The sequence below is a fragment of the Bidens hawaiensis genome, unplaced genomic scaffold (assembly GCF_021521415.1).
Source record: "Bidens hawaiensis isolate Kalapana, Puna unplaced genomic scaffold, B.hawaiensis_p1.1 tig00000458_1, whole genome shotgun sequence".
Classification (NCBI taxonomy): domain Eukaryota; kingdom Viridiplantae; phylum Streptophyta; class Magnoliopsida; order Asterales; family Asteraceae; genus Bidens; species Bidens hawaiensis.
This window is the reverse complement of record NW_027491030.1, coordinates 3,915,715-4,058,749: the sequence shown is the minus strand read 5'-3', so window position 1 is coordinate 4,058,749 and position 143,035 is coordinate 3,915,715. Positions and strand designations below refer to the sequence as shown.

The 143,035-nt window shown below is 36.0% G+C and overlaps 9 protein-coding genes across 10 annotated transcripts; 4 read left to right on the top strand and 5 right to left on the bottom strand.

Moving 5' to 3' along the window:
- Nucleotides 1-14,599: 14,599 nt before the first annotated feature.
- On the bottom strand, nucleotides 14,600-16,846 carry LOC143625820 (uncharacterized). The gene has a single exon (XM_077096061.1). It carries the CDS (start codon nucleotides 16,844-16,846, stop codon nucleotides 14,600-14,602), a length of 2,247 nt encoding a protein of 748 aa, XP_076952176.1.
- Nucleotides 16,847-26,657: 9,811 nt separating this feature from the next.
- LOC143628668 (psbP domain-containing protein 3, chloroplastic-like) lies at nucleotides 26,658-29,821 on the top strand. The gene is made up of 10 exons (XM_077098198.1): nucleotides 26,658-26,855; nucleotides 26,993-27,102; nucleotides 27,231-27,296; nucleotides 27,778-27,858; nucleotides 27,952-28,034; nucleotides 28,285-28,360; nucleotides 28,528-28,646; nucleotides 28,736-28,780; nucleotides 29,448-29,539; nucleotides 29,614-29,821. Exons 1-9 carry the CDS (start codon nucleotides 26,692-26,694, stop codon nucleotides 29,472-29,474), a joined length of 771 nt encoding a protein of 256 aa, XP_076954313.1. The 5' UTR covers nucleotides 26,658-26,691; the 3' UTR covers nucleotides 29,475-29,539; nucleotides 29,614-29,821.
- Nucleotides 29,783-35,674, bottom strand: LOC143628658 (SWI/SNF complex subunit SWI3B-like). Its single transcript, XM_077098190.1, has 6 exons — nucleotides 35,336-35,674; nucleotides 33,414-33,880; nucleotides 32,412-32,786; nucleotides 31,169-31,307; nucleotides 30,467-30,591; nucleotides 29,783-29,968 (listed from the first exon to the last, which is right to left on the bottom strand). The coding sequence occupies exons 1-6, from the start codon at nucleotides 35,583-35,585 to the stop codon at nucleotides 29,819-29,821; spliced, it is 1,506 nt and encodes a 501-aa protein (XP_076954305.1). The 5' UTR covers nucleotides 35,586-35,674; the 3' UTR covers nucleotides 29,783-29,818.
- A 13,019-nt stretch (nucleotides 35,675-48,693) lies between these two features.
- LOC143628646 (uncharacterized) lies at nucleotides 48,694-53,348 on the bottom strand. Its single transcript, XM_077098182.1, has 8 exons — nucleotides 52,627-53,348; nucleotides 51,640-51,763; nucleotides 51,407-51,542; nucleotides 51,277-51,313; nucleotides 50,545-50,773; nucleotides 50,334-50,461; nucleotides 50,015-50,105; nucleotides 48,694-49,127 (listed from the first exon to the last, which is right to left on the bottom strand). Exons 1-6 carry the CDS (start codon nucleotides 52,834-52,836, stop codon nucleotides 50,367-50,369), a joined length of 831 nt encoding a protein of 276 aa, XP_076954297.1. The 5' UTR covers nucleotides 52,837-53,348; the 3' UTR covers nucleotides 48,694-49,127; nucleotides 50,015-50,105; nucleotides 50,334-50,366.
- Nucleotides 53,349-66,463: 13,115 nt separating this feature from the next.
- On the top strand, nucleotides 66,464-71,292 carry LOC143628637 (3-hydroxy-3-methylglutaryl coenzyme A reductase 1-like). The gene is made up of 4 exons (XM_077098174.1): nucleotides 66,464-67,494; nucleotides 68,499-68,680; nucleotides 69,769-70,115; nucleotides 70,954-71,292. The coding sequence occupies exons 1-4, from the start codon at nucleotides 66,518-66,520 to the stop codon at nucleotides 71,191-71,193; spliced, it is 1,746 nt and encodes a 581-aa protein (XP_076954289.1). The 5' UTR covers nucleotides 66,464-66,517; the 3' UTR covers nucleotides 71,194-71,292.
- A 6,096-nt stretch (nucleotides 71,293-77,388) lies between these two features.
- Nucleotides 77,389-78,465, top strand: LOC143625799 (uncharacterized). Its single transcript, XM_077096044.1, has one exon. It carries the CDS (start codon nucleotides 77,389-77,391, stop codon nucleotides 78,463-78,465), a length of 1,077 nt encoding a protein of 358 aa, XP_076952159.1.
- Nucleotides 78,466-82,417: 3,952 nt separating this feature from the next.
- Nucleotides 82,418-83,851, top strand: LOC143627080 (AT-hook motif nuclear-localized protein 27-like). Its single transcript, XM_077096983.1, has 2 exons — nucleotides 82,418-82,791; nucleotides 83,443-83,851. Exons 1-2 carry the CDS (start codon nucleotides 82,425-82,427, stop codon nucleotides 83,817-83,819), a joined length of 744 nt encoding a protein of 247 aa, XP_076953098.1. The 5' UTR covers nucleotides 82,418-82,424; the 3' UTR covers nucleotides 83,820-83,851.
- Nucleotides 83,852-86,856: 3,005 nt separating this feature from the next.
- Nucleotides 86,857-93,875, bottom strand: LOC143628626 (pyrophosphate--fructose 6-phosphate 1-phosphotransferase subunit alpha-like). Its single transcript, XM_077098167.1, has 19 exons — nucleotides 93,737-93,875; nucleotides 91,179-91,351; nucleotides 90,916-91,028; nucleotides 90,741-90,815; nucleotides 90,539-90,652; nucleotides 90,382-90,449; nucleotides 90,196-90,279; nucleotides 89,972-90,025; nucleotides 89,692-89,772; nucleotides 89,520-89,613; nucleotides 89,241-89,314; nucleotides 89,001-89,111; nucleotides 88,877-88,921; nucleotides 88,735-88,791; nucleotides 88,545-88,649; nucleotides 88,141-88,257; nucleotides 87,931-88,040; nucleotides 87,690-87,855; nucleotides 86,857-87,206 (listed from the first exon to the last, which is right to left on the bottom strand). The coding sequence occupies exons 1-19, from the start codon at nucleotides 93,824-93,826 to the stop codon at nucleotides 87,093-87,095; spliced, it is 1,845 nt and encodes a 614-aa protein (XP_076954282.1). The 5' UTR covers nucleotides 93,827-93,875; the 3' UTR covers nucleotides 86,857-87,092.
- Nucleotides 93,876-99,588: 5,713 nt separating this feature from the next.
- On the bottom strand, nucleotides 99,589-104,343 carry LOC143627065 (signal peptide peptidase-like). 2 transcript variants are annotated; one of them, XM_077096963.1, is made up of 13 exons: nucleotides 104,192-104,343; nucleotides 104,007-104,104; nucleotides 102,796-102,859; nucleotides 102,558-102,673; nucleotides 102,322-102,473; nucleotides 102,144-102,229; nucleotides 101,914-102,041; nucleotides 101,683-101,733; nucleotides 101,520-101,606; nucleotides 101,357-101,426; nucleotides 101,107-101,243; nucleotides 100,581-100,658; nucleotides 99,589-99,833 (listed from the first exon to the last, which is right to left on the bottom strand). In XM_077096963.1, exons 3-13 carry the CDS (start codon nucleotides 102,833-102,835, stop codon nucleotides 99,753-99,755), a joined length of 1,026 nt encoding a protein of 341 aa, XP_076953078.1. In that variant the 5' UTR covers nucleotides 102,836-102,859; nucleotides 104,007-104,104; nucleotides 104,192-104,343; the 3' UTR covers nucleotides 99,589-99,752. The 2 variants fall into 2 exon arrangements, with proteins under 2 accessions (XP_076953078.1, XP_076953085.1); XM_077096970.1 differs by lacking the exon at nucleotides 104,007-104,104 and having other exon boundaries at nucleotides 104,192-104,318.
- Nucleotides 104,344-143,035: the final 38,692 nt, after the last annotated feature.

Below are 143,035 nucleotides of genomic sequence, written 5' to 3'. Positions count from 1 at the left end.
TTTAATGCGGAGGAGAGAGAAATCGAAGGTGCAATGAAACTATGACACGTGGCATAAAGCAGGCTGGCAACAGCTGTTGACAGGACGTGTGCCAGTAATTTCGCGGCCACGCGCCCGAAAAATCGCGCCCACGCGCCTGAAAAAGAGACTGGAATGACCATATAATGTCACGTCACCATAACTTCCTGCACGTCCTGACACAGTCAGAAGAAACCGTCGCACGACGTTTCAGACGTTTGGACTGTTCCTATCTTTCTACCAACTCTTCGAATTTTGAAATTCAAAATTCAAAAAAGATTCAAAAGTAAGCGGGAAAACACCCCTTACCTTAGCAAACAAGTAACCATAAGCCAGATGCGGGTACAGTGTTAAGGCAAAACCCTTCACATACCTAGCACCCGCAGGGAATTGAAGCCAAGAATACCTTGGCAACCAAGTAACTATAAGACAGGTGCGGGTACAGTGTTAAGGCAAAACCCTTCACATACCTAGCACCCGCAGGGAATTGAAGCCAAGAATACCTTGGCAACCAAGTAACTATAAGACAGGTGCGGGTACAGTGTTAAGGCAAAACCCTTCACATACCTAGCACCCGCAGAGAATTGAAACCAAGAAGGATCTTCTAGGCAATGCTTGCGGATAGAGGAATAACATCCCCGCATAACGGGAACGTCGAGAATTATATTGTTTGAAACTCCGTAATGGAATTGGTGGTCTTAGCATAATTGATCACTATGTTGAAAACCACCAGAACCTCATGGAGACTATATACAAGTGAGACTCAACGCTCCTGCCTTGCGAGAAGGTTACATACCTACCCGCATCATACCCAAAGATCAAGCAAAAAAATCGGGAATTTTTGCAAGTGACACTAGGAAACCCGCGGGAAGAATCCCCACGGAGAACCTTAAAACTAAAAAGCCTTTTCAAAACCCCTTGCTCAAAGTCCAAAAGTTCACCTCACTTTATTAAACATTCATGAGAAGAACATTGGACTGGGGGGACTTGAAGAGGTAGGTCCCAGCAGAGCCCAGTTGGTCCCGCAAGACTCACCTTGAACAAGGACGTCTGCGCAAAGGCCATCTGCTTCCGCAGGACCCACCATGCTCAGAGAACCTTACGCGCAGTACGCAAGCTGTACACGCAGGGAAAGCCTCCCAATGGTGAAGTACCCCGCCTGTTCCCGCAGTTGCGGATACAAGCCATCAGGGAAGGCTACCCGCAGACAGCAGGGCTACACGCACAAGACAATAGATACTTCAGTAGTCACACGAAGGAATGAGCAAGACGGGAACAATCCCGCCAAAATGAGCCAGTCCGTATGATTCTGAAAGATCTTCTGTACTATACCTACCAAGGTATGGATAGGACAGACAATCTGACCAGAACAGCCCATGAGCCAATCACAGGGTGACAGCTCACCGACAACAGTACGAGGAGGAGCACCCTCTAGTACTGTTTGTCACTATTAGCCGCTGCCTACTCACCAACCCTTACTGCAGGGCATGCGCAGCCTACAGTTGGTGAAATAGTGTTACTGTTGGCCGTAACCTATTCACCAACCAGCATGGCCTGCGTATAATCCACAGTAGGTAGGACGTGCATAATCTACAGTTGGAGGAATAGTGCAGCCGACATAGTTACTGTTGGCCGTAACCTATCCACCAACCAGTATGGCCTGTGCATAGTCCACTGTTGGTAGAACAGGAATACTATTCAGCCGGCTATACCTTCTAACCTACCTTCGGCTATAAATACTCCAACATCTTGGAATGGTAAGATCATCTGCTATCCAGTTATCTAGCAATCTCTTAATATACACTTATATTCAGAGCAATCTAGTCTGATTCTCACGCCGGAGGGTGGTCACAAGGAGGAACCCCCCCCCTTCTCAGTGACGAGCTTACGGTGTTTGTTTTGCAGGTTTCCTGAAGAACAGCCTTCTCAGTTAGATCTCATCCGTGGGAAACATTACTTAACCCCCAGATTATCTATAATCTGTCCAGATTATATATAATCTGTCCAGGGTTCACTTAGTGTTTCTTCACATGCGTAATTACATCATATCGTATCGTATCGTATCGTATCATACCATATCATATGTAATTACATCATACGTATCGTATCATATCGTATTGTATCGTATCACACATAACATAACATAACATAACGTAACATAACATAACAAATCATATCATATCATATATCGCTCCGTAACATAACATAATGTAACATATCATATCATAATGTATAATGTAGTGTGTTAATATGATATGACATAACATAAGAGAATCCACAACAACAAACCTTTACAAATCGTCTCATCAGCTCAACCTCAGATTCCAAACTTTTTTTTTAAAAAAAAAACCCACATTTTTCCACAACAACATACACAAACCTATTTTAAAATATTAAAGTTGTGTGTGTGTGCGAGAGACAGAGAAATGACAACATCAACAATTTGTTTTTAATTTACTTATGTAGACTTTGTAGACAAACTCCACCTTCACAACAAGGAGGCTTGTGACCAAAAAGCTCGATGTAGTTGTCTCTAACATAACATAACATAACACAACACAACACAACATAACATAATATTCACAACATATTGTATAACTATACAATTGTAGATATGGTTACATAAACAAAAAAATAAAAATAAATTATACATATTACGTTTATATGAAATCGTACTTGTAAACTAACAGTTTCACTCGCTCTTCGTCACAAGGAAACATCTCTTTAATAAAAATCTACGTATTTTGGCATTTGTCACTTTCACGTTAATCCTTACAATTTTTTAAAAATTTGATATTATTCACTTTTTTAAATACATATAAATTTAGTAATAGTTAATTTGATCTATTTTTTAAAATTTTGTAGCCTAATTCCTGATTTAGTAAATTACTTTGATTGTTTATTAAATATTTTATTTTAATAAATTAAAAGTATAATGCGAGTCTCATCCTAAATATTATTAAAAATTCCATAATAATATATATTAATATGCGAGTCGATTATAAAAATTTATATGAAAACGTATATAAAAATCTTCATAGTATTATTAGCTAAGTGATGAGGATTTTGTAAATAAAACTGCAATCTGTTTTTGAGTCGAATAAAAACAAACAAGTCTCTTAATCTATACAAGGAGACTAGAGTGACAAATGTTATATTATTTATTATTAATATTAGCAAAACGTTTTCTACATGTAATAAAAAAGAGAACGATTTTAGTTTCCCCATATGCAATTTTGTTAAGTTTAGTACAATTTTGAACTACCTATTCTTTCACATGCAACATCATAAAGAAATCTTGATAGTGTTGTAAACGAAGCGAAAGAACACGAGCAAAGTATATTCATTTTCGTTCCTTTTAAATTTACTAGAACAGACGATCGAACATAAACGGTTAAACGAACGGGGTTTTCTTGTCTGCGTTCGTTCTATAAGAAAATGAGCATATACGTGGTTGTTTACTTATGTTCATTGATAGCATAAACGAATGGTTCACGAACGTAAATGAATGAACATAACTGAGCATACATTGAACAAAATAATTAGCTAAACTAGTTAAAAGTAATGTGAAGAACAATGTGATGGACCTAAAAAAGTTATCAAAATAAATTGTAACAAGTCAAAACAAAAAATAAATAAAATAAATGAATGCGTAAACTAACGAACATGAACGAATGTAAACGAACCAACATTAACTATTTCAAATGAACTAACGTAAATGAACGTTTGCGAACATAAATGAACGAACGAGACATGTGTTCATTTTCGTTCATTTTTTTAAATAAACGAACTTCCAGTCCATGGTTCACGAAATATTCAATGATTATTCGTTTTATTTAGATGTATAGATGATCACAACTTTTAAGTTAAATAACATACTTAAAACCTGATAATTCAAAGACTACCATGATATTCGACTCAAATTAAGGGTTCTACCCGATAACTTAAAGCATAATATATGTCTAGATGGATATCGCGGCCATGAAACTACACGAGCCCTCAATCCTCCATGTCCATTTCATACCAGGTAACGCCATCCACCACCAAGGTTGTCGGACTAGTGGCTGCAGGTACAGTTGGTGGCCTTCTTTTCCTCACTGATATTACTATATTATCATTTGAAGGGAGGGTCAAGGAAGCGGTACTCCAGTCCACCGGGCTAGGGAACACAAAGAAAATGGCCCATGGTTGTGTCGGGCAAAGCTGGACCCGGGTTTCTTCTGTATCTGGTTATCGGTCTGTCTTCAAATATCGCAGAAGGAGGTATATGCCCTATTATTGTAACATCACCGTTGTAGTTCATAGTGCAGTCTACTACATCTGATACATTCATAAAAAAAGTTATCAAGATGATTCCACTTTTGAAAAAAAAACATGTTAATATCAAAAAATTTTGGACAAATAGATAAAAAATTGTCACTTCATCATGTGAGAAATCTATGATGCCTGCAGCCTGTGAATCTTTTATGTTTAATTTAGAAAAAAATTTTATGGAATCACCTTCGGAAAACTGAACTGGAGGCAACTCGACTACAACTTTGTAGTAATTTTCACTAGCAGTTAGTGTAACTACGTTTGCAAGTGGACGGCCTGCACCATACGTGGCCGCTCCAAAAAGTGTCACCTCAGGCCCTGGTAACAGAACAAGATCTTCCACTTCCGTTACCAATTCATGTCCTGTCTGGTGCGCGTTCTCAGCATCCATTGCTATAAAACTATAACAAAAAAAACGGTTATATGCATAATGTTGCCGCAGGTACACATATGTATATGTATATAGAATGCAATATTAAGTGATCTATGTTGAACACACATTGAGTCTCTTCATTGTTTCATTGGCTCTTTTAATTACTTTGTAATTAAATTTAGAAAATTACGGTTTTCGTTCATGTGTTTTGGTCAGAAATTTAGAAAAACCGAGCTAACATATATAACAGATAATTGAAAAGGCAAATGGTTTGGTTTAGTTGTGGTTAATCACACAAAAACTGACCACCGTAACTGAAGCAAACCAATGAAGGATTAATCTTGAATATTAATAAAGTTAAGGGTTTATTATGTTATATTTATTTTACTACATTGAATTGTAGTAGGTTTGGGAAAGGTATGTCTTGGAGAGCAAGTTAAGTAGGTGTATAAATAGGGTCTAGATTATTAGTTTTATTTGTGAGAGTTGGGTGAGAGTAAAGAGAGAGTTGAGAGAGAGTCAAGGAGTCTCATCTCCATGTATGTTTGATAAGTTCGTGAAGTTCGTTTGTTAAGCTCGTTTGATTATATGAAAAGAGTCGAGGGTTGTCTCCTCAATATCCCGTGTTCGTTTGTTTGATAAGTTCGTTTGATTCGATTGTTTGATCCGTTTGGGCCAACAATTGGTATCAGAGCTACGACTCATATTCACGGAAGGTTTCCTATTATTTTAGTTTGTTCGGCAAATAGGTTTTTCTTTTACGTTTGTTCGGTTGTTCGTAACAGAAGCAAGAAGAAAAAGGTGTTGCACGAATTTCAATATATAGTGTCCCTGGCTATTAATTTGTGGTTCAAAAGAATTACAAATTTGTTTTGTTATCCTTGTCGTTACTTGCCACAAAAGAAAACAAGTAGATCGTTATTTTTTTAACTCTTGTTTTGACTTTGTTTTTTTTTCCTTGGAGCCGCCAATATATGTGTTGTGTAGGCTTTAGAGATTAAGCAAATAGGTTGGTTGATAGGATTTAATTGGTAGCTTGGTACACACAGTTGAGAGGTTGTGAAAGCGGTGGTTGAGTTTGGATTTGTGAAAAGTCAAAGTGGTAATTGTAATGTGTGGTTTTGAGTATTAAGAGAAGAAAAGTTTGTGGTGTTTGCTTATTTATTGGAGATTGGTTTCGGGATCGGGAATCAGTTCCAACTGAAATAGCAAACCGGAAAAGAAGGTAAAGATAGGAAAGATATGATGATGATTGGAGGACTTCCAGTATTGACGAAATCGAACTACAAAGTATGGTCAACCAAGATGGAGGGATTTCTGAAAGAGTATGGTTTTTGGGATGTTATTGAACCTACAGTTGGCGTAGCTGTAGATGAAAGGAAGATGTATACAGCGTTAGGGTTCATATGTCAAACCCTACCGGAAGATATCTTGGTACAAGTTGGCATACTTATGAATGCTAAGGAAGTATGGTGTGCTTTGAAGATTCGATTTCTAGGAATTGATTATGTACGGAAAGTAGAAGATGAAAAGGCAGCTCAAGAAGCAACTGAGAAAGAAAGATTGGATAAGATCGTTGAGAAGGAAAGGTTGGATGCTATTGTTCAACAACAACAAGCACGCAAGAAAGAAGCTCCGAAAGCTGCAGAGATAGAAGAAGCTTTGCAAGCTGTTTTGAGAAGTGAAAGAAAAGAAAGGTTGAATGAAGAAAAAGAAAGAATTTCTTCAGAAGAAGAAGAGAAGATGGAGAATCTTAAGGAATGTTTTTATGACTCAAACAACCTTGAAGATGCGAAAATTGATAAGATAAGTGAGCAGAAAGGAAGCAAGAAATCTGCTACTGATGATGATGAGAGGAAGGACATTGTACTGAATGAAAGGAATGATGCAGCTAACAGGTCTGTAGATTTAGAAGTGTGTGTGAAAGTCAACAATCGAGCATTTGTTGATGAAAAGTCAAAACCGAATGAAAGGTTGAGAAGAATTGTTAGAATGGAAGGCCTAGTAGGGTCTGATAAAGAAGGAATGAATAGCCCATCTGCAAGTTTTGATGAGCAAAGAAAGAAAAGAAAAGTTAGAAAGAAAACCGTGGAGAATGAAGTTGTATCTGAAATCAACGTGGGAGGTTTAAATGATGAGCGTGAAGAACCTGTTAAACAGGTTTGTTACAAACAACTGATAAGAAAGGGTAAAGATGAGCCAATGATTAAAATTGAAGAGTTGAGAGCGTTATTGGGAATTCAAGACCTTGGTGGTACCAAAAAGATGAATAATTCAAGATTAAGGGGGTGAATGAAGGATTAATCTTGAATATTAATAAAGTTAAGGGTTTATTATGTTATATTTATTTTACTAAATTGAATTGTAGTAGGTTTAGGAAAGGTATGTCTTGGAGAGCAAGTTAAGTAGGTCTATAAATAGGGTCTAGATTATTAGTTTTATTTGTGAGAGTTGGGTGAGAGTAAAGAGAGAGTTGAGAGAGAGTCAAGGAGTCTCATCTCCATGTACGTTTGATAAGTTCGTGAAGTTCGTTTGTTAAGTTCGTTTGATTATATGAAAAGAGTCGAGCGTTGTCTCCTCAATATCCCGTGTTCGTTTGTTTCATAAGTTCGTTTGATTCGATTGTTTGATCCGTCTGGGCCAACAATGATGAGCAAATAAAGAAAATAAAAGTGAGAAAGAAGAACGTGGTGAATGAAGTGGTATGTGAGATCAATGTGGATGGTATGAATGATGAATGTGAAGAACTTGTTAAACAAGTTTGTTACAAACAACTGAGAAGAAAGGGTAAAGATGAACCAATGATTACAATTGAAGAGTTGAGAGTGCTATTGAGAATTCAAGACCTTGGTGGTACAAAAGAGATGAACAATTCAAGATTAAGGGGGTGAATAAAGGATTAATCTTGAATATTAATAAAGTTAAGGGTTTATTATGTTATATTTATTTTACTTAATTGAATTGTAGTAGGTTTATGAAAGGTATGTCTTGGAGAGCAAATTAAGTAGGTCTATATATAGGGTCTAGATTATTAGTTTTATTGTGAGAGTAAAGAGAGAGTTGAGAGAGAGTTAAGAGAGAGTCAAGGAGTCTCATCTCCATGTACGTTTGATAAGTTCGTGAAGTTCGTTTGTTAAGTTCGTTTGATTATATGAAAAGAGTCAAGAGTTGTCTCCTCAATATCCCGTGTTCGTTTGTTTGATAAGTTCGTTTGATTCGATTGTTTGATCCGTCTGGGCCAACAAACGATGTGATAACAACAGCAAAATGGATCCGCAATAGCAATATTGACATGGACAAACAGGACTACAACAAACCATAAGCAAACTAGAATCCACAACATATTAATTATGATGAAGAAATTGGAATTGCTAACACGTGAATTTAAGTATAGCCAAATTGAAGAACAACATATGAATCAGTGAAAAACATAAACTTAAAAAAAGACATTTTGGGTTTTAAAAAACAAGGAATATTGGTTTTAAATAATCTCAACTATGCCATATTGGCAAAATAATTGTCTCAACTTCACACTTGGCTAGTGGTTGTCCCACTTAAAGATGTATTTGTTTACAACGGTCCGTGACTAACAAAACCTTAATGTCGTTAGTTGCAATCGCCGGAAAAACAATTCTTTTGCCAGAAAACTCACATTTTTCGTTGCAAAACTCAACTTGAACACCACCATCACCAACTGACTCACCACCACTTGAGCACCACCAATTGACTCTAACGATGGTTTTAGGGTTCCGTCGGCCTCAATAACTAAGATATTCACTAGAAAAATGTTCATAAAGGTCTGATATGTGGTTACAAAGAGGTTTCGGTCGAAAAGATTGAGTTTTCCAGCGAAAAATGTGATTTTTTTTCTGGAAATTTTTCCTGCGACTTGCAACTAACGACGTTAGAGTTTAGTTAGCCGTGGACCGTTGTAAACAAATTTACCTTTATTTGGAACCGCCACAAGCCAAATGTTAAGTTGAAACTGTTATTTACCAACATTACATAGTTATGATTATTTAGAACTAGTTTTCCAAAAAAAAATTCTAGCTCACAGTTAAAAGGCCCACAATCAATTTAACAAACATGTAAAACCATTACCAAAACCGATATATCAAAAACTAAAACTTTATCATTGCCCTGCAAAGTTAACCGAGTGTTTGGTCATGGTAACATTTTAAAACCGATTCACACCGACTCATTCACACCCTTATTTGAAATGATAAAAGCAGAAAACCATCATGTCTATCGAGCAAAAAAAAAGTGATGAATGTATCAATTCTGATTGATAGGGACGAAAACCAAAATTGACATGTAAATTCAATATTTTACGTACAGGAAGCTAGTTCTGTAGATAAAGACCAGATCTCAAATGTGGCCTCATTAAAACCATCAAAATATTGCTAAGAGTGAACTCCGGTTTTTGCCCATGTGGTTTGTTCAATATGGTTTTAGTCCAATAGTTTTAAATTTGCGATTTTTGTCCCAGAGGTTTCATTTCACTTGAAACTAAACCTGATTCCATTAACCCGTTAAGTCTAGTCATTGAACCCATCAGTGTGCCCCTCACGTGAGGGACAATTTTGTTCTTTTTCGTTATTTTTCTCCCCAAATAAACCCAACCCTAATTCGCAAGCCCTCCTCACCTGAGGGGTTGGGGTGTATTAGGGAAAAAAAAGACAAAACTTCCCCTCACGTGATGGACATACTGATGGATTTAACGACCATACTTAACCGTGTTATTGGGTTTGGGTTTAATTGGAAATTAAATGAAACCACAGGGACGAAAATCTCTAATTCGAAACTATTGAACTAAAACCGCATATTTTGACAAACCATAGGGACGAAACCGCAGTTTACTCCATTGCTAATCAATTTTTGTTTTTTATCTTCTTTGATCGATTCATATGGTTCGTAAAAGAGTAATACGTTACAGATTATTCCTAACCGCAACAAGTAATCCTTGAATTTCCCGAAATTAAATCTTATGATGTTTTTTACACCTATAATCATGATTTCCATTTCGCAATCACAAAAAACGGTGCATAAAATTTGCGAAATTATTTATAGAAATTGACGAAATTATAACACATAACGCTTAGTTCTTATTGATCTAGTATGAAATCTTATATTTAATGATTCAATTTAGTATCAGGTTGATATTAAAACCTAATCGATTACAAAGCTTATAATAATCATGTTTTCAGTTAAGGACCAACTTCTCTAAACTGTAAACAATTAAAGTAGTAAAGTAGATCGCTTACTGACGATTGTGATGAACAAACTCTATTTTTGATCAGTTTAGCGTTGTCGATCGAGCAAATTTGAGTAACCGATAAAATTTGTTTAAACTTTATAGTAGGTGGTTTGACTTTCGCATTAATTACAACTTGCACCGCACGTATCATGTATCGTTTGTTTTCCACTTGTGCTAAAAATTTTCCCTGAATTTAAGACTTTTTGTGTCATGGTCTTGATCTTTTTGCATTGGACACGCCGAAGACATATCACAATTTGTTTAATTTTTTTTTAAAATTTCCCCCCCCCCCCCCCCTCCTCTCTCCTATTAAATAGTAATGATTTATAATTTTTTTATAAAAGAATTAAGTTTGTTCATAAAACATTTTTATAAATTGAACATCTCTTTCATTATTTAACACCCCCCCCCCCCCTATTATATGAATTATATCGTTTTTAAAAGAAACATATACATTAAATTATACAGTTTTTATTAACAAAAGACAGGACCAGACGGGACAAATTTCCAACTTGGCGCAACCTAACGTGTCATGTGGGAGTCTTGAGAGCCTTCTTTTTATTGGGAAAAAAATATATAAATTAAAAAAAAAGGTTAAGTGATGATACTTTTACCAAAAGAAGGCTATTTGCAAGATGCTTTTCATAAAAAAATAAAAAAAAAACTTATAAATAATTAGTGGTAAACTTTAGGTTATTTATGTATTTATTATTTTTTTTTCTATTGAGGCATTTTAAGTGTCGTCACAAAAGGGAAATTAGGAAATTAGGTTTAGTGTTGGATTGAACCGCTATTTATGATTTTGAACAATGATAAATTAAAGCGGTCTGATAGGGTGGGTTCATCAGACAGCTAGTGCTACTTATTTGATGGTTCGGGTTTAGGGTTTGTGAACCTCTTTTAACATATTCATTAACTTACATATAAATTTAATCTGATAAAGATGATTAATGACTCTAATACATATACACATAACCATATTTTACTAAAAACTGAAAAGTATATATAAAATCTAATAAAAGTTAAATTGCATTTTCAAGTTAATCAGATCGAATCATTAAACATGTAAACCACCAAAACCAACCCAAGAAACAAATAAATTGGATTCAAACCAGCTAAATCGACTAACTTACTACTGTGTAAACGATAATTGATTATGGCTAGGCCATTTATTTACACGAAATTGTATCATAGAGTTCAGTGAGACCAAATACTTTACCTTTTAAGTATAACGTTTACGAAAAAAGTGAGAAAAAACCTTAGGAGCACAGAATTGGTTAATGTAATATATAATAAATAAAAATACTTATATGCCTTACAATTTTTGGATGTTGGAAATTTTATTTTACTAATTTATTTTATTGAAAGTATGTAGATAGAAAAAAAATCTCGGTTGGTTTGGTTTGCCCGGACAAGTTCAAAAATTACACCGTAAACCGGATAGGGAAACCGAATTTTCAAACCGTAAACCAAATCATGTACGTTAATCCTGACCTTACCGAATCAAACTCGTCAATTTAGCTTGGTCTACGAGGTTCACACAATTTCAACAGCTTTTTACAGCGTTAACATTTTTTTTAAAGACAAAATATATAAAGAACACTAACAGAGAAAACCCACAGGAAGCAAGCAACCCGAGCGTACAAGGAAAGGAAAAAACACTAACATAACAGTACAAGTAAACACACCCATATATTAAGTTCAACTTCAAAATCAAGTTGATAAAGCTTTTTAGTAAAATTACATACTTAAAACCTGAAACTACATAAGCTATCCATCCAAGTCAGAAATTTCAAAATGGGTACGGCCCCCCAAATCGAGTTCTTCCAACGGCCTGCTTTTCCTTGCAGAGATGGCCATAATTTGATTTGAAGGACGAGCATAGTTGGACGCAGCTTTTTTTGTTTGCGAAGTGCGGTTTATCTGCATATATTGCATCAGGAGATAATTGTCCTTCAATTTACAAACTCACTGTTGTTATCCACAGTCCATAATACTTCATCTGATACAATCATTAAAAAAAATAAAAAAAAAATATTTTTAGATGGTTGCAGTTTTGGATATATAGTTTCTGTTACTAATTATAACTGAGTCAACTTGAGTCATGTTTCGTTTCCAACATGTCAAACACGCTTATTAAAACCTAAATATATTCGTGTTATGTGATAAGATGAGAACAAGAATTCAGAGAGAAGAAGGGTTCCTAACAAATCAAGCGTATGTATCCATTACATTCGTTGATACGGTTATAAGTATCCATACCGACTAACTAACAACCAAACTACCCCAATTACAAACAAACCCCCCAACTTCCTAACTATTACAATATTAGTCCCTGCACTTATTACAATATCACTATCTAAACATTCGTAACAATACTCCCCTGTTGACAATAATCTTGACCTCAAGATTTAAAATCAGGAAATCTCAACTGAAAGGTCTACCCATGTTGCATCTGTTATTGGCATGGACTAAAATCTCAACTCCAGCTCTATTTCTTTTCTTGAGAAGCTTGCGATCCAATATAGCTCGCGGTTGCATTGTCAAGCTTCGATCTTGGGGCAGATGGACTGGAGATGTAGCCGGGCCTGGTGCAGCTTTAAGGAGTGACACATGAAATGTTGGGTGAATCTGAGCAGAAGAGGGCAAATCTAGACGGTAAGCTACAGCTCCAATTCGTTCCAAAATCAGGTAAGGTCCATAATATTTAGGGCTTAACTTTTGATTATTGTGCTTTTTAAGAGTGGTCTGAACATATGCTTGCAACTTAACATATACCCAATCACCTGTTTTAAATTCTCTCTCATATCCATGTCGATCAGCCAATTGCTTCATACGATTCTTGGCTTTTGCCAAATTTGCTTTTAAAGTCACCAACTTTATTTCCCTTGATTTGAACCAATCTTCCACAGACTCCAACTTAGTTTCATTAGGAACATAGGGCATATGTAGTGGGGGAGGAATACCGTATAGTGCCTCAAAGGGTGACATACCAATAGCTGAATGAGTAGTAGTATTATACCACCATTCGGCCAGTGTTAACCATTTAGGCCATAACTTTGGATCATCCATAAACATGCACCGCAAATAAGTTTCCAAACACTTGTTAAGTACTTCTGTCTGACCATCAGATTGAGGATGGTATGCAGATGATAAAGCCAGTTGGACACCTTGTAGTTTCATAAAATCCTTCCAAAACTGACTTAAGAATATAGGATCACGGTCAGACACTATAGTGGTAGGGCAGCCATGTAGTTTAAAGATATTATCAAATACCACTTGGGCAATCTGAGCAGCAGTGTATGGATGTGTTAAAGCAAAAAAATGGCCATATTTGGTAAATCTGTCAACGATTACCAAAATGGAATCCTTATCAAAAGATTTAGGCAACCCATTAATAAAATCCATAGACAAATCAGTAAAGATGGAGTTTGGAGTGGGAAGAGGTTGTAGTAAACCAGGACTAGCAACCCTCTCATACTTAGCCTTATGACAAATTTGGCAATCATGGACCCACTGTTTTACATCTTGATCACACTTTTTCCAATAAAACAGTTGCTTAAGTCTTTGGAGAGTTGGATAATAACCAGAATGACCACCAATAGGAGATGAGTGACATAAATGCAGAATGTCATTTTTTAATTGTTTATCATCCCCTATCACCACTTTATTCTTCCTTTTCAAAGAGTGCCCATCCCAAGACTAATGGTTGACCTTAGAATTGTGTTGAAGCTTATTCAATAAAGTTTGTATCTTGGCATCATTAACCCAACTGTGTTGAATTCTAGGCCATAAGCATGGATCAATGGAGCTAAGACCCATCTCAAATAAAGCCAAACCTTCTACTCTAGACAGAGCATCAGCAACTTTATTATCAACCCCCTCCTTGTACACAATTTCATAATCATAACCTAATACTTTGGCTAACCATTTCTGTTGAAGGGGTGTACTTACCTTTTGATCCAGTAGATACTTTAGACTCCTTTGATCTGTCCTTATAATGAAATGCTTGACAATAAGGTAGTGATGCCAATGTTTAACAGCCATCAATATAGCAAGTAATTCTTTTTCATATACTGACATGGCTTGTTGTTTAAGAGAAATACCTTTGCTCAGGAAAGCCAAAGGATGGCCTTCTTGCATTAATACAGCTCCCAACCCTTTAGAAGAGGCATCGGTTTCAATTATGAATGTCTTGGTGAAATCTGGTAAGGCTAGCACAGGGGCTGAGGTTAGAGCTTGTTTAAGACTGTTAAAAGCTTGTTGGCTGTCATCTTGCCACAAGAAAGCATCTTTCTTTAGTAGGTTAGTCAAGGGTTTAGCAATGCTACCAAAGGCTTTAATAAACCGTCTGTAATAGCCTGCTAACCCAAAGAACCCTCTCAATTGCTTGATAGTAGTAGGTTGAGGCCAATTAGAAATTGCTAATATTTTGGCAGGATCAGTTCTAACACCTTCTTTAGTTATAATATGCCCAAGATATTCAACCCTTGCCCCAGCAAATGTGCACTTAGATCTCTTGGCTAACAAGGAGTTAGCCTGGAACAACGCTAAAACAGCCTCCAAATCTATGATATGTTGTTCCATAGAAGAGCTATACACCAAATTATCATCAAAAAAAACTAATGCACATCTTCTCAAAAGTCACATCTTCTCAAAAGTGGCTTGAATGTAGCATTCATAAGAGCTTGAAAAGTTGCTGGTGCATTAGTAAGACCAAAAAGTAACACTAAAAATTCAAAGTGTCCCTGATGCGTCCTAAAAGCCGTCTTGCATATATCAGGTTCAAACATTCTTACCTGATGATACCCAGATCTGAGGTCGAGTTTAGAAAAGACAGTTGCACCTCCAAGTTCATCCAATAGTTCATCTATTAAGGGAATAGGGAAACTATTTTTGACTGTAGCTTCATTTAGTCTCCTATAATCAACACACATGCGCCAAGTCCCATCTTTCTTTTTGACTAAAACCACAGGAGCAGCAAAAGAACTAGTACTTTCCCTTATAATGCCCATATCCAATAATTCTTGTGTCATTTGTTCAATAATATCCTTCTGTGCTGCAGGATACCTATAAGGTTTCTGGGCAATGACCTTAGAATTGTCTTTTAGAACAATCTTATGATCACAAACTCTGGATGGCGGTAAAGACTTAGGCATAGCAAAGACATCAGAATACTTTTGTAATAAAGCTTCTAAGTGAGGACTAGTAGCAACTTGTTCTTGTACTGAGGGCAAACTTGGAATTTCTTCAGTATTCAGTAAGTGTAAACTGAAAATTTGAGCTAGCTGATTAGCGTTGGACATTAAACCATCCAATTTTTCACTAGCACATAAACTGACCCCATTACTTTTAGCTCCTTTCAATTTTATAACCCTGCCATCGCTCTTGAACTTCATAGTTAAATCTTTAAAATTCCAAGTTATATCATCCAGACCTTGTAACCATTGGATACCCAAGACCATATCATAGTTACTTAGTGGTATCAATAGTACATCAGCCTTAAACCAATTACCCTGCATCATCCATTGTAATTTTTCACACATCTTGGTACAACTCATCTTATTACCATCCGCAATGGTAATGTTCAAAGTAGACATACTCTTTGTAGGGCATTGCATTTTAAGTGCTAATTTTTCATCTATGAAATTGTGTGTTGAACCTGAATCAATTAAAATGTGCAGGGTTTTTGTGCCAACAGAACCAGTAACCCTCATCGTTGAATATGAGGATACCCCCATGATGGCATTAAGAGAGATTTGAGGGTCCAATGTTTCATAACTCACCACCTCTTCTTCTGTCTCCTCTTCACAGATCTCAATAGAAAAAAACTGTTTATTTTTACATTTATGGGTTGGTGAAAACTTTTCAGTACACCCAAAACATTCACCCTTGGCCCGTTTATCTGCTATTTCTTTAGGTGTTAAGTTCCTTGTAAAAGTGGTTCTTGGTTTAGATGGTGCTGGTAACAAAGGAATATTAGCTGAAGATATAGGTGTAGGATTGTAGATGTGTTTGGAATGTATGGAACTGGATTGATAGGTAGGTTTATATGGAGGTTTAGGAGTAAATGAAGATAAGAGATTGAGATTATCAATTTGTTGTATGGCCAGCATATAGGCTTCAGGAAGGTTTCTTGGTCTGATTAGTTTCAAGGGATTACCAACTTCTGGTTTAAGGGCTTTAAGGAACAGACTTACAGCATATTCATCACAAATATTGACCCGAGTTAATGCTAGATCAAATTCTTGACACAACTCTTCTAATGAACCAGTGTGTTTAATTGATGCCAAAGCAGCCATAGCATTTTGGTCCATTATTAGGGCAAATCTGGTAGAAATGAATCCCTTATATTCATTCCATGCCATACCCTCTATAGACCCCCCTCTCGACTTAACAAAAGACTGGTGCCATAATAACGCCATATCTTCGAGATGAATAATAGCCAATTGTACCTTTATGTTGTCAGGAGTAGCATCAACCGAGAAAAAATGTTCTACCCTGCACAACCAACCTTCAATGTTTGTACCACTAAATTTTGGGAATTCAATCTTTGCTAAACGACTAAAGTTCCCAAAGCTGTGTCTTTGTTCCCCCATGTTGTGATGATTAAAATGATTGAATTGTGTAGAACCACCCCCTAAATTCTGATCTGAGTGATTATTATTGAGAGTTTGCAGATTTCTAATGATAGCCTCCATTTGTGACTCTAATTTTGACGAACTCTGATGCATTTGATTCTTCATCGCCTCCAACTCCAAATTCATTGTTGCACGAATAGATTCCAATTCTGTCAAATTGGAGCCGGTAGCAGTCTCTAGCCGATGTAAAGCTGCTTCATGATCAGAAATGCGCTGCTCGAGTGATTGATTACGGGTCGCCATTGATGTCTCAAGATATTAATCAGACGGAATTTGTGTTATTGGAAGTAATTGACCGAGCAATTGATCAATTGGATTGAACTGAAACGAGATTGAGGACGAATTGACCGAGCAATCGATCAAGCCTTCCATCCACCATGTCTGCGACAAGCGTGAGATCGTCATCTGGACCTGGACGTGGACCTGGATCCAGACCCGGACCGTTATCAGCCAAAGGCAGTAAACCATCGGCTGAAGTGTCAGCCTCCGGGATATCTTTCATCACTAAGGTATATCATATATGTCCTATTATTGTAACATCACCATTCTACTACATCTGACACAATCATAAAAAAATAAATAAATTATTAAGATGGTTGCAATTTTGGATATATAATTTATGCTAGTACAGTCACCATGTTATTATCAAAATTTTAAGACAAATAAATGAAATTTGTACAAAATTGCTCTATGGGCTAAACCCTTTTAACACTTTCTCATGTGAGAAATCTATGATGCTTGTGAACCTTTTTGTTTTTGTTTAATTTGCACAACTGACCTTCGGAAAACCGAAGTTGAGGCAACTCGACTACAACTTTGTAGTAATTTTTACTAGCAGTTATTGTAACTATCTTTTGCTAGTGGACGGCCTCCACCATATGCTGCCGCTCCAAAAAGTGTCATGTTAGGCGAGCATTCTAAGCATCCATTGCTATAAAACTAAATAAACCAGTTTCATCCATTATGTTGGCAGGTACACATATGTATATGTATATAGAGTGGAATTATAAGCAGTGATCTATGTGGAACACACATCGAGTCTCTTCATCATTATGTAGGCTCTTTTAATTACTTTGTAGTTATATTTAGAGTAAATTACGGTTTTCGTTTATGTGGTTTGGTCAGAATGCCGCATTAGTTCATGACTCATATGTGTATGTCTATAGAATAGATTTATATGTGAAAATAGGAAGAAAAGTTTTCTTTTCTTTTTTGTATTTAACGTTTTCAATTATGCATTCTACATAACCGACAAAACCGATAATTGAAAAGGCTAATTGTTCGGTGTATACTAGTTATGGTTATTCACACAAAAATTAACCAACATAACTTAACCAAACCGACGTGATAACAACAACAAAATGGATCCGCAACAACAGTGTTGACATGGACAACATCATTAAAACAGGACTACAACAATAATATGAACATATATGGACAATTAACGAGATCAAAACGGATTAACATGTTATTAAGATGATGGACCACTACAACAGAATGGATAAGCAACAAGCCAACAACAAACCATAAGCAAATTAGAATCCATAACCCTATAACATATTAACTATAAAAAATGGAATTGCTAACACATAAACATGATAGCAAAATTAATCGAAGAAAAACATATGACTTTGTGAAACACATAAAAACAACAACTTTTTGGGCTTAAAATAAAACGACCCATAATCGAACCTAGCTTACAAACATGTAAAGCCGATTTAACAATTAATGGACCCATAAACGAACTCAGCTACTTATTCAATCGTCACGTCTAGTCCCCTAGTCCCCTAGTCAGGGTGTGACAGATAATTTTAGAAACTTTAACTCATATTCCATTTTTTTAACTAATTTATCTAACGGATACGGATAGGCCGCCCTCCCACACTTAAGGCATTGTGTTACACCTTAAATGTCTGGATAACAGGTCATGAATGGTATGTTATGACCCATGTTCTATGAACGTTATTTTTAAACGATTTAGTTTTGCTAATCAAAAAGGACTAGCGGCACAACTTGTTCGTACGTTTACCTTTGGTATCAATGTAAAAACTAATTTTTAATAAAATATTTAAGTTACCCTTGAAAAATCACCACAAATTGAAAATGCTATCATATTGTCCATGGTCACAGTTTAAAACCGATCTAAACTGACTCATGCATGTCTATCAAGCAAAATATAAAATATATAAGTGATGTGTCACTTCTTATCAATAGGGACGAAAACTAAAATTTACACTTAAATTTATATTTTACATATAGGAAGCTAGTTCTATATGTAAACACCTAATCTCAAATGTGGCCGGATTAAAACCATCAAAATATTCATAGTCAATTCTTGCTTCTCATATTTTCGCGATCGATTCATATGGTTTCTAAAACAATAACGCATTACAGATTATTCCCAACCGTAGCGAGGTTTCCTCGAATTTCCCAAAAACTACATCTCAGGATGTTTTTACATCTGTAATCACGAATTATTTCTCGCCGATCAGAAAAAAAGGTGCATAAAACTTGCAAAATGATTTACAAAAATTAACGAAATTATAACACACTTAATTTTGATGGACCTCGTATGAAATCTTATATTTATTGATTTAATTTCGTATCATGTTGATATTAAAACCTAGTCCATAACAATGTTTATAATAATCACGTTTCCAGTTAAGGAACAACTTCTTTAAATTATCATCAATTAAAGTAGTAAATTAGATAGCTTACAAACAGTTGTGATGAACAAACTCTGTTCTGGTCGATTTAGTGTCGCCGATAGAGCAAGTGATTTGTGTAACCGATAAAATTTGTATGAACTTTATAGCAGGTGATTTGACTTTCACATTAGAATATGCACCGTTTGTTTTCTACTTGTGCTTAAAAGATTCCCTGAATTTAAGGCATTCTGTCTCACAACCTTGATCTTTTTTCATGGAAACACCAAAGACCGATCACAATTTGTTCAAATTTTATTATTATTATTATTATTATTATTATTATTATTTGTAACTTTTTGCTTCCCACTGCTCTCCTACTAAATATTAAATTATTTACGTAGTTTTTTTTATAAAAATAACCTTTTTCTTATATTAGAAAAGGTTAAGTTTGTTCATAAAACATTTTTGTAAATTAAACATTTCTTTCATTATTTAATCCGTGTAAGAGGAATTATATCATTCTTTTATCATCCAGCCCCTGTAATATACGGATCAATAACCTAGTATAACTTTTTTTTTTGAAACGGCTAACCTAGCATAACTAAAAAGATAAACAAAAGGCTCAACAAATTTCCATTGTGACGCAACACACTCTTGCCTGTCATATTGTAGTAGCCTTCGTTTGCATAAAAAAAATTTGTAAATATATAGAAAAAAGGGTCATTAGATGATACTTTTGCTAAAAGAAAAGTCAAGGCATTGCAAGATGACTATTTTCATGATCTTTTTCCTAATTATAAATTTTAAACTAAAAAAAATAAAAATATTTATTAGTGGAATAATTGGTTACTCTAGGTTGATTTCTATAGACTTATTGTAATTATCGTCACAAAATGTAATGTATTTGGTTCTCATTTGGATGAAATCGCTAGCACGGTTTTGAACAATGAAAAGTCAAACGGTCTTATTGGGTGGGTCGACTGGACAACCATTGTTACTGATTTGGCGGTTTAGCGGTTCGGGGTTAGGATTTTGAACCTTTTTTTTTTTGCATATATAACTAGTATAAACTTTTAATTTGATAAAGATGATTTATGATTATACTGTATATATTTTAATTTGATAAAGATGATTTATTATTATACTGCATATGCATATATTATATAAACATGCAGTAACCAAACTGTTTGATTTTGGCAGTACGCCGTTTAGGCCTTTTTTAACACGGAATCGTATTTAAAAGTTCTGAAAAATATAAGCCTAAGAAAATACCAAACGCTTTATCTTTTGAGTATTATCAACGTTTACGAAAAAATGAGAAAAAAACCTAAGAGCACGAAATTGGTTAAGCTTATAGTCATTATAATTTTGTATAAATGAAAATTTTTATATGTATTATAATTTTCAGATACATATACATGAAAAAACTATTTTTTTTATTTTTTTTTAAAGTGCATAGATAAAAAAAATTAATATCTCGGCTGGTATGGTTTACCCAGCAGAGTCCAAAAGTACTCGCAAACCAAACCAGGATACCCGGTTTACAAACCGTAACCCAGACCATATTGCTCCTAACCTTACCGAACTGTACTGCGGCAATTTAGCATGGTTTAGGCAATTGGACAATTCAAGCACTTTTAACATGGATTTCCGTTCTAAAATTAATTGGTAATAGAGAGAGTGAACCCTATCAGGCTAGAATATTATAAAGTGTCCCGTGTATCAAACAAGCATATACATACACAAATGTGATGTCACACCACACACATAAACACACCCATATAGATTAACTTCAAGTTGCGCCAAGATCCGATAGAGCTTTTTATTAAGATTGTGTTTGGAAAATGCTTATTAGCTTATTTGTGTTTTCAAAAAGCCATTAAGTTAAAATGTGTTTAGCAATCACAAAAATCTTTTTTTATTTTAGCTTTAAAAATGGTTAAAAACAGTTTTTTAAAAGCCCAAAATCCTGGCCAAAAGAAATAAGTATTTTTCAAACTTAATACCAAATATGCTCTAAAACTATTGTTGGGGATTCATGAGACCCCGGATAATTTGAGAGCCGTGAAACAAATTCAATCAGATACAACTCAAAAGTTGACAAGAAATTAGGATGATGATCGTGAGAATTTTGAAAACAAGAGATTTTGAGCGAGACCAATAACAACGTACGATGAAGAAATCGTCGTAACGGGATTAGGGTTAAGAAACTGCCTTGTGCAATTATCTTATTTAAATTCAAATTTAGCTAAAAATTGCGCCCAATTTTGTTTGATAACTTATTTCTTAAAATTCTAAGAAATAAGTATTTTTCAAACTTAATACCAAATATGCTCTAAAACTATTGTTGGGGATTCATGAGACCCCGGATAATTTGAGAGCCGTGAAACAAATTCAATCAGATACAACTCAAAAGTTGACAAGAAATTAGGATGATGATCGTGAGAATTTTGAAAACAAGAGATTTTGAGCGAGACCGATAACAACGTACGATGAAGAAATCGTCGTAACGGGATTAGGGTTAAGAAACTGCCTTGTGCAATTATCTTATTTAAATTCAAATTTAGCTAAAAATTGCGCCCAATTTTGTTTGATAACGTTATATGTGACAAATCCAGAAAATTAAAATTCTAATGAATTTAAATAAATCAACCATTGTCAAAATAAAAGTTTGTGACAAGTACATAGTAAGTTCAACTTATTACCAAAAAATTCAAAGACGAATAACATGATGTTTGACGCAAATTAAAAGCGAAAAGGCCAGGTTCAAACCGATAACTTGTATCAAGGTCATGAAACTATATAAGCCATGCATCAAGGTCCGAAATTACAAACTGATTACCACGGCTGTTACCTATTTCCTCCAACGACTTTATTTTTCTCGCTGACATTCCCATAATTTTTGTTGAAGGAACTGCGACCTGCCAAGCGGCCTTCGGGTCCACCAGACCAGGGAACGTGAAGCTAATGGCCCATGGTTCAGGCGGGCATAGCTGGACACAGCCTTCTTTGTTTCCAGTTATCGGTTTATCTGCATATAGTGCGGCCCGAGATACATGCCCCTCATATACATACTCATTGTCGTCATTCACAATCCATGTTGCTGCATTTGATACAATCACATAAAAAGAAGTTATTTTAGATGGTCGCATTTTTTGATATATATATATATATATATATATATATATATATATATATATATATATATATATATATATATATATGGGAAGGTTAACGTACAAATGAAATTAACGTGCTAAACGTGAGAATCAAGTAGAGTAATTATGTAATTACATCATAGAGTAATTATCATAGAGTAATTACATAATTACTCTACTTGTATATATAATTAGTCTACTTGATTCTCACATTTAGCACGTTAATTTTATTTGTATTTGATCCAAACCATATATATATATATATATATAGTTTCTTTAAGTCATTATAATTGTGTCAATACGGGTCATGTTTTATTTCTAATGTGTCATGTTCATAAATTTAACCACAAAATATCAAAACAACGTTCAAAAAACTTGTTCGGAAATAACAAAACGACAAATATGATCGTACATTTCTTTTTGAGCAATGAATTTTGGTTATCTGAGAGACTTGAACTCAAGACCTCTCAACCCTTTGGTATTTTAAAGGTTTTACTTTACCAATTGGCTACTAACCCCATTGATACGTCTACAGTTGTAAATGACAAAAATACCCTTGTAATCTACTAAGTGGTTATTATTCTGAGTAGATTCCAGGCATTATGTCATTTTATAAATTTCATGAGGTTTTTGAATGTCTCGTTTTTTTTTCTTTTGAACGGCGTGCTTTTTAGCACCTTAATCGACTAACAGTCTTATGTCTAAATTGGATAAATAAAGCTAATGTGTTACTTGTTTAACCTCAAGTGTTGAATTTTTTTTAAGGGGGGCTAAATTACAAGGATTAATCATTGGAGGGCTGGAAAAATATTTTTTTCAAAAGGGGGTTTATCCCCATTTATAATGGAAGGGTGTTTTAAAAATATAGAGGTGTCGGAGTTAGTCAGAGATAGTAAGAACTTTTACATGTACGAGATATCTCCCCTCCATTCTTAATGGCGGCGGGACTGCAAAAAGTATTTCTCCTTCCTTTCTAACGTCTAAAAAAGTTATCTCCCCTCCCTTTGTAACGATAGGAAGTTTTCAAAAGGTTTTTTTTATGCAAAAGGAGTTAACCCCCCCTTTTGAAAAAAAAACATATTTTTCCAGCCCTCCGAGTGATTAATCCTTGTAATTTAGCTCCACTTTCAAATAAAAAAATTTATTTAATATTTGGTTTGCTTATTGATGGCACATATATTATTATTATCCCTTGACCTGGTAAATATTTAATAAAATTACATGTTATTATCAAAATATTTGGACAAATAGTGTTTCAGGTCAATTCAATTGTACAGATCTATCATAAGGGCTAAACCATATCGTCAATCGCTTGATCATGATAGCAATCTATGATGCTTGTAGTAAACATTTTTTGTTTAATTTAGACAAAATGGGACTTACAATCAGAATCTAGAAGTACTTTGGGCAATTCGATTAGAACCATGTAGTAATTGTTGTTAGCCGTTAATTTAACTACATCTGCTAGCGAACGATCTTCTCCAGCTGCTACTGCTGCTGCTGCTGCTCCAGAATATCTCACTTGAGGTAGCGGTAATGTAATAAAGTAATCCACATTCGATACCAGTTCAAGTCTTATCTCATTGGATATCTTAGCTTCCACTAATTCTGGCTGAGCATACATTGCTGTAAGATATAAAGTGGTTATATAGTTATGTTGGCAGGTACTATAAGAACATATAGTTAAAGAAGTTTGGAATGTAGATACAATACAACTAACAAAATGTTTTCATAGATATCACATCATAAGACTCTTTAAAATGAATAATAGTATCCGTATAACACATAGTATAACGTTACATTGCGATCACTGAACGACATATGTCACACATATGTATACTATATATCTAGCTATTGTGATTATCTGGACACACGCTCATGTGTGTCACGATTGAAGTTCTTCTAAAATAAGATAACACGAGATCCTTAGCACGAATATTTACAACAGCATAAACAACAAATAAAGTTATATGTTATTTAACTTTCATGAGAGAAGCTGTCGTGACAAGATCAAGATCTATATATTGCTAATGGCATATTATATATACATACACACACCCTAGATATATGTGGAACCCACATTTAGTCTCATCACTGTTCACAAATCAATAATATATCTTCGTAACATTGGCTCTTTTAGTTACTTCATTATCAAATTTCGAGTAAATTTCGCTAATGTGGTTTGGTCAGAATTGTCACTTTCATCACTTTCTTTTCTTGAGGGGGGACATTATGGTTTCAAATTATACATTGACACTTGAATTCACGAATTTTTTAAGTAGTAGATATAGGGGAAAAAAGTGGTTTTCGTTTAGCCATCTCAGATGGCGTGACTAAGTTAATCTCTCCCAAGTAAGCAAGGACGTGTTCTTTTGTGGTGACTAGATCCGACTTTGTTAACTTTGCTAGTTAAAAGTGAGGATAGTTCGGTCCTTTTACTCTAGGTATAAGATCATAATCGAGTTATGTAAGAAATGAGGGTATTTATTTTTTATTTACTTGTTTGAGTTGTACATTCAGCTTAAAAGCTTGTATATAAAGTATAAACCAAAATGTTTCTCAAGAAAAAAATATTACAAAAGTGTCACTTTTGACCCCACAAGGACGAAAGCCGTAATTTACTATTAATTTAGATAAACACCAAATCTAAAACTTGGTCGGATTAAACCATCAAAATGGTTTTAATCGTACTTGCTTCACATATCGATTCATCTTGTTTGAAAAAATACACTACAGATAAGGGTGTGCAAATAAAATCGGGATCCAAACTGAACTTGAATTAACTGAAACTCTGAACCTAAAACATGCGTAAATTGGGATATTCGAATTTTCGAATTCGGATTCGAAAATGAATTTTAGAAAATTTCATATATTTCAGGTATTCGAATTATTCGACTTTTTAATTATTTAATAATAAATATTAACTAAAATTTCGGATATCTAAGATAATTTATTCGGATATTTTGGATATCTGGATTTTTTAAAATTACTAATTTTTTTATTAATTTTAAATAATATATGTTTTACACAACACAGAATTCGGATATTCATCTGTGTATCTGAATCCAAAAATTTTGATGCAGATTCAAAAAATGAAATTCAATATCCTAAATTTTTACATTTACGAAATTCCGGATACCCGAAACTAAACACCCCTAATTACAAATTATTCCCAGCTGTAGCAAGTAATCCTCGAAATCATCGAAATTGCATCGTGTAAAATTACGAGATCTATAATCATGATTTGTAAACATTTGTTTGATTTGATGCAAATTTCTAAACAAGATCTATAATCGAGATTTTTTTTTCGCCAATTAGAAGTAATTTGCATAAAGTTTACGAAATTATTTCTAAAATGTGAAGAAATTATAATGCATCACTTAATTTTGATAGATTTTTGTGTGAAATCTTGTATTTACCGACTCAATTCTATAACAAGTTGATATTAGAGTTTAGAACCTAATCAATTACGGAGCAGATTATAATCACGTTTCCAACTAAGGAACAAGTTTTATAGAAAATAATCAATTACAGTAGTAAATAAGTAGACGGCTAACCAACGATTGCGATGAAATGTCTCCAATAGAAGTAGCGCCGCCGATTAAGCAAGTGATATGAGTAATCAATGAAGTTTGTTTGAACTTTATAGTAGGCAATTTTACTTTTTACTTTCTCATTACAGCCAACACCACATGTACCGTGTGTTTTTCACTTTTACTAAAAAGAATTACGGAATTTAATTTTGTACTTTCTCATTGCCAGCTAATTCCCCATCCCCATCATAAATTTAGGAAAATAATTTAAAACATCACTATGTCTCTCTATGCGTTTCAAAATAAAGTGAATCCCGGGATTCACATTCATCGACAGCTGTTTTCACAACCAAAAATCAGACACGGACAAATTAAAAAATCAACACGAGGATTGGGTGAACAAATTCATCAAAAGAGTGTAAACATATCTAAACAAATTAAAAATTTTAAAAAAGAAAAACAAAAAAAAACTTATTTAATAAAACCTGGTTTCTATACAAGTTTCGGCCATGACCCGGTCCTACCCACTCGACCATGACCCAAACCAGTTTAGAGTTAGAAACCGATTTGTACACCTCCAAAAATATTTTTTTTACAAGAAAAAAAAACTAAGTAAATAATAAATGTTTCTTAAAAAAACTAAATATTCAGAAATAAAAATTCAAAAAAATAAATATTGAAAATAAAAAAAGATTGAAATCCACATGTCATGATACAATATCCACCAATAGAGGTAAAGAATTTAGTGGATGAGTAATCATTCAATCTCATCACCCATGGCACCCCTTTCATCTCTGCATACTCACTCACTTCATCTTCACAACAATTTTGCATTCATTTCTTCAAAATTCAAGAAACCCCATCATCAAAATGTAATCTTTTGCAAGACCCATCAACAAGATCAAGATTCTTGGTAAAAATTACTAAATTTCACCCTCTAATTCATTTTATTAATAAGTTTATTCAAGATAAAATCTTGGCCTGCTCACCATGTGTTTGATGAAATGCCACAATGAGTATCGAACTTTTTTCGACATTTTGTTTTATTAGTGTTGTTGAAGATGGATCACTAAAAGTTCAAAGAAGAGATATATTGATGCATACTGTACTTGGTTCATTGTTTGTACCTGCAATGGTTCCACTTGCATTTGCAGAAGAAGGTAAAGGCTTATTAAATTGGATATGCAGTATGCTAATTTAGTTAGGATTGATAGGTATATTATATAAATGTGAAATCTTTATTGTTTTGCTGTTAATATTCTTTGGAACATGTTTGTGGTTTTGCTAGTTGTTGCGGAGGGTTACAAGATCTATACTGATGATGTGAACAAGTTCAAGATAACGATTCCTCAAGGTGAATTTTCTTCGGTGTGACTTTGATGATATAAATTTTGTGGAAGTATTCAAAATTCGTTACAACCGCCAAATGAAACATTGTGATGGTTCACCCCTATATAATTTATTCATCTGGTCACATTTTATTATCGATATTCACACAGCCGTCTCCGAGAACCGTTAAAATATTTTGGGCTGAAGGCGAAAAATTTTTTGGGCCTTTTTGCATAAAAATATATATAAATTTAAAAAAAAAACTCGGGCCTACTGTGTGATCGGGCCGGTAGCCATCGACCACCCTGCCATCCTTCAAAGCCGGCACTATATTCACGAAATACTTTAATTTGAAAGTTATCACGATTAATCATGACTGTTATTCAAAATCAAATTATGACTTCTGAAGCGTATATCTTTGGTGACTGTTATTATCATTTATCATAATGCAATAAGCAGATAAAACAAGTTTTATAATTAATCCCATTTCTCAAACACTCTTTTAGATTGGCAAATAGGAGGAGGAGAAGGCAATGGGTTCAACTCGGTTACCGCATTCTACCCTTCAGAAGCTTTTAATTCTAATGGTATGAATATTACTTCTTTTACTCAGTCAGTTTTTTAAACTTTTTTGTAAATTGTTTAAATAGTTTTTAAACTTTTTGAATGTTATCTCTCAGTCAGTTTAGTGATCACGGGGCTTGGTGCAGATTTTACCAAGTTAGAATCTTTTGGCAAGGTTGATGCTTTTGCGGAGAACTTGGTACGTATAAATTTTTGAATATTGATGATCGGGTTGGGTCCGGTTGACCCATGATATTTACAAGTTTAAAAGAATTTATAGATAATAAACTCGTTAAAATATGATTAAAGAATACGTTTTTTTTGTTCAACATGTTTGTCTCGTTTGACTTCTAAGTTATTAAATTTGACCCGAAGCGTTTGAGATGATACATAACCCAAATTAACTCATTTATAGTTAACTGGACTGAATATGTCACTAAAATTACAAGGTTAGCGGATTGGACAGAAGTTGGCAAAGACCTCCTGGTGTTTCAGCTAAACTCGTCGACAGTAAAGCCACCAAAGGTATTTAAATATTAGACAGGGTAAAACGGTCTTTTCACATAAAGTCATGGATTATCAAACCTCTTAACCAAGTACCGATTTTAAAGGGGTGTTTGGGTAGATATATGTAAAATAACATTTCTACCCCTAACTAAAATAACTGATAATATGATTCTGTTTCTGACCAGGTATGTATTACATAGAGTACACACTCAGGAATCCCGGGGAAAGCGAAAGACATCTATATTCTGTTTTGGGAATAGCGAACAACGGCTGGTACAACAGATTATATACTCTCACAGGACAGGTGAGTAATAGTGTAACAATTTATGATTATTTTATAAATAAATGTGCTTTTTTGATAATTTGAAGACCATGATTTCATCTCTCTTGCAGTATATAGATGAAGAATCAGAGAAATACCGTTCGAAGATCGAAAAGGTAAGTTGAATTGTTTTATATTTATTGCAGCCTGCAGGTACATGTTTATAAAAAGTCACTTTTTTTGAATGTTGACTTTAAGGTTTGTCGACCCAGTTTATAATGTTTTGCAGGTTTTTAACATCAAGCTCGGCTACTTTTGAGCTCTATATCCAACGCTCAAACTCAGGTCATGATAATTTTGTTCAAGCCTGAGTTCTGTTCAGCTCATTTATTATTTCTTAGTTATTTTATCTATACACATATATAATATTCATAAATGGTTATAATTTTTTATATATAACATATTATATATTATTTAGTTATTTTTTTATAACTATACATAAATATATAATTGTTTTTTATTATTTTAATTTTACGTAAATAATGGGCTCGTTTTAAGCTCAGGAGACTAGTCAAGCTCTGTATATGAAGCTCAGGTCAGGCTTGTTTAAGTTTTGCTTGATTCAAGCTTCTAGATAGCCGATCTTGAGTAGCTCACGAGTTGCTCGCCTCGTTCACCCCTAATTCTACGGATGCTGTTTTTGAGATCTACAACCCTAAATCTGGGACTTTTAGAACTCCCAAGATTGTTTATATAACATAAATTTGTGGAGATTTACAAGAATTTAATGTGAGTATATTTTGTTTTATTTGAAACTTTTTGTGATTTTCTTGTTCATTGTAGGCTGTTGCATCATTCAAGTTAGTCTAATATGTGTACATATTTGCAAGCATAATTTCAAGCAAAATTGCAACCACTATAGATCCACAATCCAGGTGTGTAATTTCTTACAATCCTGCAGTTTTCTTAACCGAATCAGCCGCTAATTTAACCAGCTGTCGTAATGCAGGTTCCCGTCACGTGTACCAAATATTGTCACAAGATAAGAATCACAAACATGATATTTGGAATTTTTGAACATAAGTTTCTTCAAATTCAGAATATGTTGCATTAATCTATTCTACACTAAATAAAGTTTCTAGAGTGAAGATAACAAGATCAAGAACACTATTGTACAATTCAATTTTGACTTTTTGGTCCATATCGTCATTCGTTCATACTTGTTCCGTTGTTTTTTTGTGTAACGAGAGCGTTAGCTGATCAGCAAACAACTGATTCTGCATTAGTTTTATTTGCTGCCATTCTCTCTCCATTTGTAGTTCAAGCTCCTCAAAATGAACAAGCTTATCATGGATGTCCTTCGCCTATAAAACCGAAAAACAAGAAATTAATTTGATAACAAAAAATAATAAACTAAATGACCGAATATGACGTTTTTTGTTGAAAGAACAATGTTTTATGCATTATCATTATCGAACTCAGTAAATCCCACCAATAGCAAAGTTTTGGTAGGATCTGAGGAGGGTAAGATGTAGACAGCCTTACCTCTACCCCGTAGGAATAGAGAGGCTGCTTCCGGTGAGACCTTGGGTGACCTTGGGTTCGATAGTAGTTTTGCATCAAGCCTTGGACATAAGGCACATAGCACTCGACCATGGGGACACCGGCCAATTGGTGCATGTACCGCTGCCTTTTAGCTATCAACGCCCCACATGATGCATGGTTTTAATTTGGCTTCAAATAATCAGTTTTGTTGTAAAAAATACGATGATGTTATGGTTATTCAAAACTGATTATTTGACTCTTTAAGTAATTAACAAAGTCTGTTTATCAAAAATTAATTAAAAGAAGAATTATAGTACCTGCACTTCAACAATGTTGGATATTGATCTCTCCAACTCCTGTTCTTTCTCAAGCTGCAACTTTGCTTCAAGATAAGCTTCTTCCGGTGTAACTGCATTAATCGTACCATTTGTTGTTACAGAATCTGCGTGCGTTTAAACAAAATAGCCTGATTAAATTAATTGATTATAATGTTAAAAAAAAAAGATGCTATGCTTAATATGAAAATTGATTATCTGAAACTAACAAAAATGATTTGTTGACTGCAATTTTAAACAGGGGTGAACAGAAAAAACGAATAACTAAAACCAACCATTATGTCTTTATTTTTAATAACTAATATGTTATATGTCGGAAAGTTGTGTTGTCACCTGTTCTTCTTTATAAATTTAAAGGATTGCTCACATTTTATTTGATTAATATATAACTGAATTTATTAACTAAAATTAGTTTGAATCCGCCAACGTCCAAATCCGGCGGTGGTTAACCGCATTAGCAGAACCGCAAACAAATCGATTATGAAAATCTTAAAATCGACACATCGGTTATAACTTCGGTTTTAGCCCATACCCGACCTATGCTCATCCCTAGTTCAGAACAATTGCAGAATACATGAAACTATGAAAGAAAACCACTAAATAAGTGTGCATCATAAAAGTTTAATTAACTGAAGCTTATGTTGATTTATTAAAATAAAAAAAAAAAATACTAACTAAACGTACCATGATTTTTTGCATCAGCAGCAGAGGATTCAAGGATTTCTTTACTTGTTTCATAGTTGACTTCAGTCAAAGCCTTTACCGCTGCAGAAGCAGCTCTTTCTGCAACCTCTACACCCACCAAGGTTGAGAGGAAAGCAGCCTAATAGAATAAGAGTCCAAAAAGTCAAAACTAAATAGTAAGTGGTTATGTAAGTTTAAAAAAACAGAATCAAATAATCAACTGCAAATTTTAACTATTTAAGAAGAGGTTTGTAAGGGCACATGCTAACAAGCATTTACTATAAACAAAATTCTATTAATGATTAGTAGTTAGTGCAGTACTTTATGTCCAAGGCTTGATGCAAAACTACTATCGAGCCGGGGGTCTCACCGGAAGCAGTCTCTCTATCCCTATGGGATAGAGGTAAGGCTGTCTACATCTTACCCTCCTCAGACCCTACCATAGCATTGCTATTGGTGGGATATACTGAGTACGATGATGATGATGATGATGATCAATAACAACAAAAACACAAAAATCAAGCAAACACGGGTATGGGAACAGGAAAGGTGGTTGACCTAGACAACATGCCCATTGAGGTGTGGAAAAGATAAATTAAGACAAGAATCAGGAAGGAAGCTCAAGTTACGGAATTTGCATATAGTCTTGTAGAGAGGGGTTCCCGGAACATATATGTAAAGGTACTTAGGAATATGTATGACGGGGCTAAAATGAGCTTCCGAGCGTCAATGAGGCGTAGACTTTTCCCCGTGGAGGTGGGCCTTTACAAAGGAGCCAGCCGTGTTAAATCTGTTTCTTTTTGCGGTAGTCATGGATGAGCTGTCCAATTCGATCCACGAGGCAACCCCATTGCTTTTCGCCGAATATACTGTGTTATAGGTGATAGTAAAACGAGCAAAATGAGAGGACAGAGGGTGCCGAGCAGCCCTAGAGCGCAAAGGTTTAAAATAAGTCGTTCAATGCTCAATAATATGGTATCTTTATTGTAACTTCAGTGGTACTATACCATACCAAAAAAAAACAAATAAATAAAAATTATAAATGTGCTTTTCCGGAGGGGGGGGGTCAAAGGGGAGCAGCCTCTGCGCTTGTCAATGGGTCGGAACGGTTAATGTTATGACTTGTGACCCGACCAATGGATCTTCATCTTAGCTAATGAACCATGATATGGCCCACGACCTTTGATTTTTATTTTTTGCTATTAACAGTTGATAGTAACGAGAGAATGAATGGAATCTTTACCTGACCCAAGATCGGGTTGCTTGCATCATCAAATGGTGTGGGCCGCATCTTTTTGCTCGGATGTGATTCATTATCAAGCTGATCTATACCTTCTTGAAAACCTTCCTCAGGGTCAACTGAATCAGGAGGCCCGATATATTGCTCTCCGAACGGAAGCTTGATAAAACGGTCAACACATTCTTTTTCACTTCTACCAACAACATGCTCGGATACCTTTTTCCAGTCATCACCATAATGCATAATTGCTTCTAGAAGGTGCAAAGTTTCCTTTTCGGTCCAATCAGCTTTTACATCTTCACTGATTTCCACCCGTTTAAAATCTGAAGAGTTGACTCCAGCTCGAACGTAACACCTTGCACAAAATGTTGTATCTTTCTGTTGAAAATCAAAAGATTTGGTACAACTTGTGTTAAATATGATTATACAAACAGCATTATTACAATAACAATATCGAACTTTGAACAAAACGATTTAGAAGATTGTATGCATTTAAAGTTGACTTTAACTATAGTTTACTTCTTTGACCAATTTGAGATTTAACTAGGCCAGCAAACGAACTGGACGAACATGAACGAGGGCAAGGTCATGTTCATTCATTTAACTATAACAGAATACAAACAATTAATCGAACTTTTTTTGCTCATGTTCATTTGTTTAAGAAAAAAATGACAATGTTCGTGTTCGTTCATGTTCGATCGTGAAAGAATCTAAACAAACAGTTCACGAACATAAATGTACACAAGCAAGCACAAACAGACAAAAATAAACATAATTGAACAAATATAAACAAAGATAGTTCAAATCGTCGACGGAAATCATCAACTTTTTTTGAAAATTATAAAATTACATAGTTTAATGGCTTAAAAGAATTACTGAAAAACAATTGTTATTTTTTATCCAAACAATTAAAAAAGCGATTATTGACTTGCATTCAGAAAAATTCAAATTCAAAAACCCCTTTAAATAACATAACAACAATCATAAATCATATAATTAACATACCTTAATATTAGAAAAACATGCAATAGTGCAAGACAAATTGCAGCTACTACAAAACTTCTTCCTTGCAACACTGGCATCACCAACCGAATTACCGCCACCTGGCTCACTGTTCGCCTGTGAGGCAGCAACAGAAACATTTTTACTTTCTTTATCTTCCCATTTTAACTGAGCCTTCGTCAAAGGTGGACCAAAGTAGTTAATCAAACCCCATGATTCCAAGAAATCAAAAACCTTGCGAACGGACCCCACATCTCCAATTATACATTTTCGGACCTCGGTAAATGTAATTTTTGGCGTCGGGTTTTCTTTAGATGGGGGGCTTTCTTTGATACTGTCTCTGAACCTTTTAACAATTGTGTTTCGGTAGTATTTATAAACTTTTGGAGTTTTCGATGGTGACCTCCCGTCAAAAAATTCGGGCAACAATCGCACCTCACATTCGTGAATGTTGTTCCAAGAAAACCATCCTGTAATAAGAGATAGCTTTGTTAATTATAATTTCATATAAACAGTTGCAGGTTGAGTTATATAACCTCACCCTGAAACAAACCGAACAAGGCCATGTTTATGTTCGTCCGTTAAGTTTTTATCGGACAAGTGAATGGTTCATGTACAGCTAACCAAATGAATTTCTTGCTCGAGTTCGTTCATTAAGGAAATGTACTTATTCGTGAACGATTCACGAGCATAAACGAACGAAAACAATGCTTTACTTGATTTGCCGTTAGTGTCAACAGTTTGATCCGGCTACCAAGTTATTGGGGGTGTTTTTTAATTTTTAACATATGTTAATTTTGCATGTAAATTAATCACATAATACTCATGTATTTTAGTTTTATAGTTGATAATTTTGCTTAAATCTATAATTCTATATGATGAGATTAGAAAAGTAATTAAAAACTATTAAAAACCTTCAATGAACAAAAACAAAAAACAAACATTAACAAAAATATTATCAAACATTCATGAACACAATTGAACAAGCATGACCTCTGTTCATGTTTGTAAGTTTGTTTATTTAGTTAACCGAACAGAGGTCCTTGTTCATGTGCATTCGTTTATTAAACAAACTTTCCGCCGAACGTTCTCAAAAACAATACTTGTGATTGTGAATTACATCAAATAAGGTCATATTAACACGTTTATAAATTGAAATCTTCACAAGTTGAAACCTTTTATTCTATTCCTCTTGTAGATTTGTAATATTTTGATTTGTGTTGTATTCCAATTTCAATTTAATTTTTGAATAAGGGTGTAAACGAGCCAAGCCGCTCAAGAGCTACTTGAGATCGACTCGCAAAAAAGCTCAAATCGAGATGAGCTTAAACAAGCACGAACCTAAAAATAATATTGTTCAGTAAACAAGCCCGAGCTTCACTTATCAAGCGTGAGCCAGCTCACGAACCTAAACAAGCTTGTTATTTGTATGACTTTTATTCAATGTATTTAATATATAATGTTAGGCGTAAAACTGTGGTAAAAATAAGTAAACAATATATATATTATGCTATTTATAAAAATATAATTAAATAAATAAAAAAAAACATCTATAAATACATAAAAAATAATTCTAAATATATATGTAAATTAATTAACAAACAATAAACGAGCCAAACTCGAGCTCTAACTCGAACCTAAAAATAAGCTTGTTTAGTAAACAAGCCCGAGCCAGTTCGCAATAAGTGAATAAAATATATTATGTTATTTGTAAAATCATAATTAAATAAACATAAATTAATTAATTAATAAATAATAAACAAGCCTAGCCCAAGCCGCACTCGAGCTTAAAAAAAAGCTCGAAACAATCCCAGCTCGAACCCGAGCTCTCTATACCAAACCCCTAATTTGAAATAATAAAAACTAAACCAAACCCTAATTTCAAAATCCAAAAATTAGCAACCCTAGAAGCATAACAAACTTACTGGAATAGCTAGGGACATGAATAACATCTGGGTTCGGTACAGAATTACGTTCTGCCGGACGGAAATTGACGGTGGCCGGAGTTGCTGACGGTTTTGAATCGGTGGTCGGAATGGGGGTAATTGGAACTGGGGATGAATTAAAAGGTTGCGGCTTTTGAGTTTGTGTTGTCGGAGTAAGATCCGATGTGGGTTTTGACGGCGGAGGTTGGTGGTTTAACGGCGGGTCACCACCGCCGGAGTTTGTAGCCATGGGTTGAGATTTGCCGGTGGACGGAGAAGAAGATTGTTATTATTATTGATTATATGAATAGGTGTGAGGGTATAATTGTCATTTTGTATTTGATAAGAGTCTTTTTAAGGGATATAAAGGGGTATACTTGTCATTTTATAGATATATATATATCAATCAATCAATCATGCCCAGTAAAATCCCACCGACAGCAAAGCTATAAGTAGGGTCTGAGGAGGGTGGGATGTAGGCACACCGTACCTCTATCCAAAGGAATAAAGAGGTGGCTTCCAGAGAGACCCTCGGCTCTAAGTACATGTGTATGAAGCAAAATAAAGGAAAATAAAGCAAAATAAAGAAAATCAAAGTTTAACAGTTATATAAAAACTACTACTAATTATAATAATATTAATAATAAGATCACAGTTTAACAGCTATATAAAAGCTAATAATAATAATAATATATGTAAGGGAAATACCATTATGGTATGTGGCCTGAATAAGTTAAGTCTAAGCCCTAAGGTATTCAATTCTCTCTAAAAATCCTTAACTTTAATTCTACTTCTTCACGAATTCCTATCTTCAACCATGTCCTCGGAGAGGTTTAGGTCTATTAAATCATGCCTAATCCTCTCATCCCAAGTCAATTTCGGTCGTCCTCTACCCCTCCTCCCCTCTATAGTAATGTTTTCTACGGATCTAACAGGATTCGTCGTCTGTCTTCTCTTTACATGTCCAAACCATCTCAATCTCCACTCTCTTATCTTGTCTGCTATGTTCGCCACCCCTAATCTCTCGCGAAACACAACGTTTCTTATTCGGTCTAGCCTTGTGTGCCCACACATCCAACGTAGCATTCTCATTTCTGCCACCTCCATCTTCCGTGTAACACCCCGACCAAAGGCGGATTATACATCGGGGCGCCACATATTGTTTCATTACTCGTGACACTATTGGGTGTCAATATTTAATAAATACATTCATTCGCGCACGCGCAAAGCAAAAATAAGATAACATAAATCATCATAAATCAATATATTATAAATCATAATATTCGAACAGCAATAACTTGTCTTGATACATTTTAATCTAGGTCAAAAATAAAGAAAACTTCCTACGTGTCCACAAGCTCCAAAACAGCTACTGCAAACCTGAACATGTGTTAAAATAAAACGTCAAACACTTGCGTGTTGGTGAGAAATCAAGTTTAATACAATACATAGATAACAATAAATCTGCGCGCAACATGTGTATGTCTGGTTTTCAACAAGGGTGTAATCTGATCGGGACCAACTCTAAGATTCATAAGACTGCCAGTGCTCACAATTGAGCTCATAAACAAGACAAACTGTGCATGTGTAAACAAAAGAGAAAATCATAAACGATAGTTCTCCCGTGTTCATCTAATGGTACCATGAGAACTGCGGAATAGACCGACAAGACGGTTAATGATCCACACATACAAATAAACAGCCAAGTCTACGTCCTCAACACATGAGATACTGCGCGACTAAAGTTCATAAACAAGTTTGAGACTCTAAGTTTGTATGAACACATGAACATCCCAAAACATTAAAAGCAAAAAGGGATTAGGTACGAGATTACTCACTTGATAAACGATGCGGTGTAAGATAAAGCAAGAACCAACTTTAAACAAGCACAAGTTAACCTATAATTAAAGATTATTGTTTTAACGATTGGTTCTAAGTCTTGATTTTAAGTTAGCATAATTAATAAGTAAATTATTATATATAATATATATATATTACCGGAAGAGCAGGACAGAACAGGGAGGAAGACGGAGGCAGAGAGGAAGGCGGCAGAGAGAGCAAGGAGAACAGGAGAGATTAAGTGTTTTGTGTGTGTAGTGTTAGGAAAAATAATACTATTATTTATAGGGAAACCCTAGGAGACATAATCCCTAGAAAAGAGGAAAAGATTCCAAGACAAACAGAACAAGACAAAACAAAAGATAACAAAAGATATCAAAAGCAAGTAAAAGATATCAAGAGATATGGCAGCAGGGAAAAAGAGAAAAAGGCTGACAGGGAACAGTAAAAAGGCATGGGCAGATCAGATAAAGGTACAGGTCAAGCATGGAAAAAGCAGATCTCAAAAGATAATGTCAGTCACTTTTTCTGCCAACCAATGGGGTTGGTGCGCATGCTGCGCCGAAAGTAACTTTCAGACATAAAGCAGATTAGGTCAACAGCACAAAAGATAAGACAACACAAAAGCAAACGGCTAGATTCAACAGAAGAAAACTCAAAGGGTTTAGCGCGAGAAGGCTAAGGCGCGAAGGCAGACACAGAAGGTCAAGAGAGCGCGAGCGCGAAGGCAGACAGAAACAACCTTAACGCGTCGCGGAAAGAACTACATTTCTAAGCGCGCCGCGGGAAGAATCACATTTCTTAGCGCGCCGCGGGAGGAACTAAAATTCCTAGCGCGTCGCGGGAAGAACTATAATTCTTCGCGCGTCGAGGGAAGAACTACCGTTCATAGCGCGCTGCGAGAAGAGTTCGTCTCGCGTATCGCTGGAACAGATGGTCTTCACGCAGGCTTCCTTGAAAGGAGTCTGGCGCGTGGAGCTGCGCAGACAACCTTAGGCGGGAAGGAACAAAGGACAAGCAAAGAGTTAGAAGAAAAAGAGGGAAACAAGGCGTAAGGGCGGGACGGCGACAAGAGGGAAAAGAAGGCGGAAAGAGAGAAGGAGAGGGACGGGACGGCGGAAAGAAAGAGAGAGAAAGAGGCGGGAAGGAAAATATATATTATTATTAAAAGTAAAGTATAAGTATAAATATTAAATCATAAAAGAAAGAGATCGGGTCAGAGAAACGGGTACCTGGGTCGGGTCGGATCAGGGCAGATGTCACAGTCTCCCCTACTTTAAGAAATTTCGTCCCGAAATTTATCTCGAAGTAGGTTGCGCAGAGAACAGGTGCGGGTACTTGATCTTCATTTGATCTTCCCTTTCCCATGTAAACTCGGCTCCGCGCTTGGACTCCCAGCGAACTTTCACGATAGGGATACGACTGCGCTTGGTTTGCTTTACCTCGCGATCCATAATCTCAACAGGCTTCTCAACGAAATGCATAGTTTCATCAACTTGAACTTCATCAAGTGGAATGTGAAGGTTCTCGTCAGCTAAACACTTCTTGAGATTGGATACATGGAACGTTGGATGCACATTACTGAGCGCGGGCGGCAGGTCAAGTCTGTAGGCAACTTTTCCCACACGCGCGAGAATCTTAAATGGTCCAACATATCGAGGAGCAAGCTTACCTTTCTTCCCAAAGCGGACAACACCCTTCCAGGGCGACACCTTGAGGAGAACAAGATCACCAACTTGAAATTCGAGAGGCTTCCGCCTACGATCTGCGTAACTCTTCTGTCGGCTTCTGGCAGTCAGCAGATGATCACGGATCTTGGCGATTTTATCGGTTGTCTCTTGAACAAGTTCGGGTCCTGTGATTTGAGTTTCACCCACTTCGCTCCAACAAATCGGGGAGCGGCACTTACGACCGTAAAGTGCTTCAAATGGGGCCATACCGATACTGGAATGATAGCTGTTATTATAAGAGAACTCGATCAAAGGCAGGTGCGAATCCCAATTACCTCCAAAATCAAGAACACAAGATCGGAGCATATCCTCAAGAGTTTGAATAGTTCGCTCAGACTGACCGTCAGTCTGAGGATGATATGCCGTACTCATGTCCAAGCGAGTTCCTAGCGCAGATTGGAGAGATTTCCAAAAGCGAGATATAAAACGGCCATCGCGATCGGATATGATGCTCAAAGGAGTACCATGGCGGCAGACAATTTCCTTGACATAAAGCTGTGCGAGTTGCTCAACACGGTAGTTTTCACGAATGGGCAGGAAGTGAGCAGACTTAGTCAAACGATCCACTATTACCCAAATGCTATCATGTTTGCTTGCTGTCAAAGGTAACTTGGTAATAAAGTCCATTGCTATACTTTCCCATTTCCACGTAGGAATCTCTGGTTGTTCGAGCAAACCAGATGGGCGTTGGTGTTCAGCTTTCACTTTAGAACAAGTCAGACATCTAGCTACGAACACAGCAATATCCTTTTTCATACCGGGCCACCAATAAGTAATGCGCAAATCCTTGTACATCTTATCAGCGCCAGGATGAATAGAATACCGAGATTTGTGCGCTTCACTCAGGATATCAGCGCGAAGATTCTCATCAAAGGGAATCCAGATGCGATTAAGATAGCAGAGAATTCCACTCAGATTAGGGACAAAATGCGCTTCCGCGCCACACGCTAACTCGGCGCGAAGGTTACCATTACTGACGGATGCGCGCTGCGCGTCACGAATACGCGATTCAAGGTTGCTTTGAATCGGCGCGAAGTGAAGCTGGGTGCGCGGCAAGATACAGTTAAGCTGGCAGGGTTTTCGGCTGAGCGCATCGGCTACCACATTAGCCTTACCAGGATGATACCGGATCTCACAATCGTAATCGCTGATGAGTTCGTTCCATCGGCGTTGCCTCATGTTGAGTTCCTTTTGATCAAAGATATGCTGAAGGCTTTTATGGTCAGTGTAGAGGATACACTTAGTGCCATAAAGGTAGTGTCTCCAGATCTTCAAGGCAAATACAACTGCGCCTAGTTCGAGGTCGTGAGTTGTATAATTCTTTTCATGAACCTTGAGTTGCCTTGATGCGTAAGCGATAACCTTGCCTCGTTGCATAAGAACACAACCGAGACCTTGGTTGGATGCATCGCAATACACGACAAAATCATCATTACCCTCAGGTAACGCAAGAACAGGAGCTTCACACAACAATAGCTTGAGCGTTAGAAAGGCTTCTTCTTGTTTCGAGCCCCAAATATACGGTTTACCTTTGTGCGTTAGAGCTGTTAAAGGCAAAGCGATCTTCGAGAAGTTCGAAATGAAGCGCCGGTAATAACCAGCTAAGCCCAGAAAGGAACGGATCTCGGTAGGAGAGGATGGCGTAATCCAGTTCTTGATTGCTTCAATTTTGGATGGGTCGACATGAATACCCATCTTGTTCACAACATGGCCAAGAAACTGTACTTCATCATACCAGAATTCACACTTGGAAAGCTTAGCATAGAGTTGCTCAGCTCTAAGCTTTTGCAACACCAACCGAAGATGTTGCTCGTGCTCGGCCTTGGTCTTAGAATACACCAGAACATCATCGATAAACACAATCACGAATTTATCCAAGAAAGGCCTACACACCCGATTCATTAGATCCATGAAAACGGCGGGTGCGTTGGTTAAACCGAAGGACATGACCAAGAATTCAAAATGGCCATAACGAGTTCGAAAAGCAGTCTTCGGAACATCTTCATCGCGGATGCGCAACTGGTGATAGCCAGAGCGGAGATCAATCTTCGAGAAACAGGAGGCACCTTGGAGTTGATCAAAGAGGTCGTCAATACGCGGTAAGGGATACCGGTTTTTAATGGTGAGTTTGTTCAACTCGCGGTAATCAATACACATGCGAAACGATCCATCTTTCTTTTTAACGAACAACACCGGAGCACCCCAGGGCGAAGAGCTAGGGCGGATGAATCCTTTAGCTGTCAACTCTTGAAGTTGGCTTGCCAATTCTTGCATCTCAGCGGGTGCAAGACGATAAGGAGATTTAGCTACGGGGGAAGCACCAGGGACAAGATCAATACGGAACTCGACTTCACGAGCGGGAGGGATACCAGGAAGATCATCAATAAAAACTTCAGGGAAATCACGCACAACAGGGATATCGCGAAGCTTCTTTTCTTCAGCAGGTTTAACCACATGGGCTAAAAATGCAATACACCTTTTTCGCATAAGCCTTTGGGCTTCGGCGCAAGACATAAGCTTAAGACCACTGGAGGGTTTTTCGCCGTAGATGTGAAGATCACCGTTTTCTCGAGGTATGCGAATCATCTTCTTGGCGCAAATAACTTCGGCGCGATTATGCGAAAGCCAGTCCATACCAATAATAACATCAAAGCTTCCAAGAGGCATGGGGATGAGGTCGATCAGAAAATCGTTTTCGTTAAGGTTAAGCGTGCAATCTTTAATCACTGAGTTAATTAAAACAGTTTCGCCATTAGCCAATTCAACTGAAAAATTCTCTTTTAAATCGTTGCGCGGTCGCGCAAGCTTCTGCTCGAAGGCGCGAGAGATAAAACTTCGATCGGCGCCAGTATCAAAAAGTATAGAAGCATAATTTCCGTTAAGTAAAAATGTACCATTAACTACGTCATTATTCGCTTGCGCTTGGTGCGCGGTTATATTAAAAGCTCGTCCACGCGTCACTTGGTTTGAAATCTGGTTCACCGGATTCGCTTGTGTGATTTGCACTTGTAGTCTCGGGCACGCGTTCCGGAAATGACTGGGATCACCGCAGTTAAAGCACGATCTGGGTCGTGGGTTTTGGTAGGTTGGTTGTGGGTTCTGCGGGTAGACTGGTGGTGTTGGCGCAATTGGATTGGCGGGAAGGACTCTACAGTTTTCTGCAAGGTGACCAGCGCGGTCACATCGGGTACAAAGTCGACATGGGACTTGAGGTGGGTGGTGGAGTCTACAGGTTGGGCAAAAGGGGTGGTTTCCTGTGTACGGTTTCTTAGTTGGCGGGGCAGGGAGTGCGGGATTGGTTAGGGCATAGTTGTGGACTATAGCGGGAGTTGGGTAGGCTGACAGAGGGTTAGGCGCGTAAACTGGGGGTTGGTATGCGGGTTGCTGGACAATGGGTGGGCTGGTAAGCGCGTAAGCTTGTCTGCGCCTACGTTTCTGGTTATGGTTTGAGGGTTCTGGTTTGGTTTCTGCGGGTTCAGGGACAGTTTTGGTGAGTTTGGTCTTCTCAGCTCCCCGCAGGAACAGAGTTCCTGCTTTGACATGGTTGTCGCTGAGTACAGCGGCCAACTCGATGGCGTCAGAGAGGGTTACTGGGTTTCTGGCCCATACAGAATCTTGAATTTCCATGGGGAGACCCCTAAGGAATTTCTCTATGGCTCGGCGGGAAGGGGTAACAAGGTGAGGGACAAGCAGGCTTAGTTCATGGAAGCGCGTCGCGTACTCGCGCGCTTCACCACTGTACTGCTTAAGATTCCAAAATTCCTCCTCCAGACGCTTAACTTCGTTGGGAGGGCAGAATTCTCGCGTAAGAATTTCCTTGAATTCCTCCCAAGTCATGCTAGAAGCAGCCTCTGCGCCACGCGCATGAGCTACTCCATTCCACCATGTAAGCGCTCTGGATTCCAGGACACTGGAAGCATATAGGGTTCGTCTGTCTGAGGGGCATTGGGTGTGGAGGAAAGTGTTTTCTATTTTCTCAAGCCACTGGAGCATCACGGTGGCTCCTTCAAGACCTGTGAACTTTGGAGGGTTACCCGCGTTAAAGGACTTAATGTTGTAACCAGAGGTGTTGGTATTGTTTTGGCTCAAAGCTTGGGCTATTGCGGCGGCCATTTCCTGGGAACGTTGCTGTCTACGCATGCGCGAGGCTTCTCTTCTCTGAAATCGGCGAGATAGCGGAGGCATTCTATAAAAGTTTTAATTTTAGTTAATATCTTGGTTTTATCGCAAAGTATAACTTTATAAAGCTTGGTTTCACGGAGTCAGTTACTGTCAAAAGTTAAAGTAAAATAAATGAACCTAAATGCAGACTTAATAAAGGTAACGAATTCGAATCAAGAATCGACAATTCATGTATCACCATGACTTTCCGAATTCCCAATTTAAAATATATGGGCAAACGAGTATTGGAGATTGACGATTCATGTATCACCATGACTTTTCAATCTTCAATATAAAATATACAAGAAAATGAGTATTGGAGGTTGACAATTCATGCATCACCATAACTTTTCAAGTCTCCAACCTCAGAACATAATCGTAAATGGAAATTGAAAATCAACTATTCATGTATCACCATGACCTTTCGGATTTTCAAATCCCAACAAACGAATATGCAAGAAAAATCAATAAAAATCGAAATTCAGCAAAAATCGAAATATCGCGAAATAAAACATAAAATCATATACTGCGCAAGCGCGAGCATATTCATAAATAACGAGTAATTAACAATAAGCGCGCAAACATGAGATTTCTCTCATGCGCGAGAAGGGACTCTTAGGTATTCTAGGCCGTTACGTCTAACCACCTATCCTAAAGTCAACGAGCTCTGATACCAATCTGTAACACCCCGACCAAAGGCGGATTATACATCGGGGCGCCACATATTGTTTCATTACTCGTGACACTATTGGGTGTCAATATTTAATAAATACATTCATTCGCGCACGCGCAAAGCAAAAATAAGATAACATAAATCATCATAAATCAATATATTATAAATCATAATATTCGAACAGCAATAACTTGTCTTGATACATTTTAATCTAGGTCAAAAATAAAGAAAACTTCCTACGTGTCCACAAGCTCCAAAACAGCTACTGCAAACCTGAACATGTGTTAAAATAAAACGTCAAACACTTGCGTGTTGGTGAGAAATCAAGTTTAATACAATACATAGATAACAATAAATCTGCGCGCAACATGTGTATGTCTGGTTTTCAACAAGGGTGTAATCTGATCGGGACCAACTCTAAGATTCATAAGACTGCCAGTGCTCACAATTGAGCTCATAAACAAGACAAACTGTGCATGTGTAAACAAAAGAGAAAATCATAAACGATAGTTCTCCCGTGTTCATCTAATGGTACCATGAGAACTGCGGAATAGACCGACAAGACGGTTAATGATCCACACATACAAATAAACAGCCAAGTCTACGTCCTCAACACATGAGATACTGCGCGACTAAAGTTCATAAACAAGTTTGAGACTCTAAGTTTGTATGAACACATGAACATCCCAAAACATTAAAAGCAAAAAGGGATTAGGTACGAGATTACTCACTTGATAAACGATGCGGTGTAAGATAAAGCAAGAACCAACTTTAAACAAGCACAAGTTAACCTATAATTAAAGATTATTGTTTTAACGATTGGTTCTAAGTCTTGATTTTAAGTTAGCATAATTAATAAGTAAATTATTATATATAATATATATATATTACCGGAAGAGCAGGACAGAACAGGGAGGAAGACGGAGGCAGAGAGGAAGGCGGCAGAGAGAGCAAGGAGAACAGGAGAGATTAAGTGTTTTGTGTGTGTAGTGTTAGGAAAAATAATACTATTATTTATAGGGAAACCCTAGGAGACATAATCCCTAGAAAAGAGGAAAAGATTCCAAGACAAACAGAACAAGACAAAACAAAAGATAACAAAAGATATCAAAAGCAAGTAAAAGATATCAAGAGATATGGCAGCAGGGAAAAAGAGAAAAAGGCTGACAGGGAACAGTAAAAAGGCATGGGCAGATCAGATAAAGGTACAGGTCAAGCATGGAAAAAGCAGATCTCAAAAGATAATGTCAGTCACTTTTTCTGCCAACCAATGGGGTTGGTGCGCATGCTGCGCCGAAAGTAACTTTCAGACATAAAGCAGATTAGGTCAACAGCACAAAAGATAAGACAACACAAAAGCAAACGGCTAGATTCAACAGAAGAAAACTCAAAGGGTTTAGCGCGAGAAGGCTAAGGCGCGAAGGCAGACACAGAAGGTCAAGAGAGCGCGAGCGCGAAGGCAGACAGAAACAACCTTAACGCGTCGCGGAAAGAACTACATTTCTAAGCGCGCCGCGGGAAGAATCACATTTCTTAGCGCGCCGCGGGAGGAACTAAAATTCCTAGCGCGTCGCGGGAAGAACTATAATTCTTCGCGCGTCGAGGGAAGAACTACCGTTCATAGCGCGCTGCGAGAAGAGTTCGTCTCGCGTATCGCTGGAACAGATGGTCTTCACGCAGGCTTCCTTGAAAGGAGTCTGGCGCGTGGAGCTGCGCAGACAACCTTAGGCGGGAAGGAACAAAGGACAAGCAAAGAGTTAGAAGAAAAAGAGGGAAACAAGGCGTAAGGGCGGGACGGCGACAAGAGGGAAAAGAAGGCGGAAAGAGAGAAGGAGAGGGACGGGACGGCGGAAAGAAAGAGAGAGAAAGAGGCGGGAAGGAAAATATATATTATTATTAAAAGTAAAGTATAAGTATAAATATTAAATCATAAAAGAAAGAGATCGGGTCAGAGAAACGGGTACCTGGGTCGGGTCGGATCAGGGCAGATGTCACATTCCGCACTTGTGCCTTCTTGATGGCCCAACAATCTGTTCCATATAGCATTGCAGGTCTAACTGCCATCCTATAGAATTTTCCCTTTAGTTTAGTCGGGAAACTCTTGTCGCACAATATACCTGTGGCTGTTTTCCATCTACACCATCCTACCTGAACTCGGTGGGTCACATCACTGTTTAATTCCCCATCGCTCTGTACAAAAGATCCTAAATACTTGAACTTCGTTACCTGCGAGACCACCTGACCTTCAATTGTGATCTGTGTGTCTTCATTGTCGTTTATCCCACCAAAATCACAGTGGAGGTACTCCGTCTTAGATCGGCTAATCTTTAAACCTTTTGTCTCTAAGGTTGTTCGCCACTCCTCAAGCCTCATGTTTAGATCTTGTTTTTTCTCAGCAAGTAACACAATATCGTCTGCGAACATCATGCACCACGGGAGAGTCCCCTGAATCGACTTTGACAACTCATCCAAGACTACTGCAAAAAGAAACGGGCTCAACGCTGACCCCTGGTGAAGACCTACCTCTACAGGAAAGAAATCAGTATCCCCCACTGGCGCACGGACACTTGTTTCACTCCTGGTATACATATCCATAATTATCTCTATGTATTTCCTGGGCACTCTTCTACCCTCCAAGCACTCCCAGAGCACCTGTTGTGGCACACTGTCGTAGGCCTTTTCTAGGTCAATAAACACCATATGTAGATCACGCTTCTTCTCCCTATACTTTTCCATTAATCTTCTTATAAGGTGTATTGCCTCTGTGGTGGAACGCCCCGGCATGAAGCCAAATTGGTTGACCGTAACCTGAGTTTCTCGTCTAAGTCTACCCTCAATCACTCTTTCCCATAGCTTCATAGTATGACTTAGTAGTTTGATTCATCGGTAGTTACCACAACATTGGGCGTCTCCTTTGTTCTTATAGATAGGAACTACAACGCTGCTTCTTCACTGGTCTGGCATCGTACCTGATTTGAGAATACTATTGAACAGAGTAGTTAACCACATGACTCCTTCCTCCCCCAAACACTTCCACACCTCGATGGGTATGTTGTCTAGGCCAACCGCCTTAGACCTTCCCATCCTCCTAAGTGCATCCTTCACCTCTTCTCGTGTGATCCGACGGCAGTAGCAGTTATTCGATTGTTGTCGTTGAAAGTTTGTGTTGTCATGTTCTTCTTGGAAAGCTGTCCCATTGTTAAAAAGATTGTGGAAGTAGGTTTGCCATCTTAGCTTGATGTCCTGCTCCTTGACTTGTCATTTTATAGATGTTAGGGTATAATGGTCTTTAATGCTTTTAAAGCGTCATCAATTTTTGAGAGATTAATTTAGGTTTGTAAATAAACCGAACAAAAAATTCCATTTCGGTAAACTCAACTATTGAATATGGACAGAGGTCGTGTTCGTTCAATATTGTTCGTGAACGTCCGGTAGCATCAGTCCGGTAGCGTCTGATAATGATTATATCTTTTCAAATTAATATATAACTGTTTATGTTCGTTTGTTCATTAGAGTCGTTTATTTTATGTATGTTTGTCCATTAATGTTCATTATTATTTGTTAGTGTTCGTTTGTCAATAGGGTCCATTAGGTCCGTTAGTGTTCATTTGTCCATTACGTCCGTTTAGAATATTAATGAACGGGCACAGACAAACTCAATTCCTTAATGGATGGACACTGACATGAACTTTCGTTCGGCAGAGTGTTTGTGAACCGTCCGTTTGCCCCGACAAAAGCTTAACGAACGAACATGGACAAGATCTCGTCTAGTTCAGTTTCGGTATGTTTACAGCCCTAGATATTATTTCAAACACTAAAGGGGTTGGCTTTTGCGGGGATCAGGTTGATACCTCTAGCATTAACACAAATGCCGGTAACTACCCTTGGGCAAAGTTTTTCCGGTTCCGTTTTGAATCTCCAGTTTTTGCTAGTAGGCTATGAATGATTTATATCGCTTAACAATCCGAGACTGAGACCCTCACTTTTTTGTCGGCCACCACTTGATCCCAACTTACACAATGTACTTTTCTTTCTTTCACCTAACTTTCTCAAAGAAAGCTTCTCCTTATTCTTTTAAGTTGATCAATTATCAACGTTGTAAGTTTGTACAATGAGAAAAAGTAATATGTAACGTGTCAAAGAAACGTCTTAATTATTAATTGAAGGTTTAGATCTTGATCTAACTTAGGATAGACCGTAGAGTTAATCAAGCTAAGAACTTAATTATTAATTAAAACTGAAGGTTTAGATCCTCATCTAACTTAGGGCTTGTTCCCCGAATTTATTGAGTGAGTGAGTGACCAAACGATTAAGTTATGCTCTAAATTTTATATGACACTATCTAACATATTTCTAGTTTTCAAAACATTAATTTTCAAAAGTATTTTTGTTTTATTTTTATGATGTATAGATAAATTATGAAAAATCATAGAACAATGACAGGTCGTAACAACTACTTTTCAACAGCAATTAACGCCAAAATTCATTAGAAACTATACGCTTGGGCAAATCATGCAAGACCAGTTGAAAATCTTTATAGTCTCGTAATATAACGTTTTAGAAAAATAATAAGGGTTTGTGACGTAATATGAATGCGTTATGACTTCGGAAACACACTAGAAAGCATGCCCTGAAATCAGCCTTGACATATGCTTTTGTAAGACCAGTTTGACTAACTTAAGCTAAACGAAAAGTTATGAAATTTAGTTTTCTAAAAACTAGACTCATAGAACTACAATTTAGACTCAAGAACCGACCAAAATAGTTTAGTTGTTAAGTTATGATGCCATGAAACTCAGGTTTCAAATCTTTTTGCAAATTGTTAATGGATTGTTCGGTTCCAGTTAACATGTAAACAATCCATATAGTTGAGATTTGTGTTTAAATATATTCTTAGCATTAGAGTTGTGATTCTTAGGGTTCAAAGTTGTGTAAATATTATGTGAACAAAACATAAAGCATAACAACAAAGAAACTGAGTTCGAGTTTTTAAAATAGAGATTGAAATGAACCGAGTTAAATCTACTCCTAATCATATTAACTTCAAACTGCAATGATAACACAAACATACAAGATCCTGGACTTTCACCCTTTGAAAACCAGGCTCTATGTTGTCATAAATACAAACCAAAAACGAAAAAAAAAAACACGAACACCGATAAATACAAAGCACCATTGACTTTGATGATCAGTGTATATACGCAAACCGACGATGACATGTTTGTTAATTTAACAAACGGTGAATGCTGATTCAAATGCAAGCCGGAAACCTATTCCAGCTTCATGTGGCGATTTCTTTGACCCTCGGATGCTGGTGGAGCGAGAGAGGGGCGATAGAGTCAATTCACATCACGGGATTTCCCAAACCATGTCTCTGGTAAAAAATGACCTGCATACCGCAAAACATCAACCGAACTTGCTTTAGAAAACACGAAACCACATGCATTCGTATAAATTTTTACGATTACTTAGTTTGACTTTCCAAAAGTCAAACACAGCATTAATGGGTCAGTTTCGGTTGTGATTTGTCTCAAACGGGTACATATAATAGAGAGCGCGTTAAACAAGATTAAAAGTCGGCCAAAATATTTCCTAAATTTGTTTAATATTTGAAAATCCAGATTACTACTGTAGTTATATTGTGTTTATAAATATTACTAACACATTACGTAATTAAAAAAATAAAAAAGGACAAAAAGTGTGCGGGTCAACCCAACTAGGCCTGGCCTGGCCCGGCCCATCAGTCTGTCAACCCAACAAGGCCTGGCCCAGCCCATCAGTTTGTCACCACCTTTACTTCATTAGTTCATTAAACAAAAACAAAAAAGCTGATATTTTTTAGTGAAAGTTGGGGTCCCAAACCCATGTGCAGAGGCCAAAGAACCACAAGATCTTAAAAATACGCAATCTTGCAGTCCACCCCCACCACCAGTAATCATATCAACAAAGACCACCCATGAGAGAAAAGGCCTACCGGTAACAGTGCTGTAAAGAACATAAAGGAATCTAATCTATCTTTTATAAAAGATCTTGTCGGTCAGTGATCATTATAACCAAGGACCAGATTCTGGTATATCTGTTGAATAGGTGACAAAAATAGGCGGGTGGGCCCTGTAGGGTAATGGGTTAAAAAAGGTAGCCTTTTTAATACTGGTCCAAACGGGCCGACCTGACCCGTCAACAGTTTTTTTACAATCTTTGTGTGTAATTAATGTGTTCAATAAGATTATAAGATTGTATTGTTAAACTTTGATGAAAGTGAAATCAAGGGATTACCTCTAGAATGCAAAGCGAGTAATTTGCAAGGCTAAATTTGAAGCCCGCCAACCAGTACGGCTGTTCTTGATCCTGCTGCAATCTAAAATTCCTGCAAAAAGATCTCTCATAAACAAATAATCATACAAATTGACAATAAATTCTTTAAAGGTGACATTTTTGACCCATTTACGTATATGGGTCGATTTCGATTATTTTTTTTCTTATCGTATATACATTCAAGAACCGGTTTTTAACCCATTACTCAACCCACCCATTTTGCCCCCCTATAATAGCAAAATAATAATAATAATAATAATAATAATAATAATAACCATACATTGGTAAATTTACTCAGATTGTAATCAGACGTTCATCCTGCCCTGTGGTCAGAACCGCCACTCGGCATTATCTGCGGTGACGGAGCGGGAATTACAAATTGTTGTCCTTGAACAGGTGCTACAACGCCTGATAATAACATAAAAAGAATCTTTACACGGGTCGTGATCATATCGTAAAAAGAATGAATCTTCTGGAAAAAAACAAGCTACCTGTTGGATATGCTGCTTGAATTGCCCTAATGGATGGAGTGGCTGTTGCGTTTACACCGGATCCACCAAATTGCACAATCTGATGACCTGGCAATGTGTAGCCCTGTAAACCCGTGTATCCGTGAGCACTTGGAGCGATTTGACCCATTTGATTGTATGGATATATGAGCGGGTTAACTGCTCCGTATATCTGGAGATACTGTTGACCTGAATACGGGTTGTAAACTCCCTATAAATAAAGTAAATACCTCGTTAGCTAACCATGAACACCTTTCGACCAAAACTTTTAGCTTTTTAATACTCTTAATTTCCGAATAAAATGATTCAAGATGTTATATGCATAAACTATACGCTTTGGATGACATTCGACTCGTTTTCTTTAATGCTAATTTTTTAGGATTAGTTTCATATTTCATACTTGTCATTCTAAATTTCATAATATTATATATTTACTCTTTCAAAAAATAAAAAATTAACATATCATATTTACCAATTCAATAGCAAATAAAAAAACAGTTACTTATATTTCCTGAATAAATTAACAGTAAAACAATGTTATTACTGTGAACATCCCAGCGCATAATTTTATCTTCGTTAATATGGAATCGGTATATATGTAATTTTTGGTACTTCAAAATGAACATTATGAAATTTAGAAGTGCACACACACACACACTCATATATATCCTTATACATAATACATGTATATTGCAGTTTTGAAACGCTACTGACCTGTGGATAGACGTATTCTGGGCCATACATTGCATTTCTGCACCAAAATAAAGACATAAGGTTTTCGGGACTTGTGTAGCAAAATAATCAAATGAGAATATAAACAAATTGAAAACAAAATGAAACTTACGGGTACGAGGGATACAGTAAACCTTGTCGGTAATTGTAAAAAACCGGCTGTTGGTAGCCATATCCTCCAATAGAAGGCACACTAGCGGTTTGTCCACCCCCGACATAAGGTATATGTGGTGTGACATGTCCTGATACTAAAAAACAAACACATTTAGTATTTTGGTAGATGCAAAATGGCAAGTTTGCCCTACCCTTAGGGTGAAATAAGTTGTTTATTTTTATATTTCTTACCAAACGGAAATGACGGACGAGGGCGTCCAAGTGAAGCCAAATTACAATTGGCCCGTCTACCATCAATAACCGGAGCTGGATCCACGCATGCTTTTGCAGCCGATTCAGGGTCACGAAAAGTCACCTAAAACCTCCATGAAAACATAGTGTTATTTAATCGTGGACAAAATACAATGTTATTCAACAGATTATATGTGTTCTTGTTTAGTTTTGTTATGTTTGTGATTGCTTATTTAAACAGCTTAAGCTCAAATGCTTATAACCAGAATCAGATAATCAGTTTACCAAGAGTTTAAGGGTAAAATTGTAATTTTGAATTCCCAAAAACTTATCCGTCTAAAATAAGCAATCTCAAACTACTTACTGAAACCAACTTATTTCACTCTTAAACATTGGATGTGAGTTTTGAAAGTGATTACTGTGACTTAAAGAAACATAATCAAATTATAAAATTGCTTAATTAACCAACAATAATCAGTTTTACTCGATATATATCTCACATTACTGACTTGTAACTTAGAATAATCATAATCATAATCATAATCGGCAGTCGGTCAAAGCCGGTTCAAATCATCCCAATTAAATATTTAAATACCATAAACAAATAAAACAACAAGATGACACTCACAAACCCATAACCCTTGTATTATACTCACACTGCGCAGTCGAGCTTGAGACAAGCTTTGGCTCGTTTACGATGCTAGATGAGCTCGAGCCGAGCTTAGGCGCATTTAAGGTTTTCTCAAAATATTCAAAAATAATTGAAAATGTATATAAATAATAATAAAATTAACTAGCCGAGCCCGGGCTTGAAAAAATGACTCATGAGCTTAGCTCGAGCTTTCGTAAGTCAAAACGACCCGAGCTAATAATCAGATTATAAACTTACTAAATTAATCAACTTTAACCATTTTCCCTCAAAACCCATCTAAGATTACTAACCAATTAAATACCACAAACAAATAAACAAAAAAAACAGATACTCACAAACCCATAACCCTTGGATCGTCCAGTATTCTTATCATTAATCACAACCGCTTCAAGAATCTCTCCAAACTGCTCAAAATACTGACGCATGGTCTCATTCTGAGTCTCCCACGCAAGCCCACCAACAAACACCTTCGTAAACGTCGTATCACCAAACGCCGATTGAAACCCTGAACTCGAACTCGATCCCGAGCCCGGAACCGACGCCATGGACAACGGCTGTTCAAATTGGTCACGGATTACTTCAATTCGATCAAAACCCAGTTTGCACCTTGAAGGAATTGAGATTTGGTTGAGTAATTAGAAATGAGTCTGTTATGATTTGGAAATTGAAACCCTATAAATCAACAACGGCTGTTCAAATTGGTCACGGATTACTTCAATTCGACCAAAACCCAGGTTGTAGCTTAAAGGAATTGAGATTTGGTTGAGTAATTAGAAATGGGTCTGTTTTGATTTGAAATTGAAACCCTAGAAATTGGGGGAAAAGGGGTGTTGGTTGGTGGGGTTTGTATATAGTGGGGTTGTGGTGAAGAAAGTATGAAACTTTATGGAGTTGAAGGTGGGTTTGATGGGTAATTGAAGAGTTAATAAGATTAGGGTTTGATCAAGAAAACAGAGAGTGAAGTTGGTGTGGCATGATGATGATGATGATGATGATGATGATGATGATGATGATGAAGATGTGAAAGTTGGAATTTGGGTGAGCTGGCAAAGGAGATGATGATGATTTGTTAGGATTTATGAAGGAGGAGGAGAAGTCAATGAAGGGGAGAAAATAAAATTGAAAATGGCTTTCATTTATTTATTTTTTTTTTTATTTTTTAGGTTGCATGCGTATCGGGTCATATTTTGTTATTTAGATATTCCGGATAGTTGAGCTTTTATCCATTGATTGTTTAGACAAAATAATGTACATGTTTCTATTGGATTAAAGGTTTGGGTTTGGAAAATTTGTTTTTGTGATTTGTGGATTTCGGATTTTTGAAATTATGCGTTGTGATGGGATCGTAGCACGTAAAATACTATTGTTATTTACTCATTGTAAGTATATAGAAGTTTGAAGCGGTGAGCGCACTAGGATATTGTGTCATCGTTAGTATATAAAGCTATTGGTGATTGTGTCTCGACTATTCATGAAAATTATATTAAGTCAACGTTACTATTACTTTATAGTAGTTACGTACTTGAGTATTTTCAAAGGTGTTTTGAGTATTTTATATAATAAAAAATAAAGAAAATGCAGATAGATTATGAAGGAATTGAGTAGCCCCTAGGCATAGAAAATTGGTAGCTTAGATAAATTTGTAATCGATCCATGTAACTGATTTTGAACAAAAACTTCGTAAAAGAACCAAGGGTAATTAATTCCATTTTTGTATAAATTAATATTTTAATCAAATGTTTTTTCACTACGTAATAAACTTTGATTTAATGAAACTAAAATGGTACCAACTGGTAATATGTTCTCAAGGTCGAGTGTGACGGAATATCTCTTAAACTAAATTATTGAACAATTCAACATCATATCCATACAACATTACACGTAGAGGCGACCTTAATTACAAATAATGGTCAACCAACCTCAACTAGGAATAAGTAGATAAACTCGAACATGACCTAGGCTATCTATGCATGTCAAGGGCATAAACTTCGGTTTGGACACACTTAAAAACTTGTAGCCAAAATACAACCGTGTAACACTTGATAAACGAGTCAAATGTGTTAGTGGGTTGTAAATTGGTTGTGGTCAGCTGTAAACATGTCAAATAAAAAGAGTTGTGTTGTAAATAGGATGCATTAAATGGGTTTAACGAGATGACCTTATAAAATAAAATATTTTTAATTAAATATATATTTTAAAAAAACTGATTATTAGCCAACTATAATTTAGTTATCCAAAAGCCATAGATATTTCTCTGTCTATATCAATTGTATGTGTGAGTCAAAGCTTATAGTATCCACAAATGTGACAATGAGGTCCATGGTTTGTAGTTGAGAGTTGAGACCACGTTTACCTTTCATAAATAAGTATAGATTGGTCCTTTGAACTTTGGTTATAACCTATAAAATATATTTTTTAGAGTAACCTTCAAAAGCTTTTATAATTTTTATAATTTCGTATTTCTTTTGTATATGAGTTAGATGTTAAAAGAAAATAAAAAAGTGTAATATAATATTCCACAAGATCATATGCATAAAAGATTAAGTTTGTACCCTTGATAAATATACTTTTATCATTTAATTATTTGGATATCAAATTATAAGTTAAAACAAGTTTTGATATTGAGGATACTATAATAAAGAGTTTTGACGTAAACCACATTTAAAATATCGAGTCTGACGTGTTATAGTTATAAAATTTAAAGATAAAGTTGGGTTGTGGGTAACAAGGGGAAGAATAAAAAGACGCGGAATTTTATCATACTAACCGACTAGTAAGACACTAGACGGGTGACTTGCAAGTAAAAAATAGATTATGGATCTTGAGTCAGTTAACCTTAAATTTGTGATTTGTATCATGATGCATAAGAGAGAAAAGTGAATCAAATATGTAATGTTTTCAATGAAGTGTCGCAATGTTGGACTAAAATCAAGCCCATTAAAGTTCGGATTATTGATGGGTCGAATCATGCTAGTTCATGGTTGCATACTTGCATTTATACATAATGGACCACATCATTATCAATATGACACATAAGTTTGAACCGATAAAAGGTGTATTTATTTTATCATATTATTTCATTGATAAGTATTTAGAATGATTAGTGTTTAGGGAGGGAGAGGTATTACTCAAGTACCTTAATCCCTACCTATCTGACACTCCAATGTCATTTACATCATAATTTATCATACAACCATTTCAAAAGCAGACAGAAAACACTCCATTCAAGTACTCTCAACACCCCCCCCCCCCCACCTCCTTCCTTTTATCGGGTGGCAGTGCCCTATTTGAGGTACCCTCGTTTGAGGTTAAACAGGAGGCGCGACACTCTACCCTCATGAGAGTAGTAGTACCTTCATTTGACGTGTCCCTTAGTTCAAAGCAGGCTAGAACAAGCCGTAGAGGTTTGACATATTGAGAGACTTTGTATACACACACATACATCATTTCCCAACATGTTGATGAATTTCAGGCTTGGTGATTAACCTCGGCAGTATAACAAATTCCTTCTTATGTTATAGTTACAGAGTCAAATACTGTTTTAAGAGAATTATGTCTAACACGTTGCCTACAAAAAACCTTGCATGTTATTGTTTGGTCAATCTTAGCATACGATGATCAGGATGAAGAAACTGTTAAGAAGTATTCTTTATTGTTTAATTTGTATTTCATATTGTATATTTGTTTTGTTAACATTTTATGCTATGTGTTTTCCCACAAAACAAATAAAGAGTGTATATTTATTTATTTTAATTAAAAGTATGTTGTTTCAGTACATGTACCACAAGTCCACAAGTAAGAAACCCTGTCAGATTAAATACATACAGTTTTTAACATGAGGGATAATATCATTAAAGATTATTTGTACGCGGGGAAGGTTCATGTACATTTTAGTCTTAACATGAGAACGTAGGAAATAATAGTAATTTATAAAAAAATGAGAACGTAAGAAACAATTCCAACTACAATATCAATCTACATAAACAATGATTTATAATAACAAAGAAAAACACCTAAAAGTTACAACAAAAGAAACAAAATCAAGAACAAAATAATAACAACATATACCAACAAATACTTATAATAGCAAAAGAGAAAAATCTAATAACAACAAAACATAAATCAGCAAATACTTATAACGTCTCATAATCGAAATTTAACAAATACGAACAAAAAATAACAGCAAACACCTGTGAAAATAAACCTATTGATAACAATAAATTGATTCTCACTGTTTTCATGTTAAGAATAAAATGTATTTGATCATGTTTCATTATTACGCTATAGTTTTTGAAATATATATAAGAATCATTAGTTTTGAATTAAGATGCCGAAGTATTCAGAATAGTTTTGAATAAGATATGTGTAGAAAATGTGTAAATTGGTTCTAAATCTTGAATAGAAAACATAAACAATGAAGGCAAAACACCCAATAAGCACAAAAACGTGGGTAGTCTTTAGATGAGTGGATTAAGGGTCGATTTGGTAGCCTCTTAATGACCATTTAAAAATTGATCTCTCAACAAAATATTATAAGTTTTATATATCATTTGAAATTATTTAACACGGAGTTTTATTTTACTTTTTATGGAATAAATAATACTGGTCATTTATATATATTTTTTAAATTAATTTAAAGAGTTAAAAGAAATAATCTTGACATTCCAAAGTTTGAGATTAATCGACAAATTGTTGGAGTCTAACCTCACTCCTTTTTATTAACGGGAATCTAATCTACTCATAATAATATTATACGAATGTTCATCACGTGCCATGCGACTTGAACCTTCAACATCCAAGGAATGAATCATCTTATAACACAACAAAATACCATTGGGCCAAATGCCCTTTAGTGTCCAACCCACAATAGTCACCTACATACCCGATCAGCCTAACCCCGTGTGAGTTGGGTGGCAATTGGTGTTGAGCGTAGTGGACAACACCATAGCCCCATGACATGCATCACTGAGTCGAAAGAAGAACCAACTGTGGCAGAAGGTTGGGTTTTGTTGTTCGACGGCGGACAACGTTTCATGAGCAGTAACAACTAACGAGTGGTGATCAACGATTCATTATGCATAATTATTTTTAAACTCGTCATTAGTTAATGGGTTTGTGAACTCTTTGATGAGAGCTTTGCAATAAACTAAGGCGTGTCCAAAATAAAATCATGATGATTAAGATATTGAAACACAAAGTTATGTGTTTGAAAAAAAAAACCTTGATTGCCATTGTTGGTGCACTATTTGCCACTACTTAGTTTCTCACAATTAGTTGATGACAAAGAAAAAGGAATAACAAAATTTTAGTCAAATAATTAAATATGGATTAACTCATCATTAAACCAATTAAATTGATTTTAAAAATAGTTAATAAAATTTAATTACAATGTTGAATATGACCAAAATGAGTTGATGGTGTCTTCACATTTATTTGACTATAAGGGGGGTGTTTGGGATTCTTTATTTTCATAAACTTATAACTTATAAAATTTTTGAAAAGTTAATAAGGTGTATAAGGTGTTTGGCAAACCATAAAGTCTTATGGATTTTAACTTATGGTGAAGGCAAAATAGAGAGGTTTTGAAAAGTTAGAAATATGTAACTTATTAACTTAATGAGTTTGATTTACCTATTACACCTCTCTCACCCTTAAATCCCATTATACTTCTTTTAAAAAAGAGTGTCCCTTTTGGTCATGTTTGTTTTTCCCAACACATAAGCTAATCCAAACATTATTTTAAAAACTTCTTTTCAAAATTTCATAAGTTTATAAGTCCTTTTAATCAGAAGTCCATTTTCACTTAAATAAGCAATCCCAAACACACCCTAAAACTAAGCTAACGAGGCTATAACACAAAAAAAATACATCATTTTTCAACATGTTGATGAATTCCAGACTTAATAGGGTTAACTCCGGAATTACAACAAACAGCTTCTTGTTGTTGTATCCTGTAAAACAAGTTTGTGAATGGGTGAATACTTTTTTGAAGGGAGCATGTCAAATACATGACCTCAACAAAATCTTTCACGCTATTGCTTGTTTAATCTTAGCAGATGATGATTAACTGATTATGATAAAGAAAATAGTTAAAAGTGTAAATGATTGGCGCAAAGCGAGGGCCGCCAACTCAGACTCAATTTTTTAAGAGGCCCGTAATTATTAAAAGTATGTGTAGAAAAAGTTTAAACTAGTTTTAGTTAATCATTATAAATAACGGTTTTTTTAATTCTAGAAAATATTTCTAAATTCATAAAACATAAAGATGCTAAAACACCAAACAATCTCAAAGTTACCGACACAGAGGTACTGCCTTTACAAAAACGTGGGATTTAAGTCTTTAGATGAGTGGACTAAATCTTCACACACGTCACCATACAAAAATCGATGACTCTTAGCTAAAAAACCAGAAATAATCTCTATTTCTGGTTTAGATTAATATTTACCATAGAGAAAACTAGGGTTGTAAATGAACTAAACCGAACGAAACCTTGTTCATGATAGTTCACTAAGCATTTGAACTTGTTCACAAACGGTTTACGAACACTAACCGAACGCGATCTCTTGTTTGTGTTCGTTCATAAGCATTTGAACTTGTTCATGAACAGTTCACGAACGCTACCGAACGATATTTCTTGTCCGTGTCCACTTATTAAACAAATGTATTTGTTCGTGTCCATCATTAAGTGTCTATACAAACACAAATAAGCATAAATGAGGTCTATTAATCTAATTTTTAAAATAATAATAAAATTAAAATGAATATAAGGAACAATTCACGAACAAATGAACGCTCACGAACACATTACTGAACAATTCACGAACAAACGAGACATTTATTCAAGTTCGTTCGTTTAACTTATCGAACGAAATTTCTCGTTCATATTTGTTCATTTATTAAATGAACAATCTTGCCGCTGAACAATTCACGAACTGTTCGCTAAACGTTCAATTCGTTTACATGTAAGGCCCCGTTACCGGTGCCTCACTTTAACGTTGGATTTACTCATAAACACAGTTCTAAATATCATAGTTAATTAAAACTTTACGCGGAATATAAAACTTTCATAAATATTACACAATAATTCATAACTTGTCTTAAAACATAACTTGAAACATGTCTTTCAGTTCAAACATTAACAAATAAATCTTCATATGTCAGCTTCTTTATTCATCTGCCATGTGTCTCCCATCAAGCCAGCTGTCTCATCCTACTCACTTGAGTGCATACTAAAAGTCAGCTACGCTGAGTGAGTTCTAGTTAATCATACAACATACTATTAGTTCACATTCTTGCACACATGCCCGAAGGGGTGTACATTATACATACTTTACTTTTACATGCATATCTATCCATACTATTTAAAGAGTCTTTCGCTCTATAATCTTACAGATATTATAAGGGTCTGGTCCCCAACATCACAAATATTATTAGGTTCTGGTCCCTTGTTAGAATACCGTATGCCCGAGACACATAATTAGGTTAATGTGGCTAGTTGTGTTTGATCCAAGTCGGGTCATACCCAATAACGAGTTAGACACACACCAATAATGTATTTGTTAAGATAAGATCTATGAGACAAATACAGAACACGATACATTCAGAAAATCGGGTTTCTGAATACCTACTTGAAAGTGTTAAATAAATTAATTGGTTAATTTATTTATTCAAATAATTATTATTGGAATGATTATTTAACTATGTGTTCTTTTATAAAATGGTTTATGAAAGATGGGGTGTTTATATATTTTATAAAGTATAAAATAAAAAAAAATAAAATAAAATATATTTTGGGGCCGGTTTTGGGTGGGCCCCACACCCCAAGGTTTTGGTCAAGTTTTGTCATGGATTTGGTGAAGGTTGAGTGTTTGTTACTTGACTTAAAAAACCTAACACCATATATGATTTGATTGGAAGATTTGATATAGATCAAGATACTTTCAAGTAACAAATAATACACAACTCTTTCCTTTTCTTTGTTCTTGTTTTTCGGCCAAGATCAAAAGAAGAGGCTCGAGTCTCGGTTATTCGTGTTCAAGCTCCCTAACATAGCTCGGTGTGTGTTGGAGGCTCGGGGTATATTCCGTTTGAGGATTTTCCCTTTGAAAGTCTAGCATCAACATCATCATCTTCTTCAACATCATCTACACTCTTAAAAGGTTAAGAATGTAAGTGTTTATAGTTTTGATAGTTTAGTTTTTCCGTATCATTTGATCCTTGCTTCGGGTTTCTAATAAATAGATTATTGGTAATCTTATGACATGAATAAACTAGGTTGTTCATGAACATATCTTATATAAACTTGTAATATATACATATATAAACACATGGATACATATGTTTAGTTTGTAAATATCACGCTTCCGCCTTTATTGTGACTAGTTAAATGGTTAACTAATTTTATAAATTCCATAGAAACCCAACATCCCTATCCTCACATATATTATTATGGTATGGTCCATATCCTCACAGATATTATTAGGGTCTGGTCCCTATCCTCACAGATATTATTAGGGTCTGGTCCCTTTGTTTCGTACAACTGTAATATACATGTCTTTACATACCTTCCTTAATAATACGTGCAATATCCGAAGATCGTTCACGTACTATCTCATAACATACCTAACATACATATCATACATACTTCATTCATACATCATATACATCAATCATATCTTTAATTACCATCTGACGGTACATGCAATATCCGAAGATCGTTCACGCACCGTCAAGCAATCATCATACATAAATCATACCAAGCATACACTTACCACTTAAGGTAAGTGTATTAACTATCACATCGAGTATGCACACAGCCCCGAAAACATAACAAGGAAGTGGGGCTAGAAACTCACTTGAACACGATTACGTTCACCATTTATGGTCATTCCTTTCTTGAGCTGTGCACGACTAACTGTATAACAATTACACGTATCAATTAATTATCACTACCCATGCCGCGTTTTTAGTCTAATTACAACCCTCAACGAAGGGGGGTTCGGGGGCAGCGCCCCTAGCAGCGGGGTCTAGGGGCAGCAACCCCTAGCAGGGTCCAAGAGGCAGAGCCCCTGGCTGGGGTCGAGCTGCCAGGTCAGCTTGGAAAAATTTTATTTCCATTAACTGTCTTAACACATTTTCCGTTAAAAATTTGAATCATTAATTAATTTGCTAACTTAAAAGTCCAAGGGCTTCTTTGTAATTAAATCATTCTTTTTCTAGGTCCAAGGACCATTCTGTGATTCCATTAAACTTCTAGTTCGTTAATTGACTCTTTAACGAATTGGTTTGTTATAACAAACTGGTCCTTTAAACGAACTGGACCCTCTAACGAATCACTCCATATAGCGAACCAGTCCATGTAACGAATTGGATCTTCTGATTCGTTATCTCTTTTAACGAATGATCAATGCGAATTGGGAGCTAGTTTGTTATCTTATCCTTAACGAATTTGAACACGAACTAAGTCTAGTTCGTTAGACTTCCCTTAACGAACCACTTAGCGAATCACCCCTAGTTCGTTAACCCCCCGTTAACGGATTAGGGTTAGGTCAGAGAATGTCAGAACATTCAGACATCCCTTTAACCTCGTGCCACTTTCTGGCGTTGCCTTTGCCGGAAAACCGGGATCTCGCCGGAAAAGCGAGATCCTGCTTATTTGTCCACCGTTTTCACCGTTTTTCGTCCCGTTCGATCCAGATCTGAGCTAGGGTGACCCCTAAGCTCACCTTAGGTTCGGTTTATACCCGATTCCACCTGGATCTCGTGACTCTAACGGTTTAACGGTGTCGGCTCGTCGTTTCGTGACTAAATCTAATAGTTTTAGTTTATACAACATGATACTATCATTACCTTGAATCGGGATCGGTTTTCTATCTTGGATCGGCTAGAGAAGGGAGAGAGCTTAAGTGTGTGTTTTGGTGGTGTATGGAATATGTGTAAAATGAATTAAATATGTGATTTAAGGTTTATATAATTATGGATCATGGGCTTAGGCCTATGGTCTTTTTTTCTTTCCTTCTTAACCTAAGTCCATAACCCATATTCATTTAGCCCAACACCAGCGCGACTCAATATAACTCATATTTTATTAACCGAACGAGAAAACGGGATGTTACATTACATCCCTAGAGAAAACCGTTTAGTCCAGCCTGAAATACACGATATTCTGCAAAGACATCCTCTTTCTTGTTTTTATTCTTTTTTCTAAACTACGGTATTTGGTCTGTGGTTGCCACCTTTGGTTAATGTTATGAAACCTAAAAGTTTTGTCCGGACTTGCTAACCAGGGTGTTGCAAAACTACTTCATAGTCGTCAACCACAGGTTAGTCAACAATGCATGATTTTCACAAGTCTTGTGCACGGTTTCATGAGTCTTCATTGCTTGGTTCAGCATTTACGTGAGACTTTAGTGTCTTGTCTTCACTTCTTTTGGTCAATTTTGTAAGGGACATATGTCACATTAAAAGAGGATAACATGCTTTAAACAAGAGAAGGTTGGTGGTTGGTGTAATGAGATTGAGACTTGAGAGTGTTGAGTGAAATAATTGATTAAATACGAGATGTGATCTTCATACATCAATCCTATGTTGACTGTATAGTCTATGCGGCTCGTATATGCCTATATGAGTTGTATAAACCATACATGACTGACAAGTGTATGGAGGGGACACAAAAACAACTTTTTGTAGTTTATACGGCCCATGTAACACTATGCTTGGACTAAGTCATAGGGGGTGACTGAAACACTAGGGAGTGAACACCACAGAGGGGCGATTGGGGAGAGGGGGGATGAAGGGTGATGTGGGAGATGGAGGTGGACTAGGGATGAGCAAAATCGGGATCGGTACCAAAGTTTTAAGTTTCGGGATCGGTACGGTACCGGTATTTCCCGATTTTTTACCTCCGGTACCGGTATAATCCCGGTACCGGTATAATCCCGGTACCGGTACCGAACCAAATATTTCGGTACCGGTACCAAGAATTAGGGATTTTCGGGATCGGGACCGGTCGGTACCGGTCCAGTACATGCTCATCCCTAAGGTGGACCATCCAACTTTTCTCTCTCTCTCTCTCTCTCTCACACACACACACACACATATGCATATATATAACTAGCTTTTAAACCCGCATGTTATACGAGATTTGTCAAATAATAAAAACAAATAAGATCCTTAAATTTTGTTGTGATTCTCAACATACGTATGAATTAATTTAATGTAGACGTAATAGAAAAAACAAACAGGGTTAACGAAAAGTACTAAAATTTCTAGATTTTGTAAACGTCAATTGTTTATTTGCAAAAAATTTAAAAAAATGTACTAAAGTTGTATAGTTGGTCAAACCTCATGTATTAAAATGACAATTCAATAATGAATAAAATTCACTCTATGTTATAACTCAATTGATAAAATGGTTTTGACCAATGACCCTTGAATAGCTAGAATGAATGACATGAGAGATTAAGAATTAGGAAAAATGCAAGCTTGACACCTAAGATTCAACATTTTCTTTTAATAGTATAATAAGATAATATAAGATAAGATAAGATGGGGCAACAAAGAGGCGACAAACTACAGTAGAACGTTATTTTAACAGAATAAATAAAATTAGTACATGATCAAATATTAGGATACCATTACATTAGCCGACCAAATGTTTAGATACCGTTAGATACACATGAATGATATAGGGAAATGAAACAAACAATTATGAAAATGGAAAAAAATTATATATATTTAATTGGTCAGCATCATTGAATCAATAACAATCACAATTCCATAACTACGTATATTTATTTCACATAAACACATCAAAATATTCATATTTTGATTTCATTTAATCTTTCAAATTACTTTCTAGATATCACCACGTGGCCATCGTATCCGCCGCCACCACCACACGCTACTTTCTCAACACAACCATCGTCGTCCCTTCTACCACTGTCACCGTCACTGCCACTACCCCCACCCCTAACCACCAACACTTTCTCGACATAACCATTGCCGTCACCGCTACCACCGTTGCTATCACCGCCATTACCCCCACCCCACCAATACTGTACGTTTAATTCCTTCGTCGATATCATTAGTTCATTACTCCACGCCAAATAAAACCTGAGCTTAAAAAAAATAAACTACATTAATTTTAACCTTCACGACCCTCTACATCTCTAATATTATAACACAAAGTTTAAGAATAAAAGTTATTTTAGTATATTTATTAAAAGTGAGTGAAATATAAAATAGCTTCGTATGAGAGGGGAAAAATAACTTAACAAATAGCATTGATGGGTTGATTTAGAAAAACAAAAATCCTCAAAAGAGTAATTTTGACTAAGTTAGTTTCAAAACTAACCATGTTTTTGAAAAATCTTGAAATGGCTATCTATAAACCGTTAGACCGTTCATTATTCTGTTGTCATTTACACAATCTTAAAACCAATAGAATCTAGTAATTTGTGAGGATGACATGAGAAAAACGGACGATCTGACGGTTTATGAATAGTCATATTTAGGGGGTTTTTTTTAAAAGCTAATTTTAAAAAAATTTCTTATAGAAAATTATCAGAACTCTCCAGGCTACTTTGACATGCTATGACTAAATTGATAACTTTTAATATGCCAAACAGATAACTATTATTTTATGAAATAAAAATAGGGACACAACCATCATAATCTTTATGAATGATTAGTGGAATTTAAAAGTATATTACACCTAACAATTATTTTATGAAATAAAAATAGGGGGAGAATAGGATGTTACAACTTACATGTTTATAGGAAAAAAGTACAATTAATTAACATGTGACCCGTCACAAAATAAAGAAAAACGAATCAAAGGACACGAGGAACCACGGTCCATGAATCAAAGAACATCATCTTATTAACATTTTTTACTTTTCCATTTTAAAACCAAATCAAATTTTAACTATTTTGATCTGGTTTGATATAGTTCTTGTTAACCGAACGATAATACTGAGAAACCCACCAGGAACTGAAAAAACATTACACGTAAAGTTATTTATATTATAAAAAGCTTGAAACAAGTCAAGCCTCAAATAAAGCTCGTCTAGTTCTTTAACCCAAGCCCAAGCCGTCAAGCCCCAAATGAGCCTAGTGTTTATTTTTAACTCCTTAACGAGCTCGAGCCTTAATTTTGTTTTAATTCCTTAGCCTGATGTAATTTTAAGTTTAATTATGTTTTTATTCCAAAGTTAAAAAAACAACTCACGAGCTGAACTCAAGTTTTAGAAAAAGAGCTAGGCCCGTTTAACAATAAGCGAACTGAACAAAAAACTAACAAAACCGAACCAAAATTAACCAATAACCGATTTAACCAAAATCGGTTATCAACTATTTTGTATCCTCGGTTAATCGTACCAAACCATTCATATATTTCTTGCTCTTATTCCTTAATTTCTTGTGCTTCATGTTTTATACAACCATTTCCTATATATATACCTCCAATTCTCTAATTTATATATTCATATCATGAACTTATGTATCCGTTTTATTTACTTTTAAGTAAAATTTTAGTCTAAATTTAATTTCAGTTATTAATCGAAATTAACTAAACCTAATAAACTGACTTGACTAATCAAAAACCGATTGATTCTTATGGTCGAGTCTAAGACCATCCGTAGTGCCCCTCCGTTGTGGCGTTTAGGCCCCGAAACGCACCTTGCTTTTTTCCTTCGGCGTTTCGAAGAAGCGTTTCCCACAAAACGCTATTATGGCATGCATTTTGATAAATTGTGTGTGGGGAGGGGAAAAAGTGGAGAATATATATAATTATTGTAGCCTTGTAGGAAAGTTGTGGCGTTTTGCCCAGTACGTCACTTTTTGCAAAATTTTCAATTGATGAAGGGGACGCCACATGACGCAAAATGTCTAAAGGTGAGACGTTACGACTACACATGGTCTAATAACCGAGTCGAAACATGCACGCCAACCCAAATTATAAGCCGTTCATAAATTAAAAAATAATAATAATATAATTCGTTAAAAAACACCCGTGCCAAGTGCCAACACTGGAAACAAACAAGCAGGTGTGTGGGTGCACACCATGTGTAGCTTAGCAGCCTCCTAATGATAGTGACACCTCCTAACTGTCCACAGCGCATTTTAGCATCAACCCTCACCCTTATTCCTATATATACACCACCAACCCCCACCTTACCTTCTCAACACCCTCACCGGCGCACTTTAGCACCACCACTGTCACCATGGATCTCCGCCGTAAACTCCCCCCACGGCCACCGTCGTCCTCCTCCACCACCACCAAATCCGTATCCGTTGACCGGTCAACGTCACCGGTTCCTAAAGCTTCCGATGCGTTACCGTTACCGTTGTACCTAACCAACGGCATTTTCTTCACGTTGTTCTTCTCCGTCGCGTATTACCTTCTTCACCGGTGGCGTGATAAGATCCGTTCGTCTACACCACTCCACGTGGTCACGTTGTCCGAGCTGGCAGCAATTGTCTCTTTAATCGCCTCGTTTATTTATTTGCTAGGCTTTTTCGGTATTGATTTTGTCCAGTCGTTCATCGCCACGTCACGAGGCGATGAGTGCGATGACGTGGACGATAGTTTCGACGACTCCGTGGTGAAGGAGAAACCGAAACCGAAAGTTTTTATTAATACGAAAGATCCGAATTACATTCCGAACATTCCGAAACCGAAAGGTTTTATTAATACGAAAGATCCGAATTACATTTACGAGGACGACGAGCAGATCGTGGACGACGTCGTCCGCGGATCTGTCCCGTCGTCCTCGCTCGAGTCGAAACTCGGCGACTGCTTTCGCGCGGCGTCGGTTCGACGCCGCGCGTTGGAAATAACGACTGGGAGGTCGTTGTTAGGGTTGCCTTTAGAAGGTTTCGATTATGAAGCTATATTAGGACAGTGTTGTGAGATGCCTGTAGGTTATGTGCAGTTGCCTGTAGGGATAGCTGGACCTTTGTTGTTGAATGGTAGTGAGTATATGGTGCCCATGGCGACTACGGAGGGGTGTTTGGTTGCGAGTGCGAATAGAGGTTGTAAGGCGATTTTTGCGTCGGGTGGGGCTACGGCGATTTTGTTGAAGGATGGGATGACTAGAGCGCCCGTTATTAGGTTTGCCACCGCGGAAAGGGCTTCGCAGCTTAAGTTCTTTCTGGAAGACTCGGTTAATTTCGATACGTTGAGTGTCGTTTTCAATAAGTAAGGTTTACTCTTGGTTACTTGTAGTGTGAGAATTTGTTACTTCTAAGTAATAATGTAACATATGAATCTTACTCTTAGGGGGTGTTTGGGATTGCTTTTTTTCACCAACTTATAACTTACAAACGTTTTGAGAAGTAAAAAGGTGTTTGGAATTGCTTATATTGTGAGAGGAAAAGTTCCATAAGTTACACTTTTGTAACTTATTAACTTAATGAAAAGTTGTAAAGAAGTAAAATAAGGAATCCCAAACACCTTGTCGTATTTAAGATGCGTTTTGCTTGGGGGAGCGATTCGTTGGGTGAAAACAAATCTGTAGGTTCCCCGATAGGCAACCCATCGGGGGTAAAGTGGACAATATCTTAACACGGTTTACTTGGGCGGTTACATTTTTATACTATTTAGTGATTGTATTTTCCAAGTTAACTTGAAGTTTTAAGTTACTAGAAAGGAAAAATATTGTTACTTAAAACTTTTTATGTGAAGAAAACCACTAAACCATCAAGTTAACACAACACTTGAGAAACTTGGTTACTGGTAAGATTTGCTTATTGAATTGTTTTTATGTTAAACAAACAAACTTGTATGGATTTTGTTAGTTTAAGTTTGTATTTAACTGCATAAGATGGTTAAAAAGCCTTTTAATTATGGTAAATTTAGTGTTAGGAAAAGCTCAAAATATATGTTTAGCATAAATCTCAGGGTATGCTTTTGAGGCTTAAGTGGTCAAATTCTCATTTACATGTCATTTTGAAATGCGGATGCATCTATAAGTATTCTTGTCATATGTTGAGGTGACAATACGTGAGCACTAATTAATCTATGTATGATCTTTATAATTGGATATGTTAGTTGGATATGATGATAGAAATGTATGAGGTGATGGTAGTCAGTCATTTATATCCTGCATGTGACACACACATATATGTATATATGATGTTGATAGGTCAGATGTTTGTATTTTACGGTTTCTGATTGATGTTGCATTTTGTTATAAACGACAGATCAAGCAGATTCGCACGGCTCCAAAATATTCAATGCTCAATTGCTGGGAAAAATCTATATGTTAGATTTACTTGCAGCACGGGTGATGCAATGGGGATGAACATGGTTTCAAAGGGTGTCCAAAATGTGTTGGATTTTCTTCAAAATGATTTCCCGGACATGGACGTGATTGGTATATCTGGTAAGCCTTGGTTTCTCTTTACATCCTATTTTTTAGAAAGTAGGATTTGATGGGTGGGAAGCATAATTCTTCAATGCACAATGTAATGACAATTTTCGTTGGGAATTTGATATGTTGTGTGATGAAATGCCAAAAATAGATGACGATTTATAAAAAGGTTATTAAACATAACAGTTTATTGATAAAAGAGAATGGGATATGAAGATATCTGAAAATGTGCAATCTGCTTGTCTTTTCTCATTTTTATACCATAAGATTATCTCTTTGCATACATCATTCATTACCTTAGGTCCAATATCCGGCTTTTTAAATGATCAAGACAAGAATAAAATGATGAAAATTCTAGAAAATAGCATTTTGTCTACTGACATAGCTGATTAAAGATCATTTGAATATAATCAAAATTTACTTATTTTTAGACATATTCGGACACTCAAATGTATTTAAATCTGTTGATGTGGGTTATGTTTTATTCCTAATGGGTTGTAAAATCAAGAATATAAATTAAAACAGAATCGGGTTGAAAGCCCTCTAATTTCTAAATTGTTTTTCTTGTGAATACAAACCTCTTGAAACAACTTTATTAAGAAAACAAATCATTGTTGTAAGAATATTGTTTTTGTAGTTATATTTAAAACATTAGAAACAGCATATTTTCCCATTTTATTGTAAATAGAATAACATCAGTTGCTTATAACATGTATCAGCATATAATGTCATCTTTGATTAATTAATATACTTATTTTATGAACTATGAAATGGTTAAATATGATACTTCTAGTGTTATGGAAGGGTAAATATTATATTACAAAATTTTAAAGGATATATATATATGTGTGTGTGTGTGTGTGTGTATTTGTGTGTCTGTAGATATATATAGATATATTCTACCAAACTTGTTTGTGGGCCAAGCCCACCCACATGTTTTTGACAAAAAAATGATCTGTCCAGTTACCTGATTAAGTTTATGAGTGATTGATTGACAAGTTAGGTTCATATGGGACCATTTCTTTTGGTTTCAACTATTGTTATTAGCTGGCAAGCTGATGAATGTTTTTTTTGTTGACTCATGTTTTTTGGTCAAACAGGAAACTTTTGCTCGGATAAAAAACCAGCTGCAGTTAACTGGATTGAAGGGCGAGGAAAATCTGTTGTTTGTGAGGCGGTCATAACCGAAGATGTTGTAAAGAAAGTGCTTAAGACCACAGTGCCTGCACTTGTAGAACTTAACATGCTTAAAAACCTTACGGGTTCAGCAATCGCTGGTGCTCTTGGCGGCTTTAACGCTCATGCAGCCAACATCGTTTCTGCAGTCTTTATTGCCACGGGTCAAGATCCCGCCCAAAACATTGAGAGCTCTCATTGCATAACCATGATGGAAGCTGTTAATAATGGAAAAGATTTGCATGTATCCGTCACCATGCCTTCAATTGAGGTATCCATGCTTATTCTATCTTAATAGCCTTTTTTTCTGTTCTCGTATAGGGGATTAGGGGTGTTTGTCTGTTGGTTTTGAATTTGAGTTATGTGATATTAAGGGGGCATTTGGGATGGCTATTTTCAAAGTAAAAACATCAAGAAAAAAAGTTATTTGAATAAGCAGTTTGATGTTGGTTGTCCTAAAACTATTTTCAAAGTAAAAACATCAATAAAAAAAGTTATCAAAAGGGTTAAAAGTGTAGGGGTGTTCACGGTCCAGTTTTGACAAAATGTTTTGGTTCGGTCGAAATGCCAAGTACGGTTTCGAAGAATGACACAAAAAGCATCTGGTTTATCGGTTTTTGGCAGTTTGAAGTTTGAACATACTTTTTAATTATTTTCAAAACATTAGTTTGTATTAAAGTTTTCGAAATAATAACGATGGTTCATGTGTATAATACGTATAGATAAATTTATATTCTAAAATTAAAAAAATAGAGTAAATTACAGTTTTCGTACTTTAGATCTCTCTCAATTTTGCAGAATCGTACTTAAACTGCAGAAATCACTGAAATCATCTTTACGTTTAGGGTTTGTCTCTAATTTTGTTCTTTAAGTAACTGACATTAGATTTACTGCTAAATGACAAATTTGTTTGTTGAACGAAATCTAACAAGCTCTAAATGTAAAAGATGAGAAAAACTGAATTGGTAAACTGCCAAACCTTCAAAACCAAATTTGGATCTCAAGCCGACCCCTTTGCTTCGGTTTGGACAGTTGTGTATCTTTTAATGGTTCATAAACACCCTCGGCTAAAACAATAATAACCGTGTTTGATTACCTATATGTTTCAGGTTGGTACAGTCGGAGGTGGTACACAACTAGCCTCACAGTCAGCATGCCTGAACCTTCTTGGAGCCAAGGGTTCAAACCGAGAGTCACCAGGGTCAAACGCTCGTTTGTTGGCAACAGTGGTAGCTGGTTCAGTGCTAGCCGGTGAGCTGTCGTTGATGTCTGCGATAGTAGCCGGTCAGCTGGTTAAGAGCCACATGAAATACAACAGATCAAGCAGGGATATTGCATCAACAGTTTGAAAGCTTATTATTGTGTGTATCAGTCAATGTATGTATTAAATTCCAGTTATTTATAAGTTGGTTATTTTTTTTTAATGGAATTTCATTTTTTGGCTATTAGTTGTTTATCTTCAGGTGTTTGGGATTTGTTATTATTATTAATATATTAAAAAATAAATAGTTTTATAAAAACTTGTTTATATTGCTTAAGATTTAATTCCATGAATTGTTTGTATGTTTAGCCCTTAACCTTCTAAACTAGGTTTATACCCGTCTTAGTCCAGGTAGCGCAATGTACTTATACAATAGTGCGTGATTCGGATCCTTGGTCTGATAAAGATGTCTCTTGATGCTTTCTTTGTCCACTCTACGCCTTTTATCTTGGTTGTAGGCTTTTGACTTTATTGGTTATCGTTCGCCTGTCTGCATTCTTAGGTCTGTCCTTTGTCCTTTTCCATGCGCGGGAATGATGTGTTTTCCTTCCATTTGCTTAATTACTATGTCAAGGAAAAGGAAGGAATAACTTTGCGCTTCCCATTTTCCTCTGTTATCAGACCCCTAGTCTAGTTTGGTTATAGGCCGGCCTAATGCCACGTTAGACTCCATCCTTAAATCGCCTTAAATCCCGACCTTTTGTTTTTCATAATTGTCTCTAGGGTTTTTAATTTTAATGTGTTGTCGCTTGCCACATCCCATCAATCACTTCCACTCATTTAACGCTATCCTTGTCACCGAAACAGGCATATGTTTTTTGCAGTTTTACCTGCATATTTACTTAAAGGCTGTTATTTTGTTGACATTGCTCATCAAAGCACCTACATGAGACAAACCTTCAATTTTAATCATTAAATAACTATCAAAGAGCATTCAGCCTAATAGTATTTTGGTGTGTTAGATGGTATCCATTTCATTAGAGCTCGAGGGCTCGAGTCCTATTGTGGACTATGAAGTAAAATTATGAGTATATTGGGTATGTTTGACAGGAAGCTTTTAAGAGCTTCAAGTTTTAAAAAAAAAACTTATACTCAATGAAAATAGATGATTATATTAGATGGATGTGTAGTGTGGGATTGGTTGGTAATTAGTATATGACTATTTGGCCCAACTAACAATCCAAGTTACTTGCAAAACTTTCCTTATATCTTTAGAATGTTAGGTTTCACTTGGAGCACAATGATGTGTTCTTGGTGTCTACAAATGATTAGTTGGAACTTGGAAACGAAAAGGGAGGGACTCACGGACGTGGCGAATAAAGAGAAGAGAAGAGAGCGAGCAATAATACTTGTGACGTGAATGAGTGAGTGTGAGGTTTCGTTCTCTAATGCATTACGGATTCACTTAGTTGTTATTATCTAATGTAAATGCTATAATATAAATTTCCTAAATTATATGATACTTTGATATTTATTACAGTAATTGTTTTTAATGATAAATTTTGGGGACGAAGCATGTACAAAATACCCTTTTTGCACCGTGTTTCATCCAAGTTTAATTAAAGGTAAATAAAGTTAAAAGGTAAAGTAAACTTAATATCTAAGTTTATCTTATAAAGTAAAGTAAACTGATCATATATTTACTGGGTGCATTTGGTCAGCATCGACGGCAAAAATATTACCAATGAAAAAAATAAGTTGATAAATTTAATCGAACATAATGATACTTTCAAAAACCTAACAACAGTAATGAGTTCCTGATTATCAAGCTATATCTTAGACATTGATATCTTGTATGGACACCATCTTAATGTTGATTATCTTTTCCTCATAGTACTCTTGCTTATCTCAACAAGATGGACGGAGTAGCTATCCCCATGACGGTATCATTATGAATATATAACTAAAACTGTGAAAGCCTAGAAATATACAACGCCTTTTCGGATGTTGTGGAGTGCATGAATATACCCGGCAACAATGATAGCTTGTTCTTTTGACAGATAACAATAATAATCAATCTTTTCGATAAAAACATCCAAACGATTTACAATGAAGTGTAAGCGGGCATTTACAATGAAGTGTAAGCGGGCAACAAGTTGCGTCGCAACCCCCTTTTGGATTTACAATGAAGTGTAAGCGGGCAACAAGTTGCGTCGCAACCCCCTTTTGGATAACAAACCCAATCATACTAAAAACAAAGTTTCGGTTCTAATGGGCCGATAAATTACCATGCAAGACTTTTTGAACTCTATTCAAAAGGTCCACGACATCCGGAGCTAAGAAACCAAAAGTGTCAAAGGCAAAAGGGATAATTCTCCAAACAGACTCTCTCGTGTTTATCAACCTTGCCCGATGCCGTTGAAGTCCAACCCTGGATTCATCCTCTAATATTACTTCACCTGGCTGACTAGACATTAAATAAAGCTCCGTTGAAGCCACTTAAGCCTGAGCCTGTTGTGGTTCAGGTGAACGAGCAGCTTCATTAAGTTTTCCTTTTATATTTTTCTCTTTATAAATTTGTAAACTAATATTACATTAAAATAAACATACTACAACTAATAAATAATACTAGTCTAAACAAGATCTTCGGGTAGTATAGCACACATGCTTACGTGGGTCGGACTGGTTCAGGTCCCTAGCTAGTATATAATAATAATAATATAAAAAGGGAGGTTCCAAAATTCATTCTCATTCCATTTTCAATAAATAATAAGAGCAAACTGCCATTTTTGTTTTTATGGTACGGTAAATAATGTGAATTTAGTTCATAAAGTTTATTTTTTGCATATGGATCATCCACGTTTCTCAGTTCTTGCTAATTACATCCAAATCACTAACCTGGTTAAATTTAATCGTTAAGTTAGGGGTAGACATGTCTTTTCACTATTTCTTTATTATAATACTTATTTCAGTGAACTGCGGTTTTCGTCCTTGTGGTTTGTCCAAATATGCGGTTTTAGTCCAATAGTTTCAAGTTTGCAATTTTCGTCCTTGTAGTTTCATTTCACTTGCAATTAAACCCAAATTTATTAACCTCGTTAAGTCTGGTCGTTAACCCATTTGCGTGCCTCTCACGTGACAACCAGTTTTGTTGTTTCTCTCCCCAAATAAATCTCAGCCCTAATTCGCAAGCCCTCTCACGTGAGGGGCTGGGTTGTATTTGAGGAAAAAGGAAAAAAAAAGAAGGAACAAAATTGCCCCTCACGTGAAGAGCACATTGATGGGTTTAACGACCAAACTTAACAAGATTAGGGAATTCGAGTTTAATTGCAAGTGAAATGAAACCATGGGAAAAAATTGTAAATTTGAAACTACTGGACTAAAACTGCATATTTGGACAAACCAGAGGGACGAAAACCGCAGTTCACTGAAATAAGTATTATAATAAAGAAAGAGTAAAAAGACATGTTTTCCCCTGACTTAACGATTAAATTTAACGGGGTTAGTGATTTAAATGTAATTGGCAAGAACTAAGAAACCTGGAGGATTCATATGCAAAAAAATAATTTTTTTTGAACTAAATTCACATTATTTGTTAATCATAGTGATGAAAACGGCTGGGTGGGTGGGTAGGTAGCTATAGTTTTGTAGGTCTACTTCAACTTTTAGGGGGTGTTTGGCCGACCTTTTTTTTTAAACAAAGCTTATAGTTTTTTTAGCTTTTTTTTACAAAATAAGCTTAACTTAATGTTTGGTTTAGCTTTTTAAGCTTATGCTTATTAGCTTATATAAGCTCATTTGAAGAAGCTTCTTTGAAAATACTTTTTTAACTTATTTGAAGAAGATTATTTGTTTAAGGGTGTAAGTTACACATTTTCCTCAAATAGTGGTGAATTAGTAATTACTGAAACAACTTATTACTCTAATAAATTAAAGAATGATGGATTTAACAACTTATTTAGACACATAATTAACTTGTAAAATATAAGTTAATCCAAACACTTAAAATAAAAATTAGCTTATCAAACAATAAAAAAATAAACTATAAGTTACTTTAAAATATAGAAAAAATTAAATAAATAAAAGCTAGGCCAAACACCCTCTTAATTCGATCCAAGGTGTAGGATAGATCCAATACAACTTGTTAACACGGAATCGGTCGGGTCAACACGGGATCTGGTGGTGAACTCGATATGGATCATCATTCATCTCAAAACAAACCAACTTATTATTATTATAATAATAATAATAATAAGCACAGATAAGTAGTAGTTTAGACTTTAGATGCTTAATTAATTACATTTACCAATTGTGTAATTAATCTCTTGTTATCCCAACTTAACTCATCATTATGTTATTTGATTATTAACGTTGCTAATTATCAATGTATGAAGTGAGTATAATATAAAACCATAGTTTTCTAAATCATCAAAGTTTTGTTTACCATTTTTCTGAGATTTTATCTTTATGAATCTGGGAGACCGGAGGCCAGCAAACGCTATGTATATTAGAGTTCAGGTTGAGGTAGTGTGGAGGAACCCTTTTGTTATTAGAGACGCAGAGCCGTTCAGGTCATAGTATGAGAAATAGGCCTGCATCATTAACATCGACTTAGCCCTAGATTGGACATGCAAATGAGTACATTAGTTAGAAGTCGATGTCAATTTACAAGAGATTGAAAGTTAAAAGAAAAAAAAAGGATGCCTTGGTGATACAACTTCCCAATCACATTCCGTAGAACATTTGGAGAAAGGATAACGCGATCATTAGTGGTTTTATTGTGGTTGTCTCTGATGAAAAGCGCAATGGAATCCCCATAATAGAGTGGATTCTTATCCCAATCTCTAAAACCTGCAGAGATTGGGATCTTAATCCATTCGGTGATAATAGGGATATCATTGGGTGTTTTTTCAAACCCAACGACAATAAAACGTCTTATTATTGCATTGTCATTTCACCAAACGTTCGAGGGAATGGGGATTGGCGGTTGTATCATTGACGCTTACTTTTTTTCTTTTAACTTTCGATCTTTTGTAAATTAGTATTGACTTCTAACTAATGTAATCATTTGCAGGCTCAATTTAGGACTAAGACGGTGGTGGTGATGATGGTGGTTTTTTTTTTCTCAATGACCACCCACATAGGTATCGCTATTGGGACTGGTCTCTCAAAAACATATGACTCAAACCGCTCTGCAGCTCTGATAACACAAGGGTTCCTCAACGCGGCCTCGGCTGGAATTTTAATTTACGTGGCCCTAGTGGACCTCTTGTCTCCCGTATTCATAAAGATAGAAGGTCAGGAAAGTGGCAAAACAAAATTTTCTTGCTTTTATTTATGTTGTTTTGGGGTTAATTAGCATGTCGGTTTTAGCCGTGTTAACAATTTGTATTTTATGTTTTAGAAATGTATGGTTTCTACATGGCGTTTGTTATTCATTTGATGCATTAGAGGTTCGGGCGCTTAGTTTTCAATGATTTTGTTATATGGTTTGATACATTACTAGTATGACTTATTAGATATGTTACCCTCTTTACAATTGCTATCGCTTTGCGTATGCATTAGTTACAGTTTGTTGTCCATGATTATGCTATTTTTTACTAGAAAGTGTTGCCTTCGACACTTTTGGATCCCTAGCTCCCGAGGCGGTTCGTTTCTTGGAGCGGGTGCAGAAGGTGGTCCACAGTGACTCGCAGAGCCCGAGGAACCAAGGATTTATATTTAGTAGAATAAGCTTTGCGATTCAAAAGGGGATAGCGGCGCAACTTGTTGCTCGCTTACCCATTATCCAGATGTAGTTCGGTTTGTGTTATATATAAAAGGATCAATATTTTCTCTTAAAAAATGATCATTAAAAACAAGGCTAAATAGAATGTTCAACAGTCGAATGCAGAAAGTAAAAACTTCGTTTTTAGTTTGTGTTCAGTTAGCTTTTTATGTTAAATTTTGTTTAACAGTATATGTTTTAACAACCTTTTGGAATTGGGGTAGCTTTTCTTTTACCTAATGAAATAAATAATTAATGCAGGGTGATGGTATTGAAGTTATAGGTTACTGAATGTTTACGTCTGAATGGAACTATTCAGATGGAAACATCTAATTTATTCAGACTTCAGACTGTTTGGTTCTGGACAGAAAAACATCTGAATAGTTAAAATTCGGTCCTCTCGTGTCACACCTTCTTTATGCGGATGATGTGGTGTTCATTGGTGAATGGTGTGAGAATAATATTATTAATCTGAAACGTATATTGAGATGCTTTCATTTGGCGTCCGGATTGAAAGTAAACTTACAAAAAAGCTCTTTGTATGGGGTTAAAGTAAATTTTGAAACGGTCAGTTCCATGGCTTCGGTGTTAAATTGTAAAGCGAGTAAAGTGCCTTTTGTCTATCTCGGGCTTCCGATCGGCGCAAATATTAATCATAAAAAAAACTGGAAACCAATTCTTGAAAAGTTTGACTCTGTTCTGTCCAAGTGGAAAGCTAAGGTTTTATCTTTTGGTGGGAGATTCACGCTTGTTAAATCGGTTCTGGGAAGTTTGGGAGTTTATTACTTTTCGCTATTTAAAGCCCCCACGGGCATCCTCAAAAAGTTAGAATCAAAGCGAAGGAGGTTTCTTTGGGGTGGTAACGAGGATAACGAAAGGATAAGTTGGGTTGCTTGGCAAAAAATAATTAGAGATAAGGATAGAGGTGGGCTAGGAGTGAGGAGTCTAAAGGTTATTAACCTGGCATTATTGGCAAAATGGTGGTCAAGGTACAAAAATGAATTGGCCACTTGCAAAAGTTTGTTGGCAGGTTTGGAAATGAAAGACAAGCCAGATTTATGGTTGTGGAAGGATGTGGAGGGATCAGAGGTGGAGTATAGGGTGAAGAACCTAAGATGGGAAATGGATAATATGAAATATCAAAAGGTAGAAGATAACTTTTTGTTGAAATGCATTCCAATCAAAGTTAATTGTTTTGTGTGGAGACTTCTTTTGGATCGGGTGGCTACAAAAGAAGCACTTTTGGTAAGGGGTATTAATGTGGGAGATAATAAATGTGTTATCTGTGAAGCGGCGCCAGAATCGGCCTTGCACTTGATGGTGCGGTGCAAGGTGGCGAGATGGATATGGGCTATAATTCTTGAATGGGTTAAGTTACCGGGGTTTAATTTTTCTAAGTCTGTGCGAGAGATAATAGATTATCCAGCAAAGTTCAAGATGAATAAGATGGAGTGCGAGTTGATTCAAGCAATTGTTTTGGTTAAGTGTTGGGAAATTTGGTTAACAAGGAATGATATGTTATTCAATAAAAAGATGTTTTCGATGGTGAAGGTTATAAATGACATTAAGGTTATGTCATTCCTTTGGGTGTGTAATCGAAACAAGAGATTGGGTATTGACTGGGAGAAGTGGGGTCGTTTTCAATTTAGTTAGTTTTCTAGAAGTTTTTGTTTGGCCTAGGTTTACTTGCGTCTTGTAAGTGTTCCTTTTTTTGGTTTTTTATAAAATTTGGCCTTTCAAAAAAAAAAAAAGTTAAAATTCGGTCTGAATCATTCAGACTCATGTTGTTGCTGAATGGGACAGAGGCTTTATTCAGATATGACTCATTCAGCCCCAACTGAACAAGAACACTTTTGAATGTATAATCAAGGTACAAGCATGCTACACGGTAACGAACTACACCTGAGTTGCATCAAGAAGATTAAACAAGGTAGTGGAACAACTTATAAGCAGATACATTTCAATATTTACATGATCTAACCAGCAACTTATTATATATTCTCCTTGGTACAACTTTGTTGGGGTCTTTTTATTATGTTAAGATGAGCGCGTAATAAGCTGGGCCGCTAGTCATTTGAATTAATAATCTATGATACTTTTGTACCCCAACAACAATTAACGAGTATCCGATTATCAACACTTTATATGAGATTATTAAGCTGTGATTGTAGCTCCTGTATAGACACCATCTTAATGTCAGTCATCTCTTCCTCAGAGTACTCTTTGTTTATCAGTGACATCACTTGTTCATGGGCTTCTATGATATTTGTCCTGCATCTACACAAAAGGTAAAATCGGGTCAACACGGCCTGCCTTGTTTCGACTCGAATAAAAAGAACTTCAAGTAACTTTGACACGCAAAGTACTTTCGGAGTCCATTGCTCTTATATCTTAACTGTTCATGTTTATAATTTCAAATGGTGAAGTTAGAAAATACTTACATTTAATGTTATGGGTATTTTGGTCATTTTACATACACTTAACAGCAAAAGTTAACCTCACGTTCGTGCAAAAAGTTGGCATAAAGTTGTAATGTTTCAAACTTGTGGACTAAAGTTGCAATATGACCATACCAGAGCGTGTTATCCGTGTAATTAATTCTTTCAATGATAATACCTTTTGGACATTTTTTGCAACCTTATCGGGCGCGACAAAAGCATGAACATAACGTAGCTAATTTTAGTTGAAAGTAATGTGTTGTGCCTAAAAGGTTATTAAAACTAGATTAAGCTGTAAACTAATGAATTTAAGAACATATAAACTCAGGAACAAAAATGAATGTGAACGAATGAACATAAACAAATTTAAATGAAAGAGCGTTCAGGAACATAAATGAAAGAACAAGATAAGAGTTAATGTTCGTTTGTTTAACTAAATTAACAAACAAATTTATTCATGTGGTTCAACTCCTATTCTCTTAAGAAGATGCTTAGTAATAATGGTTGTGTTCGGGAGTTCCAATGTTCAAGATCCGAATTCGGTTTGATTCTAGTTGAACTGGTTCCAAATTTCAAGTGCCCCAATCGAGTATTGAAAAAAAAGGCTCTTATTGTTTACCCGAATTTGTTATGAGCCTGAGTGGTTATATGGTCTAAAAATGGTCTTGAATAAAATGAGATGGGCTCGTTAGTTACTAAATTTAAAAAAGATATGGTATTTATTTATATAAAATGAGCCTATATATATTTATTAAAAAAATAAATTTTGAGCCTCTAACAGGCCATCAGCGACGGATGAGCCCACCTAGCCTCTGGGCCGGCCCTTAACGGCTGAGACCAACTACCCTCACTCACTCTACTCCTTTGTACTCGTTCTCACACAACGAAATGTTCAACACCGCTTAACCTCCCTCAGTTTAATTTAAAAGAAATTATTAAATTATTATGTGTGAGGTAGACTCTAACTTATGTTGTAATTAACATTTGCTGGCACTTAAATATATCTTGTCTTTAACATCCCTTAACTTATGAAGCGATTAATATTCTATTTATTGTTGAATCAGCTTTAACACTCTAAACGGTAGAATACAATTATGGTCCTTATATTTTGTTGTATGTATTATGAAATAGACTATTATTATATCAATAAATAGTATCCATGTTTAAACTCACGAGTACAAGTGTTATATAAAGCTTGAAAATGATATCTAAACAAACGTCTTTTAACTCCCTTCATTACTAGTGCGTGCCAAGTAAGAATCCACTATCTTCTATAGTTCTACTTAATAATTTTATTTAGCTTTTATCAAAAAGAAAATAAAAATAAAAATCTTTTATTAAATTCGTTAGACTCCTGGCGTAGAGTTTGAGTTATGCAGTGGAGACTCAAGTTTGATTCTATTTTGTATCCCTTTTGTTGGATTATGGCAATGAAGGGTTTGTGGAGGCCTTATGTAAGTTTGTCAGTTCGAATCCCGAGCGACCCACCAGGTTTTCGTCTCATCTACGCCAGAGAGTTCTGCTCTTGTGGCAACACAACGACTGTTTAGTGGCAGCCAACGGTATGATCTCTTAAGAGAACGCCCAAGCTAACTCTGAAACCATCATGGAATCAGTTAAAACAACATAGTTTAACCAGAGTGGGGCAACAAGGCTCTCTTGTTTAACCAAAAGTCGTCGTTCTAAAAAAACAAAATAATCGGACCGTTAATTAAGGCGGGCCCACAATCATGTGGTTGGGATGTCGGTGATCTTGTTGCAGCTGACTGACGTGGAGGGTCAGAAGCTGGACCAAATAGGTCATTTCACATTTGAAATAAGCTTTTTTGGAATAAAAATTTATTTAGATTGAATTACTTTGAATGTATTTTTTTTATTGTTAACATGAAATGTCACTTTCATTTAGGGTTGTAAATGACGTTTAATAAATTGTTTGATGGGAAATTCATTTATGTTTGTTCATTTATAACGAACAAGAAATTTCATCTGATTAACTAAATGAACGAAAATGAACAAAGACCACGTTCGTTCAGTTGTGTTCGTAAACGTTTGAAAATGTGTTTGTTTATCTTCGTTTATGCTTGTTAATGTTTGTTCATTAAAGGTTTTTAATACTTTTTAGTGACTAATATTATCATATAGATCTAAATAAAATTATTAATCATTCAATAAAATATATATGAGTATTATGAGATTAATTATATGTAAAATTCATATATGAATATGAATGTTAAAAAAATGGTACCAACATAATCTTGGTAGTTGAATTGAAGTTTTAGCACTAACCATTATCAATTAGTCAAATCATATTAAAGAATTAAACACTGTGCGTGTTCATTGGTATTCATGAACCGTTAATTTATTTATTTAACAAGCTTATTTATTTAACGAACATATCCATATATAAGAGATGCATGAAATGGTTGCACCTTTATCATGTGAGCTAGTTCAAAAATTGTAAATGTATCTCTATGATAACATATCAAAATTTGAATGGCTTAAATCAATATTTATGTCTTTAAATCACTTTTCTTCAAAAATATGATGACAGTCATCTTTCTCTGACTCTATTTTTCAACCAGACATTAGTATGACACGTACGACACATGGATGACAATATTCAGACTCATTCAAAATTAGCTCGCACTACTCACTAGCCTCCAAACCTATAATGATAAATATTAAAAACAAAAAAAAAATAAAATCCTAAAATAGTCCATTTATAGAATGAGGTTCTGAATTTATCTCCTCTAATTCAAGTTTCCAACTTTGTCTCTTTAGTATCTCGTCGTCGGCGACATGTAAGGGACACCGACGATGTGTTACTGAACAAATCGGATAACGACACGTGGCCGGAATCTAGTCGCAATAGGTCGTCGGCGATGTGTTCTCCGGCCCACATAACATAACATAGGGTTAACAATGCGTTTATGTTGCTAACGCAGGATAGTCGATGCGTTTATGTATAACGTTTGGTGCCATGACGTGTGGTCCAGCATATAAATCAGAGTAACTTTATAAAATATTATAAAGTAAATAAGTATATAAATAAATAAATAAGGTCAAATTTGAGATTCACATTTATATATATGTATATACAGGATAAGATAAAGCATGGGAAGACTTCCATATAATGAAATGAATACATTGACACGTTAATAATAAACATCTTCCATGGCAGATTATGACGACCACCAATCCACCCCCACCCACCTCCACCACTTACTAGACGTCCCATCACCTGACAGGAGCGGCGGTCCAATCCGCCGCTCCCGTGGGCGGCCACCTGGCTCTAAGAACAAGCCAAAGCCGCCAGTTATTGTGAAACGTGACACCCCGAATTCTCTTCGGTCACATGTTCTTGAAATATCCGCTGGCGCGGATATTGTGGAAAGCCTCTCTATCTATGCTAGACAGAGAGGCAGAGGAGTGTCTGTTCTTAGTGGGACAGGCACTGTGGCTGACGTCACGTTGTGTCAGCCGACTGATGTCAAAAATGTTGTCACGTTACATGGACGGTTTGAGATTCTTTCGATTTCTGGTATGGGTTTTGGAAATTGAATGTTTTGAAAATTGTTATGGTTGCGTCGGTCGGGTTGAGTCGGGTTTGGGATAAAACTGAAATGAAAATTGGAATGTCATTGTCGGGTTTTGAGTTTTTGAAAACTGTTCGTTTTCTGCTTTTTAGGCTTTTTGTTGGATCGGTTCGGTGTTGGGTTAAAACCGAAAATAAAAGTGACATGTCGGTTTATGAGTTTTTGAAAACTGTTCGGCATCTGTTTTTTAGGTATTTTGTTTGGGTCGGTTCAGTTTCGGGTTGGAACCGAAATGTTGGGTTTTGAGTTTTTTAAAAACCCTTCGATTTTGGTTTTTTTAGGTTTTTTGTTTGGGCTCAGTTTCGGCTTTTTCAGTTTTGCCAATTGTTCTTGAAAATGTTGGCTGAAAAAAAAAGGTTTGCCGGAAATAATGAATTTGGGTCTATTTTTACTAGTAAGTAATTGATTGATTATATTATACATTTCTATTAAAATGTTTGGATTAAACTTAATATTAAACTATTATAATGTACTTGAAATTTTAAAATAAAAAATAAGAATCTATAAGTTCGGTTTGTTTTTGTGTCTGTTTGGTTATTTGGTTTTTCGGTTTTATGTACACCCCACGTTACAACTAATTTGTTGGTATATTTAAGGTACGGTGCTTCCGCCGCCCGCGCCCCCAAATGCAAGCGGATTGTCGATATTTTTGGCTGGCGGAGAGGGGATGGTAGTAGGAGGGATTCCGGTCGGTCCGTTGATAGCATCAACTCCGGTGGTTCTAATAGCAGCTTCGTTTGCGAATGCGGTGTTTGAGAGGCTTCCGGTGGAGGATTCGGAGGAAGAGGGTGGAGAGGGTAACGCGCAAGTTCAACCGACGGCGTCCCAGGGTTCGGGAGTAACGAGCGGTGGAGGGGGAGGGGTTTCGGTGTTTAACGCGGCCGCGGTGGCCGGGAATAATAATAATGGTTCCGATCACCCTTTTTCTGGGGATGTAATAGGTTGGGGATCAAATTCAAGAACTCATTATTGATATTTGTTTGAATAATGAAGTTTGAAATTATGGTTTTTTTGTTGTTTTTCTTGGGATTAATCTTATGTTTAAATACGAAAAGTGAATATCACAATGTGAGAGAGGATTTGAACTCGAGTAAGAAGCGATTAATATAATATAATATAATATAATATAAAAGATGATTAATAATTAAGTATGACGGATTAAAGCCACAAAGTTAGAGTTTCCAACTCCAACACCTACATTTCATCTCGGGTACTAGACTACTGGTATCCGGTTTTAGGTAACCCAATTTGTGATTAAATAACAGGCGACGGTGTTCTCTCATGTGGGTACCATACCCGCATTATGGTACTCCTATTGCCCTAAAGTTCAAGTAAATATATGATTTTTTTTAATTGGTTTTCAAAGCTAGATATAAAAGTAATGAAGTGATGGTAACAAGTCATGAAAATAAAGTGCATAGTTTCATGAGTTGGGGAACTAAGTTTTGTCCACTTAGAAAGCAATTTTGATGGTTCATAAAGTTCATGTACCATTTATGAATTTTATTGTTTTATATAAATGTAAATAAATGAAAGTAAAGAAGTGATGGTAACAAATCATGGAAGTAAAGTGCTTTGTTTCATGAGTTTTGAACTAAGTTCTGTCCACTTAAAAAGCAATTTTAATGTTATTCCAAAAAAAAAGAAAATGAAAACAACTTTGATGATTCATGAAGTTCTTGTAAAAAGTGGGGTTAGTGTTTTGTACTGAAATGGTATGAAAAAAAATCATGATGATGAAAATGCTAAAAAGAAACATTTTTAGACGGAACTGATTAAGATAATCAAACCACATGAACAAAAATAAGAGTTTACTCTTCATGATTTTTATTGTTTTCATAGCTAGATACAAGGCTACTGAGTGTGGGGCGCTAACTCTGGTGCCGCGCTGCCCCGTTGATCACACGAGCCACAACAAGCCACAACGAGAGGGAGTAATGTGAAGAGATAGTGGATGCTAACGGTTGGCGCGAGTAAAGTGGGCTCGTGCTCGCCCAATCGCGTCCGTGAACTGGAGTAAAGTGAAGGGATAAGAGGACCACAACATGCTCAAGGTGTGTGTGTGGTGGTGGGGGGGGGGGCTAACGACAAGGGGTAAATTGTCAGGTCCGGTCAGCGTCATGTGAAACAATATGATATGATAAATTTATTTAAAAGCTTTGACCATAACACGTATTCTAGAAAATGATAGTAACGCAATGTGTCATTATTATTTTTATATTTAACCTAAATTATATTATTTCTAAAAATATATATTTTTTAGGTTTTCCTTAAAACTTAGTCAATAGAAACTTCAATATTCAAGGTTTGAGGCTACTAAATTCTTCTTAAAAGCCGTGAAAGAAAAAGAAAAGCGGCAGAATAATAAATAAATAAATAAATAAAATAATAATTTTTGAAAATAATAGATCAAAGATATAAAGTTTCGCCGTCAAAAAAATAGTAATAAATAAATTAAAGTTTTTAGCATTAACCATTTTTATTGAGTTTCAACCATTGTAGTTTATCATATTTAAAGTTTAATAATACCAATTACACAAATTTTCATACTATAAATTCAAATTTTACAATTTATCATTGCTTTACAGAAAGATGCTAGGACCACCCTCATTCACAAACCAACTCAAACCAATATTTAATTATAAAATTAATTTCTTTCTTTTCCACAAACCCAATCCAACCAAACCAAACTTTCCATGCACATTAACAAACCGAACTTCATTACTTTTTTATTAGATAAATATAATTTATAATTGTTTTTTTTATTAATAATTGTTGTGTTTTTTTATTAAAAGTGTTTAAAAATATAAAAAGTAATTTCTTTATTTAAAAATAAACAATATATATTTATATAATCAGATAATGCTAGAATTTCTGGATAATAAATTCTATCCAAAAAATCTTATGAACCAATATAAAGTTGACAAGTGGCGGATAATATAAATCGGTAATGGTTAAAAATAATTTTTTTTACAAACTTTAAAAGTTTTATATCGACGTGTTCAAAAAAAACTGAACAAGAATGTGTTTTTAGAATTTTTAAAAAACTTAATTAATAAAAGTTATTAGAAAAAATGTTAAAATAAATAGTTTAAAAGAAGAAACAAAAAAGAAAAAAAAAGAACCATAAAATGAGTGACATGTGTAGGTGAAGTTGTTTGCCTTAGAGTTTGCCATCACAAGTGGTTCACCTCATTTTGATTGATTTTTTTTTTTAATGTTGAATAGTGTTACAAACTAGTGGGTAGTTTGGCAATGGGTGGTCTAATAATCAGTGGACAGTGGTCATCTTCACATATTTTTCACAATGTCTCTCGTTTAGCGTGGTTTTATGTTTCATCGTCATCATTTTTTTAGATAGAATCAGTGCTTGCATAATAGTAATTAGAAATACAATATAAACTAAAAATCATGAATAAAATACCACATAAACTGGACTTGATAGTCGAACTGAAGGTGGTGATATGTTACATGTGAACATTGTTTGTATTTCGTGGCTGGGTATTTACTATCCGTTAAAATGCTTTTGTTCCTGGCTATTGTAATCTGATTGAAGCTTCAAATTCGTTATGATTGAACTTATAAATCATGTGATCTGCATCCTTTAATGTCATGTTATGTAGAGTTAAGCACGTGTATATATACACGCCCTATGGCAACGCTGTTTCAGAACAGCGGGCGTTCAATGTCATTTCTATCATCTTCCTGGAGCTGTAATAAAGCGTTTGTCGTTTGGATCTTGCAAAGGTTACCCATTCGGGACACATGCTATTGGTGAGGTAGCAACCTCACCCGTTTTGTGTTTCTAAACTAAAATGAAGAATCGGGTGCTAACAATTTTTATTTATGTTTGCTTACTGACATTATTTATAGAGAGATCTACGTGACCGGTGACCCTACTATAAACAGTCAAAATATATGATACCTTGTATGTTTTATCTTCCTGAGAACCTAAATTGCCGCTCACAATAACCCAGCTTGTTACCAACAAGACCAAAAAGGTTTCCCGATTCAACAAAACACCAACCGTTATTTCTCATTATAAAGCTTCCACAAACAAGACCCAAAAACAAAAACAAACTTAAACGACGACGAACAAGAAACAGAAATCTAACTGTTTGCCTTCAAATATTAAAAAAGAAACTCTCACAATATAAAGGAAATCTGAAAGAGGGTCCTGAGTATTGAGTTGAGGAAGCACGACAGAGTTGGTTTTGCCAGATCAGCGACACACGTGGGGTATAACTTACTCCAGACGTTGTGAGGTCATGACTGAAAGAATGTCGGTCACAGATGACATCGCACTCAAAGCAGCTTTTAGAACATCCTGAGAACAACCAGGTTTCACAATTGTTCTCACCTGTACAAGTTAAAGAATAATATCAAATGATGAGTTAAAATGTTGAGCCGCTGGTGAGCCACTAAGATCGATCCCCTTAAGATCAAAACAAGCCAGGCGTACACGAGCACGAGCTTAAATTGAAGCTCATTTAAAAAACGAGCTTCAGCCCAAACTTCACATACAGGCTCATGAGCCTATACAAGCCTATAACTTATATTTATGTGTTTCTATAATTTGTATAATAACTTTTATTTAATATAAAAAACATATAATTAAAAGAATATATTATACAAAAATTTATGATAAAAGTTACCAAATAACGTTAAATGAAATGCATAAAGAACTATAATTATAAATATATACAAATTAATTTTTGTAATCATAATTGACACTATTTGGTATTAAAAATAAATTGGACCACTAATGTTTTGGGTCAACCAAAACCGACCCATTTTGACCCATCCCGAGCGCTTAATTTTCAATTTTTAGAAGAGTATATACCTTTTCAAGATATTCATTCAATTCCTTAATCCGGCCCATGTAATCCAAGTCCTCTACACACAAGCTGACAGCTTTAGAATCGGCACCTGGCCCGTCAAACTGAAGGGGCCCGGGGTTTCTGTAAATATCATCCATCAAAAATCTTGTTGCATTTTGTCTAAGCAGCCTGCACCAATCACCACAATTCAGATAATTCCCTCTATTTAGAATCCTTACAAAAATATAAATAATTTTCACGTACTCGTATACTTTGCCTCTTAGATCTACGGTAGCAGGATGAATTACAGGTTTCCCAAGTGTTGAAGCCCCTGACCCTGACCCGTGACCATAATGCTTGACAGTCATCATAGCCTAGAATGTCCAGTCAAAAGTAAGATATCCTTAGTCCACTATATTCCACATAATTAAATAATAATAAAACAGAAAAAATAATAATAAAGATAAACCCTACTGTTATTGGAGCAGCACCACAGCGCCATTTGTTTGAAGGACTTTTGAGGTTCGTGACAGTTGCCATATAACCATTTAAACCAGCAGCCAAAATTTGGTAACTGATATGTCCAAGAACCTACAATATAAATGCTTTGAATTTAGTTAATCAATAGTTGATATTTAGTTGAGACGGTAATTACAATCACATGTAAACCATGAAGGGCACTGAAAGTAATAACAAATGCTTAGAGCCTCTTAAATCATTTTATTAAAATACGTTTATTGTTGAAACAGTGTTAACTTTTGTAACATTATTCAGCATGTTAACTTTTGCCTAAACTGCTTCAACTCGTGGAAAAGAGTCGTGCATTTTGACACAACCCATTTTGATCAGTTAGTGTTAGATTAAGTAAATTATCTTACATATGCATAGTCACAGTCAAACTTTGATGGCAAAGAACCACGGGCTTGGTAGCCAAAAAAGTGACATATGGCATTAAATTTCTTCCCCTTGTAGGTTCCTTCTTTCTGTTAACATATTAAAAGATATACATAAGTGTGATTAAAATTTATATATACATAAAGATCTTATAAATTCTAAGTACAATCATACCAGTCGCTTATTAATCTCTGCTTCCACAAGCTCAGCAAGAAGCTTCTCAGTTTCAATCTGAGAAATAATGTATGCAATGACTAATGTAAGAAACACGGTTTACAAATACATTATGAAGTCATGAAGGTTTGCGATGAAGTACCTGAGACAGCTGGGCGGAATCATCTGACTCGGGATACAAAAGAATCTGTAACAAATGAAAAAATTATACGAGTTCCGACATTAGAAAAAAGAGGCACAAATTCAAAACTGTGTTTAAAACAGACCTGTTTCCTGATAAATGGAGGCATAAATTCAAACAAGGCAGACGCCCAAGGTGACAGTTGGGTGGATATTTTATCAGCAGAAACACCTTGTCGAAGAAGGCTATGAATTTCCTGAAAAGATATAAGTGAAATATGAGGCCAGAAAATTGTAAGTAATTTCATTTTAAAACAGAAAAGATTTTGTATCAGCGACCAGAAAGAAAGAAACTCCAGAGTTAAAAGAATTAGTATTTAGTTTACCTGTAACAGCGCATAAACTTCGGGAATGCTTTCTATAAGCCCTTCTGGAAGTAGAATGACACCATGATTCTTGCCTGAAGATAAACAAATATTAAAGGATATGCTAATGTTTATCACCTCCGCCATATTAACAACAATCAGGTCAACCGTAAGGATCGATACTTATATCCATTTGTATTATTTTCCAAAATATAATTCACATGTTAATATATTAACTACAAACACAATAATCTTATTGTTGTTAAAATACTATTTGATCAGTTTTGAGGAAAAACTCGCCTTGCTCTGCCCTGGCTTGCACGGCATCACAAATCTGTTTGGTTATGTCAAAAATGGTAAGCTTTGAAGCAGCAACTTCTTCAGCAAGAATAACCTACATAAGAAAATATAAAAGTTTAATAAAAAAATATTCAAAAAAAGGAAATTAAAATTGAAGGAGATGAAAATGCACCAAGTTAGGATGGGACTGAAGTGTGCATTCCACAGCAACATGAGATGCTTTCCTGCCCATGAGTCGGATAAAGTAGTAATACTGCAAAGAAATTAAAAGGATTAGATTTTAGCTAGTGTTTGGTTAAAAACAGGTGAAGTAGCTATATCATGATATTGAATAGATGTGGCAAGAACAAATCAGCCATTTTAAGTAAATGGTACAAAATTGCCACCTCCAATATCAGTGAACAATGCCTGTGTACCCAAGAATATTGAAATTATATTAATTGAATATTCACCTTTTCAGCAGAAAGAGCATCTGTGCAGACGTTACTGATGAGTTGAGAGTTCACCTAAAATAAAAACAATTCAGTGACCACAAAAATATTGTATAAAATTTTTACAATAATCACAAAAGGGCATTTGTATCCGGTATCCATAAAGAACTTGAGCAGTTGCCAGTAATAAAAGCAGTACATTTTTATTTCCATAATAATAATCTTAACTTGCAAATAGTATATACCTTGCAAATAGTATCAAAACCAACATTTGCTTCAACAAACTGATTTTTAAGATCACCATTCAAGGTCACGGGTACTCCAACCACCTGTGAAATTAAAAACAATTTCAATAATTACTTATCTAACAACATAAAAGAAGTCTTAGTGTATCAGAGATCTGTATAGCAAATTAGGACACAAACAACTACCTTTGTAGTGCATTTTGCTTCTGCAAAAGTCTCAGCAAGCTGAGCAGCATCTGTGTTAGAAGTTACCCCTTCAAGCAAACCATGGTTAGTTAGTAAACAACATAAAACAAAGTTTATAGTTTATAGCAGTTTATTTGTATTCACATTTGATATATACCTCCAACAATCACTAAGCCATCCAATTTCAAATCCTTGCATGCTGCCAATGCGGAATTCACTTGTTCCTTGGTGCGGATTTGATCCTTGGTTCGTCCCAATAAATCATAACCACCTTTGAAATAATAAAATAACCAATAATGAAATTCCTTCAATAGAAAGATAGAATCATAATCACAAAACTACATATTTCTTATAACTACCTTGATTTTTGTAGGTTGCAAGAATATCGTCTGTGATCTCAAGAGTTTTTTGAGCAAATAAACCTTCAGAACCACCTAGTTAAACGCATAACACAATTATTAAGGGGTAAAAATCAAAAGCTCCACTAAATAATTAATCACCCAAATGAAAAGAAGCTTAGAAAATGTAATTTACCTAGAAATCCAAGCAGAACACTTTTAGGGTTGTGAATTTTGAGAGCTTCATGAAGTCCCCAAACAACATTGTGTCCTCCAGGAGATTGTCTACCACAGAAAACTAATCCAACCCTGAACAAGAAGATAGTAAGCAAAAACGTCAAGATAGCTCAAAATCATAAAAATACAATATATAACTTCTATTAAGAATACAAATCATAAAATAAAATAACATTTCTTGGTAAATTTAGTATGTGAATTGTAATAGTCTGAGCATTATACCTTACTGCAGGATGCTCGCTAATGGTCTGAGCATTGGCTGTTTTAGATTTTTCTCTGAAAAAATGGGCCAAAGGTTGACCATAAGTCAAAGGAAACGATCGCTCAATAGCATGAGCACCAGAAGGATCAGCTGCAGCAGTTGCATCACCAAATTCTACTCTCACAGTTGTTCCCTGTGCACAAATTCATAAATCATCGTTCTTAAGCCTGATATATAATCGAAGATCATAATAAATATAGCATATAAACAAAAACATTCAAAACTGATAATTTCCACTCCAGGACAAATCCACATCCAAACAAAAACCTAAATACACATCTAAATAAAAACAACCAACTAAAAATCAGTAGTGAAAAAATTCAACAATACACCACTATAGAAAAAAAGTTAAAACATCTTCGTTATGTCAAATAACAACAATAATATGGTTCAAAAGCTATTTAAACATTTGAAGCAGTCAGACTGAAGCACTCTAGAAAAGAGTCAAACATCTGCTTTATTTTGTCAAACAACACCAAAATCATACAATTCAAAAGCTATTTCAAACATTTAAAACAGTCAAACTGAATAATAGAATATTCACAAAGCATACAAAATAGCAAAAACACAAATCTATACACGTCAGATCTACTATTCTACTTCACTTTACAGGTTCATCACTAAACCTTGATTCGATTTATGATCCACGACTTACGAACTTCAAACACGTCAACATTGATAAAAATCAACAGACACATGCATACATATATTCATAACAGTAGTCAACAAAAGTCAATGCCACAACACTCTGCAAATAAGTCAAACACCTACTTCAATTTGTCAAAACATCAAAATCATTATGTTCAAAATCTATTTCAAACATTTAAACCAGTCACACATCTGCTTCGTTTTGTCAAACATCATCAAAATCATAAAATTCAAAAGCTATATCAAACATTTAAAACAGTCAAACTGAATAAATCTATACACGTCAGATCTACTATTCTACTTCACTTTACAGGTTCATCACTAAACCTAGATTCGATTTATGATCCACGACTTACGAACTTCAAACACGTCAACATTGATACAATATCAACAGACACATGCATACATATATTCATAACAGTAGTCAACAAAAGTCAATGCCACATCACTCTGCAGATAAGTCAAACACCTACTTTAATTTGTCAAAACAACATCAAAATCATTATGTTCAAAATCAATTTCAAACATTTAAACCAGTCACACATCTGCTTCGTTTTGTCAAACAGCATCAAAATCATAAAATTCAAAAGCAATATCAAACATTTAAAACAGTCAAACTGAATAAATTTATACACGTCAGATCTACTATTCTACTTCACTTTACAGGTTCATCAATAAACCTAGATTCGATTTATGATCCACGACTTACGAACTTCAAACACGTCAACATTGATGCAATATCAACAGACACATGCATACATATATTCATAACAGTAGTCAACAAAAGTCAATGCCACATCACTCTGCAGATAAGTCAAACACCTACTTCAATTTGTCAAAACATCAAAATCATTATGTTCAAAATCTATTTCAAACATTTAAGCCAGTCACACATCTGCTTCATTTTGTCAAACAGCATCAAAATCATAAAATTCAAAAGCTAATCAAACATTTAAAACAGTCAAACTGAATAACAGAATATTCACAAAGCAATCAAAAAAGCAAAAACACGAATCTATACACGTCAGATCTACTAATCCACTTCACTATACAGTCTCATCTCATCAAATCATTAAACACCGAATACCCAAAACCTACAAACACTAAACCTAGACTCAATATACGATCCACGACTTACGAACTTCAAACGCGTCAAAATCGTTAAAATGCCAACCGACGCATGCGCACATGTATTCAAATCAGTAGTCAAAAAAAGTAAACGATACAAAGTCAAACATCTGCTTCATTATGTCAAAACAACAACAAAATCATAAAATTCAAAAGCTATCTTAAACATTTAAAGCAGTGACTCATACATGCATCACTCCATAAATAAGTCAAAATCATCTGCTACATTTTGTCAAGCAACATTAAAATCATAATATTCAAAAACTAATTTAAACACTATCATAAAACTCAAAAACTATTTAGAACATTTAAAGCAGTCAAACATGCTGATATAAATAAGTCAAAGCATCAGCTTCATTTTATCAAGCAACATTAAAATCATAATATATCCAAAAGCTAATTAAAAACATTTAAAGCAATCAAACTGAATAACAGAATATTCACAAAGCAATCAAAAAAACAAAAAACACGAATCTATACACGTCGGATCTACAATTCCACTGCACTTTTCACTTTACAACTTCATCTACTCGAATAGAATCGCTAAACACCGAATATTCGAAAGCTATAAACACTAAACCTAGCTTCGATCCACAACTTACAAGCTTCAAACACGTTAAAATCAATATAACGTCAACAGATACATACATATATACATTCAAATCTAACAAATAAACAGTTAATAACGTGTATAACTTCCGTAACTCGTGATCTAAGTTTAAAACAAGTTGAAAATGACTACCTGAAGACACGGCGGAAGCTCCGGCGTGTAGAGAGATTGGTTCTTCTGCAGATCCGATAGCTCGCGTGGAACGCCGTAATCCGAATCCATGACGAGTAGGTTTGTTGATTAGATGAACGTAGCGTTTATATTATAAACTATAACTGCATGCCGACGTGTCACTGTTACAGATATCATAGACCAACAAAAACCATTTAAATGAAATGAAAAGAATCCCATGGCAACCAAAAGAGTTAAAAACACTGAAAGAAATTCTAAGTCAAATTTATTAAATGCTTAAAGAAAATTAAATCAAGTCCTTATTCTTGAGCTTCATTTTACTCTCATCATTGATCTCCCCGATTTCCCGAATTACTTGTTAGCAAATAAGACAGACACAAACAAGAAAATACGGTTGAGCCAAAAATTGCCCAGTAACGGAGAGAACAATAGTACAGGTTAAGGCATACATAAGACAAAACACATACTGAAATAAAACTGAAACTATTGCGGATATAAAACCGCGTTTTAGACCGAACTATAATTAAATGCGAAACATAATCCGATACACGATCGGGACGTAATCTGAATATACTCAAATTTAACCAAATGCGTATACACATATCAAAACGGACCAGAAATATAGCGAAACAAAATATAATTACTAAAATACACGACGATGATGTTAAAATAAATAGGTCGTGTAATACGGAAGCACCCAGAGCCTAAACAGAGGGGTACACAGCTAGCTATTCCATGCACCAAGGAGACGGTGTGGGTGGCGTGCACACATTGTTCCATCTCAAACAGAAGTCAGGAGTCAGTAGTCGGAGCTAAGATCGATCTATACGCCTCTAAGTGGCCAAGGTACTACATGAGTACTTTCAGAGACGCCGTGAACTTTGATTACGCACTGTCACGATAAGTGCCATGTCGTTGACGCCCCAACGACAAGTCAGAAATGCTCGGGTAACAGAGTACTGAACTAAAGTCGTATAACTAAAAGATATTTAAATAGGAACATGCAATAATGAATTCAAAATGTATATAACCTATTGCATGCTATAAAATTAATATAACCATATCATACGAATAAACCAAACTAGATAACAAAAATCCGCACTACGAAGTGACGGACATCGAATATAAAATGGACTAGAACCAATACTATGAGTGAAGAAAAACAGAATCCGTACTATGAAGTAACAGAATATAATTTATACTATGAGTGAAAGAAACCAGAAACCGTACCTTAAATTAGCAAAGCAAAAATGAACGAGCCCCCTTAATTTGATCAAGACCCTACACTTTAATTATATCTAACAACTCGGATTCGTGAAACATCAAATTAGTTTTCTTGTTCGTTGGTTAACCAATGATCCGGCGATGGAGAACCTTATATATATTTATGATCTAAGTATTGCTTTTATTATAAAAAAAACCCTTAAATAAATCAATTAACCTTCTAGTTAATTTATCTATTAATATAAATTACATTCGAAAATAAATAGGTGTTAGCTAGTATATTCAATTGAGAACTTAGTTGTTTATACACGTCATGTTCCAAAGAACTACTAGACAAGATACTAAAGTCATGAATACATGCACGTGTAGGTACTTACAAACAAATGTTAACAGTACACAGTTTGACAAGGTAATTTCCCACTATACAAAACCATTATTACGACAACATTAATATTTTAGTTAAACAAGGTTTGCATCGCCGGACAGAAACAAATAGATGGGATTAGCGTGGATCCGAATTCTCACCTCCGTCATAGTAGTTCAACATAAACAAATCCGAACACGACGCAGGGTGGTGGGTAACACGGAGACCCCGACGACATGTTCATGAACCAAACAGACTCGAGATAGTTGACGGAGACTCCAGCATTCTAGATGGTTGTGCAATCAACAACAAACGAAGGCCGGTGACTTGGGGCGACAGAACCGGAGTGGAAAAAAAAAACGATTGATGGTGGCAGAGTTGTTTATCGTTTTCATGAGAGCAATATGTGTTGAGAGTATATATATGTCTAAAAAGAAGGTGATTAACAAGAGGTTCATCCTGATGAATATAGTGAGTTTGTTGTAGCTTTGCATAGATGTACTTGGAGGTGATAAGACTAGTTCAAAAATTATATCTTGAAATTTTAGGATTAGGTGTGCTTATTATCTATCTATTTATTTAAATTGTTTATTTATATGAGTTTGCAACGATATACTACAATAATAATATTCAAATTCTACTTAATGGTATCTTTACTCAAATCATAAGTGATAATATATATATATGTATATATATATATATCGTTAACAAGTTAACCCACGTATATATATTATCTTATCTCTAATACCATTTGATTACACATCAAATTTGAGTTCCCAACGAAGTTCTAAATTCAATACAATTTCCATTAAACCATAATCATTTAAATAATCATCTTATTTTATTATCATAAAATTTAGCTATTATAATTATTATATGAAAAATTCAGATATTACAATAACTTTGGTTTCTTCACCGAGAGAGTATGAGTGTATAGAGTAGGTGGTGTAGGGCTACTGGTGGTAGGTTAAAAGAAGGGCCGCTCGATGGGCGAATTCACCAACTGATAATACTTTGGGCTTTTGCTTTAAAAGAAGGGATACTTTTTGTTTGGGAGTTTTGGACCACCAACAACACAATACTCCTGAGTTGTTGGTAATTTTATCGGTTTCGGTTTAGTATAAACGGGTTTGGGTTGGAATCGTGACGTCAACCATGAGTCGAGCCCGAGTCGAGCCAGGGTGGTTTCGAGCTTGGGCTTGAAATTAAACGAGGCATCTCAGCTAAGGCTCTAGCTTGATTCTGAAGCTAAACGAGAGTTAAATCGAGCCAACGAGCCGAGCCATGATCGAGCCGAGCTTGATTACAAAAATGAGCAAACTCAACTCAAAATGTTTCAAATCAAGTTTTTTTTAGCTAGTTTTATTCGAGCTTTTATCGAGCGAGCCACGAGCCCGCGCTTGGAGCTTCGAGCTTTTTGAACAGCGTACACTGCTCTATCAAGGAAGTTAGGAGTTGGTCCGCAAAAACATGCACGATATTTTTAGGTTAGGTAATGTAAGCTTCGTTTACAATTTTCTCATGACTTTTTTCGAGGAAGCCGAAGCTTTGCTTTTCCTTTCCCCCTTGTGTTTCAGACGCTTTCTCAACTCCTCGACCGATGTCCGCTTTGGTGAGAGAAGTATGGTTTGCTTGGGACGCCCAAGGAATTACGTGGGTGAACACAAGTTTTTCATGTTTAGCTTAATATGTGTTTTCGTGTACTCATGTTTACTGGTTGATAGTTTAAATCTGTTAGTTTGAGAAAATGATTTTTAACATTGTAATGTTTAAGTTAGAAAAGATATTGGCGTCTCATTTTAATTTTAAATTAAATTGTAATTGTTTTGTACACGTTTGTATTTTTAGTTTTAAGTTTGTGGTCTATAGTAATCATAGGCAAAAAGAAGTAGATATTTATTTATAAATTTTGTCATGTTGTGTCAACCTACAGATGTTTGTCATGTTCGGCTTCATAGTCTAACATGTTGTTTGGGTTTGTGTCATCATTTATGGCTCGTGTTGGGCTTGACACACGAACACAACATGTTTAACACTATTTGTGAAGTTCTCTCTGATCAGATAGTTTTGTGTTTGTTGCGTATTGGCTAAGTATATAACTTATATATTTGAGTATGTTAATCAATATACCAATAATGCATATTTTGTGTTACATGTTATGTTATTCAAGTTTCCGTTTTCTCTCATTCTAATTCCAACTTCCTTCAAAGAGATATATTGTTGTCACATTCAAATCCGGGTCAAGTACACATCCAAAGCCGAATTGCAACATGAAAGAACTTGTTAGAAGGTGAATCGTAAACGGAGCTCCCTGAACACCCTTTGATACTCAAGTCACTAGATTTTAATAAACGATGAAAACATATTTAAAGTATAAGTGTGTATAGAAATATAATTGTAAAACTATACGTTGTGGACTTGTGGTTAAGGTGAAATGGACGCCAAGTCTTGCCACGTTAGCAAACATGCCACAAACACCGCCACACACTAGGCATAAAGCAAACATACTGTAAAATATAAATTATCCATCACTTACGTCACAAAACTTAAAACTGTTTTATAGTCATGACATATGAAGTAGCTAAATTAGTCGTATTCATGTTTAATGTTTGTGTTACGCGCGTCGCTTCTTACCTGTTAAAACACGAATTGTCAGCCCTACAGGTCTAAGAGAGAGAGTAGGGACGAATATACTTTTGAGACAATAAGGAAAAAGCATCTTCGTAGAGATATTCCCTTTTATATAGAGTGGATCATAAAGGCTAATGACTTTATTTGATATGGGCCAGTTTGGGCTAATGTTATATTTGCAAGATTTGGACATTAAATCCAGATATTGAACTTGAACCCACTGATAATATGACCTCATCCTTAATTTTTTATTCTTGTTCTTTTCTATTTTTGTTTTTTACTTTTGCCTTTTACCAACTCATCTTTCTAATATAATCAAAATTGAATGTCATAATATCATAATAAAAAACTAGTTGTCTTTATCATCTATATCATCATTAGCATAAAGTATACTATATAATTCATGTAGAGCTAAAGTGTTTTCAAATAGAGAAAATTAAAAAACGTGTTAATAAATAATATTTATTACTTCAAACGGGATGTTTATATGATTATGTAACCATAAAATTACTAGTTTCTCTCTTCAAGTACATCTGATTGGTGTGACTCTTTCCGCATAAGGCTATGGCTTTGACCACATTGTCACGTATTCAGTCACTCCCATCATCTACAACTCACTTGGATAGGTGTAACCATCGGTTGACAAAGAAACAACTATTGTGGAATTATTATTTTTAATTTTATGTTTTTATGTTTTAGGTTTGAACATGACTATTTTCATTTCAAAGAAAATTGATTAAAGAGAACTTTATAAATTAAATGAAAAAACTAACACATACAAAAAAATAAAAACTAATATGCGTTGTTTGGATTCATGGGCTAAAGGTTTGTTAAAATTCAGAAATATTATGTTTAATATAAGGGTAGAACGCTAGTTGTTTGATCTTATTTTATTGTTTTTTTTTTTTGTAAATTTTTTAGCGTTTCTAGCTCCTTGCTAGAGTTTTAATATAAGTTTTTTTTATCGTTAAAAAATGGCTTTGAAATGTATAAAGTGTTAATTTTTTTTATTGGAAGACGCTAGATTATTTTTAATTAAAAACACATCTAATTTATTTTGAAACAGTTCACATCAATGCTCCATAGCTACATGACCACGGTCACACATCTTTTTTGACGCATTGGTCAATTGGTTTGTGTCATGGGGTGTGACCAACGCCCCATTACAAGTTGTCTAAGTTTTCTACTTTTCTTTACTCAAAACTGATTATCAATTGCAGGCACCAATTAACTAGAACCAAACATGGTTAGGGGCATATTCGTTAGATGTATAATTTTAAACAACTCGATTACCTAAATCCGGATCGGTAATGTTATATCCATTAGGGGTGCGCACGGTTCGGTTAATTACCAATATTAAACTTGGGCTAAAATTTTGCTTAAAAATACATGAAATGAATGTATAAATACATGAAATAAAGATATAAATACATGAAAATGATAGCATTAAACAAATAATACATATAATACATGAAATAGAGGAAAAAAGGCTTGAAAATATGAAGAAAAAAAATGAAGAGTTTGATGCAATTCGGTTTTTTCTGTTCGATTTCGTAGGTTTCGGCTAACGATTCAGTTATTGCTCACCTCTAATATCTAGAGGGCTAAGGGTGGATATGTGATCATTTAATAAAAATCAAAGCTAAAATGCCAGAAAAAAACATTAACTCAAAAAGTCTATAGCATAAGTTAACCAAAAGATTAGGGTTACAATGCCATTAAAAGAAGTATATAAAAAAAAAAAACTAAAACATAGTTTCTCCTACCGCAAATAACTGTATTTTGTAAACTCATTTCTCACTCTACTTTCTTGCCTTTATCCTCATCTGCAACGCCATCACCGCTACCAGCCGTCTTAGACTCGTCAAACTCCAACAACTGCCAAAGATCAAAACCACAAGATTAGAATGCTGCAAGTTTATAATAACAAGTTGTTTCGACACGTTTATTTATGATGGAACGATTTTGTCAACCAATGTTATTTATACATATAACTTTCTAAGTCACTAAAAACTAAATATTAATACAGAACTCCTAAATTATTTAAGAACTTTAAGAACTCTTTAATGACCAACTTTAAATAAAAATTCTTTTTGGTATATTAATACTATTTTAGTGTAGTTTTATTACTTTCTGTATGCATATTTACCCTCTCTATCCCTATGGGATAGAGGTAAGGCTGTCTACATCTTACTCTCCTTAGACCCTACCATAGCATTGCTATTGGTGGGATATACTGAGTACGATGATGATGATGATGATGATGATGATGATGATGTATGCATATTTACGATTACAATCATGCTAATAATTTTTTACACATATCTAAAAAAAATTTACACATGTAAACTTGTGATTATATATGTAATAAAAAATAATATATAAAATATGATAAAACTACTCTCAAATAATGTTAATATATGAAAATAATTAAAAAAATGTTTGGTTAAGAGTTCCAAAAAGTAAACTTTTTTGGAGTTCTTAAAAGGAAACCAACCCATATTATATAATTTATAACTTTTTCTGATATAAAACTTTTTCAATTTTTGCCACCTCAGCTACAAATCTTCTAGAAGCATGGCACACGCGCATGAAATTAAGTTTAATGTACAGATAAACGCTTACCGGTTTGACTTCCCCGTTCCAAATGCAATGAGCACCCAAGAACCCAATAACACCTGGTACGATATATAACAGAGCAGGCTGAAACAAAACCAATGTTGGATTAGTACATGCATTCATAAAAAAATAATAGATATAAATAAATAAATGTTGAAAAATCCTTATGGACTTTCACTGAATACTAACACGTCCTGGAACTTTATATTTGTCATGATTAAAACCATAGACTTTTGAAACTAACAAAAAGGTAATTGTTAAAAAATTAAGAATATAATGTACTAGCACACGCAGCCGTATACAACATTAAAGCTACCCAACTACTTTAAATTTTTTAAGGCATCAAAATTTCCGAACTCCCGAACGTTGATACTATTTTGTAGGCCATCCAAGAGTATGTATCTAGCTTCATCTATGCCAAATCGGTGTGGGACTAAATCGTCAAGTTATAATTTTTAATCACGTAAAACGAAGACCAAGGACTTGTATGAAAATTTAACAAAACTACGAAGTAAAGTATAAAGTTACCAACCTGTGCAGCTTGAAACCAGTTCATGACAATAATAGTAACCACCACACCGACCGCATACCCCAAGAAAGCACTCTTGAAGTATTGGTTATTTCTCCCTCTTGACACGTCAAATCTCAGTGCCAATGCTACAAATATGCCTGATCACAAATATAAAAATATGTAAACAAATAAAGCATGCAGCTTTTATAAATAAAAACAAATAAAGCATGCAGCTTTTATATATAATAAAATCAGTAAAAATATGGCATACCTGGGATAACAATGTCACCTAAACCGAGCATAGAAAATGGACGTTCAGTGACACCTGTTGGGAATAGAAGCTGAAAATAGAAAACAAACAAGTATATAAGATAATACGAACCGTCAATTCCAACAGTAAATCATAGCATATTAGTATAATAGTTATACATTACCTTTATAGGTGCATCAAATGACTTGGCAACGCTGACCATAACTGGAGTAAAGAAGACCCAGAATATATCATAGAAAAAGAGTCCAACCTGCAAATTTTAATCATGTTTCATGCTAATATTAAAATTATTCACAAAAAAAGAAAAAAAAAAGAATCTTCCTTACCAACAGAATGCCACCAGTTGTGAATGAGCCGAGAGAAAGCATTTCAATTCCCTGCAATATATACAAAAATTGTAACTTGTCATATTAATCTAAAAATCAAGGCAAAAAGCTGAACAAATAACAAAAGATTAAGAAAGTTGATGGCTTTATTTAAAATTAAGAAAGTTGATAGCTTTATTTAGAACAACTAATATATGTTTTTTCTTCAAAATATTACGAATGTGATCAAACCTGAATGCAGAATGCAAGTCCCAAGATATTGTTAGCGAGCCAATGCTTCTTTGCAACATACCACACACAAAAAAAAGCCCCAGGAATTGCTGCAACGACTTGAGACCTTGTGAACTCAACGTCTAGAGCTGTTTAATACATAGAAAAATATACCATATAATACGAAGACAGATTAAAAAGCATTAATATTAACTGATGACAAAGGAAATTAATGGATAAAGAATGCATACATTTAAAATACGGGAAATGCCAATGGAGAACATCTTCATTCCACTTGGTAGGTAAAAACCGCCTAATTGCAGGCAAGAGTGTCGCCCTGCAATACAAGTTTAACAGATACTGATTAGCTAACTTGCTTAATGTACTAATAAAAGAATTAGATTTCATGATATATATATATAAACATACGCGAGTGCGAGGATGCCAAGCACAAAGAAGTAGCAAGTCAAGACCGCGTTGACCAGGTCTTTTGACAAGAACTTAAACAGCAAGAACAAAGACAACAACATTGCGCTGCCAACTAGAGGGAAACGCATGGCATGTGCATTCGACATCGTCTCCTGTGGAAAAAATATATGTTTTTAAGCAAATATATGATAAAAACTTGAAAAAAAAAGAATCTGAACAGGAGGCTTTATAATTACAGTCGGAGGTGTTGACTTGACAGAACGGTAACAGCCCACAAAAACAGTGAGGCATGCGGTCAAAATAACATTTATATTTGGGTCAACCTTCAAAACTAGCGGTGCTAGCGTTAGACCTGCAATCCAAAAATGCAATAATAGATTATAATATAACTAAGAACAAATACAAATTGCAGAAAAAATAATATCATAAATAATAATATCATAGATGTAATTTCAATAAGAAATAAAACAAAACCTGCTAGTGCAATATTTGCAGCTCTCTCACCACTCTTCATCGTCAAACTAGCTGATAGCAGAGTCTGCAACACACGTTTCACTGAAGGTGAAAAACAATAAACAATACGGTAGGTAAAAGAAAACTTCACTGTTAACGGTTGTAAACAATTTGTGTCTCCAGGGCTCCCCTAATAATATCCATAAACTCATTTAACGGTTGTAAACATCAATCCTTCTACCAAAATTTAAACAAATTATAAGAAATTACACTCGTAAAAGTTTACTCCTTTCATATTTGGTTTAGTTTTTCGACAATTTTTCTTACTTACCATTAACTTGAGTATATCATAATTAGCAAAAATATTTGTCTAATACTCGTATTAAGCTCAAGAAGACACAAAGCAAACTTCCATGCACCAAATGTTAATGTTGAATAACTACTAGCAAACATGACCTCACTAGTCAAGTTCAAGGCTTCGAGTTATGATGTAAAGAACTTAATAACCATAAACTATTTACAGCATAGGTTAATGTAATGCACGTAACTAGTAAGTTCAATGCAGTCAATAGTCCATTAGAATGCATTCGAGTAACTATCGGTGCATCAAAACTCATTTAACGTCTTCTCGAATATAATATGAATATAATACAAATGCATTTGCCTAATAACGAAATTCCCACATCAATAGTCAAATAAGAGAAAATTATGAACAGGTTTAACCAAAAATCTCAAATTTAACAATATGAACTATAAAGAACAATAATATTCACCTCTCATCAACAGAAACTGAAGTTCGCCTCTTAAAAATTTAAAAGGAAAAATTGCCAAAAATAATACATGTAAACTAATTACTATGCAAACAAATCCAATGTTTTTATAAATTATAATTCTCCATCCGAAATATCTAAAATTTTTAATAAACATTATTATCCAATATTTAAAATATAAACAATAATTTCTAAAATGCCAATCCAACCCCGAATCCGAAAACTCATATATTTCGGCTTTCGGGTACACATTTTACGATAATTCGGGCTCGGTTCCGGATTTTTCAGCACACCCCTCCACCTCTAACACAATCACATTCAGATCCAAAACAAAACAGCAAATCAAGTCAAAAAACTCAATCAAAACACCAAAAGCCAACAAATTTAACCCAAAATCAAGTTCAATTACCAAAACCCTAACCCCAATTTCACAAAAAAAACAAAACCCATAACAAAACCCACCGTAGCTTCCAAGATAATAACAAACCCAGATAGATACACCGGATCGGTTGATCAATTAACCAATTAATCGATCGATCGAAGTCAATTTCAGTTTCCGTCTGAAAATGAGCAAATTAGGGCACAAATTCAGAATTCAGTAATTAAAGTAATAAACGGTGAAATTAAATTGTGGGTTTTGAAATTACCGGCGTGTATGACGGAAGGATGTGAGAATCGGCGGTCGCCGGAGAGTATGCCGGAGTTGTGTGAGGGTTTAGAGGGTAATTGTAACCCTTATGTCTTCGTCTAGTCAAAACATATACTTGAAGTCATTTATAAGACTTTATTATAACATAAATTGTAACGGAATGTAATAATATTATTATTATTATTAATGTTATTGCATTGATGATGGTTTATGGTTAATTGATCATATATTGATTTGTTTTACTTTTTTTTGAAAAGTAAGTTTAAAATAATATCTTTTTATTAAATGCGTTACGTTTGCGGTCAAATTTGATGTAAATGTGAAGATTGTGTCGTATATGATACATAAACTTGAACACGATATGAGTTTTGATAGGTTGATATGGTGATATTTTCACGACCTATTTAATCCGAGACTTTAGTGATAGAGGACTTAGTGGTTGTTCTAAAGTAAATAGTCATCGATTAATTAATGACTTAGTTTTCCACCTTGGATTAGTTTCTTTGTGTGTGGCTTCTGACCTGATTCAATATACACGTGAGTTGAACAATAATTAGGCAGCAACGAATTTATGCATTTTATTGTTTTTATGTATTTCACGGTTTTTTTTTTCTATGTTTTAATTATGTTATCTAGTAATGGTCGTAGGTTTACCCATGTTTAGAAGTAGTTTATGTTTTTTTGCTTTATTTCTCGTATGTGATTATATGTATTTAATGAAGATGGCAAACAAGTGACCTAATGGCAAGATATGGTAAAGCAAATGGTGTTTGTGGGATCCAACCGTTGATAGACGATACTAGTGATGATGAATTATGTTCAGTGTTGATCATAGGCATCCCTATCTAGTGGTCTGTGTGGTGATTTTATGCATCACATATTAGTCGTAGTATTTCTCCATCAACTGATCTTTTAGCTGTAGCTGGGTTGTGTCACACCTATAGCATCAAGTATCATAACATATGCTCATTTACTAAATCATATGTTACAGAATGAAACCAATGCAATAAATATGGGGTTTATACACCAAGTGGCTAACGACACCTACAAGACTAGTCTTTTGGGATGATTATCCTGTGTGGGTTGTAAAAATTGTATCTAAACCAAACCCGGAATGGTACCTTAGAGAGAACCAAACCTTCAGAAGGTCAAATGTTATGGATTTAATCCATTTCAAAGTATGTGAATTGTACTGCGTCGGTTGATGAGCAACAAATGTGATATTTATAGACGAAATTGACTCTCTCACTCATCATACTAGTTTTTTGGGATGAGTTGTCCTGTTTGGGTTGTGTTACAACCCAACTAAGCAAAATTTATGTTGGCTTCATTGCCATACTTGAAATGAAAATGAAAATGAAAATGAAAATTGTAGTCGTAAAGTAAAAGTTTTTTTTTTTTTTTTTTTTTTTGAGAATCCTATAGTAGACAACACATGTATAATCTGCAACTACATCGTAAGAAAGATTTATTTAACTAATTTATTTTTTACTTATGAAAATAGGGTTACACATTAATAGTTTTCACATATTATGGTATCACTTGTGTTAATAGTTTTAGTGTATTGCTTTTTATATCCTTGGTTGTTACTTGTTAGGTCATGCATTAGTAGGAGCATTATCTTCATGTTGTGTGTTCATTACGTGTTGTAATATCACACTAACATGTTATTATAACATATTACGACATAGCATATTTTATATTTATAGTTTTTCAGTTAGAGACCTCTTAGAGTTTCACAAGTCCATCAAGCTTGGAGATGTAAAGAAAGAAGCTTTTCATGGGATCATCATTATTGCTTGTTGGAGTATTTGGAAAGCGAGAAATGATAAGGTTCTCGAAGGAAGCGAGGTTAAGGTGGAGGACATTATTGGTGGCATAAAATCTCTTGGTTTTCGTTGGTTCAAGAATATGTCTAAATGTTGATCAATAAGTTGGTCGAATTGGTGTAATTTTGTTTTCATGTAATTGTATTTTCTCTTTCTTGGTGGTCTCCGTGTTTTGGAGGTAGCTTGGTGGTATTGTAGGTGTTTTTTACTTGCTTATAAAAGTTTACAGTTCGAAATTTTTTTTGAGCAAATCATTCCTAACAACATATGAAAAATTGCTTGTAAGGGTTATAATTTGCTTGAAAATATTTTTATATAAATATTAAATGATAACCTACGGTTATCTCACATTTCCTTGCTGTTCAAAATACCTAAAAAGTGCATAATGCTCTAAGGGCTCTGCCACGTATGCAATGGGATTCTAACTAACACAGTATTTAACTAAGAATTAAATAAAAGAAAAAAGTGTGATTGGTTGATTGGAATGTACCCAACAACATCGCCCCTCTAAGGCCTGCTAAAGGGCTAGCGCTCTCTCATTTAACGCCCACGGTTAAGTCATAAGTGTTATGCCTTGTTAACAGCCTACGTGGCTGGGGTGTGAAGCCATAACATGTAGTCTTAGCTTATTATATGAAAAACATTTTTTTGTATTCACCAGCTGAAAGTCCTTAAGACTTATCAACAAGGGCCAAGGAGTGTTATCATCTTATGTGCGACATAATCTTCTTTTGATAGCCCTGAAACCACATATATGAAGACGTGAAGTAAACAAACATTGTGTGTCCTAGTCCATGCTCTTAGGACTTATTATTTAAGGTACAAAAACTAAAACACTGGATCTTTTGCCCTCGGGATTTCAGCGATTGCAAATCCGCCGAAACACTAAATGTGTCTTCGGGTTTATCCGCCTTAAACGAAACCTTGTGCCTTCATTTTAACACCCTCACCAAATTAAGCTTGTTATTTGGATTTGTAAGGGGTTATTATTAAATATAAAATATATAATACAATAATCCTTAATCTATACTATATAATAAATAAAAGTTTTCTCATGTCACATGTCATTCTCTTATGCATTCTTATTTTTTTTTGCCGTATCTCTATCCTATTAATTATACATACTTTTTAAAGTTCTTTTTATATATTTTTTAAAAACGTTAGGTTTATTTATTAAACATTTTTATTATTTAACGGGTTCATTGTTAAAAACAAGTGGATCTTTAATTGAACCCGACCCGCCTTCTTTTCACCTGTAACCGTAACATCTTTCTTTCTATCCAAATTTTGTCGATCAAAAATTTATCGATTCTCCTTTACCGTACATTCTTCAACTAATTGAACGTTTTCTTCTATTGATGGTTGGTTCGTATCGATTGTACCGTTTATGTTCTCATAATACTATTTTACTTTAGTTGCTACCATATTTTTAGTGTATTATTTAATTTTGTATCGAAAGAAGTATTTAAAGATTTATGATTTATATTTAAGTTTGTGAATAGTAGTTATAATTTAACTTTGTACTTAATGTATTATTCAACTTTATTTATCAAAAGTTATCACTTTCAAAATTGAAGTTGTCCAACCCGTGTAAAACACGGGTACATAACCTAGTGTACCTTAACGTACAAAAATACCTATATTCACAAAATTGATCATTGAAATCACATCACAAGATCTTGGAATTATCAATTCATACCCGGTTAATCATCGATTCACCGAAAAAAACAGATTTGGATCATTAAGCGATCATTTTTTTACTTTTCTTCCCCGTATTATGATTTTTTTGAGCATTTTTTGTACTTTGGCTTTGATGCTTTTGTATTTCTGGCTTCGAGCGTTTGTTTTTTCTTGAACGATTTGTTTTTAGCTTGAGCATAATTCGTGTACCTTTTTATGCGTTAAAAATTATTATACGTCAAGTCGTCAACCTAACTCTATTACTTAAAACACTCCGATGTATAACTAGAGAGTTTGCTATATGTTATTATAAACTTTTTAAATATTGTAACTCAAAATTAAAATCTCATATAATAGATTCTTAAATGATTAAAATAATATCCAATATAATTTACTTAATTAAAACAATTTAATTTTGTTTGTTCAAAAAACTAAAATTCCGTATTTATCGAATTCTCTTTTAGTTATATTCCCCTTTTAATATGTTTTTTTTTTCTTTTATTTAATAAATATTCATTTTCTTTTCCTTTTATAATTTTTTTTATCTTATAACCAAACAAAAGTGATAATTTGATTAACAAAACTTTTTGAGAGCCGAAACTTTTGTCTAACTTAAAGAAAAAATTATATATTTATAATTACGGGAGAACTTGGCATTGATGTCTTTTACCCCAATGTCTTTCTTTATGTTTTGTTGTAATTTTGGTTCACATCCAATCCACCATTTTCATATGTTTTACAACCACGTATCAATGTCTTTACACGTGTTGGTTGCAAATTTTTTGTGCCCGAGCCGTAGTTTTTCTAATTGTTTCATGACTTCATCTAAGCATTAGAGATTCTATCATGACATTAGATACTAAAATTGGAAACTTTTCTCTTCAACCAGAAGACGGTTCTAGTGGAAAATGTAATGGACGATATTAAAGCTTTGAGTTATTTATAGATAAAGAGTCGATCCAGGGGGACGTTAATTTCATGGGTAAATTAGTGTGAGTTTAAATTTTAATCCGATTAAAATTTTCGGTATCGGGTGGGATGGGGCTTGGGGGTAGGATCTCACTATCTTGTTGCGTAATTATCTTTATGTTGTAATTTTGGTGGTTTATTAATATCATATGATTCGTTAGTCTGACAAAAAAACAAAAAAATAATTGTTAAAGCCAATTACCATGAGTCTACTATGTTGATGGCTATTTGGGACATAATAAAAATATCATTAGAAGCTGTATATTTGAGACACGATAAAATAGAGTTAAAAAACGGTGTAAATGAAAAAACGGTAAATTATTATATACTACATTTAACAAGTTTGGTGTCGCTAAATGCCGATTTGACCACTTGGCGGCACCAAATTGGTTTTTGGCAATATGGTTCTTTTGATTTTTTTAATTATGGTACCATAAATAATATAACGGGCCAACCAAATACGCGTAGACTCATAATCTTAATGTCTGGGACTGACAACACTTGAGTTTTTATCAACGCTCGATTTTACCAACCGACACCACCCATTGATCTACCTCAAATTTTTATATTTCTTTCCCCGTTTTTTTACTCTGATACCGTAACGAAAGTAACCGAAAACGACGTCCGAAATCATGTCGAGTTACCGTCTCAATGCCCGGACCGATAACACTAGGATTTTACCACCACATAGGTTTACCGACTAAATAAACGTCGAATAATTGAACTTTTTTTATATGTTAATTTGACAAAAAAAATAGTTTTTGAGTTTTAACGTTCATGTTTTAGCAACGATGTCTATGTTGTACCAAGCGTAATCGATAATGTCTGAGTTCGTTCTGAATTCACGTAACCGAAACCGATGACATTGCATCGATTTATCGCCTCAACGCCCATGACCGACAACACCTGGGTTTATCACCACCGGGTTTTACCAACCAGTCCGGCGCAACGCGCCAGGTAACCACTAGTTGTCATTAAATGAAAACTATTAGCAAATAGCATGCTTGATGTTACTACTATTTTGGTTTAACCGATATTTTAAGTTGTACACACTAGTAACCAAAATAATTTGGTGTCGAGTACAAACATGATATAAATCAACCTAAAAATAAATACCCGTCATCATGCTGTAAATATCTAAAAATAATTAAATACACAAAATTTAAATAAAACTTGATTATCCATTTTATTATTAGGCTTAAATACATTGTTTTAAAATAAATAAACACACGTCTCCCACCCCAATTCAAATTCATATACTACATCAATATATAAACCCATAATTTAATTTTACTTCCATTCATTCATCTTGTTTCACATTAATTAATTAGTCTTCCAGTAAGTATATGTTATGTTGTTTAGTCTTGTTACGTTTTATTAATTAGTTCAATGTTTATTATAATTGTAACGTTATTAATATCATGATTATTGTTTTATAGATTTGTAGAAAAATCTGTTATCGTTCGACAATGGTGATGTTAAATGAGTTCGGTTGTGACATGGAGGAGGTGATCGGTATTGAACCTGTTGGCGCGGTTATGGAGAATGTTGAGGTGGTACCATTGGAGACAGAAGCTACTACTGATGATGTTCTAATCATTAATACGAGTGCGGTTTCACAAGCTGAAACAAGCATTGAATCGAAGGAGGATGCTACTGAACATGTGGGAGACTTGTTGTTAACCGAGTTTGGTAAACAATTGGCTACTACTGAATGTGTTGGAGAGAATGTTGATGTTATTATCAATACGAGTGCGGTTTCACAAACTGGAACAAGCGTCGAATCGGAGGATACTACTACTGAATTTGTTGGAGAGAATGTTGATGATGTGTTTAGCCAAGAAGATGATGAACCAACAGAAGTGAACCACCATAAGCTACCATCAATGAAAGGAACAAATAGTTATATTTACTATCAGTCTCTCACTTTTATTAGTTTTATTAGGGTGTTGATGAAACTGAAACAATAACTGATGGTTTGGTTATATGAATTTCTAAAAACCGAATTTACAGTTTGGTTTTGGTTTTGCATATAATTAAAGCCGAAAAAATCCAAACCAAATTTATAGATTTTTGGTTTTTACCTTTTAAATTTAAGTAATTTATAGAGTTTGCAAAATTAATTTTGTTGTGCTTGCAACTTTGTAGTATGCATTTTTGCATAAACTTTATTTTTGAATAGAACCATTTGTAATGGCTCGGTTACAGTTTTGAATGGTTTGGTTTCGGTTTTCGATGATCAAAAACCGTGGCTGGCGGTTTGACTAATGGTTTGACATAAAACCGTCAAAACCGGACCATGAACATTCCTAAATTCAAAATTATTAATATAAATATTGAGTGAGAACTTGTCAGAAATAGTAGATTATTTAAGGTCTTAAACTAAATGATAATGAATAAAAGGTACAAATATTTATATTTCTTACTATTTCTTTGACGTCAATACCTTTATGTAAACAAGTTTTTGTATATATGACAATGAACTTAAATAAACTTGTAGAGAATGTTGATGATGTCATGAACTTAGAGGATGATGCAGCGGAATCAATCAATGGAACCGAACCATTAGAGACAGAAGCTACTGAGTGTGTAGAAGACAATTTTGATGAAACTCAAACAAACACTCAACTGAAGGATAGTGTTGATATTGATAAGAATGTTGATTATAATACACGAACTGAAATTTGTGATGAAGAAGAAAAGCTAAAATATGAAGATGAGGAGGCTCCCTTTATGGATCAACCTAAAGTAACCTTCCCTGCCACATTTGTGAGTGTTGACATCGATATTCAATTTGGCTCATTCGAGTGTCTCAATGACTATAAAAGCGTGCTATTAAACCCCGAGACGGAACCCGAATGCTTTACCAACACTAACAATCTTGAACCAGTTATCACTGATTTACAAGCCATCGACTCGTGTCTCGCCCAAGATGAAATAAAATCCATATTAGAAGTTAACGATTTAGAAATACAAAAAACAGTTGCATCTGTTGAAGTGGAAAATTCAGGTGATCAAAGTAAGGAAAACGTGTTAGAGGAAGTTGAGCTGATACCGAAAACCGAAGAAATAAATGAGTTAACAAAAGAAGAGATTGAGGCTATGTTGAAAGAAAAAATCCGGTTGGATGAAGAGATGAAAGAAATTAAGGCCCAAAAGAGAAAGAAAAGAAATGCTTTAAAGGCTCAAAAACGAGTCGAGAAGCGAGCCCAACAGGAGGCCCAACAACAAGAGAGGGTACGTTTAAAGTTTAAACTGTCTTTTTAATTTCCTTCAGCTTTTTTATATTCCAATTTTTGTATATTATAAATAATTAGCTCATTAATTAATTACAATTAAGACGAATTTCAACTCGTTACATCTTTAACTAATTTTCTACATACTCGTTTGACTTGTTGTTGGGCAGATAAGGTTAAAGCGGTTGAGAATGAGGGAAAAGAAGCGAGCATCTCTAGAAAAGAAGCAGGCCCTGGCAGTCGTAGATGCCACCAGCAACAAAGTTGATGACGAGATTGTTGTCGAGTCAAAGAAATCAAATAAGTTTGAAAAGCAACTGAAACCATCAATAAGAAACAAAAACCGGTGGAGCCATCGAGGAAATATGATAATCACTTTCGTGATTATAATTTTGTGGGTTGTTTTGTCTGTTCACTCCTTTATGGAGCAAAACCCTATTGCAAACCTACACCGAAAAACATCTCTTTTAGAAGTGACACCAAAACTAAAATGCTTCTATTTATTTATATGCTTTCTAATCAACTTTGTATTAGTACTAGATGTATAATAACAGTAAACAAAAGATTGAACTAAGGGTTCTTGTAAAATTTTGCTATCTGATTAATATTTACTATTAAGTACCAAAAATGACATGTAGAAAACGTCTAATACTGCTATTATTATTTTTTTTTGTTCATAACATAAAAGCATTCCAAACATTTACTCATTTTATATAAAGGACTAAGTATGCAACTTATTAAGATATTTATTTCAAAGATGACTTATTATTTAACTTACTAAAAGTAAAACATTAAACCCTTTGCCTTCGTCAAGATCACTAAGGAGGATTTTGGCGATTGCAAATCCGCGCAAACGCTAAATGTGTCTTTGGGTTTCTCCACCTAAACGTAATCCCCTGCCTTCATTTTAACGTCCCCACCACATTCCTACAAAACACGTAAATCAAAACCCATTTGCTTAAACCCGTTCACTAATGTTGATTATTGTTTAAATCATCAGAATCAACATACCCGTAGATGAAGCCGAATTTGGATTATGAATTGAATATGGCAACTTGGATTAATCTTGGAATCGTGATATCACTATCAGATTGATCGTTCTGTGAGGACTCCTATACCTGCAACATAGAAATTTGTTGGTTGGCAAACACATGCTTTCTACTCTACTCACATGCATGAAAGAATTGTTGGTAATTTTAGTATTTATTATTGGATTAACTTGATGATCTAATAAATGTTATCAATTATTAGTAGGTTAGAAGATGTGGGAGTGCATGTTCGTTTAATTCTAATAACATTTTTTGTTTATCGGTTCAAGCATTTTATTAAGTTGGTAATCTTGGGCCAAATCTTTTATTTGGTGTTAAGTATTTGATTTGGGCTTAGAACAACTTGCTTTGGAATTTCACTTGTTGGGTTTTGGCCGATCCATATGGTCACATAGAGGTGCAAATCGGGTTTTTCTAATACTCGGTTCCGGGTATTGAAAAATCAGGTATTCGCCATATCGGTTCAGGTTCGGTCCGAGTATTGTCTCTAAAAACCATATCCTATGTACCGGGTTCGGGTCAGGTATAGACCATGTATTTTAAAACAGGGTATTTGAATACTCTATTTTCGGGTATTGAAAAAACTCTATTTTCAGGGTTTTTTCGAGTATAGATTGGGTTTTTTAAGGGGCACTTCTGGGGTATTCTCATCATTAATACGAGTGCGGTTTTACAAACTGAAACAAGCGTCGAAATGGAGGATACTGCTGAATTTGTTGAAGAGAATGTTGATGGTGTATTGAGCCAAGAAGATGATGAAACACAGTTGAGTATTGAGGATGAACCAACACAAGTGCACCACCATAAGCTACCAATGAAAGGTACAAATAGTTTTATTTACTATCACCTGTATTAGTTTGATTAGGGTGTGCATGAAATCGAAAAAATTCAATTAAAACTATAAGTAATGGTTTAGATATATGTTTTTCCAAAAACCGAATTTACAGTTCGATTTTGGACTTTTGATTTTGCATGTAATAAAAACCAAGAAACTCTGCGCCGAAATTATAGATTTTGTTTTTTACTCTTTTTAAATCAAAGTATTTTATAAGAATTTAGTAAATATGTAACTTAAATGTTTAGCATCAAGTAATCGTTAATTAACAACATGATTTAGGCCCAATTTCACTATTTTAGGCCAAATTTATTTCTGGGCCAAACTTTTTGAACTCAAATGACAAGAATAAAAACTCAAAACCGAACCAGACTCAAAACCATAACCCGAAAAAAAAAACCAAAACAAAACCGAACCATACACATCCAGTGTAAACGAGTGTCTGTGCATAAGATGATAATTAGCTTAAATAAATTATTTAAAATAGATGTAACACTTATTCTTTTAAGTTCATATTAAGATTAGAGGCGTTCACAATTTTGGTTTTAAATTACGTGATGCACTCCAAAAATTCAATGAGCGACACGTGATGCGAGCGTATCACGTATGCGATACATATTTATTATAAAAAAATACTAAAATTCATACATGTTTTAAAAAGCCGTTAAAAAATTGTTGCGTCTATAAAAGTAAATTTTCTTAGCAAAATTAAGTATTAATTGAGAATACAAGATCGTTGATTTGTGGAAAAATATTTTAGAAACCACCTAGTGATCGATAGTTCACGACTATAATTTAAAACCAAGTTCATGGTTCAATTTAAAACCGTGAAACCGCAAGGTCGATTTTTACTTTTCCTAATATTTTGGTGTGTTAGTTTAAAAATTACAAACAATAATGAACGGTTTTGTTTATGGTTTATACCCAAAACCGACCGTAATATTTTAACTTTATACATATTTTATATTATACATGTTTTACCATTTATATTTTATAGTTTATCTTGTTTAATAAAAATACAAAACTGTACCTAATATTTTGTAGTATATTGTTGTACTTGTTTGTTAGGTAACAAGTAACAAATCCTATTCACATTGGCTACACATGTTATTTAGATGTCTAACACCTTTGACATGTTCACAAAAATGTTCATGGAACACCAATATATAAGGCCCGATAGAGCCCAAAAGGTGAAACCAAATTGTTTGTAGTGGCTAGTATTCGATTTTCGATGATTAAAAACCAATATTCACTGTTTGACCTAAAAACCGTCAAAACCAAACTGTGAACATCCTTAAAAGTACAAATACTAATTTGTAAACATTTTTTTGTATATATGACTATCAACTTAACTATTTACTTCAATAAATTTGCAGAGAATGTTGATGATGCTTTGAGTTTGGAAGATGATGATGCGGAATCAACCAGTGAATCATTTGAGACTGAAGCTACTAATGTGACTACAATTTCAACGTGTGTAGAAGACAATCATGACGATACTCAAACAAACTCTCAATCGGAGGAGACTATTGAACAAACAAAAATCTCCTAATCTATGGAATATGTAAAATCATAACACGAAAATGAAGACGTGTTCTTAGAGGAAGATACAATTTCACATACTGAAATTTATGATGATGACAAAAAGTTGCAATCTGAACGTAAGGAAGCTCTCATTGTGGATCAGCCTAAAGTACTTTTCCCAGCTACATTTGTGAGCTTTGACATCGATATTCAGTTTGGGTCATTCAATCGTCTAAATGAGACAAAGAGTGTGCTATTAAACCCCGAGATTGAACCAAAATGTTTTACCAATCCAAAAAAATCCTGAACCAGTTCTCACTAATTTAAAAGAAAGTGACAATGGCATGATTTCTGAGGGCTTTGACGACGATGGTCGAAGGTGTAAGGATGCGGTCTTGGAAGAGATTACCGTAAAATGGGTAAGAAATCTTATTATAACGAGTTTATTTTTCATTATTATGTTAGCACTTGTGTTCATATAATTAATTAGATACTTTATTGAACATGCTAGTATGATAGTTCTTAAAGAATCAATAAATTCTAAGAACGTGAAATTAATGACCGCAAAACAATTACTTAAATCAAAGAGGCAACAAATCAATCATATTAAGCGGGTCATCAAAAAAGTTAAAAATGCAATTTAGAGATAAATGTTATGACCCTAGAAGATAATTCAGCGGGATCAATCAATGGAGCTGAACAGTTAGAGACAAAGTTACCGATGATGCAAGCGTTAATGGGACTGTAATTTCAAAGCTTGTAGAAGACAATTTTGATGAAACTCAAACATACACTCAACTTAAGGATAGTGTTGATACTGATTAGAATAATAATTATAATACACACACTGAAAAATGTGATGATGACAAAAAGCTACATTTTGAAGACGAGGAGACTCCCCTTATGGATCAACTTAAAGTAACCTTCCCAACCACATTTGTGAGCATTGACATCGATATTCAATTTGGCTCATTCGAGTGTCTCTGAAGAAACACTAAGTGACCCCGGGCAGATTATGGGTAATCTGGGGGCTAGGTAATGTTTCCCACGAAGGTAGGTCCAGCAGAGTAAGTTGTACTTCAGGGAACCTGCAAAACAGACACCGTAAGCTCGTCACTGAGAAGGGGGGGGGTTCCTCCTTGTGACCACCCTCCGGCGTGAGAATCAGTCTATATTGCTCTTTGAATATAAAAGTATATGAATACTATTAGAGCAGTTATCAAGTAAGTTATACGAGATAGTAGATGATCTTACCATTCCAAGATATTGGAGTATTTATAGCCGAAGGTAGGTTTTCTAGAAGGTACAGCCGGCTGAATAGTATTCCTGTTCAACCAACAGTGGATTACGCACAGGCCATACTGGTTGGTGGGTAGGTTACAGCCAACAGTAATAAAGTCGGCTGCACTATTCCACCAACTGTAGACTATGCACGTCCCACTGACTGTGGATTGTACGCAGGCCATGCTGGTTGGTGAATAGGTTACGGCCAACAGTAATACTATTCCACCAACTGTAGGCTGCGCATGCTCCACAGTGAGGGTTGGTGAGTAGGCAGCGGCTAATAGTGACAAACAGTACTAGAGGGTGCTCCTCCTCGCACTGTTGTCGGTGAGCTGTCACCCTGTGATTGGCTCATGGGCTGTTCTGGTCGGATCGTCTGTCGTATCCATACCTTGGTAGGTATGGTACAAAAGATCTTTCAGAATCAGACTGGCTCATTTGGGCGGGATTGTTCCCGCCTTGCTCATGCCTTCACGTGACTGCTGAAGTAGCTAGTGTCTTGTACGTGTAGCCCTGCTGTCTGCGGGTAGCCTTCCCTGATGGCTTGTATCCGCAACTGCGGGAACAGGCGGGGTACTTCACCATTGGGAGGCTTTCCCTGCGTGTACAGGTTGCGTACTGCGCGTAAGATTCTATGAGCATGGTGGGTCCTGCGGGAGCAGATGGCCTTTGCGCAGACGTCCATGTTCAAGGTGAGTCTTGCGGGACCAACTGGTCTCTGCTGGGACCTACCTCTTCAAGTCCCCCCAGTCCAATGTTCTTCTCATGCGTGTTTAATAAAGTGAGGTGAACTTTTGGACTTAAGCAAAGGGTTTTGAAAAGGGTTTTGTAAGGTTTTCCATGGGAAGTCCTTGTCACTTGCAGAAATGCCCGAGTTTCCTGCTTGGTCTTTGGGTATGATGCGGGTAGGTCTGTAACCTCCTCGCAAGTCAGGAGCATTGAGTCCCAGTTGTGTGGATTCTCCATGAGGTTTTGGTAGTTTTGAACATAGTGATCAATTATGTTAAAACCACCAATTCCATCCTGGCGCTTCAAACAACGTAGTTCTCAACGTTCCCGCTATGCGGGGATGTTATTTCCGTTTCCGCAAGCATTGCCCAGAAGATCCTTCCTGGTTTCAATTCCCAGCGGAGCGCTAAGTATGTGAAGGGTTTTGCCTTAACACTGTACCAGCGCTCGTCTTACGGTTACTTTACTTCCAAGGTATTCCTAGCGTCAATTCCCTGTAGGTGCTAGGTACGTGAAGGGTTTTGCCTTTACACTGTATCCGCGCCTGTCTTATAGTTACTTGGTTGCCGAGGAATATTTGGCTTCAATTCCCTACGGGTGCTAGGTACGTGAAGGGTTTTGCCTTTACACTGTACCCGCATCCGTCTAACGGTTACTTGTTTACCAAGGTTTACTTGGCTTCAATTCCCTGCGGGTGCTAGGTATGTGAAGGGTTTTGCCTTTACACTGTACCCGCATCCGTCTAACGGTTACTTGTTTACCAAGGTTTACTTGGCTTCAATTCCCTGCGGGTGCTAGGTATGTGAAGGGTTTTGCCTTTACACTGTACCCGCATCCGTCTAACGGTTACTTGTTTGCCAAGGGGTAAGGGGTATTTTCCCGCTTACTTTTTAATATTTTTTAAATTTTGAATTTTGAAATTCGAAGAGTTGGAAAGATAAGAACAGTCCAAACCTCTGAAACGTCGTGCGACGGTTTCTTCTGACTGTGTCAGGACGTGCAGGAAGTTATGGTGACGCGACAGAACATGGTCATTCCAGTCGCTTTTTCAGGCGCGTGGGCGTGATTTTTCGGGCGCGTGGCCGCGAAATTACTGGCACACGTCCTTTCAACAGCTGTTGCCAGCCTGCTTTTTGCCACGTGTCATAGTTTCATTGCACCTTTGATTTCTCTCTCCTCCGCATTAAATTCACCGCATTAATTGCGATTACTATATAAAGGGGGAGAGAGTTATTTGTAATTCACACTTTCACCTTTCTTCTTCTTCTCACGTAATTTCCGGCGAATTTTTCTGTTCAGTAAAGCATTACTCTGAAATCTTTTTCTTTTTTCCACCATGTCTTCTCATGATACTGATGATCAGAAGACTGCTGGCGAATGCCAGTGTTCTCTTCCTGTCGATCTGTACCAGTATATCGTCAGGAAGTTCATGCTCGAGTCTCTCGAGCCTGAGTTTCCTGAACCCCACCATACTGTGTACGATGCCCCTAGTGGCAAGATCGGGGTTTATGCTGCATTCTTTGTCTACGGAAACCTTAGGTTTCCGTTGACAAAGTTTGTGTACCGTGTCCTGGAGAGGCACGGTGTGCACCTGACAGAGGTGCACCCCATGGCCATTGCCAAGGTCCGGCACTTTGAGTGGGTGTGCCGGATACTGGGCCTTGAGCCCCTCGTTGACCGTCTGATGACCTTCTACACTTGGAGGTGCATCCAGGGGTGGTATACTCTTACAACCCGTATCAAGGGTTTAAAGATTTGTACCACCGAGCGGAGTCTTCGCTCATGGAGAAGAGAGTTCTTCTTCATATCCGCTCGCGCCGTCCCCATCGCCATGAAGTTCAAGAATGGCCAGGCGCTTCCGAACCTTCCCGCCCTCAACTACGAGGAGGCGGAATGGTTTTCGAAGATATCCCGGGTCCAGTCCCCGGTTTTCCGTTTTCCGGAGTCGGCGATGGTGATGCTGGGGATGAGCCGGGTGTGGAAGGCGGCGAATGCGGATAAGGTTCCGATCGTCCTTGAATATGGTTCGAACTCTGTCCCTTATGGTACGTCTTGTTTCATTTTGCTGACTTCGATTTTTACTAACTTGCTTGTTGATTTCAGAGGGGAACGATCTTCAGTCGCTCCTGAACCCGCGGGAGGAAGATGGTCCCGCGCGGATGGGTACTCGTGCTCTGGACGAGAACGAGTTGCCCATCTTAGAGCAGACCGCGGGTCGGTTCGTGGAGGTTTACCCGCCAGGCCAAGAGATCCTGAGCCACCGACGGCCAGGTAAGCCTATCTTCTACCCTGAACCTCTCAATGCTGTGCCTGCTGCTGGAGTTCATGACATTTCTTCTTCTGAGGAATCCGCAGAAGGTCCTCCACTGGTGCGGAAGAAAAAGGCTGCCGTCGGGAAGGGCAAGGAGAAGGTGGCCTCTACGGCCGACCCGGTAGTCTTATCTGACTCGGAGTCAGATAATGCAGAGGTGGCGGGGAAGCCCGGTGGTGAGGAGACCACCGCTCCGGAGGCTGCAGGTGTTACCTCCGGGGAGGCAGCGACGACGACGGTTACCGGTGTCAAGAGGCCGGCTCCATCGGGTTCGCCCCCGCTCGTCCGTGCGTTCAAGCTCAAGAAACCCCGTGAGTACCCCCATAATTCTTGTCTAGATTTGTTTCAAATAAATTTTTCTAACACTTTTGCTTGTGCAGGTGTGGATGTTGACGCATTCCAGGGTGGAGTTGGAGCAAGTATTCCCCCGCCAATGACGGTAGGCTCGGTCAGCCTTCCCGAGGCATCGACTCAGGCGTCTACGCCTGCTTCCGCTGGTTCCAGCCTTTCTGAGGCTGTTCCAGCTGAGAAGGTGTCTCCGCCGGCCGTGAGTGCAATTTTTACAGCATCTTTCACGGAGCCGGCGGTTACTGTTACTGAGGAGGTGGCGCCAACCATGGCTACCACAGCGGCTGCGACTATACCTGCGCCACCGGCACCGACGGTCGGACCATCAGGTATGCGCCAGGCTTCCCGCCGATCTATGCCACCTTCCCGTCTGCCTGACCTGTTGGATGGATTTCCTTTAGGTTCAGGTTCAGGTGATGGGTTTGGCGGCTATCGGCCTGTTATTGACCCTACAGGTACGTAGGGTTCTTTTTCCTTTACATATTTTTATCATCTTTTCCTAACTGCCTTTGTTTCTTTTGCAGTGTCGGATTCCAATGAAGTGTATGTTCCAAGATGGAACATACGCCGAGGAACAACCCTTCGCACCCCTGTGGAGTGCGTGGACTGGGCTCGCCACGCCGCTCCTCATGGTGCGTTGGGGGAAGCCATGGCTAGCTACCAAGAGGGTAGGCTAACCAATGAGCTTCGGGTTCTCCAAGCCCGAACGCAGCCCCGCGTCGAGCTGCTTTGTCGTGAAAACGACAAGTTAAAAGCAGCTCGCGCCAAAGATATATCTGAAGCGCGGGCTCTTCGGGAGGAGAACCGGCAGTTGGCCGCTGCCGCAGCCGAGAAGGAGAAGGCATTCAAGGCCCTCGAGGTTGAAGTCCAGGCGCGACTTGAGGCCCGCTCCAAGGCTGCTCAAGCTGTGAATGAACAGCTTCGGCTGGCCAAGGAGACTGCGCGAAACTCAACTGAGAGGGCTGCCAAGGCTGAAGCTGTTGCTGAGCCACTTCGCGAAGAGAATGAGCAGCTTAAATGCAAATTAAAGGCTCTTCAGCATGCTCATGACGCCTTGGCAATGGAAGATGCCAAGAAGCTGCAGGAGATCCTTGACCAGAGGGGGGTGCTTGACCGTACTGAAAGGAAACTCAAAAGCGTCGAAGAAGCTGCCGCCAAGGAAGTTCAACTTGCCAACCTTGATAAAAGCGGAGCCGAACGTGCTTGTAAAGAAAGTCAAGCTACCCTCCAATGGTTGCTTCGAGAAGCGTTGCCTCAGGTATCTTTATCTTTTTCTTTACGCTTTTCGTTCGTAATTAGAAAATGTTCTAACTTGTATTCTTTTGTAGGTTGTGCGTCAGGTCCTCTCAGAGACCTCTTATGACGATGCGATGAGCGCAGCCCTCAACGCTTCTCATGAGGATGGGCAGAAGACTGGCTTCCTGCTTGGTCTAGGGTTCGCTGAGAGAGGCTTTCCGCCCTCCAACTTCCCTTTATTCAATGTTAATACTGAAGCTGCTTATGACCATGCTGTGAACCAGTACGCTGCCTTCCCGCATCCAGTGGTGGAGAAGGTGAATGAAGTTGCTGCTGCTGATGATGGGCTAAACATCCTTAAGGCTTTCCTTGGGCAGCCGCGCTCTGACGGTGCTGGTCCAAGCGGAGGTGGCCCTGAAGCCTGATCCTGAAGATCCCTTCCCACTGCTAGGATAGACTTAGCTTTGTATAGATTTCTTTTAGGCGGGTAGTTACCCGGCCACTGTTGTAATATATCATTGAAATATACGATTGTTATTCCTTTCACTGGATTCTTTGCTTTATAAACTTATGACTTGCATACTTAGTTTGAATTAGCAATTTTCCAAGTGTTTAGAATAGGAACCTTTGAACGTGGTTGATGATGGGTTAAAGTTTTGCCTCCTCCTTCGTGATTGTGCGGGTAAAACCGTCACTTGCACTTGGTAGGATGGCTAATCTTTACCCTCTATCTGACCTGCGTGTAGGTTTTCCTTTTCGAAATTTCTAAGGCATTAAGTTAAACCTTTGAACGTGGTTGATAATGGACTAAAGTTTTCGCTTCCTCTTTCGTGATTGTGCGGGTGTAACCGTCACTTGCACTTAGTAGGATGGCTTTAACTTTAGACCTATATCTGACCTGCGTGTAGGTTTTTCTTATCCTTTTTTAAGTGTTCATAAGTTAACCTTTTAACGTGGTAGATGGTAAGTTAAGTTTGGCTTCCTTGTATGTGATTGTGCGGGTAAGACCGTCGTTTGCACTTACAAGGATGGCTAAACTTTACCTACATCTGACCTGCGTGTAGGTTTTCCTTAGAACTTTTTTTTTTTTTTTTTTTTTTTTTTTTTTTTTTTTTTTTCAAAATTTTGGCGTTGTGTTTATGCGGGTATTGCCGCCTTCCACACGCAACTACTTCTTCCCGTAAGGGAAGTTTCATAGGTTACAAGCTATCAATACATCATGAAAGGAGAATCATTTCCATTAGAAGTGGCTCTAGGCCTTTTCTTTACAAGTTGGAATTGATCTACATATAACATTTGCGTAATTGAGCTCCATTCCATGTTCTAGGGATGGGAGTGCCATCGAGCCTTTCGAGCCGGTACGCGCCCTTTCCCAGAACTTCTTTGATAATGTATGGCCCTTCCCAAATCGGGGCCAACTTTCCTGGGCGTTGTTGGTTCGAAGCCTCGTTGTTACGCAGTATGTAGTCTCCTTCGTTGAAGTTGCAGAGTTTTACCCGCGTGTTGTAGTATTTTTGCATTTGTCGTTTGTAGTTTTCTTCACGCACGGCGGCTAAGTCTCTGCGCTCTTCGGTTAGCATAAGGTCTAACCGTCTTTCCGCATCATTGTCTTCTGGTTGGATTAAGACCCTTGGTGAGGGTAAACCGATTTCGACTGGGATCATGGCTTCAGTGCCATAAGTGAGACTGAACGGGGTTTCTCCCGTACTGGTCTTCTTCAGCGTTCTGTTTGCCCAAAGGACGTGTGGAAGCTCGTCCACCCAACCGGATCTATGTTCCAAGAGTCTTTTCTTTATGCCTTCGACGATGCTCTTATTTGCTCTTTCCACCTCACCGTTACCTTGCGGGTGTGCCACTGAGGTAAAGGTGTGGGTGATTTGAAGTTCTTTCAGCCACTGCTGTAGCTTCTTGTCAGCAAAGTTGGTGCCATTGTCGCTTACCAAATTCTGTGGAAGTCCAAAACGACAAATAATAAATTCCCAAATAAATTTTTTGATATGCTTTGCGGTTGTTTGGGCTAAAGGTTTCGCTTCTATCCATTTGGTGAAGTAGTCAATGGCTACCACTAGGAACTAAACATTCCCAGCTGCTGTTGGGAATGGGCCTGTCACGTCGATGGCCCACTTCTGAAATGGCCACGAGGAAGTGACAGGAACAAGTTCATTTTTCGGGCGATGCGTGTTGGGTGCGTAAAGCTGGCAAGATCTGCATTTTCTGATGTATGCCAACGCGTCCATATGCATCCCCGGCCAAAAGTATCCCGCGTTGTTTAGCTTGGCTACCACAGCGCGGGGGCCTGCGTGTACTCCACAGATGCCTTCGTGAACCTCCCTTAAGAGGTAGTCAGCATCTTGGTTGTCCACGCATCTTAACAATGGGCCAAGAAAGTTACGTCTGTAAAGGGTGTCATTGACCAGCTGATAATTCAGTGCTTTACAGCGTAGTTTTCTTGCCTGTGACTTCGACTCTGGTAACGTTCCTGCTTCAAGGTATTTTATTATTGGGGTCATCCATGTTTCTGTACCGGTTTGGATGACACAAATTTCCTTGTGCGGGACTGATGGTGTTTCGAGGAGTTCCACGCGGATGTCCTTTCCCAAGTGGGTGAAGGCCAGTGATGCAAGCTTGCTTAACGCATCCGCAGATTTGTTTTCGCTGCGCTTGACGTGTATCACTTTACAATCATTAAAATCGCGCATGATGGCTTTGGCTTGGGCAAGGTACAGGGCCATTGTGTCGTTCACAGCCGTGTACGTCCCGTTTATTTGGTTTGCCACTAGCATGGAATCTACGTGGGCTTCCAAATTTTTTACACCCATCTTTCGCGCAATCCTCAATCCGGCCAGGAATGCTTCATATTCAGCTTCGTTATTCGTACTTGGAAAATCCAGCCGAATAGCATAAGTATATTCCTGGCCTGCCGGATTTGTTAATTTTAACCCTGCGCCTGATCCCTCGTTACTAGCTGCTCCATCAGTGTAGAGTCGCCAGACTTCGTCGATTTCGTGTGCTGGGGAGGGTTGAACCTCCTCCTGGCACTCTTTCTCCCGTGAAGCGGGGACTTCTGCAATAAAATCAGCCAGGACCTGACCTTTAATGGCTGGTCTCGGCTTGTATTGAATCGCATATTCTCCCAATTCAATTGCCCATTTGGCTAGACGTCCCGATAACTCGGGTTTGCCTAGAACATTTGAGAGTTTGAAGTTGGTGAGAATAGTGATTGGGTGACCCTGGAAATATCGTCTCAACCTGCGTGAAGCGTGTATAAGTGCCAAGACCAGTTTTTCCAGGGTAGAGTACCGGGTTTCCGCGTCTGCCAGCACGCGGCTAACATAATAGATTGGCATCTGGATGCCTTTTCGTTCTACAAGCATGACTGCCCCGGTTGCTCTATCTGTTGTGGAGAGGTATAGGATTAACTCCTCCCCCGCTTGTGGTGCTGTGAGTGTTGGGAGTTCGATCAGGCGTGATCGAATCTCCTGAAAAGCTGCTTCCGCTTCTGGTGTCCAGCGGAAGTGCGTTTTCTTTAAACAATTTCTTAGCGTTGACACAAAAGGGAACGACCTATCCGCATGGTTTGCCAAAAAGCGGTTAAGCGCGACTAGTCGTCCATTAAGTGTTTGAGCCTGTTTTATGGTGGTAGGTGATTCCATTTTGACAATGGCTTCGACCTTTTCAGGGTTCGCTCTGAAGCCATCTTTAGTAATAATGACCCCTAAGAACTTCCCTTCTTCCACCCCAAATGAACACTTGCTCGGGTTGAGCTTCATGTTTATCTTTCTGAGCGTGTTGAAAGTTTCCTCAATGTCTTTCAACATCGTCTCTGGCTCGGGGCTTTTGATGACCAAATCATCCATATAGACTTCCAAGTTTCTCCCAATTTGGGCGTGAAACTCTTTGTCCATTAGTCGTTGGTACGTGGACCCCGCGTTCTTAAGTCCGAACGGCATCATTTTATAACAAAATGTGCCATCGGGCGTCCGAAAGGCGGTTTTGTCCTGGTCATCCACAGCCATGTGGATTTGATGGTACCCCTTATACGCATCCAAGAAGCATTTAAGGCGAAATGGTGCCACCGAATCCACCTTGAGATCAATTTCTGGCAACGGATAACAATCTTTGGGGCATGCTTTATTCAAATCTTTGAAATCTATGCACATGCGCCATTGTTTGTTATTCTTCGGTACCATTACGGGATTTGCAACCCATGTTTGATATTTGCTAACGCGCACGATGCCCGCATCAAGGAGTTCCTTGACTTGGGTTCTGCACGCGTTGGTTTGCTCGGGCCCCATTACTCTGCGCTTTTGTACGATCGGCGTAACGGCCGGATCGCATTTGAGCTTATGCTCTGCCTTTCCCCGGGGTACACCAGTCATGTCGGCTGGTGTCCACGCGAAGATGTCTGCGTTTCGCTGCAGTAAGCGCTTGAGTAAGGTGCGTGTTGGATCAACAATTGTCGGGCCAATGGTAACGGCCTGATCGGGATATTTCCCATTGAATGCCCACTGTTCAGGTTCAGTGATGGTTTGTTTGGCCATCTTCGGTTTGGGTTTAGAGGAGACAGATGCGATGCATACCTGGGGAATGCCCGTGATCATCGCTACGCCTTCAGTTGTTGGCCATCCCATCATGCCGTGGACTGAGGATACCACGGCGTTGAATCTTGCCATCCCGTCTCTCCCGAATAGGATGTCATACGTATGATGTGGTTTTTTCATCACAACAAAATCCACATCCTCCGTGCGTGAATAATTCCCATCAGTGAGAGTGACGGGGAAAGATAGGATGCCCAAGGGAGTGTTCATGCTGCCGTCAAACCCTTCCATTGAAGCGTAGACCGTCTCCAGGCGTTCCTTGTCTTCATCATCGAGCTTGTCGAAGAACTGCCTGTACATCACTGTCGACGATGCGCCATTGTCAACGAGGGTGCGGGAGGTGATGTAGTGCCCCAGCTGGCTTTTAATGACAATGGGGCCTTCTTTGTTTGGGCCTCCCGGCACTCGCGGGAAGCGCACTTCTGCTTCCTTCCATGCGCATGGTTCGGTCATTGGTCTCTTTCTTCCTCTGACCTTACCATGGACCATGTTGATGCTAATGTCGACGGGCTTCCGTCCGTTACCCCTGTACCTGTTGTCGTTCCTTCCTCCCTTCTTGATAGATGCCACGAGGTGTGCGAGCCTCCCATCCTTGACGAATGTCTCGACGATGTCCCTCAAGGATGTGCACTCCTCAGTGCTATGGCCCTTTGTCCCATGGAAGTCACAAGACTTGCTTTGATCCGCATTGGGTTTCTGTCGGATCACTGGGGCTTTTGGCCATGGCAGTTTTTCCGTGGCAAATATCTCCGTGACGCTCTTGGTGAGTGGCGTCCAACGGTTTTTTCCGGTTCAAAGGGTGCGTTTTGTCCCTTCCGCCAACCAGAGGGCGAGAGCTTGAGGGGGCGTCAAAGTTTATCCTTGACTGCCAAATACCTTGCCGCCTCTTTTTGTTTAGCCGGGCGGTTCTCACATTGTTCTCCCTTGTCCTCTGCGTGTAGAGGTTTGTATTCTGGGGGAGGTCTCTTCCCAGCTGTTTCTCTGTTTCGGCAAAGCGCTTGGCTGCCGTCATTATGGCATCCCACGTGGATGGCATGCCGTCTTTACCCGTCAGAGTGCGGATGAGTTCTGGGTATTCGGCGCCCTGAATGAAAGCGGCGCGAACGAGGTCTTCACTGATGTTGCCCAGACTCACCTTCTTGGAGTTGAAGCGGGTGATGAAGTCCAGTAAGGATTCATCCTCTTCTCTGACACAGTTGAGGATCGTCCACTGCTCCTCAGTGTGCTTCCTCTGTTGACTAAACTGTTGACTGAACTTGTTCTGGAAGTCTGCCCAGTCATAAATGTGGTGGACCGGTAAACGGTCGAACCATGCTCTGGCTGCTCCTACCAGAGTCATCTGGAACATGTAGCACCACGTGGGTTCCGTCCAGTTACTGACGGTTGCCCCCGCAATGAACCTGTTCAGATGGTCATCTGGGTCGGATAGACCATCGTATGTGCCAATGTTGGACATTTGTTTGGCACTCCTCGGGGCGATTGCCTCTGCAATGTCCCTTGCAAATTTTGACCTTCCTGCGTTTGTAGCAGTAGGTCTAAAGGCCTTGGAGAAGTCACGCTCGCTTTTTTCCGTGACTGGTTGGAATGCTTCCCCAAAATTCCTTTTTGGCTGGGGATCCGTTTCCTTACGCTTCCCTTTCGCCCTATGGCGAGGGTTCGCGTCGGTGTCGGAGTCTTCCCCCTCGCCGTCTGAGTACTCGTACTCACTACTCATGTTGAGGTGCTGGCGAGTACTACCGAATTCCTCAGCTTGTTGGACTGAACGCAAGCGTTCGTCCAACTCAGCCTGAAATTCTCTTTGACGTGCCTCGGCCCATGCCTTCACTTGATCAAGTGTTTGGCGAGGGGCTCGAGTTCGTTTTTCCAGCTGGGCATCAGTGAATCCCAGTGGAATATTTACTCCACTTGCCCCTACATGAGTGACTGGGGTAGTGTTCGTAAAATGTATTTCACTTGCCCCAGCTTGGGTGGCTGGGGTAGTGTTTGTAAACATTGTGTTGCCGGTGTTTACCCCAGTGGCTGGGGTTGTGGTTACCGGAATTTCTCTAGTCATCTTGGAAGTTTTGAAAAACTGGAGAAAGATGTAGTTCTAGCTTTATGCACGGATGGCGCCAATGAAGAAACACTAAGTGACCCCGGGCAGATTATGGGTAATCTGGGGGCTAGGTAATGTTTCCCACGAAGGTAGGTCCAGCAGAGTAAGTTGTACTTCAGGGAACCTGCAAAACAGACACCGTAAGCTCGTCACTGAGAAGGGGGGGGGTTCCTCCTTGTGACCACCCTCCGGCGTGAGAATCAGTCTATATTGCTCTTTGAATATAAAAGTATATGAATACTATTAGAGCAGTTATCAAGTAAGTTATACGAGATAGTAGATGATCTTACCATTCCAAGATATTGGAGTATTTATAGCCGAAGGTAGGTTTTCTAGAAGGTACAGCCGGCTGAATAGTATTCCTGTTCAACCAACAGTGGATTACGCACAGGCCATACTGGTTGGTGGGTAGGTTACAGCCAACAGTAATAAAGTCGGCTGCACTATTCCACCAACTGTAGACTATGCACGTCCCACTGACTGTGGATTGTACGCAGGCCATGCTGGTTGGTGAATAGGTTACGGCCAACAGTAATACTATTCCACCAACTGTAGGCTGCGCATGCTCCACAGTGAGGGTTGGTGAGTAGGCAGCGGCTAATAGTGACAAACAGTACTAGAGGGTGCTCCTCCTCGCACTGTTGTCGGTGAGCTGTCACCCTGTGATTGGCTCATGGGCTGTTCTGGTCGGATCGTCTGTCGTATCCATACCTTGGTAGGTATGGTACAAAAGATCTTTCAGAATCAGACTGGCTCATTTGGGCGGGATTGTTCCCGCCTTGCTCATGCCTTCACGTGACTGCTGAAGTAGCTAGTGTCTTGTACGTGTAGCCCTGCTGTCTGCGGGTAGCCTTCCCTGATGGCTTGTATCCGCAACTGCGGGAACAGGCGGGGTACTTCACCATTGGGAGGCTTTCCCTGCGTGTACAGGTTGCGTACTGCGCGTAAGATTCTATGAGCATGGTGGGTCCTGCGGGAGCAGATGGCCTTTGCGCAGACGTCCATGTTCAAGGTGAGTCTTGCGGGACCAACTGGTCTCTGCTGGGACCTACCTCTTCAGTCTCAATGACAGAAAAAGCATGCTATTAAACCCCGAGACTGAACCCGAATGCTTTACCAACACTAACAATCTTGAACCAGTTATCACTGATTTACAAACCATTAACTCGGGTCTCGACCAAGATGAAATAAAATCCGTGTTAGAAGTTACTGATTTAGAAATACAAAAGACGGTTGAATCTGTTGAGTTAGAAATTCAAGTGATCAAAGTAAGGAAAACGTGTTAGAGAAAGGTGAGCTAATACCCAAATCTGAAGAAATAAATGAGTTAACAAAAGAAGAGATTGAGGCTATGTTGAAAGAAAAAAAATCGGCTCGATGAAGAAATGAAAGAAATTAAGGCCTAAAAGAGAAAGAAAAGAAATGCCCTAAAGTCTAAAAAACGGGCCGAGAAGCGAGCCTAACAGGAAACCCAAGAGGAGGCCCAACAACAAGAGAGGGTACGGTTAAAGTTTAAACTGTCTTTTTTTATTTCATGTCTCAATGACAGAAAAAGCGTGCTATTAAACCCCGAGACTGAACCCGAATGCTTTACCAACACTAATCACTGATTTACAACCCATTAACTCGGGTCTCGACCAAGATGAAATAAAATCCGTGTTAGAAGTTACTGATTTAGAAATACAAAAGACGGTTGAATCTGTTGAGTTGGAAAATTCAAGTGATCAAAGTAAGGAAAACGTGTTAGAGAAAGGTGAGCTAATACCCAAATCTGAAGAAATAAATGAGTTAACAAAAGAAGAGATTGAGGCTATGTTGAAAGAAAAAAAAATCGGCTCGATGAAGAGATGAAAGAAATTAAGGCCTAAAAGAGAAAGAAAAGAAATGCCCTAAAGTCTACAAAACGGGCCAAGAAGCGAGCCTAACAGGAAACCCAAGAGGAGGCCCAACAACAAGAGAGGGTACGTTTAAAGTTTAAACTGTCTTTTTTATTTCATGTCTCATTGACAGAAAAAGCGTGCTATTAAACCCCGAGACTGAACCCGAATGCTTTACCAACACTAATCACTGATTTACAACCCATTAACTCGGGTCTCGACCAAGATGAAATAAAATCCATGTTAGAAGTTACTGATTTAGAAATACAAAAGACGGTTGAATCTGTTGAGTTGGAAAATTCAAGTGATCAAAGTAAGGAAAACGTGTTAGAGAAAGGTGAGCTAATACCCAAATCTGAAGAAATAAATGAGTTAACAAAAGAAGAGATTGAGGCTATGTTGAAAGAAAAAAATCGGCTCGATGAAGAGATGAAAGAAATTAAGACCTAAAAGAGAGAAAAGAAATGCCCTAAAGTCTAAAAACGGGCCGAGAAGCGAGCCTAACAGGAAACCCAAGAGGAGGCCCAACAACAAGAGAGGGTACGTTTAAAGTTTAAACTATCTTTTTTTTATTTCATTTAGCTTTTTTATATTCCAATTTTTGTATATTATAAATAGTTAGCTCATTAGTTAAATACAATTAAGATGAATTTCAACTCGTTACATCTTTAACTAATTTTCTACATATTAATCGTTTGACTTGTTGTTGGGCAGATAAGGTTAAAGCGGTTGAAAAAGATGAAAAATAAGCGAGCATCTCTATAAAAGAAGCGGGCCTTGGCAGTTGTAGATGCCACCGACAACAAAGTTGATGACGAGATTGTTGTCGAGTCAAATAAATCAAATGAGTTTGAAAAGCAACTGAAACCGGCAATAAGAAACAAAAAACGGTGGAGCCACCGAGGGAATATGAAATCACTTTCGTGGTTATAATTTTATGGGTTGTTTCGTCTGTTCACTCTTCCATAGAGCAAAAACCTATTGCAAGCCCACAACGAAAAACATACCTCTTTTAGAACTGACATCAAAACTAAAATGCTTTTATTTATTTATATGCTTTCTAATCTAACATTTTATTAGTGTTTATTAGAAATATAATATCAGTAAACAAAAGATTGAAGTATGGGTTCTTGTAAATTTTTGCTATGTGATTAATGATATTTATTTTTCAGAACCAAAAATTACAGGTGGGAAACGTCTAATATTGTTTTATTATTTTTTATTCATAATATAATAGTATTTCAAACATTCACTCACTTCATATAAAGGAATATTTATACATCTTATTAAGAAATTTATTTATAAGAGAACTTATTATTTAACTTACTAAAAGTAAAACACTAAACCCTTCGCCTTCAGCATAATCACTTACGAGAATTTTGGTGAGTGCAAATTTGTCCAAGCGCTAAATGTCTTTGGGTTTCTCCACCTAAAACGAACTCTCCAGCCTGCATTTTAACACCCCCACCACATTCCTACAAAACAGTAAAATCAAAACCCATTTGCTTAAACCCGTTCACCAATGTTGATGACTATTTAAATCATCAGATTTAACATACTCGTAGATGAAGCCGAACTTGGATTATGAACTGAATATAGCAACTTGGATTAATCTTGGAATTATGATATCACTATCAGATTGATCGTTCTATGAGGACTCCTATACCTACAACATAGAATTTTTTTGGTTGGCAAACACATACATTTTCTACTCTACACATACTCTACTCGTATGCATGAAAGAATTGTTGGTAATTTTAGTTTGTATCATTGGATTAACTTGGTGATCTAATAAATGACTAAAAGTTATCAGTTATTAGCAGGTTAGAAGATGCGGGAGTGCAAGCTCGTTTAATTCTAATAACCATTTTGTTTATCGGTTCAAGCATTTTATTAAGCTGGTAATCTTGGGCCAAATCTTTTATTTGGGGTTAAGTATGTGATATGGGCTTATAACAACTTGTTTTGGAATTTCACTAGTTGGGTTTAGGCCTATCCATATGGCCACATAGAGGTGCAAATCAGGTTTTTCTAATGCCCGGTTCCAGGTATGGAAAATCGGGTATTGGTCATATCGGTTCAGGTTCGGTCCGGGTATTGTTTCTAAAAACCATATCCTATGTACTGGGTCGGGATAGACAAGGTATTTTAAAACAGGGTATTTGAATACCCTATTTTTTGGTATTGAAAAAACTATATTTTCAGGGTTTTTTCGAGTATAGATTGAGTTTTTTAAGGGGCACTTTTGGGGTATTTTCCGGGTAATTTCAGGTATAGATCGGGTATTTGAAAACCCGGTTCCGGTTTTCCGATATTACCGGGTAAAAATGGTGTCGGTTCCGGATACGAATTGAAATGTAATCGGATTAGTGTGAGTTTAAAAGGTAATCGGATTGAAAGTTTAACGGTATTAGGCGGAGTTTATCCGAGGGTGGGACCTGTTGCGCGGTTATCTTTACATTGTAATTTTGGTGGTTTGTTAATACTGCATGATTTGTTGGTCTTTCAAAAAAAAATATGAGAGTATACAATGTTGATGGTTAAGACATAACAAAAATAGCTTTAAAAGTTGTATATTCGAGACACGTTAAAAATATAGTTAAAAACAGCGTAAATGAAAAACCGTAAATTGTCATTAGATGAAAACTATTAGAAAATAACACCGCTTCATCTTACGATTTGGGCTTTAAGCATACACGGTATTTTAGAATTATGTATCTATAATATATATAAACGAAAACATAAAAATCCTACGTGTCGCGATGTGGTCGCTCCCCCTTTTTTAGGAGTCATCAGATTTGCTTGATTTTTAAATGGAAGCTTCTCATGCATTTGACCCGAATTCACGGGTATGGGTCTTACCAAACCCAGATATTCCTTAAACGGGTTATAACATCTCATTATATTAAAAATTATTTTCACCAAATTATTGATATGAAAATCCAATAAAATAGGACATACTAAAAATTATTATATGACTTTTTAAAAAATATTATTTATAATTAAGAAACAATTTAATAGTACAAAAATAAGCGGGTCTTGGGTCTTACAAAACCCAGATACCTTTTAAACCAGACTATAACATCTTAGTTATCTGTCTTGGGTCTTACCAAACTCAGATACCTTTTATACCAGGCTATAACATCTTAGTTATTTGTAAAACTTTTTTATCATTAAACTCCAAGTATATTATAAATTTCAATACAATAAATAAAATTAAACCCAAAAAGTATACGAATATTCAAAACGAGTATTGTAAAACAACCCCATAATACGGGGGATAAAAACTAGTAAGTCGTATGTATGTAATTATTTCATGTATTAAATAAATTTTCTTGTAATTACACACTTGTAACAAAAATAATTTGGTGTCGTATCCAAACATAATTTAAATCAACGAGAAATAAAATAAAATTAACCTAAAAATAGATATACGTCGTCATGCTGAAATTATCTAAAAAAAATCTATAATCTATAATATATATAAACGAGGACATAAAAATCCTATGTGTCGCGATGTGGTCGCTTTATCTTTTTTTGGAGTCACCAGATTTGCTTGATTTTTAAATGGAGGCTTCTCACGCATTTGACCCGAATTCATGGGTATGAGTCTTACCAAACCCAGATATTCCTTAAACGGGTTATAACATCTCATTAAATTAAAAATTGTTCTCACCAAATTATTTATGTAAAAATCCTATAAAATAGGATATAATAAAAAATAATATCTTATTTATTTTAAAAAAGATATATATATTATTTAAATTAAAAAAACCAATTTGATAGTAAAAAAAATAAACGGGTCTTGGGCATCATCAAACTATAAGTATATTATTAACTTTCATAAATATTATTTATAATTAAAAAACCAATTTCATAGTAAAAAAAATAAACGGGTCTTGGGTCTCATCAAAACCATATAGCTTTTAAACCGGGTTATAACATCTCATTTATTTGTGAAACAATTTATCATCAAACCATACGTATATTATTAACTTTCATACAATAAAAATATATAAATTAAAAAAATAAATAAATATTATAACAAACAATATAAAACAACCCTCGTAATACGGGGGATAAAACTAGTAAAATATATAAAAACAAAATTTAAATTAACTAAATACACGTCCCCCCCCCTCCCAATTTAAATTCATACAACATCAAAATAAAATAAAAATAAAATTAACATAACGTAGCATGTAGCATGTGCAGGGGCGGACCTAGCATATAGCTAGGGGTAGCCTCCGATACCCCTCAACTTTTTACCGGAGGTACAAATTTTTATATGTTTTGGTCGGATTTTGTATTTCGTTACCTCTGAAAAAATATAACGTTACACATGTTTGTTTAAAACCCAACCAAATTAAAAGCCGAACCCAAGTAAACTCCAACCAAATTTAAGCACAAACTAAATAAAATTATTTGTTTGTTTTACCCTTATGCTTAAACGTTTGGTCTAGGTCGGACATCATCATTCAACAAAACAAAGTTTCATTCAATCGTGGCTTACACCCCACATTGCCCCGACCCCCTTCAGTCATTCACTCATTATCCACAGTTTGAATTTTATTTGTTCAATTTAAGTATTCTTCTACTTCTAGTTAAAATTGTAATTGTTTATTTGTTTATATAAATTGTTAATTTAGAATTGTTTATGGGCAATTAAATAATTTTTTTAACTAGTTAACTTTTTTTAGTTTTTGTTGTCTATAGATATTGAACCCAATACCTATCCCTCCCAACTTAGGTGTTTTAAAGGTTTTGCCTTTGTCAATGGAGCATAACACCATTGGTAGCAATTGAATGATCAATTATGGTTTGTTGGATATTAAGATAATATAAATTGGAAATTGTAATTGATTAGGGATTTACGGTTTATGTGTAAATTGAAATTTGATTATGGATTTACGGTTTAAATTTTGTCCTTTCAAAAATTAAGAACTTGAAAGATGAAACAACAAAGTCTTATTAACAATATTTTTAAATGAAAATTACAAGAAACTGATAATATTGGTCCAAAGGCAAGTTAAGAAAAACAAAAAAAAAACTATTGTATGAAATATCTATTAAAAAAATCTGGTTATTGTATGAAAAACAGTAAAAAAAAAAGCGATTACATTGTAAGAAATACGGTAAAAAAATTGAACGTTACCCCTGAGATTATGGTCTAGATCCGCCACTGAGCATGTGTGCCAACAGTTAACCTTTATTTTATATCGTAACATGATACATTTGTAACAAAAAATTAATCTAAATAAATCAATATCTAAAACACAAATTAAATTAACCTAAAAATAAATCCACGTCACCATCTTGTAATTATTTAAAAAATATTAAAATAAATAAAGAAATATAACTTAAATATTAATCTTATTAATAGGCTTAAATATGTTCCTTAAATAAATATATTGTTTTGAGATAAGTGTATATAAACCCATAATAGTACTTCCATATTCATATAACTATCAAATATCAACAATATATAAGCCCATAATATTACTTCCATCGATCATTAATATCTTGATTATTGTTGTTTATATCGATTTGTAAAAAAGGTTGTGATCGTTCGACAATGGTTATGATAACCGAGTTTGATACTGAATATGTTGTAGTTATGGAGAATATTGAGGTGGTACCATTGGAGACCGAAGCTACTAATGATGATGTTCTAATCATTAATACGAGTGCGGTTTTACAAACCGAAACAAGCGTCGAATCGGAGGATACTACAGAATTTGTTGAAAAGAATGTTGATGATGTGTTTAGCCAAGAAGATGATGGAACACAATTGAGCAACGAGGATGAATCAACACAAGTGCACCACCATAAGCTACCATCAATGAAAGGTACAAATAGTTATATATATTAGCACTTTATTAGTTTTACATCAGGGTGGCATGAAAACAAAAAAACTGAACCGAAAGAATAACTAACGGTTTGATTTTTATGTTTTTCTAAAAGCCCAATTTACGGTTCGTTATTGGTTTTGCATGTAATAAAAACCGAAATAATCGGAACTGGATTTTAGATTTTTGTTTAAATGACTTGTGAGAATTTAATAAATATTAACTTATGTTTTAGCATCAAGTAGCCATAAATTAACAACATGATTTAGTTCTAAATTCATTATTTTGGGCCAATTTTATTTTTCGGCCCAAACTATTTGAGCTAAAATGACAAAAATAAATCCTCGAAACCGAACCGAAGTCAAAACCATAACCGAAAAAAACAAAACTGAACCGCACACACCCAATGTAACCCGGTGTTTGTGCATAAGATGATAATTAGCTTAAATAAATTATTTGAAATAGATGTAATGCATATCCTTTTAAGTTCGTATTAAGATTTGAGGTGTTCACGATTTTGGTTTTAAATTACGCGATGCGCTCCAAAAATCCAATGAGCGACACGTGATGCGAGCGTATCACGTATGTGATACATATTTATTATAAAAATACTAAAATTCATACATGTTTTAAAAGCCGTTAAAAAAATTGTTGCACCTATAAAAGTAAGTTTTCTTAACAAAATTAAATATTAATTGAGAATACTAGATCGTTGATTTCTGGAAAAAATATTTTAGAAACCACCTAGTGATCGGTAGTTCATGGTTTGATTAAAAACCATGAAACCGCAAGGTCGGTTTTTACTTTTCCTAAAATTTCGGTATGTTAGTTTAAAAATTATAAACAGTAATGAACGGTTTTGTTTATTATTTACAGCCAAAATCGGCCGTAATATTTTAACTTTATACATATTTTTATATTATACATGTTTTACCATTTATATTTTATAGTTTATCTTGTTTAATAAAAATAAAACTGTACATAATATTTTGTAGTATACTGTTGTACACCTGTACTCGTTTGTTAGGTAACTAACAGGTCCTATTCACATTTGCTACACATGTTATTTAGATGACTGACACCGTTGACATGTTCACAAAAATGCCCAAAAGGTTAAACCAAACCATTTGTATTGGCTCGGTTTTGGTTTTCGATAATCAAAAACCAATATTAACGGTTTGGCTCACGGTTTGATCTAAAAACCGTCAAAACAATCTTGTGAACATCCTTAAAAGTACAAATACTTATTTGTAAACAAATTTTTTTTTGTATAAACGACTATCAACTTAACTATAAACTTAAATAAATTTGCAGAGAATGTTGATGATGCTTTGAGTTTGCAAGATGATGAAGCGGAATCAGCCAGTGAAATTGAATCATTGGAGACTGAAGCTACTAATGTGACTACAATTTCAACGTGTGTAGAAGACAATCATGACGATACTCAAACAAACTCTCAATCGGAGGAAACTTTTGAACAAATAGAAATCTCCCCATCTATTGAATATGTAAAATCAGAAAACAAAAATGAAGACGTGTTTTCAGAAGAAGATACAATTTCACAAACTGAAATGTGTGATGATGACAAAAAGCTACAATCTGAACGTAAGAAGCTCCCCTTGTGGATCAACCTAACGTAGTTTTCCCAGCTACATTTATGAGCTTTGACACTGATATTCAGTTTGGATCATTCAATTGTCTCAATGAGACAAGGAGTGTGCTATTAAACCCCGAGATTGAACTAGAATGTTACCAACCCAAAAAACCCTGAACCAGTTCTCACTGATTTACGAGAAAGTGACAATGGTGTGATTTCTGAGGGCGTTGACGACGATGGTCGAAGTTGTAAGGACGCGATTTTGGAAGAGATTACCGTAAAATGGGTAAGAAATCTTTTAATAATGAGTTTATATTTCATTATTATGTTAGCCCCTGTTCATATAATTAATTTGATACTTTATTAAACAGGCTAGTATGAAAGTTCTTAAAGAGTCACTAAATTCTATGAAGGTGGAATTAATGGCCGCAAAACAGTTACTCAAATCAAAGAGGCAACAAATCGATCATATTAAGCAGGTCATCAACAAAGTTAAAAATGCCATTGCGGTTGAAGACATTGATAAAAGGGTATGATTTAACTAAATTTTCTTTTCACTTATACATGAAATCTGGTCCATTTTATGTAGGGCATCCTATGTATTGAAGCTCAAATGTAACTTTGTATTTGAAACAGGTAAACAAAGCGGACTATACTTTAAAAAATGAAACCTTGTCCACGGAAGATGAAAAAAAAATTATTCTTGAAATCAAACAGTTGAAGATCATACGTGCTCAATTAGCTTCAGATATTGTTAGCCCAGATGAAATTCAACAAAAAGATCAAGTAGAGGAGCTCTTGAAGGTACCTATATATTTATTCTTTTAATAATGAACATCTAAATTTACGATGGGTTGCCATATTATCTGAAAACTTACATCAATGTCCTAAACTTTATCATGCTATCAATTGTATATAGGATTGTCCTAAACTTTATCATGCTATCAATTGTATATAGGATTTAAACATGGAACTGGAAACATTAAAAGATGAGGTTATAAAAGCTCAAGTGGCTAGAAATACATTAAGTAACAAGTATGACGAGGAACGTGATATGAAAAAAGAACTATGGGCCCGGTTTGTAGCTGCGGAGGATTATTGCAAAGAAGACTCGTCTATACATTTATATAGTTTAGATAAACATCTAAATGAGGAGGTATGTTATGATTTTATTATTTTAACATATTACATATTTAATGTAAGGTACTTGTTTATTAACTTGTATTTATTATTTATTTTAGGTTGAGAGATATGTGGATGAATGGGATATAGATGAAGAATTTGGTAGGTACAATATGTTTGCCATCAACTCAAGTTCCACTCTAGATGAAGTAAAATCCATGTTAGAAGTTACAATTTTTGGAAATGCTAAAAACGGTTAAATTCGTTGAAGGTGTGCATCCAAGCGATCAAATTAACGAGAATGTATTAGAGGAAGTTGAGCTGATAATGAACACATAAGAAACATATGAGTTAACAAAAGAAGAGATCGAGACTATGTTGAAAGGAAAAGTTCGAATGAATGAAGGGATGGAAGAAATTAAGGCCCAAGAATATAAATGCTTTAAAGACTCAAAAACAAGCTGAGAAGAGAGCCAAGCTGGAAGCCCAAGAAGAGGCCCCAACAAAAAGAGAAGGCATGTTTGTCTTTTTTTTTTTAATTTCCTTTAGTCTTTTTTTAGTTTCCTTTAGTTTTTTTTATATTCTATTTTGAATATACATGAGGCACAACGGGCGGGTTTTGGTAACGGGTTAAAAACTAAAAATAGTTTTGGGTAATTTAGTTATGGTCAAAAGTTGACTTGGGTTGACCAACCCATTAACATCATGATGGGCCTTATATTTTAAGTGTTTATTACGTGTCTTGACCTATTTAATATAATACTAATTTATTCTTTTAGTATATTGAACCTATGACACTTTTGTGCAATTTGTTATATTATAAATTACTAACGTTTTAACTAATTATCTTCATCTGATCCATTTGACATGCCATTTTACAGAGAAGATTAAGGCGGTTGAGAAAGAGGGAAAAGAAGCAGGCATCGTTGGAAAGGAAGCGGGCCCTGGCAGCCGAAGATGACGCCAACAACAATGTTAATGACGGTGTTGTTGCCGAGTTAAACAAGTCAAATGAGTTTGAAAAGCAACTGAAACCAGTAATCATAAACAAAAACTGGTGGATGCATCGGGGAAATATGATAATCACTTTCGTGGTTCTTATTTTGTGGGTTTTTTCGTTTCTCCATCGGGCCCGCATCGACAAACTTACATATTTTAGAAGTGACACTAGTAACTAGAATGTTTATTTTTTATTTCTATGCTTTTAATCCAACTTTTTATTATTATTGGAACAGTTTATGGTTTCTTGTAAGTTTTAGTTATGTGATTAATGATATATTGATATTTACTTTTGAGTACCAAAATATGGTTGGAGGAACATATGCAATTGCCACCCTAAAGACAGTTGGAGTTGTAACTTTAGCATTGTGGGTGGTACATGTTCACATTCTAAGATTCCTTTGTACTATCTATATGGGGTTGAAAGAACAAGTAATTGACTTCCAAATGGTGAATGGGTTTTGGGTACCATAAAATGGTACTATTCTCATTTCTCAATAGGAAGCTGGCATTAGTTGTCACACTTTTAAATTAAAATTTATTTTTATTTGTTGTTTTCTGATTTTTAAAAGGGTATATATGTACCTTATTTTCTTTATTTAATTTTAATCCATGTGAGAAGTTAATAAACACAGTTATATGAGACTAATGAGAGCTTCTAAACAATTAAATAATCGAATCTATAATCGAACCGATTGAGAAACGGGTGATTCATTTATTAGTTTTTATTTAACCTCATAAAATTCGTCTATGGTTAGATGTGTATAAAAATCGATTAACTGAATCAAAACTACCACTAAAACCAACATTTATATCTTTATGAAATAATATGTTATATACGAAGAGCATCTGAACTGAATACATGCACCGGTACACATACCATATTGAACCTCTATCGTACCAACATATTCGATACGTTATTCTGTAACCACTTTTTCATAAATTTGTTACCGGTTTTTTTGGTATTTATAGTGGAACTTTACCTATCTCATCCCTAATTCACTCTCTCATTAAAGGAGTATTGTCATTTTTCTTTAAAGAATTGCTACTATATTATTTGCCCAAAAAATTAATTTTATCTATTAATTGCAATTAACTGATTCATAATTTATAATATCTGAAATAACCAAACCATTTAAAATAAACATTAAAAAAATCCCTAAATATCAGTAATAGGCTTGGTTTTAAGTTTTAACTTATAGTCGAATTGACTTATCTCACTCCTAACTAATTATCTAAACAAATTTCTAGTGACACTGTATTTAAAATAGTTATTATTAACATCACTTATTTTAATATTTTGCAATATACCATTTAACATGACAAGTTGAAAACTGTTTTAATAATTAGTTTGTTTTTAAATAAATCGTACTTAAATTATTTGTCACTAACTTGATTATTATTATTATTTTTTTTGTGTAAATAAATAATATCTTTGACTGAAATTAAATTAAATTTAATATTTAAAAAAGTAAATTATTAAACAGGAAAGAGAGACAAAGAAAGAAATAGTAATGTGGAGACATAAAGGTGACATTGCACATGTTTACAAATGCATTGTACATGTTCAACAATGTGCCTTCGCTTTCGGTTAGATAACGAAAGACATATTTGCCCACAAACCCACTCTTTCTTTTGTTTAATTTTACTAAATTATAATTATTGATAAGCAAAAAACAACTAAAATAGATGTAATCATATCATATTATATTATTGTGTCATCTGATTTTACTATAACATACATGTAAACAAAACTTTTTTAAGTCATGGGTATTAACACTTAATAGGATCAACCTCTATATCCTCTGCAATGGAGGAAATGTTTGTCCTCGTTACACCTTACTCGAATCTTACAAATGGTTTGGTTTAAGTGAGATTTACTGAGTACGCTTTTCTTTCGTTCCTATCAAAATTCTTGATTTTAATTTGATAAATTTTAAAGCTAATAAAAAAAGTTATTGACAACTATAAATATTGAGTGAAAACTATAAAAACAGTCCTAAAGTAAAGAATAATGCATAAAAGGTACAAATAATTATATAGGTACAATAATTATATTTCTTAGTACTTTTATTCATAAAAGGTACAAAATACTTACAATCAAGTCTTTATAATAATAATTTATATATATGATAATGAATTTAAATAAATTTCGGGTGTGTACTTTTATGAAAACCCCTTTTCACATTATAATGACCCGTCAATATAAAATGGAGACGTGATCTTATTTTATTTATTATTTTGTATTTCATTCATATAGACTTAAAATACTTTTGGACATGTCGTATGAAAATATAAAAATTAAAGATGTTTGTAATTTTCTCTTAAAGAGTAGATACAAACAATGAATAAAACTTTTCATAGCATAATATGTTGTTAATCGTTAATAATAACTTCCCTATAAAATGTACCAAAATTAAATTTCCTAATAAGAAGTCACAATTGCGGATTACCCGCAATGAAACTATATGTTGAAATAGTAACAAAAGAAAAGGTTATGTGTTTTCGGATAAACAATAAGCAAATATTCATTTTAAAAAATACGATGTGTGAGTTAACGTGATTAATAAATCGTTGCATAAAATTTTAAATTGCATTAAACATTGTTAATAGTTTTACTCGTATTTACAAAAATCCATTAAAACATATGCGTCGTTATAAGGTGCAACGGTTAGAAAATATTATATTGTCATACTTGACTAATCATGTACCTACAACTTTAACCATGTCGTGTATATTTGCATTTCTTTGAATGATGTATGTGTCATGTTTGCCATTGACTTGGTTCGTCTAACTAGGTTTTATCGACAAAATTAATTTGACAAAAAAATTCAATCTGAAACGATACTTCCTAATCACACCTGTTTGACACAATTAAGGTTAGAGATATTTGTCTCATAACCTAAACCTACTTCGAATATCATCACTGCTCTTAAACTTATATTACAAAAACATTGTACTCCCAAGTAGCCATGACTCCAAAGATTTCACATATCTATAGAAATCAGTCTACGTGTAATAATTGGCAAGTCATGGTCGTGATTCTCGAAAGTTCTTAAAGTTATGGCTAAGCATTTATCGTGGGAGAAGATAAAATGGGTGCTCAAGACACAAAGGCAGTTGTGATCGATAATCTTTGCAAGTCGTGAGTATGGGATTGTGAGCTTCGCTTTAGTTTAAGAAAGGGTAATAAACAAAAAGTGAGATGCGGTATGCAAATTGGTTGTTAACATCGGGAAGATTGACAGGTTGGTTCAAGTCGGGAATTTATGAATGGACGTGTCCAAACATTCGATTACATGAAAGATGGTCGTTGCATACTGAAAATATCGAACGTCTCTCTTAACCAAAGTAAAGTGAGCAGTTCATGGATGTTGTCATTGAGGTGTAGCCATGCATGACGATGTGCATGCTCTGGTTGTACGAGTGGTGACAACTGTAGAAGATAAGTTGAGGGGTAACACAGGTTAATATTTTTATTTCTAAGTATTTGATACATAAAACATTGAAGAAAAAGGCTTGCACTTAATATGTATTTCGTCAAGAAAGCTGAGACGCAACGCGGGTTACCCCTCAACAATGGCTAGACTCGCCCTTGCGTATGAGAGAACGTGACATGCCACATGTTTTTAATATCAAATACGTTAAACCGTGTCGAATTATTTGGGTTGGCCA

Coding starts and splice junctions, on each gene's coding strand:
- LOC143625820 (XM_077096061.1), bottom strand. CDS start 16,846: ATGGCGACCCGTAATCAATCACTCGAGCAGCGCATTTCTGATCATGAA.
- LOC143628668 (XM_077098198.1), top strand. CDS start 26,692: ATGAGTAATCATTCAATCTCATCACCCATGGCACCCCTTTCATCTCTG. Junction 27,297..27,777: donor CAAGATAACGATTCCTCAAG/GTGAATTTTCTT, acceptor ACACTCTTTTAG/ATTGGCAAATAGGAGGAGGA. Junction 28,781..29,447: donor ACCGTTCGAAGATCGAAAAG/GTAAGTTGAATT, acceptor TGTTCATTGTAG/GCTGTTGCATCATTCAAGTT.
- LOC143628658 (XM_077098190.1), bottom strand. CDS start 35,585: ATGGCTACAAACTCCGGCGGTGGTGACCCGCCGTTAAACCACCAACCT. Junction 32,787..33,413: donor CATGTTTTTCTAATATTAAG/GTATGTTAATTA, acceptor GATTTTCAACAG/AAAGATACAACATTTTGTGC. Junction 29,969..30,466: donor CCAACATTGTTGAAGTGCAG/GTACTATAATTC, acceptor TCGGTTTTATAG/GCGAAGGACATCCATGATAA.
- LOC143628646 (XM_077098182.1), bottom strand. CDS start 52,836: ATGGCGTCGGTTCCGGGCTCGGGATCGAGTTCGAGTTCAGGGTTTCAA. Junction 51,764..52,626: donor GATCCAAGGGTTATGGGTTT/GTGAGTATCTGT, acceptor TGGAGGTTTTAG/GTGACTTTTCGTGACCCTGA. Junction 51,314..51,406: donor TTACTGTATCCCTCGTACCC/GTAAGTTTCATT, acceptor ATTTTGGTGCAG/AAATGCAATGTATGGCCCAG.
- LOC143628637 (XM_077098174.1), top strand. CDS start 66,518: ATGGATCTCCGCCGTAAACTCCCCCCACGGCCACCGTCGTCCTCCTCC. Junction 67,495..68,498: donor TTGAGTGTCGTTTTCAATAA/GTAAGGTTTACT, acceptor TATAAACGACAG/ATCAAGCAGATTCGCACGGC. Junction 70,116..70,953: donor TCACCATGCCTTCAATTGAG/GTATCCATGCTT, acceptor TATATGTTTCAG/GTTGGTACAGTCGGAGGTGG.
- LOC143625799 (XM_077096044.1), top strand. CDS start 77,389: ATGGCTTCGGTGTTAAATTGTAAAGCGAGTAAAGTGCCTTTTGTCTAT.
- LOC143627080 (XM_077096983.1), top strand. CDS start 82,425: ATGGCAGATTATGACGACCACCAATCCACCCCCACCCACCTCCACCAC. Junction 82,792..83,442: donor TGAGATTCTTTCGATTTCTG/GTATGGGTTTTG, acceptor GGTATATTTAAG/GTACGGTGCTTCCGCCGCCC.
- LOC143628626 (XM_077098167.1), bottom strand. CDS start 93,826: ATGGATTCGGATTACGGCGTTCCACGCGAGCTATCGGATCTGCAGAAG. Junction 89,614..89,691: donor TTCAGTCCCATCCTAACTTG/GTGCATTTTCAT, acceptor TTTCTTATGTAG/GTTATTCTTGCTGAAGAAGT. Junction 88,041..88,140: donor GTGGTGCTGCTCCAATAACA/GTAGGGTTTATC, acceptor TGGACATTCTAG/GCTATGATGACTGTCAAGCA.
- LOC143627065 (XM_077096963.1), bottom strand. CDS start 102,835: ATGAAGAGTGGTGAGAGAGCTGCAAATATTGCACTAGCAG. Junction 102,230..102,321: donor CTTGGCATCCTCGCACTCGC/GTATGTTTATAT, acceptor CTTGTATTGCAG/GGCGACACTCTTGCCTGCAA. Junction 101,734..101,913: donor GACTTGCATTCTGCATTCAG/GTTTGATCACAT, acceptor TATATATTGCAG/GGAATTGAAATGCTTTCTCT.